This window comes from Rattus rattus, chromosome 8 (genome assembly GCF_011064425.1).
Source record: "Rattus rattus isolate New Zealand chromosome 8, Rrattus_CSIRO_v1, whole genome shotgun sequence".
NCBI lineage: Eukaryota > Metazoa > Chordata > Mammalia > Rodentia > Muridae > Rattus > Rattus rattus.
In genome coordinates, this window is record NC_046161.1 from 3,307,963 (window position 1) to 3,432,214 (window position 124,252).

General features: G+C 39.4%; 3 protein-coding genes and 1 pseudogene across 3 annotated transcripts; 2 read left to right on the forward strand and 2 right to left on the reverse strand.

Annotated features, from left to right (window-relative positions):
* Nucleotides 1–61,493: 61,493 nt before the first annotated feature.
* Nucleotides 61,494–71,880, forward strand: Znf551 (zinc finger protein 551). Its single transcript, XM_032910004.1, has 4 exons — nucleotides 61,494–61,838; nucleotides 62,394–62,432; nucleotides 65,702–65,825; nucleotides 67,175–71,880. The coding sequence occupies exons 1-4, from the start codon at nucleotides 61,530–61,532 to the stop codon at nucleotides 69,010–69,012; spliced, it is 2,310 nt and encodes a 769-aa protein (XP_032765895.1). The 5' UTR covers nucleotides 61,494–61,529; the 3' UTR covers nucleotides 69,013–71,880.
* Nucleotides 71,881–100,053: 28,173 nt separating this feature from the next.
* LOC116907048 (vomeronasal type-1 receptor 4-like) lies at nucleotides 100,054–102,708 on the forward strand. Its single transcript, XM_032910003.1, has one exon. The coding sequence runs from the start codon at nucleotides 100,162–100,164 to the stop codon at nucleotides 101,137–101,139; it is 978 nt and encodes a 325-aa protein (XP_032765894.1). The 5' UTR covers nucleotides 100,054–100,161; the 3' UTR covers nucleotides 101,140–102,708.
* A 3,688-nt stretch (nucleotides 102,709–106,396) lies between these two features.
* On the reverse strand, nucleotides 106,397–107,859 carry LOC116907189 (annotated as a pseudogene).
* A 1,232-nt stretch (nucleotides 107,860–109,091) lies between these two features.
* Nucleotides 109,092–110,066, reverse strand: LOC116907594 (vomeronasal type-1 receptor 3-like). The gene is given in 1 exon segment (XM_032910635.1): nucleotides 109,092–110,066. A coding segment is annotated over 1 exon segment (975 nt).
* Between the last annotated feature and the right edge of the window lie 14,186 nt (nucleotides 110,067–124,252).

Sequence of the window (124,252 nt, forward strand, 5' to 3'; positions counted from 1 at the left end):
CAGCTACTTGCTCCATTCTGAGTGGGAAGAACTGGGGCTCACTGTGGTTATAATATGATTAATGAGGTTAATATGGTTAATGCTTTTATAATATGCACTCATCTATCACCAGTGCTGTCAGTCCTGTTTGCATTGTTTTTATTGATATTTGTATTTAATATTCTGAAAGCTGGTTTTTAACTTTGTTAATTTAAACACATGTAAGGCTTTTGATGATGTGTTGCATAGTGTTACACAAAAATATTTTGCTAGAAAAACTTATGGAGAAGTTGCAAGCCATTAGTGTGTTTTATGAGACACTACAAAGAGAAAAGCAACAGAATTTGAGAAAGGAAGAGCAAGAACAGTATTTAAATACATTCTCGCTGAGGGTTTTCAGCAAGGGTTTCCACCCTCAGGTCCTACCATGTTAGTGGGTCATAAAACTACTTCAGTAAGTCTTACCTTAGTAGAGTTTACCTCAGTGGAAAGTTCTAAGGAACTAGGATGCTAAATATGGATGTACATATATTAATCAGGGTTCTCTAAAGAAAGAGAATGAGCAAAAGAGGTTTGTGTACATAGTTATGTATATATGTATATATGTATATATATATATATATGCTTACATGTGAGTATGACTGTAGTAACTGCACTTATGATTAAGTAAAGAATTATTTTAAGAAATAACTCATCAGATGATGAAAGCTTGAAAGCTAGGATCCCCTCAGCTTGAGCAGGAGTGAGCATGAGATGAGAGGACTCCTGCATGGAACTTCATGTCCCAGAATGGAGCAAGCCTATGAGAAGACAACCACCTCCCCCTGCCACAGGGACAACAGCATGGGCAGGAGCAAGCCTGAGAAGCTAGGAGCCCCTTCTAGGAGTAAGCCTAGGACAAGAAAACCCTTCCTCCATGCAGAAGCAAGCCTGTGATGAAATGGTCTCTACTTAGGGCCACACAACCCACGTGGGGAGCAAGCTGGAGATAATCACCAGTCTGGTGTCATGAGGTCCAGAGGACAGGGAACACGCCTGAGCACAGTGCAAGCCCAGATGGGCAGACTGTGACCAAGATGACCCCTGCCTGGTGCCACACTTCATGGGGGGCATAGCACTCCTGAGAGGACCCCAGATACTGAGAGACTCCCTTGGCTAGGCATAGTGGGAGAGGTAGCCCAAGGGCACAAAATCAAGAGGACTGACCCTTACCCTTGCGAGCTACAATTCTCATGTGAACAGGTCCCACACCTTGCCCAGGGATTGCAGGTAAGCTGGTCCCCAGGGTATAAGCAAGGAAGAGTTAGCTCTGACACCTTTCTCCCATGTAGTGGCACAGACAGAGAAGAAATTTTCTTCCCCCACCTCCCATCCCCTCCCTTGTCCCTCGACCTCTGTGGCATATGAGAGAGCTCTCCCTGTGGCCATGAAAGCAGGAAAGCTAGATCTGCCTTGATCAAGGGCAGCACTTAGGAGAGTGGGCCCTGCACCTCCCCTGGGCAGCACAGGAGAGCTGACCCTGGTGGCAGGGGTATGGGTGAGCCGGCCCCAAGGGCATGAGGATGGGGCAGCTGCTCCCACAACTTGTCTGCTGTGCAGTGGAACGGAGGAGGGAGAGATGCACTCTAGATGCCCCCTCATCCCTCACCTTTGGCTGCAACACTCGAGAGAGCAGGTCCTATACCTCACCTGGGCAGCGAAGTAGAGCTGGCCTTAAAGGCATGGGTGCCAGTGAGCCAACCTAGAGGGCATAAGAGCAGGAGAGCAGGCTCTGCCTCTTGTTTTCTGTGGCATTGGATGACCAAGCCAGGGAAAGGCTGGAGAACTGGTACTGTGGGTACAGTTGGCTGACCAACTCAGCTACCACCGACGCCCAGATTCAGGACATATCAGGAGTTATCCCACCCCAACCTGAGCAACTAAAGCAAGCGAAGGGGCCAGTCCTACAGAACAAAACTACAGGATCTTCATGACACAGGATAATAACAGGATATGAGAGGACAGTCTCAGTGAGGTGCCAGTATTGACAGGGTAGCAGAAACCAAAGGTCTTGAGCCAGCCCCATGCCTCATTGCAGTGAGCATTTGCGAGCAGCGTTGACAAGTATTTACTGTGGGTCACTGTGGCACACTACAGCTTCCACAATGAGATTTCTTTTATCATGTGGGGGGAGTTGCAAGAGTAAACGATAGGGACAAGGAGGTGAAGAGATGAGTGTGATTGTGGTACATGGTATAAAATTCTCAAGAACAAATGAGAACTTTTGTTACAAGAAAGCTAAAAGAAGGGGTTGGGGATTTAGCTCAGTGGTAGGCGCTTGTCTAGGAAGCGCAAGGCCCTGGGTTGGTCCCCAGCTCCGAAAAAAAAAAAAAAGAACAAAAAAAAAAAAAAAAAAAAAAAAAGCTAAAAGATTTACGGTAGCCTGGGAACCTACAGAAAAATTAAGGTTGTAGTCATCTTACAGAATGCCTTTCCTGGAAAAAGTCACTCCTCTATTTTTGAGAAAGCTAATGACAGGTATGGTGATGTTCATATTTAATCCCAGAATTTGAGAAGCTGAGATAAGTGGGCCATCGTAAGTTTGAGAGTATCCTATTTATTGAGACCCTGCTGCACTAAAATAAACAATGAATACTCCAACTGACTGAATAGGGAGGGCCCAAGCACGTGGTGGACATGAACCACTCATTGTCTACTGAAGTAAATACTCATTTCACCTAAATATTCCTTCACAGAGACTTAGACGGATGGTTGAACAAGCATTTGTGCACCAGGGCCATAGCCCAGCTGACACATAAAGCAGCTATTGCAGAGGGAATCCCATGGTCAGAAGACACAGGATTCTATGAATGTCTCCTTCCTTCATCGTGGGTGGGGTCTGTACTTCACCTTTATGTTAGCAGCCTCAGTGCCTCATGCAACAAAGTAACTATTGGTTAAATTATTTTCATAGACAAGAATTGGACTAGCTGTGTAATGAGCTCAGTGGGTAGAGGCACTTGCCACCAGGCCTGATGACCTGAGTTTGTTCTGGGAACCCACATGATAGAGGGAGAGAATCCAGTTGTTCTTTGACCTCCACAAGTATACTGTGACATATGGAGATAGATGCATGTGAGTTCATACACACACAAACACACAAATTACACACACACATACACACACACAAACACACACGCATATATATATATATATGACTGTAAGAATCCCAAGATATTTTAAGTGACTCTTAATCCTTGGCATTTTAGGTATTTTTCTCATAGTCTTCTAAGAACTTCTAACAGTACAAAAGACCAGCTCATAAATCAGAAGTGTAACTTGAATTTTTTCAAATCCTATTTTTAATGCTGGTTCTTAAACACTTTAACCTTCCTTTTAGCCCACCACCCGCCAGAAGTAGTAGAAAAGAAAGGAAACAGAGGAAGTGGTCCTACAACTCCCATCTGCATTGTCAGGAAATCCGCAGCTCAGTTCACAGGTCATCAGGGATAGGTCCATCAATTTACAAACATTTCACAGACATACCAGCAGTTCAGTTTTGGTAGAGTCAGGACAGCAAACACGAATCAGCAGCAGTGGCACTACCTAGCAGAGACAGCCAGACTTCAGCCTCAGCACAAGTCAGCAGGAGGGGTCAGGGCCAACGGGAATGCCAGGAAAAGTTCTCTGCTGTGCCTCTCTCTCAGTGAAGTGCGTATCAGCAAAGACAGACCAAGAAGTATTTAGCTATGCAAGCAAGCCAAGCTCAACTTCCTTCACTGTCTGTTAAGTTCCATTTATGCTCCCTCCAAACATCTCACGTCCTCCACAGGTCTTGCTCACCATGTGTCTTGCCTCAGCACTTGCGTCTGTCTCAGCTCTCTGCCAATCAGCTGGAGTCCTCAGAAGCCAGGGACGCCACCACCATACCAGAAGTTTTTGGGTGAGTTTCTTTCTATGAAGTCCCAATAAATGCAGCTCAACTATACAATGTAAGGCAGACCAATCTATGTGTACATTAGCGAAGAATCCTTCATCTCATGTCCTTTCACATGCTTGCTTTAGCAGAGCCTCCTTTTACCCGTGTCTGCCTCAGTGAAACCTTCCTTCACGTGTTTGCCCCAGCAAAACACCATCCAACACAATTGACTTTCCAAAGAACCCTTCAGTTTCCACAGCAGATAGGAGACTGCACAAGTTAGCAAACATTCTCTACTTCTGTGTATCCCGTCAGTCACATGTGGGGTGTGATGAGAAGAGACCCAGAAGATGGAATGAACAATTTACCAGAGGTTCAATGTGATATGGAGAGAATCCAAGATCTCCAATAAGGTGGTGAGATTGCTGGTGTCTCTCACGGTCTCAGGAGCACTTCATGAAAGCAGTCTAGTGGAGTATGGACAAACAAAACTGAGAAATATAACTTGTCTGGCAAAAGACTAGATACAACATCATTTTTGTTTGTTTTTCTTTAAAGCCTTTGTGATACCTTTGTACAGCCTCTCATTATGGGTTGGAGTTTGAGCACAATGCTTTTCTTAGACTCAGTGTTCCCAGACTAACTTATAAAAGATATTTTAGTAGCTCGGCAGAAAAAGTAATAATGTCTATGCGTGAGAACTGAGATATGCCTGCCTTATCTTAAATTCGATTTCACAGTAAGTTATAGGGGTCTTTCTTTCTAACTCTTCTGCTACCTGTTTCATCCTGTGTATCCCTCCCTAAGAGGTGGCTTATCGATACACAAGAACTATTTAGCTTCTAAGAGGGAAGTCACCTACTGCCACATTCTTTATCCTTTGCCTTGTCATTTTTTTTCTATGCTGTGAATGATTTTTTTTTTCATTTTCTCCCACATAAGGACATAGGATTGGCAACAGAAGCTGTGTTTGGCAGTACCTTATGATCTTACTAAGGATTGCACAACATTGTGGTGGAATACATTCTATCTTCTGAACTCCATGTAGCAGTTTTATATTTTTATTTTATTTTGTAATTAGTGTAGCAGGTATTATAAATCATCACGACCTTTTGAATGAAACATAAAGGCCATTTTCAAAGCAAAAGGTTGATGTCCATGCAATGTATCATTATTAGTCATGTAGCAACAGTGAAGCAAAGAGTATCAACTGACTTCTCTAAAGACTCCAAAATACAGCTCTCTATAAAAGCTGTTTCCAATCTGAGAAAGCACAGTGAACATCTCTAGCCCAATAGTTGTGCCGTCTTAGGTAATTGGTACAAATGAATCTTTAAACTATGTTTTCATTTTCTATATGTACACATTGTGCGTTGGGAATGTGTCCCTGTGCCTTCAGCCCCTCTCCTCACTCCTCCACTCTTCTAGTAGCTCCTTTGGTCCCTTAGACAGTTTAACTTCCACTTTCATGTCACATGATAACAGATTTTGTGTATCTATATAAAATCTAGAAACTACAAGTGAGATTAGACATATGATATCTGTGTTTGTTTTAAAATGCTTCACAGGACTATCTCCAGGTGGGTGACATAACTCCTTTGTCCTTCATAGCTGAAACAGCATAAAGGGGACATATATAATCCATACTTTCAGTATCTGTTCTTTTCTCATTAGATAACTAGGTTGGTTCCAAAAAATTCTAGCTATTATAAATTGTATAGTAATCACTATATCCTTTAGTAATTATGTTATACAACAAGAACATTAATAGGCAAATGTGCTATGTTGGTATATAAATGGCAGATTAATTCTACCTGTTTCCTCAGTCATAATATTAAAGTTGTAAGCCAAAACTAACGCAATCATCACGTGAATAGTTCCTCAGCACTTTCCAGTTTATTCTCTTCAGTAAGTAATTCAGAAAGCATAATGGAAGGAACAACCAAGCTATCAGAAGCCAGCTAAATGGATGGCAATGTTTCCCCATACAAATTCTCATACAGTTTCTAAATCTAGTAAGTGTTCTGAGCTGTGAGGTTGATGATTTCTTCTGGAATCTCACACATGTGGCCAAATGTATGCATCTCCTATGTACCCACAAACATGCCAAAGTGAGAAGACAGTATTTTGCCAACTGCATTAGATTTAGTCATGTAAAACATAGAATAATGAATATATGTGGAAATATAATGGTGGTCTCCTCCCCTGTATAAGTAATGTCTGTCTAGGATGACTTCATAGACATGTATTAGATTGTCACTAAGAAACTGAGCCAAGAGTCCCAAGATACTTTGTGAATGTTATGGAATGGAAGAGAAATGTGTGAATGACTTTTTCTTTTGGTAACTTGAGGATACTATCTATGTAATTGCTATTGCTCCTTAACCAAGGTTTTAAAATATAGTTAGTATTGATAGCTTTTTAGAGGTCTTTTCTCTTTTTAGAGATAGTTTTTATATTTTATTTATTTAATGTATATGAGTACATTGTAGCTGTCTTGAGATACACCAGAATCTGTTACAAATGGTTGTGAGCCACCATGTGGTTGCTGGGAATTGAGCCCAGGACCTCTGAAAGAGCAATCAGTGCTCTTAACCACTGAGCCATCTCTCTAGCCCCCTAGAGGTCTTTCCTTATACAAAAATTTAAACTAAGTAATTTATATATTGTATAATTTGAAATTTCACAGCTGCTCTGTGATAAGAGTTTGTACCAATCTTATATAGTCCATAGTTAATGGTTACTTCAAGATAACAAAGCTAAGTTAACGATAGACTAGGGACTAGAATTTGTTTAACTAGAATAGGGATTGTTCCTCAAAGTCATAAACCTATGTACCAAATCTAGCCTCCAAAAGACTGCTCCATGTGATTGGAAAAAGTCCTATCAGTTTAACTTTGCAGAATATTTTATAAACCATTGTTGAGAATATAGATTGGAATTAACTAATTAAGCTGATAGATGAGTCCCTAGAAGTTGTATCCTCCAAGCTGAGTCCCAGAGCAGATGCAGGAGTCACTGAAAAGAAAAGTAGGGTAGAAGAACAGAACTAGAGAGGACGCAGTCTAAGGAGACGTATCTCCATGGGAGACACAATGTCAACAAGTTAGATAATTGTAAGACACAAGGAACAACAAGAAATAATCTCCCCACCCATTCCCCACACCACAGAGTCCTTCAGTCAGACAGAACTTGAAGTATTCACTTCTTGCTGTTAGAGTACAAGTTCCTCAGGGAGAAGATTCTGTCATTTACCTACCTCATGCACCCTTTTACAAGTATAAGCACTCAGTAAATGTGATGACTAGATCTACTGAACAGTATGGTTTGAATAAGTCTTTAGCTTCACTAAGCCATTATATAAGGGTTCTATTAGTCATATTTCCCATGACCTTTACATGAAAATTAAATCAAAACATTTCTAACAAGCTCAATCATCTCAGCTAGTTTGTTGGTACAAGAAGGTCAAAGCAGGCTTCAATGTCAACTGTCTCATAAAAATAGCATTCAAATTAGAGACTCATAACTTTGGAACATAATACATTTGGGGTATTCTTCTCTTCAGGAGCAAAGGACACTGCCAATTGAGTGAAGAAGCTCACTTAGAGGAAATCACTGGTTAGCATCTAATGAAGGATTCATGTCTAGAATATGAGAAGAACTTTAAAATCTAAACGTCACAAAAACAAACAACCCTGTTTTTTAGAAACCTACTTGGGAGCCCATGAATGAAGCAATGTGATTTCCCTCTGATGGTTCATCCTTTTCCTACAACTTTGAATGATGCTGCTTTTTGGACATCTTTTCAGTATAAGCAGAACACCTAAGAAGCCAGACACAGCCTGCCCTGTGACCTCTTGATTTATTATGCCCAGGTCAGTAATGAAAGAAAGCTGCTAACTCTATGAGAATAGTAAATGAGAATTGCGCAGTGAGAAACTATGAAATTTTTCTCCTGGAGAATTTAAGGGATTGACCCATACTCCTCTGTGCAAATGGAAAATTTAGTGGTACAAATATAAAATCTTTATTATAAAATTTTATAACTTAATTAAATTTCAATTTTCTAAATTGCACATCCCTCCAAAAGGAATGAGCCTTGATGGCAATATATATTTTTTTCACTAAAATTGTTTCTCTGTGATATTTAAAATATTTTTTATTATTATTACTTGCTTATACTTAGTGAAGCCATAGAATAGGTTGATCTTCATAATGAAGCTAAAGTACTATTGGTGACTCAATTTATGATGAGAAAACCTGAATTCAAGAGTTTGAGTAAATTAGACAAGGCAAGTCTGGGACTTAAGACCAGGATATTCATATTCTAAGCCTAACATCTTTGATCTCTGCATCCTACTGCCAGAACTACCAGGAGATAAATAAACTTAAGTGATTAAATGAATGAGTGGATGAATCAATGAGGTGGTGATGAATAACTTTGACACACTGATTCTGTTTTTCTTTGATATGATCTTTCTTAAAGTCTGATTTTATAAATCATATTTATTTTCATGCTACATACTAATCTGCCTAAAACTGTTCCAAGAGGATTCTGATGCAGCCCAAGACAACCACAAAATACCTGATTTTCATCAAATCAATACAACTAGACTGAGGATCTGGATTTTTTTTATCTTTATTAATTTGAGTATTTCTTATTTACATTTCGATTGTTATTCCCCTTCTCGGTTTCCGGGCCTACAACCCCCTCCCCTTCTATGTGGGCTTCCCCTCCCCATCCTCCCCCCATTCCTGCCCTCCCCAAAACAATCACGTTCACTGGGGGTTCAGTCTTAGTAGGACCAAGGGCTTCCCCTTCCACTGGTGCTCTTACTAGACTATTCATTGCTACCTATGAGGTTGGAGCCCAGGGTCAGTCCATGTATAGTCTTTGGGTAGTGGCTTAGTCCTTGGAAGCTCTGGTTGGTTGGCATTGTTGTTCATAAGGGGTCTCGAGCCCCTTCAAACTCTAACAGTCCTTTCTCTGATTCCTTCAACGGGAATCCCGTTCTCAGTTCAGTGGTTTGCTACTGGCATTTGCCTATGTATTTGCTGTATTCTGGCTGTATCTCTTGGGAAAGATCTACATCTGGTTCCTGTCAGCCTGCACTTCTTTGCTTCATCCATCTCATCTAGTTTGGTGGCTGTATATGTATGGGCCACATGTGGGGCAGGCTCTGAATGGGTTTTCCTTCTGCCTCTGTTTTAATCTTTGCCTCCCTATTCCCTGCCAAGGGTATTCTTGTTCCCCTTTTAAAGAAGGAGTGAAGCACCCACATTTTGGTCATCCTTCTTGAGTTTCATGTGTTCTGTGCATCTAGGGTAATTCAAGCATTTGGACTAATAGCCACTTATCAATGAGTGCATACCATGTGTGTTTTTCTGTGATTGGGTTACCTCACTCAGGACGATATTTTCCAGGATCTGGATTTTTTGAGGGCTAAAGACATGCAAGGTAAGGGTCATTTCCTGGTTGTATAGACAAAGTCAGGAGATTTTCTGACAGAAGTATGATGACCTCAACATTCCAGCTTTGTCTATTAGTCACCTCTCCTTTCATTAAATTACCTTTCTTAGATTTTATGTACAGTTTTCTGTTCAGTTTTTTTAGAAAACCCTCTAAATAGTGTGAGCAAATTTCTACAGTCTCCCAAGGCCTCACTTTGACAGTGAAATTCACATCTTCTTGAGGAAAGAAACCAAACTGAGCCAAAATTTTGTATATATTCTTTCCAACTATTTTATATAACAGAAATGACTGGAAATTTTCTTCTACCAGAAGGCCTAAAATAATTCAATTTCTGTATGGTTGGTGCACTTAGTAAAAATCCTTTCTTGGGTGAAGTTTAAAGTATTAATATTCTCTCTATGGCCATTGGTTGATGTAGCTCAAAGGTCATGGGATTTACCAAGAGGTGTGAATATTTTCTCCTCTTTCTTAAACATATCAAATATTTCTCCTTGTAAGTAGTAATTCATATCTCCTACCTTCTATCTCTCTTTTAAATAATTTATACTGAGTTGGGATTCATTTCTGCAGCAAAAGAGCGGGAATTCAGGAGGCTAGAATGAATGTCATCTGTCTCACATTGCCCTGGCCTAGGGGGTGCATGTTTACAATTACTCTACATACCATCTGTGGTGTTCCTGGTATGTCTATGAACAATGCTTAGAGGTGTTTCCAGGATGCCTTGCTATGACATGTATCAAACAAAATAATAAGGGATCATTTGCCATAGCTATTCCCTCCTCCTCTTGTTCTTATAATTGGTCCCTCTCAGTCCTCATCTCAGATCCCCCTAAAATGACAAGGTAGTCTCTTTGTAGCTAATATATGCAGTGAGCTGATACAGTTGGTCTGTTCGTGACCCTGTGCATTGTGAACTGTGGGGCCTTGACCAAGAATCTTAGTTAACTTACTTATCACTGATAAAATTACCTGACAAAGCAACTTAAGGAAGAAATTTTTTCCATTGGCTTACAGTTCTAGATAGATGCAGTCCATCATGGAAGACATGGCAACAGGCCAGGAAGGTATGGTGCTGAGAAACGAAGGCTGGCTGATCACATTACACCCTCGCATGGAAAGCAGAGCATGAAAAATGCATAGCCCTGCTTAGCTCTCTTTCTCTATTTGTATTAACCAGAATCCCAAGCATGGAATGCTGCTACTCATAGTGGGCAAATAGTGCACTTCAATTATTTCTATAAAAATAACTCTTCATAGATACCTATGAAGAGGCCTATCTCCCAAGTGACTATAAACTATTTCAAGGTGGCAACACTGACACACCCAGGTCAGGTCCTTGACCATAACATGAGAACAAAAATATTGAACATTTCAGAGGGCTGTTTTGAACGCTGCATGAAACATAACACAGGGAATGTGTAGGCTTCAGATCAAATAGTAGATGTTAGCAGTTTTGACTGACACTACCATCATCATCACAGCTGTCATCTAGTTGTCCATAAAGTGCACTATTGTCTTGTCCATCCTCTAGCTAAAATAAATGGAAATGTTGATGAGGTGAAAGAGATCTAGTATATTATACTACTGCAGGCTTCATCTTAAGATGAGCCAACTAGAGGCAAAGGGATGATACAGAATGGTAAAAGTCTCATAGCTCATTATAGACTGAGAAGAAGGAGTCCTCTGCTTCCTAGAGCAGTATACTTCTCAGTGCGTCAGACATCTGTCTACATTTCCATGAGACCAGCAGGCTTTAACTATCCAGTTTTCAACCACGAGCAATTTCAATCAGGCATATGCATCCAGGCAATTATAATCAGCTATTAGAAAACAAAATGCTGATTGATCAATTCATTTTGTCCTCTTCTCCTTAAAATGGAATAAATGAGACAATTTTGATTCTGAATTCATACCAGTAGAAGGCAAAGGGGCCTCTTGCCACTAAAGAAGGGATATTAGTGCTGTCAAGCCCTGCTCTGTAGCAAATGATGGGGCACTCCCCACCTCTCTCTGAACTCTGCCTGGAAGGGCACTAAAGCCATAATTGGGAAACAAATCTCTCAGCCTGAGAATTGAGTTATTCAGAGTTGTAGGCTAAAGGTTCTCTTTGATGGCACCTTTTAAATCTCCTCTCCTTTTACTAACTCATGATATTCCCATAGCTCTCTCAATAACAAATAGTCCTATCTAACCCATCAGAGCCTGTTGGAAACACCTTTCTAGACAGAGCCTTGTTACCCTTATATGATATTTTTTCAGGATAGATTTTTCTCTTATGATATTTTATCGAAGAATTATGGAGTTACTCTAGTCAGTGACATTAAAGAGAATACTTAAAAACCTACATTTTCATTCAAATACCTAGTCCCTGTTTCCACAAAATGAATGTTAGTATACTAATATTCATCTGTTATTTCTAGTTGAAACTTTTTAACTAGAAAGTCCCCTCAAAGCTGGGTATAAATATTCTACATGTTATTTGCAAGCTTACATGTGACAACTGTAAAATTGACTTTAGACTAAGCCATAAATAAGCTTAATGAATCTTGAAGAATTAACTAATCTTTTAATCATCAGGCAATTAAGTTGCAGATTCAGAAGAGGTAATTAGGACAAACCCAAATATTTCAAAATTTGAAAATAATAATGTGTGTTATCCCATTGCTAAAAATAATCTCCAAAGGATCACATTGTTGGGAATTGGAGATGTACCCCAATAGTGAAAAGGACTTACCAAGAACTTACAGCAACCGTAACATTGGCTCCAGGGGAGTCCAATTACCTCTTCTGACATCTTCAGTCACAGCACTTATATACACAGGACATATTCTCATACATGCACAGTAAAAAAAAATAATAGAACATTTTCAAAGAGCTTATTAGATTGACTTTATTGTACTGAGCCAATCATCAATGTTTATCTGTTATCTGTTTGACATGCAAGTTCTAAAAATTAGATATCAAATTTGACACTGTGATATCAATTGCTCTTTAGAGGTCTGTCATTATTTTGTTTACACATATTAAAACCATGGGGTTTGGGAGGTTTATATGTTTGTTTGCTTGCTTGCTTCATGCCTAAATACCTTAGTTAGGGTTTTCAGAAGTTCGGTACATTATCATTGTGGCAGGAAGCAGGGCAGCATGTAGGAAGACTTGGTGCTAGCGGAGCCAAGAGTTCTATATCTTGATCCAAAGCAGCCAAGAGGAGATTCTAATTCCATACTGCGCACACCTCAGTACTTGAGCATGAGGAGACCTCAAAGCCCACTGAAGAGTGACAAACTTCCTTCAAGAAGGCCACACCCAGTCAAATAAGACCATACCTACTAATAATGACACTCTTCATGGTCCAAGCATTCAAACATATGAGTCTGCAGGGGCCAAACCTACTCAAAACACCACCCCTAGAGTTTTAAATTGTGTCAGCCACCGTCAAATTTTATTTTCCCATATGAAATGATCCTCTTTGTTTCATAAAATTTTATACTTCAAGTTTTCAGTTCTGTCTGTTGTTATGACAGCAATGATATATTAAGGTTTTTAAGTCTCTTGATTGATATATAATTTTCTATTCTCATGTTTTCATCTAACTTGAAACTATACAGAAGTTATAATGTCTTAAATGTTATAATTGTCTTAAATTATCACTTTTTACAATAAATTCTAGGAACCAATTTTAGATTTACAGAAAAGTCATAACTCTGTCAAAGCTTCTGTAGACATTTGACTATATGTTCACATGATTCATAAACATCATTCATTTGTCAAAACTGAGGAATGAACATGTGCAGAGAGCTATTTATTAAAGATATCATTTATTATTAAATTACTAAATACATTATTGTTAATAAATTATTATTAAACTATTTATTTATTATAATGTATAGTATTCTTAGAACTGTTTTCACAAACCAATGCTATTTGTGATATTTTCATTTATTTCTATTATGTTTTTTATTTTTATTATATTTATGTATTTTTCTGAAGGGTACATGCTTGCCACAGTTCTCAGAAGACCACCTGTGGGATTCATTTCTCTTCTTCCTGTGTGTCCCAGATACTGAATTCAGATCATCATCTTACAACAAATCCTGTCTGTTGTTATGACAGCAATGATATATTACATTTAATTATCATCCATCTGGATTCTTTCCATATTCCTGAAATACTACCTTTAATATAGTCTTTCTTCAAAGAGGCTTCCATTTTCACCTTCAAAATGATTGTGATTTTGTCTAAGGACTAAGATTTATTTGAACAGAAAGTTCTAAGTTGACAGATATTTTCAATCAGTTCTGAGGTGTGTGTCCTTAGCTCATCTTGCTGGGTTGCTCTTGATATATTTACTCTTAGACTAGGTTTGTTCATAGCTATGTTTGTTCTCTCTGACTACATTTATGACCACTTCCTTTTTTGTTTCTGTTCTGAGGTTTCATCACAAAATTTTAGAGGTATTTGTAGCTTCATTTTTCTAAGCTTAAAAGTTTTAGTGCTGTTATTTGGATGGAGATGATGTAGAAAGGTCTCGTACATTAAAGCAGGGTGATTTTTGTTATACGGTTCAAAGATTTTATATCTCTCAGAAAATGGGTTACATAGTCTGACATTGCAAAAATTCTTCATTATATAAACACATTAACTGTGATTTCTGGACAAAACACGTTGTAACTCTTGATTTCCAGAGCAATTTCTCAAGTTTTTAGAAGACTAGAAATGATGTCATTTGTCTACTGGTGGGATGTAATTTGGCTTTACTCATATAACAATCAAGAACGTCACAGGAGAGCCAAGTGCATGTTTGTGGGAGCCATATTGGATTTGGGCCTGGTTGCTTTGTCACTGTCTGGCCTTAGTCTTAGATTGTAGGATCAAAAGCCTCTCCCTGTAATTTACGGCAAAAGAAGTTTACATTCACAGGATGTTTTCAGCTGGAACAAGACCCTTCTGGGTCTCCAGCAAGGTTTGACCCCTGCTGAGCCCTGCCTTTACATGTGGAAGCTTTTTGTCCCCTACTGGGAACAGTCTGGCCAGGTACTTCTCACCTGAGTCAAAGAATTAGGTTGGCCTTCCAGGTTATTTTTCTAATTTATTCAGGTCACATAGTCGGTCCTTTGTTACCGAAGTCTCAGCCAGGGTTCCCCACTGTGCTTGGCAGATTCCTGCTAAGTGGTGTTCTTTAGATATATAGTTTGGTCAATAAAGGAACCAGAAGCTCTCTTCCTCTTCTGTCTTGACACGAATAACCTGTGTGTGTGTGTTTCTTTCATCCCGCAGGCTTTCGCCCGATTCTCGGTACCGTGTCGGTGCTGACACATGTTGTTAAGTATTTAGAGTCATTAAGAATATTATTTAACTGTTGGTTATTTAGTTTACACAAAGACCAAATACTTGCTGCCATTGTGGTGTACATCCTTTCTATGGAATACTCAACATGCTCATATGTACCCCAACAGGATATAAACAGCTGCAAAAATATTAGTCGGGGTTCTCTAGAGGAATAGAACTGCTAGAATGAATGAATATATGCATAGCATTTCCTTCTTTTTTTAAGATTTATTTATTATGTATACAGCGTTCCACCTGCATATACACCTGCAGGCCAGAAGAGGGTACCAGACCCCATTACAGATGGTTGTGAGTCACCATGTGGTTGCTGGGAATTGAACTCAGGACCTTAGGAAGAGCAGACAGTGCTCTCAACCTCTGAGCCATCTCACAAGTCTGGAATTATTAATTTTTTTCTTTCTCTCTCTCTCTCTCTCTCTTTTTTTTTTTTTTTTGAAGTGGTTTGCAGGCAGTGGTCCAGCTAGTCCAACAATGGCTGTCTACCAACAGAAATTCCAAGAATCTAATAGTTGTTCAGTACACAAGACTGGATGTCTCAGCTGGTCTTCTGTCTAGACTTGAAACTTGAATAAGTAGGCTATAATGCCAGTGAAGGAATAAACTAAATATTGAGTGCAAACAGGCAAAGAGCAAATATTTTTTTCTTCCATGTTCTTAGATAGGGTGCCAGCAGATGGCATGGCTTATATCATAGGAGGATTTTCCAAATTCAAATGATTTTATTAAGAAAACTCCTTCAAAATATACCCAGATGCTCAGATTTTAGTTGATTCCAGATGTGGTCAAGTTGACAACCAAGAATTGCCACTATAGGACTTAAAATGTTTCTTTCATGTCAAAGTTTCTGAGGCTCCTGATAGTGCTGAACACATGGTGAATGCTGGGCTTCTATTTTTAAGCTATTATAAAGTGAAAAATAGAAGATGTGTAACTTTTTAAATTTCACGTGAAAATTGAAACAGTTTTACTTGAGAAGCTAAAAATAAAGTATATTTTGAGTCATATCTTCAATCTATGCCTTGTTATCTCTTGTAAAGTATATGACTCCCCAGCATGACGTGGTACTAAAGTAACGTCTAGCTGTCTGAGAAAACCATGGTAAATCAGGCTGTCCTAGGTACCCTTCACTTTTACTTAAGGTCTTCCTCAAAAATACCAATTCAATTTTATTAGCATACCTTCTGAAAAGCATTCTTATAGCACGGACAAACATTTTATTTTAACAAACTGCATCATAATCTTAGGAAGAAAATCATATTTGGGTGAATAATTTATAAATATTTTCTATGAGCATGTCATATTTTGGATTCTCCTAGAAACAAACACTGAAGCAAGGATTTGGAAGCAGCTAGTTTACTTAGGAGGTAAATTAATAAGATTGTTAAAGAATGGGTTATGAATAAGGTGGTGGGGGACCAACTGATGTGCATAGGGTCACCCACAGCCAAGGGATAAGGGGGTGTTTATAGAAGTATATCTTGAACCTTTCTGATGCTTTGACAAAGTACATAAGTTCAACTTGAAAAGGAGAAATGTTTGTTAGGGTTTATGTTTATACTTAATTGATGTAATTCATCATGGCAGAAAACATGTGCCTGAACAGAACAGCTCATTTCATGTGTTCAGGAGGGAAATAGTACAAGAAGATACTCTCAGGTTCAAATATCTCTGAAGAACACAAGACTCCCAATCAGCTAACCTCCATTCATTAGGTTCCACCTTTCAATGGTTCTGTTAGCTCTCAGTATCACCCCACAGTGTGGATCAAGCTTTCATCATGGATCTTTGGGGAACATTTAAGCTCCAAACAGTAACAGATATTCAGCAGTGTTTGGTGTAAATGTAACTTTTATTCACCAGAAGTAATTGACACCATGGAGGCTTAATGATGAACAAGCTTACTTTCCAGTTGTTTTTCTGAACTCTGACTGCCAAGTTCAACTGAGCTATTCTGGCTCCAACTCCAGGCTGACTGATTCAAAATGGCTTCTCATGGCTTTTCATTAAAATGCTCTGTTTGGAAAGACTGCCTCAGAGCTCAACAAACTGAACTGCATCAAACTGCATTGAACTATAATCAACTGAACTGCACTGCATTGTCTGAACTCAACTGAACTGCACTCCACCTGGACATCATGGTTTGGGATTAAAGGTGTATATTAAAGTCATGTCTGTATTCTAGCCAGAGGAGCTAAGGGTGTCTCTCTGTTTCAGCCACAGAAGCCTTGCTGCTAGATTAAAATTCTTCTATGACTTGGCTAAGAATTGCCTATTACAACTCTGACATATACCCATCATGAACCCAGCCTACAGTCCCTAGAGAGATCCTCAGAATTGTATTAAACTCTCATCTCTGTAGCCTACACTTAGCAGGACACTCAAAGTATAACTTGTCAGTAAGTACTGGTTGACAGTGAGAAAAAGAACAGAGTATTCCTTTCCCTTGTAGCAAACAATACACAATGGTTGCATTGCAAAGCTAATGAAGTTGTCAATGGATTGCTTGTTTAAGAATTACTATTTGTATTTTACTAGGGAAGCTGTAAGAGTAAAGACAGGGAAGGGGTCTGCTTGTATGTCAAGAAAGGCATTTTTTTCAACCAGAGATTGAGACTGCACAAAATTCCTTGTTTTGAGTATCTTCTAAAGGCAGAACTTAGAATTTTAATTGTGCTTTTATTTGCATTCATTGTTTATAGATAAGTCAGAGGTATCTTCAGCTTGATGTCTTTTTACATATTAGAGGAAGCAGGGACAGGAATTTGAATCCCCTGGGATTAGTAATATCATGAAGAAAGTCAAAACATTGAGAGTGGTTCCAGAAAATAGAGAACTGGAAACAGTTTCTGCTATCACGGGGATCTCATTAATCTTGAGAACCACATCATAGAGGGATTGTGAATACATAGATATATCCCATACAAAGAAATCATTCTCAAAAGTTCTACAGTTTTCATTTAATTTATTACCTTTTAAAACTTGTTTTAAATAGTTGGGAAGTATGTGGGTGCACATGTGTGGGGGCCAGTGCTCATAGGTGAGGGCCATTGCTCATTCTCAAATTCTATCACTAATATACTATAAGCCAGATCCTCAGGCTTGGCCATAGGCAGTGCCTTTACCTGCAGAGCCACCTCACCATCCCACATTCTACAAAGTTAAAAAGAACTAAAGAAGACTTGTCAGTGCCAGATAAATCTGGCAAGGGGTGAGTAAAAAAGGTAGATGCTTCTTCGTGAACAAAGTACCAGATGATTACTTCAGAAAGGTGGCAGGTCGGTATCTACTGTTAATCAAATTACCTGTCTCTGTGAGCAGGTGTATACCATTAAGACTGAAGACCATATGCAGAACAAAGCTGCTTCATTCAGCTCTTCTACTTTCTTTGTGTGGTTTATAAATCAAGATAATATAAGACATGTTATTAAGAGAACAATATTTAATTATTTTATTATTTATTTTTATTTACATTTCAAATAACATTCCCTTTCCTGGTTTCCTGTTCATGAGCCCCCTATCCTATACCCCTCCACCTTCTTCTATAAGGATGTTCCCCCTTCCCAACCACCACCCCTTCCTGCAGCACCACGACATTCCCCTACAATGGGGGGTCCAACCTTGGCAGAACCAAGAGCTTCTCTTTCCATTGGTGCCCAACAAGGCCATCCTCTGCTACATATGCAGCTGGAGCCATGGGTCTGTCCATATGTACTGTTTGGGTAGTGGTTTAGACCCTGGAAGCCCTGATTGATTGCTATTGTTGTTCTTGTGGGGTTGCAAGCCCATTCAGCTCCTTCAATACTTTCTCTAACTCCTCCAGTAGGGACCCCATTCTCAGTTCAATGGTTTGCTGCTAGCATTCACCTCTGTATTTGTTATGCTCTGTCTGAGTCTCTCAGGAGACAGTTATGTCAGGCTCCTCTCAGCATGCACTTCTTGGCTTCATCAATATTGTCTAGTTTTGGTGGCTGTATCCCCAGGTGGGGCAGGCTCTGAATGCCCATTCCTTACTCACTGCTCTAAATTTTATCTCCATATCCTCTACAATGAATATTTTTGTTCTGACTTTTAAGAAAGGCCGAAGCATCCAAACTTTGGTCATCCTTCTTTGTGAGTTCATGTGGTGTGTGGATTATATCATGGAGAATTTGAAATTTTGGGCAAATATCCACTTATCAGTGAGTTCTAAAGAGTGTGTATTCGTTATTGGGTTACCTCACTCAGGGCAATATTTTCTAGTTCGATCCCTTTGCCTATGAATTTCATGAGTCATTGTTTTTGATAGGTGAGTAGTACTACATTGTGTAGATGTACCACATTTTCTCTATCCATTCCTCTGTTGAAGGGCATCTGGGTTCTTTCCAGGTTCTGGCTATTATAAATAAGGCTGCTATGCACATAGTGGAGCACGTGTCTTTGTTGTATGCTGAAGCATCATTTGGGTATATGCCCAGAGGAGGTATAGCTGGGAACTCAGGTTGTACAATGTCCAGTTTTCTGAGGAACTTATAGACTGATCTCCACAGTGGTTGAAACAGATTGCAAACCCACCAACAGTGGAGGAGGGTTCCTCTTTCTGAACACCTTCAGCAAAATTTGTTGTCACCTGAGTTTTTTATTTTAGCCATTCTAACTGGCGTGAGGTGGAATCACAGGGTTGTTTTGATTTGCATTTCCCTGATGGCTAAGGATGTTGAACATTTCTTTAGGTACTTCTCAGCTATTTGATATTCCTCAGCTGAGAATTTTTTGTTTAGCTCTGTACCTCATTTTTTAATAGGGTTATTTGGCTCTTTGGAATCTAAGGTCTAGAGTTCTTTGTATATATTGGATATTAGGGCACTATTAGATGTAGGATTGGTAAAGATCTTTTCCCAATCTGTTGTCCTAATGACAGTGTCCTTTGCCTTACAGAAGCATTAAAGTTATATGAGGTTCCATTTGTAAATTTTTGATCTTAGAGCATAAGCCATTGGTGTTCTGTTCAGGAAATTTTCCCCAGTGCCCATGTATTTGAGACTCTTCCCCACTTTTTCTTCTATTAATTTGAGTGTATCTGGTTTGATGTGGAGGTCCTTGATCCACTTGGACTTAAGAATTGTACCGGGTGATAAGAATGGATCGATTTGTATTCTTCTACATGCTGACCTCCAGTTGAACCAGCGCCATTTGCTGAAAATGCTATCTTATTCACTGGATGGTTTTAGCTCCTTTGTCAAAGATCAAATGATAGGTGGGTGGGTTCATTTCTGGGTCTTCAATTTTATTCCACTGATCTACCTGCCTGTCACTGTACCAATATCATGCAGTTTTTATCACTATTGCTCTGTAATACTGCTTGAGGTCAGGTACAGTGATTACCCCAGAAGTTCTTTTATTGTTGAGGACAGTTTTTGCTACCCTGGGGGTTTTTTGTTGTTTTTGTTTTTGTTGTTGTTGCTGTTGTTGTCATTGTTGTTGTTCCAAATGAATTTGCAAATTGCTCTTTCTAACTCTAGGAAAAATTGAGATGGGGATTGCATTGAATCTGTAGATTGCTTTTGGCTAAATGGACAGTTTTACTATATTAATCTTGCCAATCCAAGAGCATAGGAGGTCTTTCCATCTTCTGAGATCTTCTTCAACTTCTTTCTTCAGAGAATTGAAGTTCTTGTCAAACAGATCTTTGACTTGCTTGATTAGAGTCACACCGAGGTATTTTATGTGATCTGTGACTATTGTGAAGGGTATCATTTCCCTAAATTCTTTCTCATCCTCTTTATCCTTTGAGTAGAGGAAGGCTACTGTTTTATTTGAGTTAATTTTATACCCAGCCACTTTGTTGAAGTTGTTTATCAGGCTTAGTACTTCTGTGCTGGAACTTTTGGGGTCACTTAAATATACTATCATATAATATGTAAATAGTGATATTTTGACTTCTTCCTTTCCAAATTGTATTCTTTGACCTCCTTTTGTTGTCTGATTGCTCTGGCTAGGACTTCAGGTACTATATTGAATAAGTAGAGAGAGAGTGGGCATCCTTCTCTAGTTCCTGATTACAGTGGGATTGTTTCAAGTTTTTCTCCATGTAGTTTGATGTTAGCTACCGGTTTGCTGTATATTGCTTTTACGTTTAGGTATGGACTTGAATTCCTGATCTTTCTAAGACTTTTAACATGAAGGCGTGCTGAATTTTGTCAAATGCTTTCTCACTATCTAATGAGATGACCATAGGGATTTGTTTTTGTTTTTTTGCTTGTTTGTTTTGAGTTTGCTTGCATAGTGTATCACGCTGATGGATTTCTGTATATTAAACCATCCCTTCATCCCTGGGATGAAACCTACTTGATCATGATGGATGATCATTTTGATTTGTTCTTGGATTCAGTTTGCAAAAATTTCATTAAGTATTTTTGCGTCCATATTCATAAGGGAAATTGGTCTGCAGTTCCCTTTCTTTGTTGGGTCTTTCTGTGGTTGACCTATAAGTGTAATTGTGGCTTCATAGAAGGAATTGGGTAGTACTCCTTCTGTTTCTATTTTGTGGAATAGTTTGGATAGTGTTGGTATGAGGTCTTCTATGAAGGTCTGATAGAATTCTGCATTAAACCTATGTGGTCCTGAGCTTTTTTGGTTGGAAGACATTTAATAACTGCTTCTATCTCTTTAGGGGTTATGGGGTTGTTTAGATGGTTTATCTCATCCTGATTTAACTTCAGTACCTGGTATCTGTCTAGAAAATTGTCCATTTCATCCAGATTTTCCAGTTTTGTTGAATATAGGCTTTTGTAGTAGGATCTGATAATTTTTTTAATTTCCCCAAATTCTGTTGTTATGTCTCCCTTTTCATTTTGTTAATTTGGATACACTCTCTGTGCCCTCTGATTAGTTTGGCTAAAGGTTTTTCAATCTTGGTGATTTTATCAAAGAACCAGCTCCTGGTTTTGTTGATTCTTTGTACAGTGCTTTTTGTTTCTAATTGGTTGATTTCAACCCTGAGTTTGATTATCCTGCCATCTACTCCTCTTTGGTATACTTGCTTCTTTTTGTTCTAGAGCTTTCCGATGTTCTGTCAAGCTGCTACTATATGCTCTCTCCTGTTTCTTTTTGCATGGGCTCAGAGCTATGCATTTCCCTCCTAGCACTGCTTTCATTGTGTCCCATCAAATTGAGTATGTTGTGACTTCATTTTCATTTAATTCTAAAGAGTCTTTCATTTCTTACTTTATTTCTTCCTTGACCAAGTTACCACTGAGTAGAGCATTGTTCAGCCTCCATGTGCATGTGAGTTTTCTGCTGTTTTTGTTGATGTTGAAGACCTGCCTTAGTCCATGTTGATCTGATAGGATGCATGGGATTATTTCATTGGTTGAGGCCTGTTTTTGTCGAATTATATGGTCAGTTCTAGAGAAGGTACCATGAGGTGCTGAAAAGAAGGTCTATTATTTTGTTTTAGGACGAAATGATCTGTAGATTCCGTTAAGTCCATTGGGTCTATAACTTCTGTTAGTTTCACTGTGTCCCTGCTTAGTTTCTGTTTCCATGATGCGTCTACTGCTGAGTGTGCAGTGCTGATGTCTCTCTCTGTTATTGTGTGATGTGCAATGTGTGCTTTAAGCTTTAGTAAGGTTTCTTTTATGAATATAGGTGCCCTTGTATTTGGCACATAGATGTTCAGAATTGAGAGTTCATCTTGGTGAAATTTTCCTTTCATGAGTATGTTGTGTTTTTCGCCATCCGTTTTTTTTTTGTTTTGTTTTGTTTTTGATAATTTTTGGTTGTTTCTCTTTATCATTGAGGTGGGTTTTCTGTATGCAGCAAAATGCTAGGTCCTATTTATATATCCAACCTGTTATTCTATGTCTATTTATTGGAGAATTGAGTCCATTGACAATTAGAACCAATGTTTGTTCCTGTTATTTTTGTTGTTAGAGGTGGAATTATGCTTGTGTGGTTCTTTTCTTCTGGAGTCATTGTGAGATTAGGTTCTTGTTGTTTTGGGTGTAGTTTCCCTCCTCGTGTTGGAGTTTGCCATATATTATCCTCTATATGGCTGGATTGATGAAAAGATATTGTGTAAATTTGGTTTTATCATGGAATATCTCAGTTTTTTTTCTCTATGGTAATTGAGAGTTTTACTGGGTATAGTAGTCTGAGCTGGCATTTTGTTCTCTTAGGGTTCATATGACATCCGCCCAAGATTTTCTGGCTTTTAAAGTCTCTGTTGAGAAGTCTGGTGTAATTCTGGTGGGCTTCCCTTTACATGTTACCTGACTTTTTTCCCTTACCCATTTCAGTATTCTTTCTTTTTTCTGTTCATTTGGTGTTTTATATGTGATGAGCAGAATTTCTTTTCTGGTCCCATGTGTTTGGTGTTCTTTTGGACTTCTTGTATGTTTTTGGGCATCTCCTTCTTTAGGTTAGGGAAGGTTTCTTTTATAATTTTCTTGAAGATGTTAGATGACTAGGAATCTTCACCTATTATTCTTAGGTTCAGTTTTTTTCATTGGGTCCTGGATTCCCTGGATGTTTTGGGTTAGGAGCGTTTTGTTTTTCCATTTTCTTTGACTGTTTTGTCAATGTCTTCTATAGTACTTTCTATGCCTGAGATTCTTGCTTCTATCTCTTGTATTCTGTAGGTGATGCTTACATCTATGACTCCTGATCTCTTTCCTAGGTTTTCTATCGCCAGGATTGTGTCTCTTTGTGATTTCTTTATTATTTCTAATTCTAATTTTAGATCCTAGATGGTTTTGTTCCATTCCTTCACCTGTTTGGTTGTGTTTTGATGTATTTCTTTAAGGGATTGATGTGTTTCCTCTTTAAAGGCTTCTACCTGTTTAACTGTGTTGTCCTGTATTTCTTTAAGATAATTATTTATGTCCTTCCTCTATCATCATCCTAAGTTGTGATTTTGAATCAGAATCTTGCTTTTCCAGTGTGTTGTGGTATCCAGTGCTTGCTGGGGTGGGAGAACTGGGTTCTGATGCCAAGTAGCCTTGGCTTCTGTTGCTTATGTTCTTATTCTTGTCTCTCACCATCTGGTCACCAGCTGGTCTCGCTGTCTCTGACTGTAGCTTGTCCCTCCTGTGATCCTGTGGGCCTGTGATCTTAGGTGTGTCATCATTATTGGGAGAACAGCTCTCTTCAGGCAGGATTTAGGTACAGAGAACTATGGTGCAGAATCAGACCTGGGGTACAGATGGAAACTGAAAGAATGCTGTTCCAGGCTGCTCTGTGGTTCTGTGTCCTGTGGGTTACTGGCAGGTCCCCCTTGAGCCAGGTATTGGAGCAATAGTGTTGGTCTCACTTGTGATCTTAGGTATGTTAGCACTCCTGGGAGACCAGCTCTCGCTGGATGGGATTTGGGTGAGGAGAGCTGTGACACAGGGTTCCAGCAACAGTTTTACAGGAGCTAAATTGATAACTCAGCTTGCTCCATCTTAGGCTGAAAACCTACCTTATAATAAAGATGGACATGATTCATTGCTGTTTATGATTAAATCTCTATTTCTCAAGGATTGAGCTATGCCTTCCCTGTAACTGAAAGACCCCCAGACCGGGGAGACCCTCACTCAAGTCTCGGGATGGCGTGACCCCCGTAAGACCATCCTTATTGATAGGAACCAGTGCACTGGGGTCGAGACTCGTATCCCACACAGGGGCAGAGGAGTTCGACCCTGAGTAGTTGAGAAATCAGTGAAAAATCACAAGGAGAAGCTTCTGGTCTCTCAAGATTGCTTTTAAGATTGTAATCTAATTTTATGACCAGCTAGTTCTTGGGAGACGCTTCCTGTTATCTTTACTAGGTCGGGATCTTGTACTTAAGGGCTTATCTTAAGCCCTTTTATCTAGTTCCTGGGAGAGCAGGCTCAGGAAAGGTGACCTTTTACCTACTTATAGGCAGAGAGGCGGGTCTGGAATTTGAGGTATTTAGGGCTCCTTAGTTGTGAGATAGCATTTTTAAACTTCTGACTTCTTGGCTGCATTTTTTTATTCTTTCATAACCTTAACTACAAATGGTTCTGTACAGATTCTACCAGAAAACAGCAACCATGTTTTTGTTCCCAAAGGTTATTATGACCACCTGTCTTTATGACTTCCTTGCTATGGCTGTTAGAATTTAGAGGAACAAGGTACTCTGGTAGGTCCAGGCCAATGTATGCCACAAAGAAATCACACCTTGAAACATATCTCACTGAAGACTTAATGGGGGAGGGGGAGTGAAAGGCCATCTTAGAGTAGAGACCTGAGAGAGAGAGAGAGAGAGAGAGAGAGAGAGAGAGAGAGAGAGAACAAGAGACAGATAGACAGACAAAATAAGAGAGTAGGGCTATGATATTGAGAGGGTCCTTTTAAAATGTGAGTCACATAGGAAAATATGCAACACTTAGAACAGTGGAAATGTGCCACATCTGCTGTTAGTAGGTGATGACATAAGCAGCTGGTACTGAGTTGGGGAAGACAAGTTGAAAGCATGTCTGATTCGTAAAAATGACTGATTTGTTTTGTAAAACAGAGTATAATACTGCAGGATGTATCTTAGTGGACCCATGCTGAGGCATTCCTCTCTGAGCATATGACTAGTTTAGTATAAAATAAAGTTTATTTTGGGGCATGAGAAGGGGTATTGAGCATGGAATAGAGGCAGAAAGAAGGAGGGCAAGAGAGAGAGAGAGAGAGAGGAGAGAGAAGGGAAGGAAGGAAGGAGGAGGAGGAGGAGGAGGAGGAGGAGGAGGAGGAGGAAGGAGGAGGAAGAGGAGGAGGAGGAGGAGGAGGAGGAGGAGGAGGAGGAGGAGGAGGAGGAGGAGGAGGAGGAGGAGAGGAGGAGGAGGAGGAGGAGGAGGAGGAGGAGGAGGAGGAGGAGGAGGAGGAAAGGAGGCCAGCTGGGAACTTATGGAGAGACAAAAGATAGGGCAGGGGTGGGGAGGATAGAGAGGGAGAAAGAAGCCAGAGAGAGAAAGGCTGGGAGGTGGGGTTGGGGAAAGAGGGGGCTGGGGGGCAAACAGTCATTTTATAGCAAGCTGGTACGTGGGTGTTGCTAGGTAACTGTTGGGTGGAGTCTAGAAAAAATACTAACAATGACTACCTTGTTTTGACCACCTATTGTTATGACCAGGTTGTTATAAGACCACCTTGCAGCCTTGTCTTATTATAGTTCTTGTTGGTTCTCAACTTGCTCGGGGCATCCTTTCTTCCCAGTATTTCTTTTGTGCTCTCAATGAGGGATTGAAGGCTCCTGGATTTGTGGCACCTTCACTTTTACCATTCAATGGACTTTGTGGAATTCTAAGAATGTTGTCATTAACACCCAAATACAAGAAAGAAAATGACCGTTTTAATCTGCAGTTGAAATTAGTTCCCAGGCCTTAATCAGCAGGGAGAAAAAAACCTGCAGACAATTAGGCCTCCTGTGGTTGTTCCTTTGGAGGACTGGTTTAGAAATTCTAGAATTTCCACATCCTTTGACAATTCAAGTGCAAATTTATGGCCAGTGTGTCCACTGGGATCAGCAATTTCCCTGCTGGGATATAGAAAGAGTGCTGTTAACTCGTGGTGCCTGATTAGTTTCACTGAATTAATAAAAGAAACCAGTCCCTACGCTCTGGCAACTTTAGTATTCAGACTTCAGAAGGTCAGGACAAGGACAGATAACACAGTCCACTGGGCTACAACTTTGCTCATTATTCCACTTTAGCCTCCAGATTCTGCCTCTGTCCTAAGCTGAACACATGCGATTCTAAAAGTCTCTTGAGCTTACTTTGATACAGGGAAACTTAGGGGTGCTTGAGAGTAGCAGAGGCATTTCTTTTAAGGTGAACAGTAGTTTGGGGATATGGGGTCCCAAATAATCAATAGCCATGAAACCCACTTTGAGGCAATGGTTTCCAGGTGCTTTGTCTCACTGGAGTGGGCTACCAACTATAGTTATGCCATCTCGTGAAAGCATTCCTAAGAATACTTTAATTGCTAAAACTATCTTGGGTAAAACCTGGTCTCTGGTCACTTAAACCAGCCATAAATCTCTATGGTAAGCTGCTTTCTACCAGCCACACACAGCTATAATGTAACACTGACCTAAAAGTGTTACCATAATCCTTCAACTGTTATCTCTCTACTTCTGTAAACAACTGTAAACAATGCTCACTTGCCGCCGATGTCCTAGGCTGACTTTCTGTGTATGTCAGAATCACAGTCCGTGTCTTTCAAAAATCCCAACAAACTAGAGGTCAAGGCTGCTTCCTTGTACTCTGCTTAGGACAGCCCCACTGGCAGTTATACATAAAATCTCTATTTGACTTACTTAGGCAGTTCAGATTTTGTCTTCAGGTTCCCCATAGCATCACTAATTCTAAGAGCGAATTTCAAAGACAATTGGGAAGGTGAGTTTTCAGGAGCTTCTTATATGTTCACAGTTGTTCACAGTAAAAGAACAATATGAACCCCTTTTGTCTTCATTTAAGGACCCCATCTATCTCCATTTTGAGGACCCGGCCTAATTTCAAGAAAGGTTATAAGGCACTAGCTTCAGGAATAGACCATAAGTCACAGAAATTAAGTCATAAGACACCAGCTCTAGGAACAGATCATAAAATCCAAAACAAGATCATAGAACCCTCTCCCAAGGAACAGCCTGGGGATAGCCACAAAAATGGAGAAATATCTCAGAATCTCATCTGTGCTGGGCAGCCCTGTTTCATCACACGATTGAACATTTGTGACATAGGAATGTAGATCACTGATCACCTTAGCACCCACCAATGAAATTTTAGATTACCTAATATAAAATTCTAGAGAGTTCTCTTGTTTTCCTATAAGAAGACCTGTGTGCTTTGTCTGGGGTTGCCATTTGGGAGAACACACACACACACACACACACACACACACACACACACACACACCCATGCTGGATGATTCTACAGAATAAATGTTTCTTGTTTTTACATACTATCTGAGTCTGGGATCTTCCTTCAACAATTTTCAGACCCTTTCAACAGATGGATTAAAGAGAAGGGAAGCAAATAGAGCTTGAAGCACCAATGATGTACAATAAACTCAAAGTAAGGAACATTCTTGAGTAGAAAATTCTCAGAATATACTGACTAATGCTTGCTAGCCAATAGATTTAAAGATTAATATGCTTAGCCAATAAGTTTGAACTGTAACCTTGCTGAGGTAACCTGTGTCCCTAAAAAGTATTAAAAACTGCTTGTAATAGCCATTCAGAGTTGCTTTCTAGTCACTTGCCATGAGAGGCTGATTGAGGGTCGAACCTGACACGCTGAAATATAAAGCTCTTGCATTTCCATCAAACTCTGTTCTTGTGTCTCACTTGAGGAGGTAGCCCAGTAGTTAAGACTCACTTCAAGACTTACAGCCCATCCTGAACAACATGTCTCTAATATTCTCAGGGGGCAGCACAAGGTCACAAGTCCTGGTCTGCCAGTTCTCTTCTTGCAAAGCTTAATTCTGCTAGATGGACATGACTCCAGATAACAACTATTTGAAAAGAATAACACTGGTGACCTGAGAGGATTGAGACAGGCTGATTCTATGACAGGCTTCATACTGGCAGTTCAGGAGACTAGGTCTAGATCTCTCTTTCCAAGAACAGGAAAAGTCCAGGCAAGTCAGTTACTGGAAAAACCTCAGGCCTCAGACAGCCAATCAGAAACTGCCCTACCACCTGGCCTGAGGCAAGAGCAATGGATAAGGAACAGTTTCCAGCCCCCACCCCTACCTGTAGCAATAGTTCTGGAGTGTCCCTAGATATAGAGTCAACCAATTAGGATAAAGGTCACCTACCCCTTCCTGGAATTCTAATGTGCTTTAAATTGGGCCTATGAGCTCACTTGGGCTTCTCCACCTTGGTAAATGGTAGACCCCAGCATGCTGAACTTCTGCAGAATCAAACACTCTTTGCTTCTGCATGCTTTTCAAATCTGGGGGATTATTCTTCGTGGAATCATGGACCCTTACATAAGAAATAGTATGGCAATATCTTTGCTATATTAGTATCCCATCTGCCCAATGGCCAACTAGCCATATTTGCAGTCTCCTGTCTTGTGTTTAAATTGTTCACAATGCAACCTGGGGTTGAAACTCAAAAGAGATTTAAGGGTGACAGTTTATGTGAGATGTGAAAGCCTAAGGTGTCTTAAAATCTTCTATTAGAGCACTGATTCTCTTTTCAACCTTCCTAATGCTATGACCCTTTAGTACAATTCCTCATGTTGTGGTGACCCCCAAACATAAAATGGTCACTGCTAGTTCATACATGTAATTTTGCTACTGTTACGAATCATAATGTAAATATCTGATCTTAGGATAACTGGTATATAGCCCCCAAAGTAGATGTGACCTACAGGTTGATAATCTCTCTGTATTAGAGTTCCTCCGCGCATTAGACACAGAGAGTTGTGCACTTCAAGTACCAACTGTTTTTTGGATGCATAGCCAGGCATAAGTTATTAATGAAATTAGATAACAATTTTTAAATAAACCAATATTCTCAGATGTATCAGAGTTAGTAAAATCCTTTATGTCAAAGTCTAGTCCTGGAGCGGCATCATGGCTAGCCCTATGACAAACATGAGTCCAAAGGGAAGAGAAGATGCATTGTGACTCCCATCTCTGAAAGTTCTCTGCTGAATACCTCAAGCTTCCAAGTGTATAGGCCTAATAGATTTCAGGTCTTCACTGAGTGCTGTGCTGTAGAGCTAGTGACTTCCAAGGCCTCTAAAGAGTGACCCGAGCCTGGCTTGACTCACTGTACAATTCATCTTCCTGTACGGTGTTCCTGTCCAAACACAGTAGAGCTACGAAACTGCATCTGCATATTAGTGTTTTAATGAGTGCCCACTACTGTTCAGTGCTCATGTAGAGAAGGGAAAATTCAGAAATCTTGGATTCATGTTGTTGGGGACCATCAAGGCATGGATGCTTAAGAGAGGGAGCCATGAAGACGCCAAGGCTGCTGCATACTCATCATCAAGATTTGAAGTCTGACTCCAGCCACCAGGAGAGGGTTAATAGTAGAGGCTTCTACATAAAGGATATCACCCAATGGGGATCCATAAAAGCTAGAGAGATTTCTAGTTGGTGGGCACTCAACTCAGTAAGACCCTGTTAGCAGAATCTCTGTACTTGTTTCCATGGTCCTGGAAAAAGCTTTCTGTATTTTACTGTAGACTTAGATTTTTAAAAAAACTTGCTTTTAATAAAAGTTTTCAAATGCTTTGGCCACCCTTCTAGCCCACCATCCAAAGGTAGGAGAGAAAGATGATAAATAGGACAAGGGAATGTGGACCTGTTTAGAAGTAGTTCTTTGAGGTCATTCCAATCTCCATTTGTCAGGATACCAGCAGTCCAGTTCAGTAGTGTAAGGATACCAAACATGAATCAGCAGCAATGACACAACCGAGCAGAAACAGCCAGGCCTCTGCCAAATCGGTAAAAGTCACAGGGAACAGCTAGAAGCAGCTGGGACACCAGAAGTTCTCTGCTGTGTCTCTCTCAATGAAGCAAAGATCAGCAAAGACAAGAGACCAAAAAAGCATTGCAAAGCAAGTTATGCAAGTGCCCCATTACTGCCTATTGACTCCTATTTATACTCTCTCCTAACATCAAGTGTCCTCTCTTGGGTTGTGCCTCAGCAAAACACCACATGAGTCTGCACCATATGATATCCAGAAACCTCTACTTCATTTTACTTTCAAATTATCACTGAAGAATTTGTCTTTAACAACTTCTGAGCTTGTAAACTGTGGAGCTGAAACTGTAAATACTTGCTACGTTAATAAATAATGTACAAAATGTACATGATTGTTATTGATACAGATTTTTTAAATATTGTTTTTATTTAATGTTGATTGAGTCTGTGAACATGAAACCTGCCAAGTAGGGGGCTGACCATACTTTCTGTGTTTACTACACTGAGGTACAGGAGCAGTTTATCAGGAAGAAGCAGTTGAACTCACAGATTATAAAGCTAGATTCTATGGCAGTGCCTAACACATTGTAGATGCTCAGAAATGTTTTATCAAAACAAAGAGAAAACCAGTGTCAAGCTAATACCAACTCTAAGAAAATCCTCAACTGGGGGTGGCTACCTAAGAAAAGAAGTAGCAGTCTTACCCCAGACCCCAAGAATCACTGTCTGTAACGTGTATATAAGTCTTCAGTTGGACATAAAAAAAGTAGGTGAAATGGCCATTCCAGTCTCTAGGGACGGGTGATGGTGGTGGTTGTGGTTTACCATAGAAAGTGAAGGGCTAAAGATAAACCTCTCTATTGATTTTTCTTAAAATTTGTTTAACTCATGCATCCTTCTTTCTTGCCACCCTCTAGCGTCCCTTAGTCCACTACCTTCTCCTTACAGTCAAGACCAAGAGTCTGCATTTCTGCTGGCTGAATAAATACAGTTCATAAATTACAGATTTGCTGTTCATTGTACCTCATGTTGATAGTCTTTCAGTTGAAAGAATAAAAAATGCAGCTAAGAAGTCAGAAATTTAAAAATGCTATCTCACCCCTAAAAACCCTAAATCCCTCAAATTCCAGACCCTGCCCTCTACCTGAAAGTAGGTAAAAGGTCACATTTCTTGAGTCTGCTCTCCCAGGAACTCGATAAAAGGACTTAAGATAAGGCCCTTAGATATGCGATTCCTGACCTAGTAAAGATAATAGAAAGCTTCTCCCAGGAACTAACTGACCTTAAAGTTAAATTAGAATCTTAAGAGAACAACCTTGAGGAGCCGGAAGCTTCTCCTAGGAACTATACGGAACACCAAGCTAAGCAATCTTGAGAGACAGGAAGCTCCTCCTTGTGATTTTTCACTGGTATTCTTGACACTTTCCAGTGACGCCATCCTTGCCCCCTCGCCCCCTCAGGTTGTGGTTTCTCCCTTTAAATACCCTTTCTCCCAGCCTCTCGGGCTTGAACTCCACCGTGCCTGCGTGGATATGAGTCTCGCTCCCACTGCACTGGTTCCTATCGATAAACCTCATGTGATTACAGCAAGGATGGTCTTGTGTGAGTTCTTGGGGGAGGGTCGCGTCATCCCGAGACTTGAGTGAGAGTCTCCTCGCTCTGGGGGTCTTTCACAGTCAGCTCAGTTTTAAAACAATTTAAATTATTCTTTTGCTAAGATTCATATGATAACATGTACACTGCTTCAGTAACATCAAGATACATTAAATTCATTGTATTCAGTTAACCAAGTGAGCTTTGTACAGATTATTAATTGTCTTACTTATGCATTTCATTATTTTTCTCTTTTGTTTTTTACTAAACAAAACTTCCTCCATTATAACAAGTGGCTGTTGAATAATACAGCTTCTTCTCACATTACAGCTCTGTATAAATTTTTCAAGCACAGGCCACAGGAGTAATGCTAAGCTGTGTGATTGTAGGGCAGTGCATCAAAGGCAATCATTCACAGGCAAGTCAGAAAGAAAAATCATTTCATAAAATATACATACAAGGTTCTACACTCAAAATCTAAGAGAAAAAAATAGACTTCTGCCTCATAAAGGAATTTTCCAATAATATCTTAACTCATTTTGACACTTTTGACAGTCTCATGCCTCCGAGAAAACTATTCTTATGGATCTAAATGACTTTGGTGTCTGAAACTAGACTGTGAGCTATAAAAGCCACAAAAGAGATAGTGCTTGCCTTTAGGCTTGTCAGGTTACCTGAGCCACAGAAAATTTGGAAGACAAGCTTCAAAGATGTGTCCTGGGATGTGCACGGTGCTCTCTTCTGTGTGTCACAGGCTAAACTTGAGAGTATGGAACAGGAGGTCAGTGTGCTGATGTCAGGTCCCTGTGATGCTGTACTAGACAGTCAGCTGTTGCTCTAACTCAGCTGTGACTGTGAGTTCTGGCTTCCAAGGAGAGACAACAGGGATTCTGGCTGGGCAACTCACTTGTAATCCAGAAAAGGGGACGTTAGTAAAGGCAGCTGGAGTGTGGAATACCATTACTGTAATTCTGAGCAGCTGCCGTAGCTCAGAGCTGAATGATGAGAGGCTTGGGATGATTCAGGAAACATGACTGTGTATGATACCCTTGGATTCTTAAAGCTGCACAAGCCCAACCCATGGATACAATGTGCATCAAATGTACTAGAAAAGAAAGGGGGTCTGTACCCTAAAAATATTGCATACATTCTAGCCCTGTCCCCCATTTTGAAATTTTGTGATTTCAGATTTGCTTTTCACCTCTGATTAATTAATTGTTAACTTGTCAAAAGTCATTCTATGCCTATCAGTGTGTGATTACATTAAATAAGATGGGAAGACCTCCCTACTATGGGTGGCACCATTCCCTAAGCAGATGATCCTAGCATGGATAAGAATAGAGAAAGCAAACTGAACACTGGCATGCATGCATTCATAGGCTACCTTCTGGAAATAAATTCAACGTAAGCAACTGCTTCAAGCTCCTGTTGACCTTATTACCCTGCCATGGTGGACTGAGCCTTGAGCTATGAGCTAAAACAAAGCTAAAACAACTTTTAAATTCCTTTGTTAGGGAACAAAATTACAATAACAGAAAAAGAAACTGAGATACCACCCGAGATACCCTAAAGCAAGTTAACTGTGTTTTGCAAGCCTGAGTTTCCTGTCTGCAAATAAAAATAAGATACTTGCCTTATAACTAGATCCCTGGCTCTCTCTTCAAACTTTATAATCTTCAGATAAAATGATCTTGCATGAATCTCTAATGATCTGCCATTCTTTCTGTCATAAATTCTCTAAAATACTTGGGAATATGTCTGTTCATCTCTTATCTCATCAGTCAATAACTAATGAATGATGAATGAGAATTTATATCTTTAAATAATATAAGCACTAGGACCTAGGAGGTGGTTAAGTGGTAAGAGTATGCAGGTTGGGCATGATCATGCCCCTGTAATTTAGTGCTGCTCCACTTAGGCTTGTTAGATGTTGGACTGGCCACAAACAAAAGAGTGAGCTACAGCTTCAGTGGGAGACCCTGCCATATGGAATTAAGAGTCAGAGAAACAAAAGAGGACTGCGGATGTCCTCCTTGGTCTCCAGTCACCTGAACACACAGCCACACATACACATGAATGTGGGACAGGGAGGAAAGAAAATAAATCTTGACTCTCTCCGTATCCTAGCAGCTTTAATGTTCATATTTTTAGAATTCTAGAATTAATTACACTGAGCCCCACGGATGATGCTGTCCATAGTCACCAAGGCTTACATTAGAACTCTTTATGCTAGTGCGGTGTTCTCTTGTCTCTGCTGTCTAACATAGAGGTGGAAATATCTGTGTGGCTATTGACAACAAAAATGTGAATAGTTCAATTAAAGCACAGAATTTAACATATTTAAATTTCAATTTAGACTGCTGCTTGTGAGTGACATTTGTTGTATTAGGAAGGGCAACTCAAGGCTGTGAAATGGATTTCTGTGATGACTGATAACCTGAAGCAAAGACTGGTTCCTGGGAGGACATTGACATTACTTCTACATTCATCTGTAAAGTTGGTCTGTCTCTCCATGATTTCAAACAAACAGCCAACATCAGTGTACATGCCTTACTTCTATACAGGGATACTCAAAATAAAATAAAATCACTGTCCAATTTTTCCTGAATCAACCTAATACATTCACTTGGAAGAATTAGATTTGTTATTGTTATTCTTTCTTGAGAGCAGTCACCAGTATAAATCCCTGGACCAAGGAACCTAACTGGACTCTCTACTTCCCTGACACATCAAAAACACCAGTGACATTTCTTAAACTTCATTATACTATCTCCATGTATTTATCAAGAAACACTGTATTGATTTATTAATTATGCAGACATATGGAGTACAGTGTGGTAATTTGATACAATCACACATGAAAACATCAGGGTAATTAGCATTTCTATCTCCTAAAACATTAATTGCCTTTTTCATGTGTTTGGAGTCTTAGCCTCCTCCCATCTCAGTGTTTTGTTTTTTTTTTAAGCTAACACATGAGAGATGGTCACCATGTCAATCACTATTCTAAGACAAGTTTTTGCCTACTCATACTTATATTGTAAAATAAAGTAAAAATTAAGGAGGTTAGTATAGTTTCATTGACACTTAAATGCAACTGATGGAGCAGGCTGTGTTGGGATTATGCTTCTGTAGGCTGGAACCTTAGAGGCAAGTGTTTCCAATGTTACAAGTAGAGCAACCTAGATAGCAGAAGTGTTACACAGCTCGTTCTCACACCTGAACTGAGAAAGAAAGAGAGAAAGAAGACTTCAAGAAAATATAATATACATGCTCGGGACAGTAAGCTTATACAATTACATTAAGCTCAAGGGACAACTGGGAACTCCTAAGTTTCTATACATTTTTTATTATTAATTATTTATTTACTTTACATCCTGACCCCAAGCTTCCCCTCCGTCCTCTCCTCCTGGTCCCTCCCTTCTACCTCTCAACCCCTACATCTATCCATCTCTCCCCTTATCCTCAGAAAAGGGGAAGATTCCCATGGATATCAACCAGTATTGACAAAACAAGTTATTTAAGACTAAATATCACTTTTTCTATTGAGTATAGATAATGAAGCCCAGTTAGGGGAAAGGGATCCAAAGGCAGCATCAGAGACAGCCCCTGCTCCTGCTTTAGGAGCCCCTCATGAAGACTCAGCTACACAACTGATACATAAATACACAGGCCCTAGAACCATCCCATGCCTGCTCTCTGGTTAGCAGTTCAGTCTTTCTGAGCCCCTAGAGATCCAGGTTAGTTGATTCTGTAGGTTTTCTTATGGTGTCCTTGACCCTTCTGGCTCCTTCAATTCTTTCTTCACCTCTTCCACAAGATTCCCCAAGCTCCACTTAATGTACGGCAGTGGATCTTTACAGAAGTTTTCATCAGCTGCTGGGTGAAGCCTTTCTATGACAGTTATGCTAGGCTCCTGTCTGCAAGTATAACAGAATATAATTGTAAGTGTTAGGGTAGGCTCTCTCATGGCATGGGTCTCAATCTGGGCCAGTCGCTGGTTGGCCCTTCCTTCAAATTCTGCTCCATATTTTACCCCTGAACATTTTGTAAGCAGAACAAATTGTGACTGGATTGGTGTCCTAATCCCTCCATTGAAAGTCTTGCCTGGTTATGGGAGATGGCTATTTCAGTATCCGTATTCCCATTGTTAGGAGTGTTAGCTAGGGTAGCTTTCATAGATTCCTCAGAGTTTCCATTAGCCTAGGTTTCTAGCTTGTCCCAGAGATACACCAGCCCAATCCAATTGTTTCTTCCAGAGAGCTCTTTCCATCCTCCCCATACCTTATCCTATTTCCCCTTCTCAGTGATATTCAAGCATCCCCCTGGGGCCCTCCTTGTGACTTAGCTTCTTTATATCTGTAGCATGGGGTGATGGTTTTCATATGCTTGGCTCAGGGATTGGCACTATTAGAAGTGTGGCCTTGTTGGAGAAAATGTGTCACTGTGGGGGTGGGCTTGGAGACCCGCTCCTAGCTGCCTGAGGGTGCTCAGTCTGTTCCTGGCTTCCTTCTGGTGAAGATGTAGAACTCTGCTCCTCCTGCACCATGCCTGCCTGGATGCTGTGAAGCTGCCTTGCTCCTGCCTTGATATAATGGACTGAACCTCTGAACCTGTAAGCCAGCCCCAATTAAATGTCCTTTATAAAACTCATGTTGGTGATGGTGTCTGTTCACAGCAATAAGACACATGGTTATCCTGTAGTTTATGACTACAGGATATGCACTTATGAGTATATACCATGTTTGTCTTTCTGAATATGGGTTACCTCACTCAGGATAATCTTTTTGAGTTCTATCCATCTGCTGCAAATTTCATGGTGCCATTTTTAATGGCTGAATAATACTCCATTGTATAAATTTGTGTAAAATTGCATTTTCTTTATCCATTCTTCAGTTGAGGGACATCTAGGTTGTTTCCAGTTTCTGGCTATTATGACAAAGCTGCTAGGAGCATAGTGGAGCAAGCGTCCTTGTGGTATGGTGGGGCATCTTTTGAGTATATGACCAGGAATAGTAGAGCTGGGTCTTGAGGTAAGTCTATTCCTAATTGTCTGAGCAACCACCAAATGGATTGCCAAAGTGTTTATACAAATTCGCACTTCCACGAGCAATGGTGGAGGGTTCGACTTGCTCCTTATCCTCCCCAGCATGTGCTATCACTTGAGTTTTGGATTTTAGCCATTCTAATGGGTATAAGGGTCATTTGATTTACATTTCCCTGATGACAAAGGACATTGCAGTTCTTACAAGCATTTCAAAATTTCTATTTGAATTTTTTCTTTTCTTTTTTTCCTTTTCTGTTTTTTGTTTTGTTTTGTTTTTTTGTTTTTTTGTTTTTTTTTTTGTTTTTTTTTTTTTTGACAATATTTTTTTGTGTAGCTTTATATAGTAGCTCTGGCTGTCCTGAAACTAACTCTTTAGACCAGGCTGGCTCCAATTCAGAGATCCATGTCTTTGCTTCCCAAGTGCTGGAATTAAAGACATGCACCACCCCTGTCAGCTGAAGATACCCAAAGACATTTTAGTATTTAAGTTCTCTTATTAACACAAACATGCAAGCCAGCACTCTGTAGTCTTTATTCTCTTCTAAACTCTCTTCTGTTTCATTTCATAGACACCCAATCACTATCCCTAGCCAAATACGTTCTTTTCACTATTGCCTTTGCAAAATATCTTCAACTCTTCTGGGCAGTTCCTAGAAGTGCAAGATTTAAAGGTTTGTTTGTATGTGTTGTTTTTTTTTTCACTTCTACTCCAGGGTATCCAGTAGCTGAGCCATCACCTATTTCACAGTGACTTTTTTTTTTGAAACATGGTTATACTCTGTGCACCCCTGGCTGTCCTTTTACTCTCTGTAAACCAGGCTGGCCTCGAACTTGGAAATCTGCCCATGTCTGCCTCCCAAGTACTGGGTGGGATAAAAGGCATGTACCAGTACTAACTAGCAATGTTTTGGTTTTTTCTTTGTTTCTTTCTTTGTTTCTTTGTTTCTTTGTTTCTTTCTCTCTTTCTTTCTCTCTTTCTTTGATTTTGTTTTGTTTGTTTGTTTTGCTTTTTTATATTTTTAAAAATAGAATAGCTACCTGGGAGTTATTTTAGCTAAAATTCTGAGAATAATATATCCCTATTGCATCTCCTCTATGCTAGTGACAAGCCAGCGTGATCCAGTGAGTTTCGTATTACCTACCTAAACACACCATCTCCCCTGGAAAGAGACTGAATCAGAAGCCAGAAGCCAAAAAAGACAATATCTTAAATATGCCATACATGGGTAGTAATATGACTGTGCACATCATCCCTTAAAAGGAGAGCAAACAATAAAGGCTACAGGACAAACATGCCTGCCTCCCTCCCCTCTACCCTCTTCGCTTGAGAAGGAAGGAAAAAAATGTCCCTACAGGTCTTTATAAAGAGAGATTGTATTATCTAAGATCCTCGACTAAAACAGAATAGAGAGAATGTATGTGTGTGTGTGTGTGTGTGTGTGTGTGTGTGTAACATTTATATAACAAGAGGATTTATTAGACTGGATTCCCTGATGTGGTTGGAGTGATTTAACAATGGTTGTCTCACACCTGAGATGCTAAGAACAAGGGAAGACTTCAATACATGAGGCTTGAAGGCTCAGTCATACCACCTGGCATTGAAGGATTTCTAAAGAGTTACTGGTCGTTTGTCCACATTAGAAGCCCAAAGAAGTTGTTTCTAAGTCAGTGATGGGATTAGCAGATGCTGTAACAAGAATAATAAACTCAGAAGTGAGGGTAAAAGGCAAGTAAGCAAAACCAAACACTTTCCCTCGTCCATGTGTTTTTATCTGGATGTCTGTTGGAGACGCTTCTCACAGGGTAAGTTGTCCCATGTCAAGGCAGGCGAGACAGACACACAGTCATAGCTCGTTAAGACTGTATCTGCTCAGGCTCTGGCCCTAGCTGCCCAGGGTGACATTTGCTCACACACCAGCATGATTTCATGGCTAACACAACTAGAACAAAGGCATTTATATCAAAGAAGAATAACAGGTTTTTTAAATGAAACAAGAGCCTTTTATTAAATAATTAACATCCCCCCTGCCCCCCCAAAAGCCACTTACGTTCACTGAAGAACAGATTGTCAAACGGAAAGGTGCTTAGACAAAATATGTGTGCTCCAGTCCATGACACTGCTTCGTATTAAGCATTTGGGTCCTTGGGTACAGCATCAAGAAAAGTAAGCAACAGAGTTCTAGTGTCAATGGCTCAACCTGAAAGAGAAAGGTTATCATGAGAAAGAATGGCTGGAGATGCCTAAAAAATGCCTCAATTCCTAAGCCTTTCCAGTGTCTTTTATTTACTTCAAAGCACTGTTTTGGTTACTTTTTCTGATACTGTTGATAAAAAGCTAACAAGAAGCAACTTAATAAAAGATTGATTTCTTTTACCATACGACTCTAAGAAATAAAGACCCTAATGGGGAGGAAGGCATGTCACAAGGCCTTTGGTCACAAATCCCAGGAAACAACTCCAACCTCCTCTCCCAGTAAGGGGAGAGAGAATAGCAAGTCAAGCCTGGGTATCAAATTTTTGGGGTAGCTCCCACAGACCCACTTACCCCGATGAGGCTCCACCCTCTGAAGGTCACAGAACCACCACCTTAAAACAGTCACTGAAAGCTATGAGCATATGAGGGATATTTTTCACTCAAACCACAATGCCACAGCGCTGACACCTTTTGAATAAATACCTGTCAACTTGATACGCTAAAGAATGCTAAACCACAAGAGAGAATGGAGAGTCCTCTGACACTGTCTACATCCCAGGCATCATTAAGACACGTAGATATCAGTTTCCTCTGAAGCAGTTAGTATGACTGAAATTTGAAATACTCTGCTACATGAAATGTTTAAAGATTTATTTATTTATTATATATATATATATATATATATAAGTACACTATAGCTGTCTTCAGACACACCAGAAGAGGGCATCAGATTTCATTACAGATGGTTGTGAGCCACCATGTGGTTGCTGGGACTTGAACTCAGGACCTCTGGAAGAGCTGTCAGTGCTCTTAACCACTAAGCCATCTCTCCAGCCCATGAAACGTTTAAAAAGCTTAAGGTTTTGAGCTTTGTAATGAAAAATTGCCAAGCTGTCAAGCACTGGCCTTTTTTATCCCCAGATACGAAATAAATCAGCACTGGCCTCTCGGGGATAAAGACCACAGGCTAATGGTGACTGACAGCAAAGCCAAAAGTGAGCCAAAGTCGTGGCCTTCTCCCAGGCCACAAAGCCAAAGTTTAAAGGGTAGCAAGAGACCCAGCTAGCTCTGCTTCTCTGACCCCAAACTAACAAAGTTGAAGGTGAACTGATCATAGGTGATGTTGATTGAGTCTTTCAGACCAGAAAGCTTAAAGGTAAGTTGAAGGCAGGAAGCACATCTAGTCATTGTCACTTCCCATCTTAGATATTTACTGTGTTCTGGGCTCCACAGAGTTTCATAGATTGGCTAGCTACTGGCACCAAGGTTTACTCATGTTAAGTACTTTCTGTATAGTTGGACTGAAAGAGTGGAACACAACTCTAACATCCAAGACCCCTGTGCCCCTGCCAGGAGGGCAATGTTCTGACCTTCAATGACACCTGCCAGGAACAACACCATGGCACTTGCACCTTCTCTTGGTGAGCTCACCCATATGCACCAGGATGTGTCTTTCTTACTTAAGAGTGTGGCTTCCCCATTTCCTATCTCTTTTCCCTATGAGGACATTGTCACTCTTCAATAAATTGTCCTCAAATCTCCTTCTGAGTCTTTAGAACTTTTATTTTATTAATGACACTGAGAATTTACAAAGGGGGCTTTGTGCCTTCAGCTATGGGACTACTTAAATCCCAAATGGTAAGCTGGTAAAGGAGAGAGCAGTTCCTAGACTCCAGGTCCATCTACACATTTGTTGAATGAATGAATGAATGAATGAATGAATGAATGAATGAATGAATGATAGCAGTTGAACACTTGGCACAGCTTTGGGTGATAGCAGACTGAATAATACATCACCTTCCACAATGCAGAACTGAAAGTGAATCTAAGTGGAAAAGAATCCCTTTGGACATTGAAGGCAGTGGCTCCACAGTCCTTTTTATGCCCTCCTCCCCAGCCTTACCTCTGTTTCCAGGCATCCTTGGGAGTACTTTAATGCCTTGATTCTCTCATCATTATTAATTACCTTCAACCACTGTCGAGCCAGTGAAGGCATGGCAATCTGCTTATCTCAGAGGAACAAGGAGGAAAGATTAGTTGTTTTATCATTTAAGTAATGGGAATTTTACACTTCTCTAAAGAGATTTATGAGAGTAATTAGTCAAAGCAGGACTAGAAGTCTGAGTGTCATAATTAACCCTAGCAGGGTGAGCTACTGTCTAGCAAAGTAAGAATTACTGAATATGGTATGAAATATCAGTTTAAGGTATGTGGAATACATAGAGATATGCATTAGCAATTTACTGTTCAATAAAACATACCATTTGAAACATTGGATCATATTATCATAAAACAGCACAGCACTTATTTTAAAGTTATATTCATCTCTACTCTTCTGTGAGAAAGAATCTGTGCACATGCGTGAGTGTGTGTGTGTGTGTGTGTGTGTGTGTGTGTGTGTGTGTGTGTGTGTGTGTGTGTGTGTGTGTGTAGTGTGTGGGTGTGCACTGGGAATTCAACTCAGGGTCTTGTGAATGCCAAGCAAGCTATCTACCAATGACCTAGATCCCCAGCTCTTAGCTCTGCCTGTGATTTAGGAGCTCTTTGAGTCTGAACAGCCACCTGGTACTCATGTTTCTCAAGCTTCAAAGCAGTAGAAAAGGAGAACCAAGCCCCTCCTAGACCTAGTTCAGCACAGCTCTACAAGGCAATAATTAACACCTTGACTTCCCCAGGCTACACCTGAAGTCTTTTTCTCTAAAGAGAAAGTAAACTAAGCCTTCTTAGATCCCCCATGTCACATTCCAGTTTTCCATGTACAAGATCCCATTTAAGCTCCCTCGGGTAAGAATGCTATTTCTGTTTCGTGGTCCAGAGTGCTCAGCAAGTGTGTGGAGCTTGAGTAGCAGGTATTAGGATGTGAGTGAGTATGTTCAAAGGTGAGTTCCACAATCAGTGAAGCAGCATGAGAGAATGGGAATGAGCAGGGTCCCAACAAGATTGCTGAAATATTTGCCTCAGAATAAGCATTTTATAAATATCGACAACATCACTGTTGTTATTATTATTATTTTTTAAATGTGAGCATTTTAAAGATCACTACTCTTTGAAACCCATGTTATTCTGCTAGATAATACTACAGAGGTTTCATTGCCACACTAATAAGTCATGAGAACTTGGATATATTTTGCTTTAATTATTATGCCCATCTTTGTTCCCTGTAGCTTGACAATGGTTGATTTTTAACCTGACATAATCTCCTTTTCTTATACTGCACTGTACATTTTTTTCTTTTCTTTTATTGGATTTTTAATTTACATTTCAAACATTATCCCTTTTGCACTGTGAATTTTCAAACTGATTCTCTTTCAAGCATACCAACCATTTACTATTTAATTTCTGATAGAGAGAACAGCTTTAAGACAGAGATTTTCCTTGATTTTTCCTATTTTCTACTTGTATCAACCTTACCCTTAACTCCCACACCCCAGCTATGGACAGCTTGTTTCATTTCTCACACCCTTTTCATTTAAGCACCTCTCCCAGGCCCTGCATGTGTGCCGTTTCCCTGGGCAGCTGTAAACATACCCAAGACTTCCAATCTAATTTAGCCATCTGTCTGCTCTCATTAACGTTCACTTTACAGTACTGAAAGGGCCCATGAGTTCTAAAATTTGAGAGAAACCTAATACTCATAAAAGATTTGTTTTTCTCTTCAATGGCCAGTAGTTTATGATGTTGGCTAAAGGAGAAATAACACAAAGAAAGCGAAAGAATTGGTATTTAGCATGATTTTGTTCTCATTTCACTTCTGACACCAATGAAATACATCGCAAACCAATTGCATATTAATGGCTTATGCCTTAATTTCACCAAATATTCTGCCTACAACAGCATCTAAACAGTTCTGACCTTGAAAGAAAGAGAAGTTGTAAGGTCTCCATTAGGTACTCAAGGGGAAAACTTCTGAGTTTGTCCTTCTGAGTAAGAAGTAGCCAGCATAATGATGGGGCTCTGAGGAGAATTAAGGTCCTCTGAGCACAATTGGGTCCCTTCTTACAGGTTTCCGAGGAAGGAGTGGGTCATGCCACATGGTTGATGAACATTGTTCACACTATTTACCAATATCAGGTGGTCTCTGATTCTCAGAGGGGAAAAACAAATGTTTGACCATTTAGTTAACTTGCATCTGTAGCAAGGATATACTGTCTGTAGGTATTGATGACTTAGGGGCTGGTAGACTTCCTCAGGGGAGTCATGGGTTCTTTTGCAGGGTTCCTGCCATTGCTCTGTACCACTGGAAATTAGAGTCAGGTATGAGAGTAGGGAGAGAAAAGGAAGGCTGCAGATGAGTGTATAGCTCTTAGGCCAAATCTAACAAACATATTTGTCATAGCAAATATACAGTGACTATTAAGACATTGGCCATCTCCTTTGGGCTAAGACCATTGGGAAGAGTGTTTGCCTTTATTTGGTTCAATGTTTTTTCTTGCTGTCACCCAGCTCTCAAGTGGTGATGCCTTCCAGGGTTATAGCATACACGTTCAAATACATTCATTTCTCTGTCATATTAAAATGTGTCAGATTAAAATGTGTGTTTCTTCAACCATGTGCCAGTATGCTGAGCTCTAACAAGTTAATGCCAACCAAAAGGCCACTCATGTAACTCTTGAACTTTCTTGGATTTCTATTCATGCTATATGGTGATACTGCAACCAGAAAACAGAAGCTTTCTCAAATACAGTTCAAGTTGAGGAGTGAAAAGACAAAGCAAGGACCACCATGCATGTAGCAAATTGTGTAGCCATTATGCTGCCTGCTTGGGTGCAGAGTAGAAGAGTTTACAGTCTTCATGTATCAGAACTTCTCCCTTAACAACCACTTCAAAGTCGGGCATGGTCCACATACCTTTAATGTTTTCATCTGCTCTAGAGCTAGGGGCAAGTGAGTATCTGTGAGTTCAAAGCCAGGGAGTTCCAAGCCAGCCATGAATATCATCACCCATTATTATAATTATTAAATTATAATAATATGAAAATTATTTCAAGAGCTGTGATGGCGGTCAGTGTTAGCATACCTATCCAACATGCCCTGAGTTGATTCCTAGCTGTTTTTCAAAAACTCATTTCAATTTTGCAATGATACGGCTTAACTCCATAGAGATATCAAATAGCTGCCTTTTTTCTATAAAGGCTCATCCTGCCTTTGTTATTGTGTCTTGCCTCCCACTGCCTCAGAGTTCTCCGACTATTATTACCAAGAAAAGCCCCACAGCAGGAAAAAATCCTTGAAATAAACATGCAATCTCTACAACCAAGCTGTGATTTAATAGTGTGACTGTTAACACACTGTAAAAATTAGGCATAACAACTTAGGAACCCAGGTTAGAGTTCTCCCCCATGAACTCAAAGCTCTAGGTGACAGCATATGCCATTATGGTTAGAGTTTATTGGTCTTTAAGGAGAAAATAGCTTTCTGAGAACTAACACCAATTGGTTTTGATTTAAGAATATCACTCAAATATGCCTAAAGGAAAAAAGTGATAGTGTGCAATTTGTATTTCTATTTCCACTGAATTTTAATAAATTTCATTAGGCATAAAATTCTCTTAAGGATTGCTGTCTGAAATATAATATGCAGTCTCTTTTAAGAGAGCTGGTTGTCCTCCATAACCTTCAATAGATAAATTTGCAACCCCCTTTGTAGACATGTGCTGTTGCTGCTTCTAATTCAGCTTTTGTTGTGTAACATTCCCCAAGCCCAGCATCTGATTAAAGTTACTCTGTGGAAGACAATTTATAATGTGAGTAATATCATCAGGAGTTGATCTATTACCTTGTACAAGCAATAATTGATGGATCACTAGCAGATCTGGAAAACAGATGGCTGAGTTAGATATGGAGTCATTGGAGTGGACCAATCAGATCCACTTTTGGTGAGGTACTTTGTGCCCCCAATGCTGGCTTTGTCAATTGTGATGTAATCACTTTAATGTACCCTCATTAACTTGGGGAACACAAGCTGGAAAGCACCCCAAATGGAAAGATGGTAAGAGCACAAATTCAGCAGCTGTCTTTGTTTATAGACTGGATTTAAGTCCAACAGACTTTCAAAGGAGCAGCAAGTGGGAAGTCATTCAGATGATAAACTGGATTAATGTGGCAATTAAAATGTATTAAAATGAATCATTACCATTTGCAAGAATGTGGTGGTGATATAAAGGTTGAGAATCTGCTTACAAAAACCAAGGTTTATCAAAGAAAAATCTCATTTCCCCAGAGATTGCAAAAACCACCAGGCATAAGTACATAAGAATAGCCACCCTGTGCAGTCTGAAGCCCAAAATTACCGTGAAAGATAAAGGATTCAAGTCAGAGTGGATCTAATTCCACCCAAAGCATGGGTGTCTGTTAGACAAAGGGCACCAGGTTTTCAGCAGCTAAGTCCCTAAGTGGTATCTTCTTCTAAGGAAGAAATTTTCTCATTGTAGTTATCTTATTTGAAATCGACAAAGCTAAGGAAAGTGGTTGTAGAACAGGGATGGGAAATTATGATGATGTATAAAGAAGTCAGGAAGTTTTGCAAATGTAGAGGGAGCACTGGGCTCACAAGAACATAAGGACTGCTCAGTGAAGGTGATGAACATGTTCTTAGATCTTACAAAGTCCCATTCTTTACATCATTCCCAACACAAAACATAACAAGGTGCCCAAATGTTTTTTAACCCATTGGTTCACATTTTATGACCACAGCTAGAAGGAATATGTTCAGATGGGTGATGTGTATAAATAACCCAAATTATACCATTACAATTCATCTGAATTTCTTGGTTGAATTTTTCTCTCCACTGGGGTTTATTGTTATTGCCTCTGTCAATTGTATGTGTAAAGACAGAAAAGGCTCAAAATAACAGTAGAAATGCCCATGCTTTAACAAGCAGATGCTGACTACATGAAGCCAGGCCCTAAATGTCATGTGACTTGTGATGTTTTACATAAACATTTATAAGCCATGCTGATAATGATCCACAGTGCCTTACCCCAAATGGCCAACCTTGACAATGGGAGCTGATCCTGTAGAAATGGACTCCACAGCAATGGTATCCAAGATAAGATCAAGTGACTCTCTTTGACTCTTTTGAGAGAGTGTCCTTCCTCCTGGTGAGAAATTCTCTGAGACTTCAGTGACTACATCGCAATCTCTCTATTCAATACAGTTTCCTTGATATATTTTTCCTGTGTCTCTTCTCTGATCTGGTCAATATTTTTACCACTGTGTCATTAGCTTGGTATGACACCTCTTTCTACACATACACCAAAAGCAGAACAGAGCACAACAAAGCAAATAAACAAGCAAATATTTTATTTTCGGTAATCACTGCCCCCAGCAATGTGGTATTGAAGCCTCTTCCTGGCTTGGTGGTAGACCTCCTGGTAATATTTCATAAAGAGTATATTGACTTCTAAGTTGCTGCAAGATCATTTGAAAACGTAAGTGATTTGCCAGCTTTCCCTCATTTAGCCAGACTTTTATCTAGAGGAATCTAGCCTGCTAGACTGGGTCTTATCATAGTATTGATTGATGGCAGAGTCCAGGATATTGTACTTGTGTTGGTTTGAATAGATTTGTCTGTCAGATTGATGTGTTGAAATGCTTGGCCACAGGGAGTGGTGCTATTAGGAGGTGTGGCCTTGTTGGAGAAAGTGTATCACTGTGTAGGTAGATGTTGAGGATTCCTATGCCCAGCCTCTGCCTAGTGTGGAGGATAGCCTCCTCCTGGCTGCCTTTGGATCAAGACGTAGAGCTCCCAGTTAGTCCCTCCAGCATTGAGCCTCCTGCCATGATGATAATGGACTGAACCTCTGGAAGCCAGCCCCAATTAAATGTTTTCATTTGTACAAGTTGTCTTAGTCATGGTGTTTCTTCTCAGAAAGAAAACCCTAACTAAAACAGTATCCTACATTGTAGCACCCTACCATTTGAGAAAAACAGCAGGGGTAGGTAATATGAACCCAATAACACACTAAATATTCTAAAGTGGGTTAGCAGATCCTTATTCCAGAGGGCTCTTCTCTGTAGCCAGATGAAGAGAGAAAACAGACAGGGAAGACAAGGGCGATCTTGAAACAAAGCTTACTAAGCCCCCTCCAACCTACTATCATCACATCATACCATTTTGTCCTAGAAAATGCTATATAACTACAAGATAGTCCATGCCTGTGTCTTTTTCAGCAGAGGTGTGTTTGGGGGATATGTCTTTGTTTCTGAAGTGTCTTATGTCATGTAAAACTTATTAAGTAAGTGTTTTCCAAACCCTCCTTTGTTAATCTATCTTTTGTTTTAGGACCCTTGGTCATGAACCTAGCAATAGGAAAAGAAAGGTATCTTCTCTTCCTAGATAGAATGTTCATGTCTCCATGTAACAAACAGCTCAAACGCATGGTTGCTGTACCAACTAAATATAAAAAATTCCCTCTGGCACTATACAGAGAGAATTTGAAGATGTGGCTCCAGCCAGGACTCTTCCAAGTCTGCCATTGCTAGAGCTGAAGTATTATTTTTGTCTTTAGTTGCTAGCATCTACTTACACTAAAGCCATCTCACTTGGAATTATTAACAAAATGCCTCCTTCCTGACTCTCCTGCCTATAACCACAATGATGAAGTAAACAAATAGCCCCGCTGCCCTTTTGCCTCTATTCTGACAGAGTTATCATGGTGCTTTTCCTTTGACCCAATAGGAATAGCACAGATATCACCACAGCCTCTCTGTAAGCAAGTGAATTTTCAATAACATACTCTGTCTTTGAGCCTCCATAGCCAACCTTTACAATTGATTAGGCTAATACTACTAATACTATCTTCATCTGAGTAGGTATAAATCAGAGAATTCATCCCATTCTTATTCAAAGTTCTAATGGATTTTTTAGGTATTAATAGATCTAAAGGAAAAAAGTAACTCAGAGTGTTGCTAAGTTTTCAGGATCAAAGTCTGATCTCACCATCCCAGGAAGCTAGGCTCATCCTCCTGCCTCAATTTGCCAATTAAAGAGATAAGTAATAGTAAAAAGAAGAAATGAAAGATCTACTCAGTGTGACCATATGGAGAAAGGAAACAGAGAAATCCAAGTTTTGCTTCAATAAAGAGCAAGAAGTAGACATAATTCAGAAGTTTTCACCATAATGTGTTTCTGCCCAATAGTAAGTTGTCTCTGCTCTAGTCTCTTCTGCAAAGCAATTCAATAAGTCCTCAGAACTGTATGCAGTCTCTTCCTGGGCATCAAGTTTTTCTTCAGCCTGACACCAGGGCATCAGCCTCTCCTTCCACAGCAGAAAATTGCTTAAGTAATCTTAATTCCTTGGGGTCCATTGTTTCAATAGCCAGATGGTCATGCATCTCTCCATAGAACATCTTGTCTTCTGCTAACACAGTTATAAGAACACAGAAAAGAGACAGTGAAAGCGCTTGGACTGGGGCAGCCATTCAAGCTTGTCTTACTGCAGCCTTGCTTTGAGACACTAGGTCACTTCTCTACCATTTGTGCAGAACAATTTCATCCCTTTGCATTGAATTAATCATGACTCTAAGTACTATTTCTCAAGAACAGAGACAATAAATGATTTAGAGACAAAGGTTGAGACAAAAATTTACTGTCTTCTCAATCAGAAATATGTACTTAAGTAAGAAAGTCCACAGTTTCCTGTTGCAGATGTATAGGTAGTATACAGGATTGATCCTTTACAGCAATGTTTAGCATGTATGACGATTTTTAAAGTTTTACAAAGCAATTTGTCAAGTGTAGTGTCATGTGACAAGTTTGTCCAAATTGAAGACAGAAGTTTTCACTAAGCCAATAACAAGATTTACATGGAAATCTGGGACAAATTATGAAATTTGTCTTGATACACAGCCCTGAGAATGGTTTCTAACTAATTTCTCCTCAGGTTTTAACATGACCACTTAGAGATACTGGGGTGAAGATGTTCTGTGAAACCTCCTTAAGTCACTGGCAACCTTGCTATGAGAGATACACAGATATAGACAATCAAAGCATAACATTATGAAAGAGGTATCAACTCTATGGTGATAATCCCATTGGTGGGAATAGCTTGTTCTCTAGAAATCTGTGAGAGTTCCCAACTCCCATAATGGCAGGCTAGAGGCTTCAGGCTAACTCCTGCACCAGCATCAACACAATATGTGCATCACGTGGCATACTGGGAATGATGAAGCAGTATCAGTGGGGATGGGGTAGGAAAATACTTGTTAGGGGAGGCTGTTGTGGGAGCTGCTCCTCCAAGGACTGTGTAATGAAGTAATGGAGAGATTGAGAGACTCGGTTATTTGTGTGATACTTAAACCAGGTGTGGGTTGAATCCACAGTACGAGTCTACCAAGTTGTATAGTCTCCAACAAAATCCCTAGGCTTTGGGTTGTGACCAGAAGTGTCCATTCTTGGAATGAGAGAAAACCATAACTACTCTCATCTCAAAGCCCTAAAACTATAGTCAGACAAATTCACAACTTCCTCGAGTTACCTGACCAGAGTGCACGAAACTTCTTAGTGGAAGACAATGACAAATAAAAATCCAAAATTAATTCTTTAGGTACTTTTGTATAACAAATGACATCCTAGCAAATATCAAAGTTACGGAGAGATGAGACACTCTGAACATCTGCATTATAGTTCACCCTATCTGTAATTATAGTTCCAGGAACTCCAGTGACCTCTTCTGGCTTCCTGGGTACTGTACACATGTGGTCCACATATATACACACAGGCAATGCATTCATACACATTAAATAGAATAAACATTTAAAGAACCCAGCATGTAGTTTTAAAAGCATATTTTATATAGCTAAATAGAGATTTGATCATAGAATTAGAGATGCAATATGTGCTGCTTTAAAATCAAATTTGTAAAATAGTTTAACTTATATGGGGCATAGTAGCTTCTTCACAAGCCGCGGCAAGGACTGTGAGAACTTTAGCCACCATTAGTGCCCTCACTTACCTATAGTTCTTGCATCTTCATACCCAGTGTGCTGACCACTCCACATATGCTGAGACTGCTTTTGTAGCTCCATGTATAGTCTCTTCACACAGCTTGATTCATCAGAACAAAGAAGCCTGCACCCAAATCCCATGGGGGAGAGAGCTAAACACTCAGGAGCTCAGACAATCCTGGAACCGCAGAACAATCTGCCACTTCTGCCCACGTTTCCCAGATCCCTGACCCAAGAGGAAACTGCATATTGCCTCTAGATTCAGGAATATAGGAGCAGAGAGCAACAGGAACCTTATGGGTCCTGCCTGCCCCTGTAACTAAACTGAACTGGTCACACAGCTCACTGCACCCAAATCCCTTGGGGGAGAGAGCTGGATCCTCAGAAGTACAGACAATCCTGAGAACTCAGAGAAGACTACTCTCTGTCCACATTCCTGATCCAAGAGGAAATTGCCTAGTGCCATCTGTACCCGCTGGGCATAGAGTCCTAGGAGCAGTCAGGGGCAGGACCATTTGGGTTTATGCTTGTGCAGAGAGCTGAAAGCCATTTGCCAGGCATACCTACACACCTGAGAGCAGAGCTCTCTGTTCCAAGATCCAGCTGAAGGAAAAAGGTCTGCAGGAGTGCTGACACACAGGCCTAAAGGAGGGTCAAGCCACTGTTAGAGACAGCAAGACAAGCTAACACCAGAGACAATCTGATAGCCAGAGGCAAGCACAGGAACCTAAGCAACAGAAAAAGAAAAAAAAAGAAAAAAAAAAAAAAAAAAAAAGATATCCAAACACACCCGAAAAAGCAAGATTTGGATTTAAAATCACATTTTATGATGGTGATAGAGGACTTTTAGAAGGACATAAATAACTCCATTAAAGAAATATAGGACAACACAAGTAAACAAATAGAAGCCTTTAAAAAGGAAACAAAAATACCCTAGAAGAATTACAGAAAAACACAACCAAACAGGTGAAGAAATTGAATAAAACCATCCAGGATTTAAATATGGAAATAGAAACTAGAAAGAAAGCACAAAGGAAGACAACCCTGGAGATAGAAAACCAAGAAAAGAGATCAGGAGTCATAGATGCAAGCATCACCAACAGAATACAAAAGATAAAAGAGAGAATCTCAGGGGCAGAAGATATCTTAGAAAACATTGACACAACAGTCAAAGATAAATCACAAAAAGCTCCTAGCTCAAAACATCCAGGAAATCCAGGACACAATGAGAAGATCAAACCTAAGGATAATAGGTATAGAAGAGAGTGAAAACTCCCAACTTAAAGGCCCAGAAAGTATCTTCAACAAATTATAGAATAAAATTTCCCTAATCTAAAGAAAGAGATGGCCATAAACATACAAGAAGCATACAGAACTCAAAATAGATTGGCCCAGAAAAGAAATTTTTCCCACCACATAATAGTCAAAACAGTAAATGCACAAAAAAAAAAAGGAAAGAAAGAAAGAAAGGAAGAAAGAAAGAAAAAGAAAAAGAAAAAGAAAGAAAAGAAAAGAATATTAAAAGCAGTAAGGGGGAAAAGGTCAAGTAACATATCGAGACAGACCTATCAGAATTACACCAGACTTCTCATCAAAGACTGTGAAAGCCAGAAGATATTGGCATATGTGATATAGATCCTAGAGAACACAAATACCAGCCCAGGTTACTATATCCAGCAAAAATTCTCAATCAACATAGATGGAGAAACCAAGATATTCCATGACAAAACCAAATTTACACAATATCTTTGTACAAATCCATCCCTACAAAAGATAATAGATCAAAAACTTCAGTACAAGGAGGGAAGCAACACCCTAGAAAAAGCAAGAAAATAATCTTCTTGTAATAAAACCAAAACAGGAGAGACACACAAACATAATTTCACCTCTAAAAACTAAAATAACAGGAAGCAACAATCACTATTCCTTAATATCTCTTAACATCAATGGATTCAATTCCCCAATAAAAAGACATAGACTAAAAGACTAGATACGTAAAGAGGACCAAGCATTTTGCTGCATACAGGAAACAAACCTCAGAGACAAAGACAGACACTACCTCAAGGGTAAAAGGCTGAAAACAACTTTCCAAGCAAAATGGTCTGAAGAAAGTGCCCTGGAGTAGGCATTCCAATATCAGATAAAATCAATTTGAACCAAAAGTCATCAAAAAGGATAAGGAAGGACACTTCATATTCATGAAAGAAAAAATACACCAAGATGAACTCTCAATCCTAAATATATATGCTCCAAATACAAGGGCACTTACATACATAAAAGAAACCTTACTAAAGCTCAAAGCACACATTGAACCTCACACAATAATAGTAGGAGATTTCAAATTCCCCACTCTTGTCAATGGACAGATCATGGAAACAGATATTAAACAGCGACATAGACAGACTAAGAGAAATCATGAACCAAATGGGCATAACAGACACTTATAGAACACTCGATCCTAAAACAAAAGGATATACCTTCTTCTCACCACCTCATGGTAATTTCTCCAAAATTGACCATATAATCAGTCATAAAACAGGCCTCAAGAGATACAGAAAGATAGATATAACCCCATGCGTCCTACCAGACCACCACGAGCTAAAGCTGGTCTTCAATAACAATAAAGGAAAGAATGCCCACATGTACATGGAAGTTGAATAATGCTCTACTGAATGATAACCTGGTCAAGGAAGAAATAAAGAAAGAAATTACAGACTTCTTAGAATTTAATGAAAATGAAGGTACAACATACCCAAATTATGGGACACAAAGAAGGCTGTGCTAAAAGGGAAACTCATAGGTCTGAGTGCCTGCAGAAAAGAACAGGAGAAAGCATGTATCAGAAGCTGGACAGAACAACTAAAACCTCTAAAACACAAAGAAGCAAACACACCCAGGAGAAGTAGAAAGTAGGAAATAATCACACTCAAAGCTGAAATCAAACCCACAGAAACAAAAAGGACTATACAAAGAATCAACAGAACCAAAAGCTGGTTCTTTGAGAAAATCAACAAGGTATATAAACCCTTAGCCAGACTAACCAAAGGACACAGAGAGTGTGTCCAAATTAACAAAATCAAATATGAAAAAGGAGATATAACAACAGAGCCAGAAGAAATTTAAAAAAATCATCAGATACTACTACAAAAGCCTATATTCAACAAAACTTGAAAATCTGGATGACATGGATAATTTCCTAGACAGATACCAGGTACCCAAGTTAAATAAGGAACAGATAAACCATTTAAACAACCCCATAACTCCTAAAGAAATAGAAGCAGTCATTAAAAGTCTCCCAACTAAAAAGAGCCCAGGAACAGATTGGTTCAGTGCAGAATTCTATCAGACCTTCATAGAAGACCTCATACCAATACTATCCAAACTGTTCCATGAAATTGAAACCGATGGAGTACTACCGAATTCCTTCTATGAAGCCACAATTACCCTTATACCTAAACCACTCAAAGACCCAAGAAAGAAAGAGAACTTCAGACCAATTTCCCTTATGAATATCAACGCAAAAATACTCAATAAAATTCTGGCAAACTGAGTCCAAGAGCACATCAAATCAATCATCCACCATGATCAAGTAGGCTTCATGCCAGGGACTCAGGGATAGTTTAATATACGGAAAACCATCAACATGATCCATTATATAAACAAACTGAAAGAACAAAACCACATGATCATTTCATTAGATGCTGAAAAAGCATTTGACAAAATTCAACATCCGTTCATGATAAAAGTCCTGGAAAGAATAGGAATTCAATGCCCATACTTTAACACAATAAAAGCCATATATAGCAAACCAGTAGCTAACATTAAACTAAATGGAGAGAAACTTGACGGAATCCCACTAAAGTCAGGGACTAGACAAGGCCGCCCATTCTCTCCCTACTTATTCAATATAGTTCTTGAAGTTCTAGCCAGAGCAATCAGACAAGAATCAAGGGGATACAGATTGGAAAAGAAGAAGTCAAAATATCACTATTTGCAGATGATATGATAGTATATTTAAGTGATCCCAAAAGTTCCACGAGAGAACTACTAAAGCTGATAAACAACTTCAGCAAAGTGGCTGGGTATAAAATTAACTCAAATAAATCAGTAGCCTTCCTCTACACAAAAGAGAAACAAGGCGAGAAAGAAATTAGGGAAATGACACCCTTCATAATATTCCCAAATAATATAAAATACCTCAGTGTGACTTTAACCAAGCAAGTAAAAGATCTGTACAATAAGAACTTCAAGCCTCTGAAGAAAGAAATTGAAGAAGACCTCAGAAGATGGAAAGATCTCCCGTGCTCATGGATTGGCAGGATTAATATAGTAAAAATGGTCATTTTACAAAAAGCGATCTATAGATTCAATGCAATCCCCATCAAAATACCAATCCAATTCTTCAAAGAGTTAGATAGAACAATTTGCAAATTCATCTGGAATAACAAAAAACCCAGGATAGCTAAAACTATCCTCAACAATAAAAGGACTTTAGAGGGAATCACTATTCCTGAACTCAAGCAGTATTACAGAGCAACAGTAATAAAAACTGCATGGTATTGGTATAGAGACAGAGAGATAGACCAGTGGATAGAATTGAAGACAGAGAAATGAACCCACACACCTATGGTCACTTGATTTTTGACAAAGAAGCCAAAAACATCCAGTGGGAAAAGATATCATTTTCAGCAAATGGTGCTGGTTCAACTGGAGGTCAGCATGTAGAAGAATGCAGATTGATCCATTCTTATCACCCTGTACAAAGCTTAAGTACAAATGGATCAAGGACCTCTATTTCATACCAGAAACACTCAAACTAATAGACGAAAAAGTGGGGAAGAATCTCGAACACATGGGCACTGGAGAAAATTTCCTGAACAAAACACCAATGGCTTATGCTCTAAGATCAAAAATTGACAAATGGTATCTCAGAAAACTGTAAAGCTTCTCTAAGGCAAAGGACACTGTTGTTAGGAGAAAACGGTAACCAAGAGATTGGGAAAAGATCTTTAGCAATCCTACAACTGATAGAGCACTTATATACAAAATATACAAAGAACACAAGAAGTTAGACTGCAGGGAGACAAATAACCCTATTAAAAAATGGAGTTCAGAGATAAACAAAGAATTCACAGCTGAGGAATGCCGAATGGCTGAGAAACACCTAAAGAAATGTTCAACATCTTCAGTCATAGGGGAAATGCAAATCAAAACAATTGTGAGATTTCACCTCACACCGGTGAGAATGGCTAAGATCAAAAACTCAGGTGACAGCAAATGCTGGAGGATGTGGAGAAAGAGGAACACTCCTCCATTGTTGGTGGGATTGTACACTGGTACAACCTTTCTGGAAATCAGTCTGGAGGTTCCTCAGAAAATTGGACATTGAACTACCTGAGAACTAAGCTATACCTCTCTTGAGCATATACCCAAAAGATGCCTGAACATATAACAAAGACACATGTTCTACTATGTTCATAGCAGCCTTATTTATAATAGCCAGAAACTGAAAAAAACCCAGATGCCCTTCAACAGAGGAATGGATACAGAAAATGTGGTACATCTACACAATGGAATATTACTCAGCAATCAAAAACAATGACTTTATGAAATTCATAGGCAAATAAACGGAACTGGAAAATATCATCCTGAGTGAGGTAACCCAATCAGAGAAAAACGCACATGGTATGTACTCATTGATAATTGGATATTAGCCCAAATGTTCGAATTTCTCTAGATGCACAGAACACATGAAACTCAAGAAGGGTGACCAAAATGTGAATGCTTCACTCCTTTTTTAAAAGGGGAACAGGAATACCCTTGGCAGGGAATAGGGAGGCAAAGTTTAGAACAGAAGCAGAAGGAACACCAATTGAGAGCCTGAACCACATGTGGCCCATACATATATAGCCACCAAACTAGATAAGATTGATGAGGCTAAAGAGTGCAGGCCCACAGGAACCAGATGTAGATCTCTCCTGAGAGATACAGCCAGAATACAGAAAATACATGAAACCACTGAGCTGAGAATGTTACCCCGTTGAAGGAATCTTAGAAAGGACTGAAAGAGCTTGAAGGGGCTTGATACCCCATATGAACAACAGTGCCAAACAACCAGAGCTTCCAGGGACTAAGCCACTACCCAAAGACTATACATGGACTGACCCTGGGCTCCAACCACACAGGTAGCAATGACTAGCCTAGTAAGAACACCAGTGGAAGGGGAAGCCCTTGGTCCTGTCAAGATTGAACTCCCAGTGAACTGGATGGTTGGGGGGAGTATGGTAATGTGGGGAGGATGGGGAGGGAAATACCCATACCGAAGGGGAGCGGGAGAGGTTAGGGGGATGTTGGCCCAGAAACCGGGAAAGGGAATGACAATCGAAATGTAAATAAGAAATACCCAAGTTAATAAAGATGAAAAAAAGGGAAAAAATGGAATCATTTATGTGGCTACTTCCAGGTAATGTCATATTCATGAGAGTCACACATATCTGAATACATAAGAATACTTAATGGTTTGTCTCCATATATTTCTTGATTGTAATGATTAAAGCTGCTATTAACATATATATATAAATTTTTATTAAATACCCACTTCATATTATCTGAGTGTTTCTGTTTTCTCAAAATGCAGATGTTGGAATTGAACTCCCCATTTAATGATGGGGACATATTTTAAGAAACGTACCATTTGATGATTTTGTGACTGTGTGAACATGGTAGCATGCTAAAAATGTATGGTCTCTTCACCCAATATGGCCTTTGGGTGTGAAGACAGTGAATTTTTGCAGCTTCTCTTGGTGAAATGCAGCAGATTAATTTACTCAAATCACAGGTCAAAACAGGGCAATAATTTAACAAAGATATCCCGATATATGTTATAGTTTCTTCTGTGGAAAGGTTCAGAAAAAGTTGTACTATGTAATGAAGAAACATTTTCATGGCTGGAGATATCACAAGCTTTTTATTTTCCTAAGAGTGTTTCTTAAGATTTTATAGCTCATAGGAATATTCTGAACTGGGAGACGGTGGCACAAGTCTTTAATCCCAGCACTCAAGAGGCAGAGGCAGGTAGATCTCTGTGAGTTTGAGGCCAATGTGGTCTACAGAGCTAGTTCTAAGACAACCAAGGTTACACATAGAGACCCTGTCTTGAAGACTCCCTATAAATAAAGAGAAAGAAGAAAAAATATTCTAGAGACAAGAGGAGAATGGTGAATAAAAGAGGTCAAGAGAATTCTGTATAAATAATGTATTTTTGGAGCAGGCATGCCTTCATTCTCTATCTACTCTTGACTGTGGTTGTGATATGTGTGTGTGTGTGTGTGCGCATGTGTGTGTGTGTGTGTGTGTGTGTGTGTGTGTGTGTTTGTGTGTGTGTGTGTGTTTCAGTTCATGCTTTGGTTTTCCTCCAATGTTGAATCATATTTTGGAATTGGTGACAAGATCTCAGATCCGAGTGGAGGGTTCTGTGAATCTGACTGGAATTTGCACAAGATCTTTGCCAGTGGTGGAATGTCGCGCGCCCAACGTCTCGCCAGCAGGTACGACGCGCGGACACCAGGATCCTTCTGCAGCAAAGCGTTTATTGCATCTTGAAGAGGAGAGAGCGAGCCCCAGAATGGCGCTGCTTATATACACCCTAATGTGGCATGTCCACGCCTGATTGATTTGCTTACCCATGATCTCCTATAGGCACGCCCGGAGTGGGCAAAGACCTGGCACGAAGGCACTCTTGCACATGCGCACACAGTTAACTTCCTGAAAGGAAGTCGGTTGACGCGGCGACGGCTGGCGCCATCTTGTAATGGCGGAGGCTATCCTGGCCTTCCACGTGGGGTGCAGTGGAAGCCAGGGCCATCTAGCGGTGGCGAATGTTATTGCGGCCCTCTACAGTGGAAGAGGTATTCCACCCCTTTTATTTTGTTATATCTGTGTCCATTCTTCAGATGACTATTGAAACACTTCTCTAAATGAACACATCTGTGTAAGTAAACAGGTTTTAGGTCTTATAAATGCTTCTGCTGTACTCAAAACATCCTAGAACTTTGTGTTATAAAAATTTGAACCAAACTCTCAGAGGACTAAAGTTTCAGGTTTCTTTAAAAAAATTTTTCTAACCTTTGGTTAAAGAGTGCTTGCCTGCATGTGTGTATGTATATCATGTGTTTCCAGGTGCCTGAGGAGACCAGAGGTGTTAGAGTCCCTGTAACATCAGTTACAGATAGTTGTGAACTGCCACTTGGGTGTTGAAAACTTAATCCATCCCTCTACAAGAACAACAGATGCCCTTAACTATTGGGCTATTTCTTCAGGCCCAAAGACAAACATTTTAAATAATTATTTCATTGTATAATTTTTTAAATTGGGAAATAAATTGTGTAGATATAACCTAATGAGTCATTTCATCAGGAATATAAAATAGGTCACATCTGGTGATGAATTACATTTTTTAATTTAATTATGGGTATAGGTATTTTGCCTATATGTGTATCTGTGCAAGTTCTGTAGGGCTGGTCCCTGCAGAGATCAGAAGAGTGAGTCAGATCCTTTGGAACTGAAGTTACAGAAAATGGTGAGCCACCATGTAGGTACTTGGAATTGAATCTGGTTATTGTGCAAGAGCAGAAGCTCTTGGCCCATTTTTCCAGGCCAAATCCCAGATAATATGTCTCAAACCTGGAACCAATAACTAACTGAAGTGCCTGTTTAACAGATCAAAGTGGATCTGGCCTAAAGGTTCTCCCTTAGTCCCTACCTGTTGCAGAATATGACTTTCAAGTTCAGGAGCTGGACTGTCCTCCCTCCAGATGTCCTTTACTATGTAATCCAGCTATTTTGGCTACATGACTCGTTTTTCTACCCTTGTCTCTTGTTTCTCTCCTCTCCCCTAACCTCTCTCCTAGCACAGCCTAGCTCAGGGTCATGTTCACTCTGGAATCTCCTGTGCTTGGTTGTGCTCACCCTCATATGTACAACTAAATTTCAACATATCTAATAGTAGCCATGTCGTTTTTAAATTTCTTTTATTTTTCATTCAGCAATTTCTTGACATATTGTATTTGGGGCAAATAGCAGACATGGTGAGTATAAAAATTCTTTTCTTCTTTTTTCTTTTATTGGATTTTTTTTTAATTTATATTTCAAATGTTACCCACTTTCCTTGTTTCCCCTCCAGACACCCGCTATCCTCTCATGTCTCCCCGTGCTTCTATTAGGGTACTTCCCTGTCCACCCACATCCTCCCACCTCTCTACCTTGACATTTTGCTACATTGGGGCATCAAGACCTGACAGAACCAAGGGCCTCTCTCCTCCTATTGATGCCTGACAAGGCCATCCTCTGCTATATATGCGATGGAGCCGTGGCTCCATCTTTGTGTATTCTTTGGTTGGTGGTTTAGTCCCTGGGAATTCTGGGCAGTCTGGTTGGTTGAAATTGTTGTTCTTCCTATGGGGTTGTAAATTCCTTCAGCTCCTTCAGACCTTTCTCTAACTCTTCCATTGGGGACCCTGTTCTCAGTACAATGGTTGACTGCAAGCATCTGATTCTATGTTTGTCAGACTCTAGCAGAGCATCCTCAGGAGACCACTATATTGGGCTCCTGTCAGCATGCACTTCTTGGCATCAAAAATATTGTCTGGGTTTGGTGGCTGTATATGTGCTGGATCTCCAGGTGGGGCAGTCGCCTTTCTTTCAATCTCTTCTCCACAATTTGTCTCCATGTTTCCTACTGTGAGTATTTTTTTCCCACTTGTAAGAAGGACTAAAACATCCACATTTTGATCTTTCTTCTTCTTAAGCTCCATGTGGTCTGTGAATTGTATCTTGGGTGTTCTGACTTTTGGGCTAATATCCACTCATCAGTGAGTACATACCATGTGTGTTCTTTGTGACTGGGTTACCTCACTCAGGATGATATTTTCTAGTTCCATCCATTTGCCTAAGAATTTCATGAAGTCATTTTTTTAATAGCTGAGTAGTATTCCATTGTGTAAATGTACCCACATTTTCTGTATCTGTTCCTCTGTTGAAGGATATCTAAGTTCTTTCCAGCTTTTGGCTATTATAAATAAGGCTGCTATGAACATAGTGAAGCATGTGTCCTCGTTAGATGTTGGAGCATTTCTATATGTCCAGAAGTGGTATAGCTGGATCCTCATAAAAAATTCTTAAGGCAACTGTTTCTTTGGATGTTGAGCAAGAAATATTAAATGAAAAATATAAAACTGGATATATGCATTGGGCATAATAACTAGGAAATAGGCAAGAAAGCATCTGTCTTTGGGAACAAGAAGAAAAAATGTCCCTTTAGCTTCTGTGTTAGAGTAGTCTAAACATTCTTCTTTATGTTCCATATAATGTACCCAATTAACACTGTTTTATTCTTGTCATTAACTGAACATACAGAGAGTTACAAATTCTGTTACCAATGCTTTTGACTGAAAGAATTTGAACAGCAATAAAAATGTATATTATGGCCTAACCAACAGTTTTTGCATGCATATGTGTATGTGTACTGACAGGGTATGGGTATGTGTGTATGATGAATACACACACACACACACACACACACACACACACACTGTGTGTGAGAGCACTGGTGAGGGGTTCTTAAAGGTGCAAGGGTGACGCATTAATATCTGAAACACCATAAAGTCCCATACATCATAGTTGGAATGACCTCATGTGACCTGCATCATGAAATCCCTGAGTGTGTACATACAGATACTGATACAGATGATACAAATACATATACAGATACATAGACACACATATAGCACCTAAACTACTACATGGAATATGTTCATCTGAATTTGTTTCTTTGTAGCCTCTTGATGCACAACAGACTTCATGGTGTCTGAAATAAAACAGAGGTTATCAGCCATACAGCAGATCCCAGAAATACCAGAACAGCTTCATTTAAGTATGTTTCCCTTGTCAGAAAACTGTAGTCACAAACTCATATCAGCATGCCTGTTTTCTTTTCTTTTCTTTTTTTTTTTTTTTTTATTAACTTGAGTATTTCTTATATACATTTCGAGTGTTATTCCCTTTCCGGTTTCCGGGCAAACATCCCCTCCCCCTCCCCTTCTTTATGGGTGTTCCCCTCCCCATCCTCCCCCCCTTGTCGCCCTCTCCCCAACAATCTAGTTCACTGGGAATGCCGAATGGCCGAGAAACACCTAAAGAAATGTTCACCATCTTTAATCATAAGGGAAATGCAAATCAAAACAACCCTGAGATTTCACCTCACACCAGTGAGAATGGCTAAGATAAAAAACTCAGGTGACAGCAGATGCTGGCGAGGATGCGGAGAAAGAGGAACACTCCTCCATTGTTGGTGGGATTGCAGACTGGTACAACCATTCTGGAAATCAGTCTGGAGGTTCCTCAGAAAAATTGGACATTGAACTGCCTGAGGATCCAGCTATACCTCTCTTGGGCATATGCCTGTTTTCTTTTAAAACTAAGTTCATAGGAGTCAGGCTTGGGGGCAGAGTACCTGCCTGGGGAGTGATGGAAACTACATTTCCCGGGATGCAATACGCGAGACGATGGGGGCGGAGTTGAACCAATGGAAATTCGGCATTTATTCTTATTTTGGGGGTGTATGTCTCTCCCTCTCGGTGTATGTGTGTGTGTGTAAGTGTGCGCACGCGGTTTTGTGGTTCTTGTCTGGAACTGGACTTCCAGCGTGGTGTTCTTGGCGATCGTTTTGGCGTTTCTGGGGTTTGTTTACCTAACTGGAAGCTCGGACAGCGTTGGGCTGTTCGGATGGCGGAGAGCCAAGAGCTGTTCTGCAGTAAGGAGGCCCGGCTGAGGCCCAGCGACTCCGCCCAAGTGCCCCGAGCCTTGCCTATGGAAGAGACCTCGGTGACCTGGTCCTTGCTTCCTCTGCAGAATCCAATGGCTGTGGCCACGCACAGGAACCTGGTCCAGGTAAGTGCTGTGCCCTGAGGCTCTCACCCGATCGCAAGAGCACCGGTAGAGGCCTCATTACGACCCTGAAGCTCCTAGCTGGTGTCGCTGGCAGGAGGATATCTGTGTGCTGGGGTTTGTGAGTGTTGCAGAGGGATGACTCTTGCAAAGACCTGGAAGGGCAGCTAGGCAGGGAAGATACAGAGTCTTAGTATCCAAGTGTTTGATGAAGCGGTTGTGAGGTCAGTTTGCTCCTGAGGAATTTGAGTTTAAGTCTTCGACACCGGGAACCAGTAAGAATTGTGAACAGAGGTCCTGTTCAGAAATAGGATTCTAAATTTTCCTGAAGTTACTCAGAGGAAGAACCAACAGGGAGAGACATGATAGGCGGGAGAGGGTAGTGTATTTGTCACAGGTGTGACAGCTCTCAGGTGAGATTCAGAACTGTGGACCATCACATAGATTTGTAGTCATCCCAGGCCTTCTGACCCCAGGATGGGCAGGGTCACTGCATGGCTGAAGCCTGTGAAGACTGCCTATGGCTGCTAGATTCTAACAGCCTCCTCCTTTTTTCAGGTTCCCCTAATTTCAGAACCAGTTATGGAGGTTGGCCTGGTAAGTAAATCCTGCCTTTACCCTCCTTACACCCATACCGTTTTTAGCTTAGTGGTGTCCTTGGTCTAGTATCTCAGTGTGCTCTAGTAGACATGAGTCTTGCAATCTTGAACAGGTTAGATACACAACCCAGAGATGTGTAGGCTGCAAATTGTATGAAATTGTTGGCAAGCATGAACAGAAGTGTAGACGGATACTTTTCCCCCAGCATATGCTAGTATGTGGCTGTGCCTGAAGGGGAGACGGAATTACTTAGACATGTGTAGATAGATCTCCTTTCTCCTTGGAATAAATCAGTGAGGTGCAGCACTCAGACCCAGAATATTTCTCTGAAAACCAGAATGTGTACTTTATATGTGGAAACAACAGTAGGATGTAGAGGAGGCTGGTGAGCCAACCTATTCTCCTCAGGCTCCTTGTTTGTTGCTGGCTGCTGCATGGGAAACCAACTGTAAAATAAGGGAAATAATGTTGTGTTGACACTAATCCTGTGAGTCCCAGATAAGGATTTGAGGATAGACCACAATACAACTTGGTGAGCCAGTGAGTTTTATTGGGGTTACTTACAGAAATGGGGGGTCACTAGATAGCCTTGTTCACAAAAGCCCACTACAGCATGGATCGATGACTCTGGGAAACTGGAATCCTGGAGCACATGGTACAACTTACCGGTAGTGTGACAGGTTTTAGTGTCTTTTCTGGGCACTGGTTTCATCTCTTCGGCTATCTCTGCTGTTTATATTGGGTTGAAAGGGGCCTTGTGCATCACTATGTAGCCCAAGTTAGCTTTGAACTTGTGACAGTTTTCCAAGTACTAGAATTACAGGCATGAGTCAAAATACCTAACTTCCACTGGTGATTGTTCGTTGGAGTCTTAGTTAGGGTTTTATGGCCGTGAAGAGGTGGAAACATTTAATTAGGGCTGGCTTATAGTTTCACAGGTTTAATCTGCTGTAGAAATATTTAATCTCAATCAGGGGTTTTGCCCTGCCTTCAGTTCTTGGATAAAAGACACACAACTTTTATTATTATCATAAGCTTTAATCAGCACTAGAGCTGGGCAGATATCTACCCTTTGTGCTATTAAAATCTATTTCTCCATTAATAACCCCAAGGTATAATTTGCCATGTTCCATCTGTGCAGCTCTTAACTCCAATTGTCTAGCCCTCGTGGCTATGTTCTCATGATTCACCTATCCCATGGCGGCTTCCTTCTCTCCACTTTCTTCTCTCTTTTCATATTCTTGCTCAGACCTCAAGCCCTGATAACCCCAAACCTGGCCTATGTCTCTTCTGCCCAGCAATTAGCTGTCGGTATCTTTATTTAATCAATAATGTTAAATTAAGGAACAAGGTCATGTTGTACATATATGTGTAGTCTCTGTGGGCAACCAGGCCTTGGGGGTCAGTATTTAGCATTACAATATACAGTAAAAGACCAAACGTCAACATTAGTTCATTATTGTCCTGGCACAAAGCATGGCACTGTACATGCAGACTTTGTGCTGAAGGAGCTTAGAGTTCTACGTCTTGATCTTCAGACAGCAGAAGGAGACTGTGTCACTGTACATAGCTTGAGCATTGGAGACCTCAGAGCCTGCCCCCATGGTGACATACTTCCTCCAACAAGGTTACACCTACTCCAACAAGGCCACACTTCCTAATAGTGCCACTCCCTGTGGTCCAAGTATGGGGGCCAAACCTATTCAAAGCACCACAGTAGGTGAGGTTGAACCAAAGAATAGCATCAGGTAGGATACCATTATAACAGGCTTGGGGCTACTTTGTAATGGGGTCTGTGAGAGGAACGGGTTGGATCCTGATTGAATTCCCCAAGGACTCTCTGGTATTGTCTTCTCAGATAATACCCCCCCCCCCGAAGAGCCCTAAAATTATGTATTGAGTAACCAGTAGGTATGTCAAGGGGTTGCTTTCAATGTGTAGTTGTGGTTGTATGTGAGTACGGTTAGAGAGGTGTGTGGAACGAAGAGGTCTATGTTTTTGAGGTGGAAGTGCAAAATGATTATCTCAAGGTCTTAACCTAGTAATGGAAGTTGCAAATCCTTGTTCGGTTGTATATAGGGGGAACGATGTGCAGGACTATGGGCCAGGTCTATGGTAATAAAACATGCAGCTTCACGTGTCAGGGCTAGAGTTAGATGTTGCCCATCATCCTTCTACGTATTGGTGCTGTGCAGGAGTAGTTAGTAAGACTGAGAGAACCTGGAGTGATACTCAGGCCTGATATTTCCTCCTGGGCAGGTAGGATTAGATGGGAGATGTGCATTACATTGGATTCTTCAAAGGAAATGGATCATAAAGTTCCTTTTTTCCTCCTATTATTCAGGGCCTTGTAATCTTGAGGGTGTGGCTGTGGGAATGTAATCATATGAGAAAAGTATGATTCGGAATGCTGTGTGCGGCACTAGGGAGATGGCTCAGTGGGTAAAGAGCTTGCTTTTCATGGATGAGGACCTGAGTTCAGATTTCCAGCACCCATATAATGCGTAGGCCCTGTAGACCATGTCTATAACCTCAGCACTGGGATTGAGGGTGGGGAGCAGAGACAGGTAGATCCCTGGAGTTCACTGTCTAGCCAGTGTGTAAACCGGTGCATTTTAGTTTTATTGAGAAGGCTTATCTCAACAAATAAGGTACAAACAATTAAACATGTCACTCAACATTGACTTCTTGCATGCACAAATGTGCAGAGGTAGTGTGAACTAATTGTCCCAGGACCAGTAAGGAGCATTCCAGTTTTATTGAGAAGGCTTATCTCAACAAATAAGGTACAAACAATTAAACATGTCACTCAACATTGACTTCTTGCATGCACAAATGTGCAGAGGTAGTGTGAACTAATTGTCCCAGGACCAGTAAGGAGTCATAGGATAAAGAGGTGAGCCCATGTTCCTTGGGTCTGGAAGATTTTTAGGGTCTTTGGGGGTATTATCTGAGAAGACAAAATTCAAGTTAGCCTATCTTCTCTCTGAAACATTTTTCTCCCTAACTAGTATCCGTGACAGCCACAGCACTGATAAAAGGGAGGAGTAGCTTTTATCCTAGGCCAAATTTCATCTTTCTGTTTATCTCCCTGTATTTCCGTGAAAGGGTACAATATCAGTGAACAGAGACTAGGCATCAATGGACGATATGATATGAGATGGAAAATAGAGAGAGCAAAGATATATATTGTGGGAAGAAGATTGGAGTGGCTGGAATTCTGAAAGAGAAGCCGATTATAAGCTGAATTGTTTCCACTGTGATAGGATGTGTCCTTTGAGGATGTGACCATTCACTTCTCCCAGGAAGAGTGGGTGCTCCTTGATAAGGCCCAGAGACTCCTGTACTGCAGTGTGATGCTGGAAAACTTGGCACTTGTGGCATCTCTGGGTAAGGTCCTTGCATGGCTCCCAGTGTCCAGGGTTTCATCTACCTTTTTACCTGAGAGTAATTGCTAACTTAGGAGTCATAACAAGTCTCAAACTTTCTCTATAATGTCCTATTCCTTGGTTTCTGCCTATTTCATGGAGTTGTCTTTTCTTTTTTTCTTTTTTCCTTTTTGTTTTTTTTCTTTGCTTTTTGAGTTCTCTTTCTATACATAGCCCCAGATGTATTGGAACTCACTACTAGGTAGACTAGGCTGGCTTTGAACTCATAGAGATCTACCTTTTCTCTGCCTCCTGAATGCTAGAATTAAAGACATGCACCAGGCTTAGTTGTAATTTCCTTATGGCTGCCTTTGTGAGAAATTGCCAATATTGTCACATTTATTTTAAAATGAATCGGGAGCTATTCTTGAAGGACTCTTTAAGTATTTTGTTATGTTTTCTTTCCTATGTAGTATTTTATATTAATTTGCTATGAGTTAGTGTGGGTCACTCATGCTCTCTCTCTCTCCCTCTCTCTCTCTCTCTCTCTCTCTCTCTCTCTCTCTCTCTCTCTCTCTCTCAATATTTACATTTCCATTACCCATGTGGTTGGGGATGAGGAAAGGTCTTGATTGCTTCATAGAGTTGAGAAGTCAAGATTATCTTAAAGGAGACCAGATCTTATGATAGGCATCCAGAGAAGGCCATGTTTACCTTATATCAGGAGGCAGCAGAGTGCCCACAGTGTTTTAGTAAAGGAGTTACCCATATCTCATTTCTACCTTTACTCCTTGTTTAATTCTTTGGCATCTTGAGATTGCACCTGCAACTTTTGACTCTTGGCTACCTTGATGCTCTGTTGCTTGCTTAGTTTTGACATAAGGTGTTATAAGGCACTTATACAGCTTTCATTAGTCCTTGATCACTAACTTCATTTGGGGGCTTTTGCTCAGTATAGACAGATCACCAAGAAACAGTCTGGTGGAGGCTGTTGGCTGAAATTGCTTGGAGACCCTGCTTGTCTTTTCCTATACCTTATTCCTATGTGTTTTGTCTGATGTGATATACCCCATTCTGTATTTGAAAGCAGCTCCCCCAGTATGTCTGCAGCTCTTTTGTTTTTAGAACACTTCAGTGTGTTCATTGCCTCTTCTCCATTTTTTTTTCTGTGATAACCCCTTTTCTATGTAGCACAGGCTAACCTCAGACTTATAAGCCCTTTGCCTTAGATTTCCAAGTGTTTAGAGTAAGGTGTAATCTAAATCCAGCTGGGTTTTTTTGCTTTTTTGTGTCTAGCTTACCTTTGTGATGGACTTTTCCCTCTCCAGCATGATTTCATTAGCATCTCCACATGTATTTCTCTGATTCCAGGTTCCTGTACTGGAATGGGGAATGAAGAGGTGACTTGTGAGCCTAATGCACCTGCAGAAGGGGTGGTATGTAACAAAAGTCCAATTCCCCAGGAGACTCATCTCTTTGAGGTACCTGTCCCAGCTTTGGAAGACATTGTGCACCAGACTGAGTACCTAAGCACACATCCTGTTCTGACACTGGGCTCGGGCAGAACAGGTTCCAGTTTAAATGAAGACAATAACCAGTATCAGAAGAGTTACAGTGGAGGAAAGTCCTGTGAAAGGGATCCTGACAAGGCTTCAGCTATGTCAAGCTGCATATCCCATGTGTTGACCAAGCCATTCATCTGTGGGAAGGATGGGGAGGAGGCCCTCACCTCTACAGTCTGTCTTCAGCAACAGGGTGCTTGTCATAGGGAACAGCCCTCCACGGGCTGTCTTCAGCAGCAGGACACTTGTAGTAATGAACAGCCTCACAGCAGCAGCAAGAGTGGGGAAGCACTTTTGAATGGAAAGAAACATTGTAAGGGCAGTGAATGCCAAAAAGTTTCAAGCTGCACACAGGGACTTGTTCAGTGTCCAAGTGCCTCCTCTGAGAAAAGGCCGTCTGAGTGTAGCAAGTATGAGAAAGCCTTCTCCTGCAATTACAAACTTGCTCAGCACCAGGACAGTCATCCGGGACAAAGGACATATGAGCACAGTCAGAATGAGAAGCCCTTCAGCAAAAAGTGCCGCCTCAACACACAAGACAGAATTTGTCCTCAAGAAAGGCCCTTTAAGTGTACTGAATGTGGAAAAGCCTTTATCTATAAATCTGAACTCATTTACCATCAGAGACACCACCGTGGTAGAGTACATTATGAGTGTAAGGAATGTAGAAAGTCTTTCACCTACAAATCCAACCTCACTGAACACCAGAGAATCCACACTGGGGAAAGGCCTTATCAGTGTGAACAATGTGGAAAGTCCTTCAGACAAAACTCTAGCCTCTTTAGACACCACAGAATCCATACTGGAGAAAGGCCATACGAGTGCTATGAATGTGGGAAATCCTTTAGACAGATCTTTAATCTCATCAGACACAGGCGAGTCCACACTGGAGAAATGCCTCACCAGTGTCGCGATTGTGGGAAAGCCTTTAGCTGCAAAGCTGAACTCACTCAACACGAGCGAATTCATAGTGGGGAAAAGCCTTATGAATGCAGCGAGTGTGGAAAATACTTCAGGCAGTTCTCCAACCTCATTCGACACCGGAGAGTACACACTGGTGACAGGCCTTATAAGTGCAGTGAATGTGAGAAATCCTTCAGTCGCAAATTCATCCTCATCCAGCACCAAAGAGTTCACACTGGAGAAAGGCCTTACAAATGTGGGGAGTGTGGCACATCCTTCACCCGGAAATCTGACCTCATCCAACACCAACGAATTCACACTGGCACAAGACCTTATGAATGTGAAGAGTGTGGGAAGGCATTCAGACAATGCTCTAGCCTCATCCAGCACCGAAGAGTTCATACTGGAGAAAAGCCTTATGAGTGTATCGAATGTGGGAAAGCCTTTAGTCAGAGTGCTAGCCTTATTCAACACCAGCGCCTGCACACTGGAGAAAGACCTTACGAGTGTAGTGAATGTGGGAAGTCCTTTAGCCAGAGTGCTAGCCTGATTCAACATCAGAGAAGCCACAGTGGAGAAAAGCCTTATGAATGTAGTGAATGTGGCAAGCCCTTCACCCATAAGTCTGACCTGATTCAGCACCAAAGGGTTCATACCGGAGAAAGACCTTATGAATGCCATGGCTGTGAGAAATCCTTTAGCCGTAGATCGAATCTTGTCCGACACCAGCGAGTTCACACCTAAGAAGAGTCTTTATCATGTAAGAAATGTGCTGCTTAGGATGTTCTTTATCACAGTACATAGGCAAAAAAAATGCATGAAGATGTATGCCTATCCCTGATTGGGCAAGGCTGGTAAGTAGGCAGCCTTGTGGGTTTTGCTTTTATAAGCACCTGACTAACATAAATTGGTGCCATTCTCTGAGCATCCCAGGTAAGTACCTGGCCAGTGTCCATCATCCTGGCCAGTATTTAATAAAACTTCTTTCAAATTTGGCTCCAAAAAAAGTGCTGATTTACAAGTGTAGTAACACTGGGGTAGACTCACAGCCCTCTCTGAGTTCAAAGATTCATTTAAGTTTCAGAAGTGGAGGTTATTTCAGATATGTGGGAAACTTTGAGGAGACTCATTCCAGTTTTTAGTATGCCCAGGGTCATGTCCAGATTTATGCCTTTTGCAGTGTCTGTGGTAGAAACCCTGTTACTCCTAGCACCTTAAGGATTATGAGTCTGACTGTCCCTGCTGAGTGCTTAGAGATGCAGACCTCTTTACTCTGCTCCGGCCTTAGCTTTGGAGACCCCTCCTTTCCTTACAGGGTGGCATTCTTATTTAGAAAGTGTGGTTTGAGTTGTGCTTTCAACTTTGCTAGGAAAGATAACCTTGTTTAGGACAGATTTTGTTCTCACACCTTGCTCCTGACGAACATTTCCAGGCTGGAACTCACCAACTTGTGAAATGCTTTACTCTCACCTAACTTTTGAAAAGGGAATCTGTTTATGCTCCTTTGATCTTAAAAGTTCTGCTCATTCTGTGGTGTGACTTACCAGCTGACCTGTGATGTCAGCATGAAGGGGTGGACCAATTTCATAGATTTCCTCACTTTCTGTTTGAAGCAGCTGTGTGGAGTATTGGTCTAGTTTTCATGGCTGCACCTACCCTCACAGGAAAGACTTTTTTGGGTTTTGTGTTCCTGACTTACTGAAGTGATTATGATTTTTGAGAGGTAAGAAGTCTTCATGAAGAGGTGTGTTATGACAACCCCAGGTACTTCTGTGCCACCTGAACAATTCTGTCCACTTTTCCACCAGGATGTCACATAATTCCTAGCATTGTTGAGGGTAGTCTCTTCTGCTGGCCTTGTACTAGAGCCGTTGGCTATGTGCTGAATAGTGTGGAGGGTGGCAGTTTGTGATTAGGACAGGAACTGAGTTAATGGATGCAAAGATAATACTGCATTTCTTTATTATGCATATATGTGGCTTGCTTCACATGGACTGTAGTACTTGTATGGAGGTCAGAAGGCAGCTTTTGGAGTTGATTCTATTCTACTATGTGGGCTCCAGAGATTGCATTCAGGTCATTAGCCTTTTGGTGAGCCCTTTCACCTACTGAGCCAACTCTCTGACCCTGGAACATGCTTCTATTAAAAGTTCACCTACAGATGCTCTAGTCATTTTGTGTGAGTTGACAAATTCTCAAGATCTTTTTAGCTATTTCCTGTGGCTCTGGTATTTTTGTCAGAGAAAACAGTGAAATGATTTTGTGGATTCCTATATTTCCCCAGTTCTGCCATGGGCCAAAGTTGTTCAGTCAGAAAAACAAGGTGAGGAAGAAGATTCTGTGGGGTGGAGTATAATTCTGACCTTACTTGTGATTTGAAGGGTAGTAACTTTTATTACTTACGAAGACTGGCTGCTGGTGGAGCAAGGCTATGATTCTCAGATTCTGAGTAGAAAGATGATGGAACCCATATCAGGTTGTGAAAATGTTTTGAGAACAGCAGGGCATCTAGGTATACTGTCTTGGGCTACTTTTCACGGCATTATTTCTGTATCATCTGCATGATTGATACTTAAAGGACATAGCATGGCATTGTGGCATGTGCTTGGAGTTCAAATTTCTAGAAAGGCAGAAGAATGAGGAGTCTATGAGCCCAAGAGTTTGTGGCTCATTGGGAGCAACATAACATGACTCTATCTCACAAACAAAACCTCAATTTGGTAAAGCCTTGAAATCATTACAGTTATAAAAGCGAATTTACCTGTCATCTATATATTTATAATGTGCCCCTTTATTAGCATTTCCTACCTCTCCTGGAAACTGGTGATTTTGTTTTTAAACTTTAATTTTTAGGTGTATGGGTATTTTCTCTGCATGTATGTATATGTGCCTAGTGCTTGGGAGGCCAGAAGAGGGAGAAGGACTGGAGTTACAAATAGTTGTGGGCCATCGTGTGGATATTGGGAACTGAACCTAGGTTTCGTGGAAGAACATCTAGTGGTCTCAACTGCTGAGCCGTATCTTCAGACTTTGCTTTTTCTTAAGCAACATATTAGTTTACATGATTTAGAATTTTAAATTATTGCCTTCAAAGCATGAATGCTTATATATGTATGTATATATATATGTATATATATATATATATCTTGTATAATTATTTCAAGATTCAACAGTGATGCTCATATGAAAACTTGTTACTATTGCTGAATAGTGTTTTGTATGGCTCAACTAATGTTTGTTTATTAATTTATTTAAAAAAGTTTCTTTATAGATTTTTCATACAACAAAGGCTGCTGAGAATATATATTGTCAGTTTTATATAGTTATGCATTTTAAGCACCTTTTGTTAATAACTCAAATTGTAATATAGGAGTTATAGATGAATATTTTAAGAACAATTTAGAAAATGCCAACTGTGATGCGTTTGCTCCCTTTTGTATTCCCACCAGCTGAATGTGAAAGTGGCTGTTTCTGTCCATCCCGACGTGTTCACTATATGAATAGTCCTTTAAGATTTTATCCCATTTGGTGAGTCTACTGTGACATTTTACTATGTATTTCAATGTATTTCCTTAAGTATTCTGAAATAAAACACATTTTTCATGTGCTTAATTGCCGCATCTGTAATAAAATGACTACGTAGTTTTTATTTTCCTTCAGTGAAGTTGTTGTTGTTGTTATTGTTATTATTATTATTAATCATTAATTATTTTGAAACCATGTCTCTCTATGTAGTTTTGGCTATTCTGGAGCTTGCTATGTAGACTAGACTGGTTTAGTACTCACAGAGATCCTCCTGCCTCTGCCTCTGCTGGAATTAAAGGTTCTTGATGCCATACCAAGCCCAGATTTATTTTACAGATAGGACAGAGTGTAACATCAAAGATACACAGGATTTGCTAATGCTTTAGTGTTATGAACAGTATTTTGTTGTGCAGAACAATTGCTTTTGAATACTGGAAGAAAAATTTTTCCTTAAGGTTTTTGTCATACATACAATGACATGCCTATGTTGACCATTGATAAGTAAGTTTAACATACATTTTTAAAAGCCCACCAATCAGTTTCTTAAGTTAAAACACTCATTACTATAATAGGCCCAGGATTGTGGCCTTTCCCAGTTCCCTTCTGTCAGTACTGGTGAGATCAATTTTTGTATGCAGAGATGTCACTATACATAGAGTCTGGGAGAATATGTAGTATCAACATTTTATGGATTCTGTTTCCAACTTATTGATTGAATTGCTGCACATGACCCCAAGAACTCAGGTATTAATCAAACATAGGAACTAAGAGTGGTAGATGTTAAATATTTGTTTTAAAACAATTGTGGGGTTGGGGATTTAGCTCAGTGGTAGCGCTTGCCTAGCAAGCACAAGGCCTTAGGTTCGGTCCCCAGCTCCGGAAAAAAAAAAAAACAAAAAAAAAAAACCAATTGTGATATAACTTATTAGACCTGTGTACCTTTAAAACATTTTTTGATATCTTTACACATCTGTTTCTCCAAAGCAAATGTCCTTCCTACTCTTTTAATATAGTTTCTTTAGTGCATACAATTACTGATAAAGCAACTAATTCTTTAAAAATAATTAAAAATTGGATAATTCCTTACTTGTATACAATGCACTATGAACACATTCTCCTAAATATTGTTACCTTCTCTTATTCTTGTCCCTCTTGCTGATCTTCTTTCCAGCTAGTCCTCCTCCTGGTTTGGAGTGTGTACGTGCTATGTCTACACATGCACATATGTGCGTGCCCCTGTGTGCATGCATTCAGAAGTCACAGCAGATAGTTGAATGTCCTCTAGCATTCTCCATCTTAGTCTTTGAGACAAACTCTCTCATGGCACATAATGTCTTTTGACTGTATTTGCTTACTACTCCCCCTAATTCTTCCCCAGTTTACCCTCTACCTTCTACCCTTTCCTGATTTTCATTCTCCCCCTTCTCTCTCATTATCTATCCTCTCTGTCTGTCTCCTTATCCCCTGACCCTATGTCTAGTTAGTGTTTTTCACATGTGCATGGGTGTGGGATCACCCACAGTAGTATGAGCAGCTTAACATGACTCACATTAAAGAAAATGGGCTCTTCTTCTTCCTTATCCATTAACTGTCAATAGCTCCTCAGCTAGAAGCTCACGAACCCTTTTTCTCTCCCTTTGTAGAAAATCTAGTGGCTTGATCCCCTGCATATAGGTCTTGGGCAGACAACACTAGCTTCTGTGTGTTCAAGAGGGGAACTGTCCTGTCATGTTTAGAGGACACTGAAAGCTTATGGGCTCATAGGACTCCAAGATGACTTAGCAGTTAAGAGTACTTGCTGCTTTTGCAGAACACAGGTTTGGTTCTCAACCCTGATGTCAAGCAGCTGCTCAACTCAAGCTCTGGTGCTTTGACTCCCTCTTCTGCTTTTGAAGGAACGCAAACAGGTACTCCTTCTCCACAAACACACACATCTATGCATGTAAAAATGAAATCAATTGGACATAGTACTACCTGAGGACCCAGCTATACTACTTCTGGACACATACCGAAAAGATGCTCCAACATATAATAAGGACACCTACCCTTCTCAAAATTTTTACCCAGAGTTGCTCCTGTCTAAAGGAAATACATGGGCAAAGAGTGGAGCAGAGCCTGAAGGAAAGGTCATCCTGCCACACCTAGGTACTGCAAACCCAGTCACTATTGGTGATGCCAAGAAGTGCTTGCTGACAGGAGCCTGATATGGATGTCTCCTGAGAAGCTCTGCCACAGCCTTACTGATACAGATGAGGATACTTGAAGCTAACCATCAGACTGAGCATGGGGACCCCAATGGAGGAGTTAGAAAAAAGACTGAAGGAGCTGAAGCAGTTTGCCACCCCATAGGGAAAACAAAAATGTTAACCAACCAGATCCCTCAGAGCTCCCAGGAACTAAACCACCAATCAGAGTACACATGGGAGGACCCATGGCTCCAACTGCACATGTAGCAAGGGATGGCATTGTCTGGCAATAATAGGAGGGGAAGCTCTTGTTCCTGTGGAAAGCTCAAATAGCCCAGTGTAGGGGAATGTCAGGAAAAAGGAAAAATAAAATAAAATAAATTAATCAGGCAGGAAACAGAGAGTGAGATAGGAAAGACTAATTTGAATTTAGTTTACAGCTATTTTACTGAGACTTTTTGCATCTATATTTTTCAAGAAGAGTCACCTATAAGTCTGTTTTTATGTTGAGTCTTTGTCTTATTTTGGCATCAAGAGAACACTGGCTTTGTAAAAAGAATTTGGAAGCATTCTTTCCTTACCAATTTGTAGGGCACCCTCCTGTGGTGAACAACGGCACTGCGCATGCGCAGGCTTTGCACCTGGCATCAGTCGGCCGGTAATATGCTAATGAGGGAGCAGCACCATGCTAATGAGGTAATTCATGCTCCGCCAACCCCTGAAGGACAATTAGCATAGCCTCAGCTGCTGTGTATATAAGGTGAGCACTCTTGCTGCTTGAGGTCCCTGTATCAGCAATGAAGGTGTCCTGCAATAAAGGCTGTTGACAAGGATCCGACGGTGTTGCATCTTCCTTGCCGGACGAGGTGGGCGCCACACCAATTTATTGGAACAATTTGAGGAGTGTTAGTATTAGTTATTCTTTGAGGATCTAGTAGGCTCATGTACCGGGTCTTATATTTTCAAATTTTGAAGAGTTTAAAATTATTAGTTTAAATATAATTACTTAATTACTCATTAATATTTGTTTTTAATATTTCAACTTTATATTACACAGTGGGTTTCTTTTCTAGTTTTATATATTTGAAATTCTGCAGAATTATTGGACACACATTTCTTTTCTAGGTTTGGAAAGAGAATTGAAAATACTCTGCATGCCTTCACCACAGTTTTTCCCTTTTCCAATGCACAAAATCTGAAGGTCAGATATTTTATGGTGTTTTAGAGTTCTTCCAGTCTTTGTTCATATTTTCTTTTCAATTTATTATTGATACTTACTACATTATCTCATTCCTCAATTTGGACTTCCATAACTCACTATTTGTTTTCTGCCTGATCCCTTTTCTTGATTTGGCTCTCTACTGAGGATTTTACTTGGCTTATTCATTTTTTTTCTTTGCAGTATCATTTCAGGTCAGTTATTCCTCAGCATTTCTACTATTATTTTCAGATCTTACCATTTCCTTTCCTATTTCATCCATTCTCTGTTTTTGTTCTTTTAGAGTTTATTCATGTTATTTAATTATTTGAACATACTTAATATCATTTTTTAACTCTTTGTCTGGTAGTTCTTCTAGGTAATTTTCATTTGGTGTCATTATGATGGGGCCACTGATTTGTGGGAGAAACTTTGCTTATGTTTTTGAGCCAGGACTGTACATCTGGAGTCAGTGTGTTAGATGAGGTATTCTTTCTTTTCTATTTTTTGTTTTTGCCTGCCTGCCTGCCTGCCTGCCTGCCTGCCTGCCTCCTTCCTTCCTTCCTTCCTTCCTTCCTCCCTCCCTCCCTTCCTTCCTTCCTTTCTTTCTTTCTTTCTTTCTTTCTTTCTTTCTTTCTTTCTTTCTTTCTTTCTTTCTTTCTTTCTTTTGTGGTTATTCCAATGTTCTGTGAAGAGGTGTGTCCTAGTAGATTTGGTGTATCCTACTCCTCTGGTGAACTAGTTTTGAAAGTCAGGCCCTCTGTTTCCAGTCTTTCTCTGAGGGTAAGGCTTTATTTTGTGTCAGCTAAGACCTTATACCTGGGATTATAACTTGTCTTCTGAGTGTGGATCTTTCCACTACCTGTGATCCTTAAGCAAGATCACATCTGGTTCCCACTCTGGTTCCTCATCTACTTCTGGAGCTTATTTGAAAAGTGTAACTTTCCACGCACTTGTGGATTTGAAGTAAACTCTGCTTCCCCACCTAGGTCTGCAGCTTTTTGTACCATTGCAAGGTGTAGAAATCTCCAAGTGCCAATAAGAATTATACTAGCTCAGGATTTCTCTCTAAGAGAACCCTTTTGATGAATGGACAGAAGTTTTAAAACTCAAGATTCTTTCAATTCCTTCTGTGGTAGTTTGAATAGGTACGGCTTGCAAAGACTCAGGTTGAATACTTGCCCCATAGGGAGTGGAAGTATTAAGAAATGAGGCCTTGTTGGAGTAGATATGGCCTTGGAGGAAGTGTTTCACTGTGGAGACAGGCTTTGAGGTCTCTATACTCAAGTTATACCCATTGTTGAGACAGTCTCCTGCTGCCTTTGAATCAAGATGTAGAACTCTTGGCTTCTCCAGCTCCCTGTCAGCCTGCAGACTGCCATAATTCCCACAGTGATGATTCTGGACTGAACCTCTGAAACTGTCAGCCAGCCTCAATTAAGTGATTTTCTAGAAATCAGAGACATGTGAGAACAAACACAAAGGAAATCCATGCTAAAGTATTTTATTTTTATGTCTCTTGATGTGAATATGTTTGTCTTTTCTTAGATGACAAGAGGATGGTTCCTGAGAATTTGCCAATGGTGATTATTTTCTCACACAGCTGTAGAAATCTTGAGTAACTGGTCACTTCTGGTTTATTATTTCAGGTCTATATTTAAAGATGAGTTTTTAAAGCAGGTGACTTTTTGCCAACTTCATGTCTGTGATCTCAAAAGACATTCATCAAACAATAACAGAGCTTGGACTGAAATATTTCTGGATGACAGTAGATTTAAATTTGTTATATGCCTGCATTGTACAGTCCAAGGAGCTTCCCATTATTCCACATGGCTCCTGAGTTGCTTGCAAGTTACCCCCAGCAACTCTAGGAGGATAAAGGTTAAGCAGAGAGCCATCAGGTACATTGTTCTCTCCTGTACTTTCAACTGGCTGGTGCATCTGAAACAGAATTGCTATGAGAGTGACTGTTCTTGATCCCAACAGACATTTCACTAAGAAATTAAATGTGGCCTACTGCTTATTAGTTGGTTCTGGAAGTTCTGAGCGTCCACTATATTTATTTTTGATCTGCTTCATTGATGTTCTCTATCTGCGGTTCATGGCCTGAACTACTGTCTCCGTGGTGAACTTGCTCTACAGGCATGTGAAGCAGGTCCAGTACATCCACAGTGACCACCATTCTTGTGTCTCACCTGAAGCCAGAGCCACTCAAGTCATCCTGATTCTGGTGTGCATCTATGTCACTTTCTACTCAATGTGCCAAGTAACAAGGCAGGCTTAAGGGGGGACCAGTGACTCTCACTAAAAAAGTGAAGTAGAATAGATAGTAATGGGAAGCTGAAGTCAGGGGGAATCTGAGCTGGAGGAGTGGAGTGGAATAGGGGGTCAGGATCATGTATGGAAGGATACAGGAGAGATGCTCAGAGGGCTAGGAGAATGAATAGAAATATGCAGCTGCCGGGGGTAGGGTGAATGGAATCTCTAGAAAATCCCAGTGACCTGGGATGGATAATGCTCCCAGGAGTCAATGTCAGTGACCTTATATGAGATAACTAACAGTGGGGACGTGGAAGCTGAAGAGGCCACCTTCCGTACCAGGCAGAACCTGAAGTGGAGGGATAAGGACACTAACCTACCTACAAAACTTTCCACCAAAATTTGTCGTGTCTAAAAGAAATGTAGAAACAAAGATGGGACAGTGGCTGAGAAAATGGCCAACCAATAACTGGCCCAACTTGAGACCCATCCTATGGGCAAGCAAGAATCTGTGACACTATTAATGATACTTTGTTATTCTTACAGAGAGGAACCTAGCATAACTGTCCTATGACAGGCTCTACCCAGCAGCTGACTGAAAGAGATGCAGACACCCACAGCTAAACTGAATTGAGGTCAGGCAACTTTTATGGAAGAGTTAGGGGAAAGATTGAAGGCTTTGAATGGGATAGGAAGCCCATAGGAAGACCAACAGTATCAACTAACTTATACCCCAGAGAACTCTCAGAGTTTGAGCCACCAAGCAAAGAGCATAAACAGGCTAGACACAGACCCCCAGAACATAGGTAACAGAGGGCTGCCCTGTTTTTCCTCAGTGGGAAAGGATTTACCTAATCCTGCAAAGACTTGATGTATCAGGGTGGGGTGATGTCCCACCCTCTCAGACACAATGGGGAGTGAAGATGGGGGGGCAGGACTCAGTGATGGGCCATCGGGAGGAGAAGCAGCAATTCAGATATACATAAAAAATACCTATTGATATCTATTGATTCATTTCTTTCTAAATAACTGTGACAACATGAAACCATAATTAGAACCCCATAAACTCAAGAAGGATGACCAAATGTGGATGCTTCACTCCTTAAAAAGGGGAACAAAAATACCCATAAGAGAGGATAGGAGGCAAAGTTCAGAGCAGACACTGAAGGAACAGCCATTCAGAGCCTGCCCCACCTGTGGCCCATAAATATACAGCCACCAAAACTAGATAAGATTGATGAAGTGCATACTGACAGGAATCGGATGTATATCTCTCCTAAGAGACAGCCAGAATATGTCAAATACAGAAGTGAATGCTAGCAGCAAACCACTGAACTGAGAATGGGACCCCCGTTGGAGGAATTCGAGAAAGGACTGAAAGAGCTGAAGGAGCTTCCAACCCCATAAGAACAATGCCAACCAACCGGAGCTTCCAAGGACTAAACCACTACCCAAAGACTGGCCACTACCCGTGAACTGACTCTGGGCTCCAACTGAATGTGTAGCAGTGAATAGTCTTGTTGGGGCACCAGTTGAAGTGGAAACCCTTGGTCCTGCTAAGGTTAGATCCCCTATGTAGGGGATTGTTGGTGGGGGCATTAAGGAAGGGTGGATGGGGAGGGGAACACCCTTATAGAAGGGGAGGAGGATGGGTTAGAGGCTGATGGACAGGAAACCAGGAAAGGGAATAACATTTGAAATATAAATAAGAAATACCCAATTTAATAAAAATGGGGGGGAAGCCTGTACTAGACAAAATTGGAAAATCTAAGTGAAATGGACAATTTTCTAGACAGATACCACTTACCAAAGTTAAATCAACATCAGGTAAACTGTTTAAATAGCCCTATAACCCCTAAATATATAGAGGTAGTCATTAAATTCTCCCAAACAAAAAAAAGCCCAGGGTCAGATGATTTTAGTGCAAAATTCTATCAGATTTTCAAAGAAGAAATAATACAATACTCTTCAAACTAGTCCACAAAATAGAAAGATAAGGAATACTGCCAAACTTATTCTGTGAGTCCACAGTCACCTAGATACCTAAATCACCCAAAGACTCAACAAAGGGGTGCAGAGATGGTTCAGTATATGAAAATCCATCAATGCAACCCACCATATAAACAACTTGAAAGAAAAAAATCACATGATCACTTCACTAGATGCTGAAATAGTCTTTGATAAAATCCAACACCCCTTCGTGTTAAAAGTATTATAGAGATTGGCAATACAAGACACATACCTAAACGCAATCAAAGCAACATATAGCAAGCCAGTGACAGACATCAAGCTAAATAGAAAAAAATCTTAAAAGCAATTCCACTAAAATCAGGGACTAGAAGGCTGCCCTCTCTCTCCCTATCTATTCAATATGGTACTTGAAATTCTATCCTGAGCAATAAGACAACAACTGAATGAGATCAAGAGGATACAAATTGGAAAGGAAGAAGTCCAAGTATCTCTATTTGCAGATGATATGATAGTATACATAAGCATTTCCAAAAATTCTACCAGGAACTACTACAGCTGATAACTTCAGCAAAGTGGCTAGATATAAAATTAACTCAAAGAAATCAGTAGATTTTTATTTATACAAACGATGACCAGGTTGAGAAAGAAATTAGATAAATAACACCCTTCACAATATTCATAAATAATATAAAATATCTTGGGGTAACTCTAACCAAGCAAGTGAAAGTTCTGTTGATATTCAGGTTTGGTTCATGGCTGCCAGGTTTCAGACATGTTATGTCAGTTTTCATGTATCTACTTAGATAAGCATATGTGGTCAATGTTAGAGTAAGTTTTATGAGGTGCTGAAAAGACAATATATATTCTTTTGTGTTTGGGTGAAATGTTCAATTAATCTGTGTTAGGTCCACTTGGTTTACAACATCAGTTAGCTCTAGCATTTTTCTGATTATTTTATGTCTGGATAACCTGTCTACTAGTGAGAGTGAAGTGTTAAAGTCTTCCACTCTCTGTGTGTGTATGTGTTTCAAAAATGTTATTTAAGTATAGTGTTCCTTTTATGTACTTGGGTGCCCTTCTGCTTGATTAAATATTTCCTTGGCAGAATTTTCCTTTGATAACTGTGTAGGGTCTTTCCATCTATCTTCTGACTAGTTTTAGTTTGAAGTCTGTTTTGTCAGACATTAAAATGGCTACATCATCTTGCTTTTTAGTTTCATTTACTTGGAGTAACTTTTCCTTACTTTTACCCTGAGGTGATGATGTCTGTCCTTCATGTTAAGGTATGTTTTTGGAAGCAGCAGAAGTATGGATCCTGTTTTCACATCCATTCTGTTAGTTTGTGCTTTTTATTAACTGGGAAATTGTGACCATTAATATCAATGAATGATGTTTGTTGATATTAGTTATTTTCTTGTGAGAGTGTGGGTGTGTGTGTGTGTGTGTGTGTGTGTGTGTGTGTGACCAATACTCTTTAGTTGGTGGTTTAACCCCTGGGAGCTCTTGGGGTTCTGTTTGGTTGATATTGTTGTTCTTCTTATGGGGTTGCAACCCTCTTCAACTGTTTCAGTTCTTCCCCTAACTCCTTCACTGGGGTCTCTGTGCTCAGTCTGATGATTGGCTCTACTGGTCAGGTCTGGTGGAGCTTCTCTGGGGACAGTTGTAACTGGCTCCTGTCAGCAAGCTCTTCTTGGAATTAGCGTAGAGTCTGGGCTTGATGTCTGCAGATGGGATGGATTCCTAGGTGGGGCAGTCTCTGGATGGCCTTTCCTTTAGTCTCTGTTCCACTCTTTGTCCTCATCCTTTAAACAGGAGCAATTCTGAGTTAATATTTTTGAGATGGGTGTGTGGGTGACCCCATCCCTTATCTGGAGGTCATGCCTGACCTCTGGATAGGGTCTCTATAGGTTCTCTCTTTCTTTTATTGGGTGGTTTAGCTAATATCATCCCCATTCATCCCCATTGGGCCATTAGAGCTTTTTTAATAAATCATGGAATGCCTTACTTTCTCCTTATATTATGACTGAGAGCTTTGCTGTGTATAGTATTCTAGGGTGGGTCTGTTATTACTTAGAATCTATAGCACACCTATCCAGGTCTTTTGTGTATTAGAGTCTATTCAGAGATCAGCTGTAATTCTAGTCGGTCTGGCTTTACATATTAGTTTCTTTTCCTTGCTGATTTTTAATATTCTTTCTCTGTTCCATATGTTTACTGTGTTAATTATTATGTTGGAATTGCACTTTCTTTTCTGATCCTGTCAATTTGGTGTACTTTGAGAGGTATCTACTTCTTTAAGATAAGTAAATTTTCTTATATTATTTTGTTGAAAATATTTTTCTGCTTTTGACATGGGTTTCTTCTCCTTGCTCTATTCCTATTATTCTGAAATTTGGTCTTTTCACAGTATCCTCATATCAGCAGGTTTTTTTTTAGATTTATCATCTAACATTTTCATTGTCCAATATAATATCCATTTCATCTCAGTGCCTGAGATTCCCTCTTCCATTTCTTTTATTGTAGGGATGAAGTTTATGTCTTGAGTTTCCTCTCCAAATTCCTAAATTTTTCATTTCCAGATTTCCCTCGGTTTATGTTTTCTTGTTTGATTCTATTTCTACTTTCAGGTCTTTATTTCCTTCCATTATTTGTGCTTTCATAGATTTCTTTAAGGATTTATTCATTTCCTCTTTAACGACATTTATCATGTCTATAAAAGCTGTTTAAAAGTCTTCTCCTTGAGCTTTAGCTATGTTGAAATACTCAGTACCTGCTCTAGTAGAATCTCTGGGCTCTAATGAGGCTATATTACCCTGGCCGTTACTGTGTTTAAATTTGGTGTGTAGGCATCTGGGATTAGGGAAATTATTAGTGTGGGTACTGATATCTGGTCTTTCTTTATTGGGTGGATATTTGTTATTTGATTTCTGTTACCTTCCTTGGGTTTTAGGAGTATGTGCTCTCTGTGTGTTTTCTGGTAGGAAGTTATTCTTGGGTCCTGCTATGTATGGCTACTTGTTGTTCCAGGTAAAAAGTATTTCTAAGTATTGGGAGCTGATCTTTTGAAATGGGGATTGACTTGGGGGCTTGTTTGATAAGGTCCACAGGAGGGAGGAAATAATGGCATTCCACAAATATATATATTTGTTCTAGGAATAGGGGCAATTAGTAAGGAGAAGACATAGCAAAAGGTCTGCTACAGAGTTGGGGATGAGACTGGAGAGTCTCCAGAAGCTTGTTCATCAACTAACCTGATGTATACAGCAGCAAATATCAAAATGAAGAGATTGTGTGTCAAATCATGTAGAAGGGAATTAATGGCAGTGTATGTTGTGTTCTAACCTGCACATGCACACTATGCCACCCAGGCACCCATATTCTTAAATATTCTCACATATTATAGACATACAAAACAGAATTTATTTCTCCATTGCTAAACTTCTCACCTGAAGAGACTGGAGGGAACACAGACCTAGGACCTGAACCCAGAGGGCAACAGACAGAAGAATTTTAATGTCCTTTCTGAGAATGGTCTTCCACAAACTCAGATCCTACTTGTTTACTCCTTTAATGTCAAGACATTTATGATCATGGGTTAAAATTTCTCCCAAATAACTTCATATGTAAACTTACTGTGATCCTGGGGAGTTTCCCTTTTTAACACTTATGTCCTATGGTGCTTTCAAGCAATCACAATCAGCTCAGCAGCACAAAACGGATAAAGTTGCTATGCAGAACCATCAAATACATCAGTTTCCACTGTTCATTCAGCTGGCTTGTGCACGTGCCATGAGAATGACTGGTCCTCCTAAGAACAGGGATGGCAATAATATTCAATTTTGGATGCTGTGCTGGTTTTGTTTCTGAAACACTGTATGTGTTCTTGCTCTGCTTTACTAACAGTCTGTGTTTTAGTCTCATTGTTTGAGATAGTGTCACCATAGTGAACATCTTCAGCTGGGAAAAGGAGCAGGTAGAGTGTATTCACAGTGCCAAGTACTGCCCTAGAGTCTTCCTTGTATCCAGAGCCACCCAACCCATTCAGTTCCTCATGTGGACTTTTCTTTCCTACTACTCATTATCCTCTCTCCTGCTTCTTTATATAGTAACTTTTGTTGATAATCTAAGACTATCATCTCAAAATATAGTTGTATTGTAGAGGCATATCGTCATAGACTCATGTGTTTGAATTTAATTACCATGCTTACTGCCATGATGATAATGAACTAAACCTCTGAGCTTTAAGGCAGCCACAATTAAATGTTTTCATTTATGAAAATTCGCATGGTCATGGTGTCTCTTCACAGTAATTAAACCATAACAAAGAGAGAGAGAGAGAGAAGTTGGTACCAGGGGATAGAATATTGCTGTAATAGGCCCGGCCGTGATTTTGTTTGGAGGAATCTGGAAAATTTTGGGACTTGGAATTAGAAAAGAAACAGTTGAATGCTTTAAATGGAATTTAGTGAGCCATACTAGTAGAAGCATGGGTGACAGTGAACTATGGGGGCCTTGTCTGAGAGGTTTCAGAGAAATAGAATGTGATAGTATCTGTCCTAGAAACCATCTTGTGACATTTTAGTGAAGATTGTGGAATTTTATTTTTCTTTGTCTGAAAGACTTGTCTTAGGTTAAATTGTAGAGTTTTGGATTGATTGTGTTTATGGCAATTTTAAATTAGCACTGTGTAGACTATGTTGTGTGGTTATTAATGGCCACACTTCTGCAAATCTATAATGAAATGGAGCAGGCTGAGAAGGGAAAGTTACAAAATGTACAATTTTAACAGAAAAGGAACATCAGAAAGTGGAAGATAGCTAAATCCTGATTTTAAGGAGACAAATAGAACAAAGAAAAATCTGCTGTTAAATGGAATAAAAGGAGTGGTGGCTTTGGGCAAGATTACACTCAGTTATGACTCCAACTTTTGAAAAATAATCAAATAAAATCTTAGAGTCTGGTGTGAAAACATAAGCTTTTTATCTCAGGATTCAGGGGCAGAGACAGTTGAACCTCTGAGTTTAAACTGACCTGGTCTACAGATTGAGTTTTAGGACAATCAAACTTAGGCAGTGAAGGAATTCATTGAAGACAGAAAGCTGGTGAAGATGTCATTGAAGGAGGGGAACATGTTCCAGCTCCAATAAGCAGCAGAACCTGGCAGCATCAGGAATATGGCTCTGTTTTTAGAGTCTGGGATAGTGGAATTAGATTATGGAATCTCTGGCTGAGACTGAGGAAAGATACTGAGACCAGGTGTGTGGTAGTGATGTCCCTTTTCTAGGCAGGGTGGTCTAGACAGTCCTAGAGGCCATTGCATGGAGCTATGAACTGAAGCCTTTATTACCTTGTAGAACCCAATATGTTGGAGATGCCAGAGCCATAGGATATCTGCCATGGAACTGCTAAAAGGGAGTGGAACTAGCCTATTAGAAACAATTGTGTTGCATTTAAACAAAGATGAGAGGAGTAAGAGATCTGAAGAGTGTTTTGACATCAGACATGGAGAGGCAGAGTTTGGAGTCTGCCTAGCTGCTTTTCAGTCTTGTTTGGTTCAGTATTTTCCTACTATGTTCTCTACCTTTGTGAAAGAAAATATATATCCTTTGCCATTATATTTTGGAAGTACATGATCTTTTTTTTATTTTGATTTGACAGGGGATTATAGCTAAGAGTATGCATGAATCTCAGAAGAGACTTTGAACTTTGAACTTTAAAAGAAACTATGGGGAATTTGTAAGTTGTACTGAAAACACGTCTGCATTATTTTATGATTTCAAGCCTATGGGAGGCAAGGAGTAGAATGTAATGGTTTGAATAGGAATGACTCAATAGACTCATGTGTTTCAATGCTTGATCATAGCGAGTTGCACCATTAAGAAGTGTGGTCCATTTGAAGTACTTGGGTCCCTGGGGGGAGGGCTTTGAGGCCTCAGAAACTCAAATCTTGCCAATGTGTCTCTGTCTTCCTTCTTGCTGCCTGTCAATCTTGATATTGAACTTCTCCAGCATCATGTCTTTCTACAGGTCACTATGTTTCCTGCCACAATTATAATGGATGAAACCTTTGATCTGTAAGCTAGCCTCAATTTAATGATTTCCTATATAAGCATTGCCATGGTCATGGTGTCTGTTTACATCAACAGCACCTTAACTAAGACATTCTTATTCAGCAGTGAACCCAGCACGCTACAATAATGTCTTACCCAAGCAAGATATGCTTCCCAGTACAGTTGTTGCACAGCTGTTCCTGAGGTAACCAGTTGCTTTTTGATTGAATCTGTGAGCCATGTCTTAAGAGAGAGTTCATGCCTGGTCTTTTAAATCCAGTCAAATTCCCAAGGCTTTGGAAATAATAGACCCTATATGATAACCCATTATAGCTGTTTTGCTAAATGGTCATATTACCAAATGCTTTTTAAATGTTTATGTTTGTATTCATAGATTTGTATGACACTAAACCTTTGACAGAGAAGTTCCTTTGTAGTAGGCTATAGTTAAAAAAGACTAATAACTAGTCAACTGCTTAGAAATAGTGGCTATAAGTGTTCAGATATAAAATGTTGTCTTCTGTGTATGACATGTCTGCTGGCCTTATGAGCTCCTGTGGTTACCCACACAAGGCTCTGCAAAATTAATTCAGTTTTAAGTGGCACATTCCAACATGGGTAAGGGGAGGAGTTACTGAGGCCCTACTCATATATATGGACCTATTTGCAGTGGATTGGGTCTAAGAGCGGGAGAGTCACTTTTCTTTGGGTGTTTGAAAACTGAAACATTGTCCAAGGCATAGTGAATGATACGAGCATATGAATATGACTAATTAGACTTGGTAGGTGATGTTTAAAAATGACAAATAAAGAAAAGAAAAGATGTGAAATTGGGAGGGAGATCTACCAGAAAGGATATATTGGAGAAGGGGTAGGGGAGTAGATATGATTAAGCTACATTGTATATATGCTTGAAATTTTAAGATAGTAAATAAATTTATTTTTAAAACCCTGTAGACCTCAAAAATCCATTGACTCTTTCTGAAATCCATGCTATCAAATTCCATGTACACAATGCATTGCAATAAGTTTGCTATGAAGTTTAGAGAAGTCTCATTTATAATAGCTCAAATTGGAGTCACACGTAAGCTATTCACATATATAGTGGTAAATACATGCAAAGTATTTTCTTTAGACATCAAGACTAATGGACTACAGCAGTACACAAAACAAGCAAGAAACATTCAGAAAATGCTGATTCTAATAAGTGAGATTTAATGATCTATGAAATCTCCCATTCTAATGTCTCTTACTGCTGGTTATTCAACGTCTGAAATCTCCCAAGATATAAGGTCTTGAAGATAAGCAGTCAGATCTTCCCAGATTCAAACAGAGCCATGTAACTTCCTTGTGAATCCCTGGAATGGGACTTGTGTGGCTCTGCTTGTGACACCTTGTATACTCTAAAGACTCACAGAAAAATTTTTCTCTCAACTCCTCATAATTGCTTCTGTGGATTTGCTGTCTAAAGCAAAGTTGTTGAAAAGTTATTCTCAGTCCTCTGTGCACCTGTTGCCATGGATCTAGAGTTGAAAGTCACAGGTCCTTAGAGGACAAAGACCAGGAAGTTATAAGCCTGTGAGGAACCAGAGTCTTATCTCAGCAAGGCATACTCAACTCCTCACTACAGGACTCTTCTACCGTGGTTTCTCAGAGCACACAGTAAGTACATAAGCTTTTTATACCAAGTCACAGATGACCAGAGTACCTACATGTAGAAGAGAATATGGGAGAGCCACTATTGCTTAGTATTGAAGCAATACCCTGAAAAGGCTTTCACATAAAATGAGAGCTATTTCCTGGTTTTTTGTTTTGTTTTGTTTGTTTGTTTTTTTTAAAACTTTCTCTTGTTTGTTCCATTCTGTGCAGATCAATGCTTCCCACAATCTCCAATGTTTCCCTTCCTATTTTGTGAGACCTCTGCATTTTCATTCATATTTATGACATATATATATATGTAAATGAAAACATTCAGAGAGATATAAAATAGGTTGAAGGTAGATAGATGATTGATATATAAATAGGTAGTAAATAATGTAGTGGTGTGTGTGTGTGTGTGTGTGTGTGTGTGTGTGTATGTGTGTGGTGTGTATGGTGTGTTGCTAAGCAGGTGAACAACAATACCCAGCAATGTCAAGCAGGTGGTATGATCTAAACTTAGATACAGATGCTTTGAGTAAACACTTTTACTTGCACTGTGTCTCCTGCCCCCACATCGCCCTTATTAGGGGATGAATTCTGCTCTTTCTATTCTTTCCTGGTGAATAAAAGTTGCTAATCTTTTCTTTTAAGATTCATGTTTATTATTTTAAATAACATTTATTTACATGTATGCTTGTTCATGGGTATGTGTGTGTTGGAGCAAGTAGAGCCCAGACATATCAATTCTACCTTGAGCTGGAGTCGAGGGCATATTCTCTGAAGGAGCAGCAAGTGTTCTTAACCACTGCCTTCTCTTTCCAGACCACAAGTTACTAACCTTAATATCACAGGGACATAAGCCATAGTGACATCATAAAATCTTTTAAGAAACCAAAAGAGATTTTTATTAAAATAGATGTTTTGAACTAGGTGCTTCTGTGTGACTGAAGGGACAGTGTGTACATTGAACAACATGGTTCAAACACAGTGAGACTGGCTGTTCTTTGTAGACTGAGCCAGAATTTCTGTGTTTCAATAGAGAATTATTTCAGTTGGTTTTGTTTGAGACTATAAATATCTTTCTGCATCAGTTTTGGGGATGACAGGGAAAACACAGTTATTATTATCCTCAGCACCTCACTGTGAGAATAGAGAAGGGGAGTCTTAAATGAAATCTGAAGGAGAAAGCTCACTATTGACAGGTATGGTTTTGATCATTCTTGGTATATTCTGAAACTTGGGAGACTTTTAGGACATGAGCACAGTGTTTGAATAAAACAGTGAGGAGAGTCTTGTCAGTTCCAGAGCCTAAGAAACAACATCATACACTGCATAGGACCAGGCTCAAGTGAGGAGCACTGCACATGGAGCAGGGCCACAGGGAATTCTGTGAATTGCTGCTTCTGAGTGCTTCCATATGTCAGTGAATTCACTGTGATTATATACAAAGCTCGTCAAACTCCCTTGATATCCAGGCTGAGAGACATTTTTCTCCTTTTCAAAATAAATTTATGGAAAATTCTCCATTTAAGTATGTCAGAGCTATGACTAGCATTTGTTTTCTGGTTTGGACCTTTTATTAGTTTTTCTTCCTGTGGATGAAAAAATTCATACTGAGCCATCTATACATCAATGACCTCTTTTCTTTCTAGATGTCCCATTATATCTTTCTATCTTCCCTTTATCACTTTTGGATGAATTATTATTCATTATTGATGGATGGAATGCCTGAACCCAATATGATGTTTATCATGTAATCTGACTCACTGGAGCTGCCTTGTCTGAATACAGTGACTATTATCATATTTGAAATTCAGCATTGCTCAATAGCCTGACAGATTGTAACTTGTGAACCAATATATTTTGTCTTACTTCCCTTTCCTGTCTAATTCTATGCAAGTGTGCTATGTTAAATCTCTCTTGTTCTTTTTTTTTTAAGATTTGTTTATTTAATATTATATATAAGTACACTGTAGCTGTCTTCAGACACATCAGAAGAGGGCATCAGATCCCATTACAGATGGTTGTGAGCCACCATGTTATTGCTGGGAATTGAACTCAAGACCTCTGGAAGAGCAGTCAGTGCTCTTAACTGCTGAGCCATCTCTCCAGCCCCCGTCCCTCTTGTTCTATACACTGTGTTTGATTGCTTTGTCCCTACCTCGTAACAGCTCTTAACCATAGAAGCTTAATGCAACTACCATATGACTTCATATAAAAGTATATTGAGAAGAATGTTGAGACGAAATCACTACGAGTTTCTTCTGATACTGGCACCATCAGGAACACCTTCCTACACTGGACCATTCTTAATGCCCATGTATTTGAGGCACATGATTAGTAGATGCACTGAGAGCTAGAGTGGTCCAAAACGTCACAGAAGCCCCTATGAAAGAGCTAAAGGAACTTAGGTCTGTTTGGAAAAGTGGACTCTGTCTCAGTATGGACCTCAAAGGAGTTAAGGTTATGGTTCCTGGGAAATTGGCTTATCACCCTGAAAAACTGGAGTTATCTCTCCAGGACCACTGTGTGCTCAGAATCTGAGGCCTTTGAGATATTCTGTGCCCCAATTGTGCAACTCAGCTTGATAAACTTCTTGCTGATTTTGTCCCATTTCTCCCTGAGAATATCATATAAGATGCTATAGTTATTTTTAGATAAATAACTATTTTTTTATAAATTTAAGTAAGTTCGTTGTTTAAAATGAGACTGACACATATGACAAGGGTCCATTTGCATTTATATCATGTAATATAACCTTATATCAACTTTGAAAATTCCTGTTGTCTAGGATCAAGGTTACTGAAGTTCAAGGAGAGGATCCCTTTGACTGTTTGATGAAGTAGAGCGTGCTTTTTCAAGCTTTGGAGGTAAAGGAACATTCAAGTTGTATGTTATTTTCATAGGACACTCCAGACCTTTATATATTCTCAGGAATGCATGCATGATGGGAGGGAAGTAATATCCATAGAGGAATCCCTTTAACAACTCATTTCATGTCAGTTTCTTAGTCTAGTTAATGGTTTGTATAGATTTTCACCAGTTCAACAATCACAATTGTTTGATGAATTTCACTATTGATTTCACTGTTACTAACTTCTATTTGTTTATGGGAATATCTTTATAATTTCTTCTTCATTATTTTTTATTTATTGACCTATTGCAAAAGGAGCTAATATTCCATGATGAATTGTTTCAAAATAAATAAATAGATAGATGATAGATAATAAATAAATAATAAATAAATAAATGTATTATTCTTTCATGTATTCCTTCCCAAACAAATCCTTCCATCTCAGTCTTCCCCCTCTCTTCAGAAAAGAGCAGCCCCCCCCAGGATATCAATCAAACAGGGCATAAGAAGTGACAGTAAGACCAGGCATACACAATCAGATAAAAGCTGGATAAGGCAACTCAGTAGGAAGAAAAGGGAAAAGAAGAAAGCAAAACAGTCAGTGTCAGCTCTTGCTCCCACTGTTAGGATTTCCACAAGAACACCAACCTACTCAATCATAATATATGCAGAGGGTCTAGGTCAGATGCCTACAGACTCCCTGATCTCCAAAGTTCCCATGAGTCCCTGTCAGTTGATTTTGAGAGCCCTGTTCTCATGGTGTATCTTTGAGTATTCTAGTTCCTCTGATCCTTCCCTGCCCTTCCTCTGCAGGATTCCCTGAGCTCCACCTAATATTGGGTTGTGGAACTCTGTATTTGCTCCCATAAACTCCTGGATGAAGTCTCTCCGATGACAATTCTGATTGACTCTTGTTCTAGCACTGTTGTTGTAAAAATATAAAAATAAAAAAGAGTAGTTGTCTTTTACCCTGCTAGGTCCACGCCGCAGTGCCCCAGATATCTACTAGATATCTTGGTGGAAACACATCCCCACCCCTCGGCGACCTAGTGTCTCTTGCCGCCACACACTTTCCTATACTCAAATCCTCACATAAAAGACTACACAGCCCAATAATCTTTGACCCAATTGGTAAGATATAATTGCCCATTTAAACATACAAAGCCCGGTACCATCCATCCCTTAAGAACATTGATAACAATCTAAATATACAGAGCAGAATCTTAACATCACCTGCCATGGTTTCTCCCCACTCTCTCTCCTCTGTCCTGTCTCTTCCTCCCTCTCTTAGTCTCCTCCTCCTTCAAACTTCTCTTCCGCCCCTCCTTCCTTCTTCTCCAATGACAGGCTTCCTTCTATCCTGTATAGCATACTCTGCAGACAGGACAAACTGTACGTTGAAGGTTTTGTGGCTGGGTTGTTTTTCCACTCGGTCTTTGCATGGTTATAGGAGATAGTGTATTTAGGATCCCTGTTACCCAATGCTAAAAGCCTTTGGTAGAGTTACTCTCATGGGTTCCATGGAATTTACATTGTACTAGGTTTCCAACTGCCTCCAAAGCGCCGACTAATTCCAATAGCTTCTCCTAGTATGTTTCTGCCCCTACTTCTGTACTACTACTACTACTACTATTACTTCTTCTTCTTCTTCTTCTTCTTCTTCTTCTTCTTCTTCTTCTTCTTCTTCTTCTTCTTCTTCTTCTTCTTCTTCTTCTTCTTCTTCTTCTTCTTCTTCTTCTTCTTCTTCTTCCTCCTTCTCTTCCTCTTCCTCTTCCTCTTCTTGTTCTTCTTGTTCTTGTTCTTGTTCTTCTTGTTCTTCTTCTTCTTGTTGTTGTTCTTCTTCTTCTTGTTCTTCTTCTTGCTCTTCTTGTTCTTCTTGTTCTTCTTCTTCTTGTTCTTCTTCTTCTTGTTCTTCTTCTTCTTTTCTTCTCCTCCTTCTTGTTCCTCCTCCTTCTTCTCCTTCTCCTTCTTCTTGTTCTCCTTCTTCTTCTTCTTGTTCTTCTTCTTGTTGTTGTTCTTCTTCTTCTTGTTGTTGTTCTTCTTGTTCTTGTTCTTGTTCTTCTTCTTGTTGTTCTTCTTCTTGTTGTTCTTCTTCTTGCTCTTCTTGTTCTTCTTGTTCTTTTTCTTGTTCTTCTTGTTCTTGTTTTCTTCTTGTTCTTCTTGTTCTTGTTCTTCTTCTTCTTGTTGTTCTTCTTCTTCTTGTTCTTCTTGTTCTTGTTCTTGTTCTTGTTCTTCTTCTTCTTCTTCTTCTTCTTCTTGTTCTTCTCCTCTTCTTCTCTTCCTCTTCCTCTTCCTCTTCCTCTTCCTCTTCCTCTTCTTCTTCTTCTTCTTCTTCTTCTTCTTCTTCTTCTTCTTCTTCTTCTTCTTCTTCTTCTTCTTCTTCTTCCTCTTCTTCCTCTTCCCCTTCTTCCCCTTCTTCCTCTTCCTCTTCTATATTTTTATTTACATTTTAAATGTTATCCTCTTTCCTGGTTTCCCATCCATAACCTCCTTATCCACTCTGAGAGTGTATTGACCCTCCTGTAAGCCTGTGTGTCAGCACTCCTGGAGACCAGCTTTCTCTCCGTGGGATCTGGGTACAGAGAGCTATGTTACGGCACCTCTGTACTTCTTAATAAGCTTCTTTGGCATGTGACATAGCTTATAGATCATCTCCTAAAGCAACTTGTCCTATCTTTTTTTTTTTTTACCTCTGATCCCCTGGATTTTCCCTCTCAGACCCCTGTCAAGGAGTAACACCTGCTGGCTCAGGACAGAGATGTTCCTCAGCTGGTTAGGGAGAGGGTTTTGGATTCGCCTTTCTTTTTCAAAGATGTTAGTATGACACATACTGACTCTCACAGTCTCTCTATAGCCTTTTCGCTTCACCCTCTTTTTCCCCTTTCTCTTTCTTATTTTGTTGTTGCTTTCTCAAAGTCAGTTGTGTAAGCATTGATGCAGTTTTGAACCTTTGGATACAACTATTCACTTTGTCTTTTTAATTGACTGTTATATCATCTGTCTTGCTAAACATTTCTTATCATTTCTTCACATTGCAGCAAGACTAACATTATAATGTGCAATAACATGCCATTGTAATAAATATTTATGGGGAGACTCATTCAAAGGGACACTTATTGTCTATTGACACTAGAATTTAACTAAGTTTTTCTAGTTGGGTGAACCACACATACTTATAAACTTCATATTGTATGTCATCTGGAAAGACATCAGAGAATCATAGAAAGAAAACCTATTCTATCTCCTTTAAAATTAGGAAAATATGAACATAAATGACTATTTTTTACATAAGAAAATGCTAGTAGGCATTTTTGTTAGATTCAAATTTTAAGAAATTCTTACTATTTTTTTCTGATTTTTCTCAGCCTGTCTTTTTCTTATATTTTTTCTTTCCATTCTTTTTGCTCACAACTTTTTCTGTCTCTGGGTGTACTTTTTAATTTCCATTTTTTTTTCCTTTTTTCCTCCATCTTTATTAACTTGAGTATTTCTTATTTACATTTCGATTGTTATACCCCTTCAGAGATTCTGGGCCAACATCCCCCTAACCCCTCCCTATCCCCTACCCTATGGGTGTTCCCCTACCCCATTACCACCTTCCCACCAACAATCACCATCACTAGGGGTTCATCATGGCAGGACCAAGGGCTTCCCTTTCCACTGGTGCTCTTACTAGGCTCTTCATTGTTACCTATGAGATTGGAACCCAGGGTCAGTCCATGTATAGTCTTTGGGTAGTGGCTTAGTCCCTGGAAGCTCTGGTTGGTTGTCATTGCTGTTCCTATGGGGCCTTGAGACCCTTCAAGCTCTTTTAGTCTTTTCTCTGATTCCTTCAACAGGGGTCCCGATCTCAGTTCAGTGATTTGCTGCTGGCATTCGCCTATGAATTTGCTGTATTATGGCTGTGTCTCTCAGGACAGATCTACATCCGGTTCCTGTCAGCTTGCACTTCTTTGCTTCATCCATCTTGTCTAATTGGGTGGCTGTATATGTATGGGCCACATGTGGGGCAGGATCTGAATGGGTGTTCCTTCTGCCTCTGTTCTAAACTTTTCCTCCTTATTCTATGCCAAGGGTATTCTTGTTCCCCTTTTAAAGAAGGAGTGAAGCATTCACATTTTGGTCATCCTTCTTGAGTTTCATGTGTTCTGTGCATCTAGGGTAATTCAAGCATTTGAGCTAATAGCCACTTATCAATGAGTGCATACCATGTGCGTTTTTCTGTTCTTGGGTTACCTCACTCAGGATGATATTTCCCAGTTCCATCCATTTGCCTATGAATTTCATAAAGGCATTGTTTTTGATAGCTGAGTAATATTCCATTGTGTAGATGTACCACATTTTCTGTATCCATTCCTCTGTTGAAGAGCATCTGGGTTCTTTCCATCTTCTGGCTATTATAAATAAGGCTGCTATGAACATACTGGAGCATGTGGAGCATTTGTTATAGGTTGGGGCATTTTTGGGTATATGCACAAGAGAGGTATAGCTGGGTCCCAAGGTAGTTCAATGTCCAATTTTCTGAGGAACCTCCAGACTGATTTCCAGAATGGCTGTACCAGTCTGCAATGCTATCAACAATGGAGGAGTGCTCCTCTTTCTCCACATCCTCGCCAGCCTCTGCTGTCACCTGTGTTTTTTACCTTAACCATTCTCAGTGGTGTGAGGTAAAATCTCAGGGTTGTTTTGATTTGCATTTCCCTTATGACTAAAGATGTTGAACGTTTCCTTAGGTGTTTCTCAGCCATTCGGCATTCCTCAGCTGTGAATTCCTTGTTTAGCTCTGAAACCCATTTTTTAATAGGGTTATTTGTATTCCTATGGTCTAACTTCTTGAGTTATTTGTATATTTTGGATATAAACCCTCTATCAGTTGTAGGATGATAAAGATCTTTTCCCTATAAGTTGGTTGTAGTTTTGTCCTAACAACAGTGTCCTTTGCCATACAGAAGCTTTGCAGTTTTATGAGATCCCATTTGTCGATTCTTGATCTTAGAGCATAAGCCATTGGTGTTTTGTTCAGGAAATTTTCTCCAGTGCCCATGTGTTCGAGATGCTTCCCTACTTTTTCTTCTATTAGTTTGAGTGTATCTGGTTTGATGTGGAGGTCCTTGATCCACTTGGACTTAAGTTTGTACAGGGTGATAAGCTTGGATCAATCTGCATTCTTCTACATGCTGACTTCCAGTTGAGCCAGTGCCATTTGCTGAAAATGCTATCTTTTTTCCATTGCATGGTTTCGGCTCCTTTGTCAAAAATCAAGTGAGCATAGGTGTGTGGGTTCATTTCTGGCTCTTCAGTTCTATTCCACTGGTCTATCTGTCTGCCTCTGTACCATGCAGTTTTTTACTACTATTGCTCTGTAATACTGCTTGAATTCAGGGACAGTGATTTCCCCAGAAGTCCTTTTATTGTTGAGGTTAGTTTTAGCAATCCTGGATTTTCTGTTATGTCAGATGAATTTGCAAGTTGTTCTGTCTAACACTCTGAAGAATTGGATTGGTATTTTGATGGGGATTGCATTGAATCTGTAGATTGCTTTGGGTAAAATGGCCATCTTTACTATATTAATCCTGCCAATCCTTGAGCATGGGAGATCTTTCCATCTTCTGAGGTCTTCTTCAATTTCTTTCTTCAGAGGCTTGAAGTTCTTATCATACAGAACTTTCACTTGCTTGGTTAAGGTCACACTGAGGTACTTTATATTATTTGGGACTTTTATGATGGGTGTTGTTTCCCTAATTTCTTTCTCAGCCTGTTTCTCTTTTGTGTAGTGGAAGGTTACTGATTCATTTGAGTTAATTTTATACCCAGCCACTTTGCTGAAGTTGTTTATCAGCTTTAGTAGTTCTCTGGTGGAACTTTTCGGATCACTTAAATGTACTATCATACCATCTGCAAATAGTGATATTTGGACTTCTTCTTTTCCAATCTGTATCCCTTTGATCTCCTTTTGTTGTCTGATTTCTCTGGCTAGAACTTCAAGAACTATATTGAACAAGTAGGGAGAGAATGGGAAGCCTTGCCTAGTCCCGGATTTTAGTGGGATTGCGTCAAGTTTCTCTCCATCTAGTTTAATGTTCGTTTAATGTTTACTGGTTTACTGTATTTGACTTTTACTATGTTTAGGTGTGGGCCTTGAATTCCTATTCTTTCCAGGACTTTTATCATGAAGGGGTGTTAAATTTTGTCAAATGCTTTCTCAGCATCTAATGATATGATCATGTGGTTTTGTTCTTTCAGTTTATTTATATAATGGATCATGTTGATGGTTTTCCATATATCAAACCATCCCTGAATGGCTGGGATGAAGCCTAGTTGATCATGGTGGATGATTGTTTTGATCTGCTCTTGGATTTGGTTTCCCAGAATTTCATTGAGTATTTTTGCGTCGATATTCATAAGGGAAATTGTTCTGAACTTCTATTTCTTTGTAGGGTCTTTGTGTGGTTTAGGTATAAGAGTAATTGTAGCTTCATAGAAAGAATTTGGTAGTGCTCCATCTGTTTCAATTTTCTGGAATAGTTTGGATAGTATTGGTATGAGATCTTCTAAGAAGGTCTGATAGAATTCTGCACTGAACCCATCTGGACCTGGACTCTTTTTGGTTGGGAGAACTTTAATGACTGCTTCTATTTCTTTAGGAGTTATGGGGTTGTTTAACTGGTTTATCTGTTCCTGATTTAACTTCAGTACCTGGTATCTGTCTAGGAAATTGTCCATTTCTGGCAGATTTTCAAGTTTTGTGGAATATAAGCTTTTGTAGTAGGATCTGATGATTTTTTTAATTTCCTCTGATTCTGTAGTTATGTCTCCCTTTTCATTTCTGATTTTGTTAATTTAGACACACTCTCTGGGTCCTCTCATCAGTCTGGCTGATGGTTTATCTATCTTGTTGATTTTTTCAAAGAACCAGCTTTGGATCAGTTGATTCTTTGTAGAGTCCTTTTTCTTTCTACTTGGTTGATGTCAGCCCTGAGTTTGATTATTTCCTGCCTTCTACTCCTCATGGCTTTATTTGCTTCTTTTTGATCTAGAGCTTTTAGGTGTGCTGTCAAGTTGCTGATATATGCTCTCTTCTCTTTCTTTCTGCAGGCACTCAGAGGTATGAGTTTTCCTCTTAGCAGAGCTTTCATTGTGTCCCATAAGTTTGGGTATGTTACATGTTCACTTTAATTAAATTCTAAGAAGTCTTTAATTTCTTTCTTTATTTCTTCCTTTACCATGTTATCATTGTTCAACTTCCATGTATATATGGATGTTCTTCCCTTATTGTTATTGAAGACCAGCTTTAGCCCATGGTGGTCTGATAGGATGCATGGGATTATTTCTATCTTTCTGTATCTGTTGAGGCCTGTTTTTTACCAATGCATGGTCAATTTTGGAGAAAGTACCATGAGGTGCTGAAAAGAAGGTATATCCTTTTGCTTTAGGATAGAATGTTCTATAAATAGCTGTTAAGTCCATTTGGTTCATGACTTCTCTTAGTCTATTTTCATCTCTGTTTAATTTCCGTTTCCATGACCTGTCCACTGATGAGAGTAGGGTGTTGAAATCTCCTACTATTATTGTGTGAGGTGCAATGTGTGCTTTGAGCTTTAGTAAGGTTTCTTTTATGTGTGTATGTGCCCTTGTATTTGGAGCAGAAATATTTAGGTTTGAGAGTCTATCTTGGTGTATTTTTCCTTTGATGAATATGAAGTGTCCTTCCTTATCTTTTTTGATGACTTTTAGTTGAAAATCGATTTTATTCGATTTTAGAATGGCTACTCCAGCTTGCTTCTTCCTTCCATTTGCTTGGAAAATTGTTTTCCAACCTTTCACTCTGAGGTAGTGTCTGTCTGTGTCTCTGAGGTGTGTTTCCTGTAGGCAGCAGAATGCAGGGTCCTCATTGCGTATCCAGTTTGTTAATCTATGTCTTTTTATTGGGGAGTTGCAACAATTGATGTTGAGAGATATTAAGGAATAGTGATCCTTGCTTCCTGTTATATTCATATTTGGATGTGAGATTATGTTTGTGTGCTTTTCTTCTCTTTGTGTTTTTCCCAAGACTATTAGTCTCTTGCTTTTTCTAGGGTGTAGTTTGCCTCTTTATGTTGGGCTTTACCATTTATTATCCTTTGTAGCGCTGGATTTGTAGAAAGATATTGTGTAAATTTGGTTTTGTCATGGAATATCTTGGTTTCTCCATCTATGTTAATTGAGAGTTTTGCTGGATACAGTATCCTGGTCTGGCATTTGTGTTCTTTAATGTCTATATGACATCTGACCTGGATCTTCTGGCTTTCATAGTCTCTGGTGAGAATTCTGGTGTGATTCCAATAGGTCTGCCTTTATATGTTACCTGACCTTTTTCCCTTACTGCTTTCAATATTCCTTCTTTGTTTTGTGCATTTGGTGTTTTGACTAATAAGTGATGGGAGGAGTTTCTTTTCTGGTCCAATCTATTTGGAGTTCTGAGTTCTTGTATGTTTATGGGCATCTTTTTCTTTCGGTTCAGGAAGTTTTCTTCTATGATTTTGTTGAAGATATTTACTGGTCCTTTGACATAGGAGTCTTCACTCTCTCCTATACCTATTATCCTTAGGTTTGATCTTCTCATTGAGTCCTGGATTTCCTGTATGTTTTGGACCAGTAGCTTTTTCCATTTTCCATTATCTTTGACAGTTGTGTCGATTATTTCTATGGAATATTCTGTTCCTGAGATTCCCTCTTCTATCTCTTGTATTCTGTTGGTGATGCTTGTATCTACAGCTTCTTGTCTGTTCCTTTGGTTTTCTATATCCAGGGTTCTTTCCCTTTGTGCTTTCTTTATTACTTCTATTTCCATTTTTAATTCCTTCCACTGTTTGATTGTGTTTTTCTGGAATTCTTTCAGGGATTTTTGTGACTCCTCTCTTTATGCTTCTACTTGTATATTTATGTTTTCCTCAGTTTCTATAAGGGAGTTCTTTATGTCTTTCTTGAAGTCCTCCAGCATCATGATCAAATGTGATTTTAAATCTAGATCTTGCTTTTTGGTGTGTTTGGATATTCAGTGTTTGCTTTGGTGGGAGAATTGGGCTGCGATGATGCCATGTAGTCTTGGTTTCTGTTGCTTGGGTTCCTGTTCTTGCCTCTAGCCATCAGGTTGTCTCTGGTGTTATCTTGTTCTGCTATTTCTGACAGTGGCTATACCATCCTATAAGCCTGTGTGTCAGGTGTGCTGTAGACCTGTTTTCATGTTTTCTTTTAGCCAGTTATGGGAACAGAGTTTTCTGCTTTTGGGTGTGTAGTCTTTCCTGTCTACTGGTCTTCAGCTGTTCCTGTGGACCTGTGTCCTGAGGCCACCATGCACGTCGCTTGAAGCAGAAAAATTGGTCTTACCTGTGGTCCCGTGGCTGAAGTTGCTTGTGGGGGCTGCTTTTGAGCTCTCTATTGGGGTGGCAACCAGGAGGGCCTTCGCCAACTTTTCCTGGGGCCCCCATGCACCAGGGTCCCAGATGGCGTTAGTTGTTTTCCTCTGGAATCAGAAATGTGGTCAGAATGTATTCTCTTCTGGCTTCCCAGGCATGTCTGCCCCTCTGAAGCTTTAGCTTTCCTTCTCAAGGGATTTGGGTGCAGAGAACTGTTGACCAGGCCCCTCAGGTCCAGGCCGTGTCTGGACTGCGGGGGACCTGCTGCTTGAGTGTCCCTATCTTCCAGTTCCCAGAGGCCCTATCCAGTTTCCTCTTGGGCCAGGGATGTGGGCGGGAGGGGGGCAGTATTGGTGGTCTTTCCTGCTCTTCAGTCTCAGGAGTGCCCACCTGTCAGGGCGGTGAGCTCTCTCTCCCTAGGGTTTGGGAGCAATCTTTAATATCCATTTTTTTTGTGTGTGTGTGTTTTAGTAGCTGATTACAAGAATGAACCAAGTATACTCTTCATATTAATACACCACCTTCTTTCAGAAAAGTTAGAAGAATCTATTGGATATTCATTTAGGAGAAAAAGCAATAGAGGAGCCTTGAAGACTATGAAACACTGTAGAAAGTATGAAAATTATGATTTGAAGGTTACATCCTTTGCCTTCCTCCCATATTTGATGACCCAAAATGTGTTTGAACGTGGTGTTTTGTCTTGTTTGATTGGGTAATCTGCTATAAGACAGACATTTGGCCTGATGAGACAATCATGCAATTTAAGGTATGATAAATAGATGCACATTTAAATGTTTTCTTTCTGGGTGTATTAATGTGGTTAAACTTGTCTATCTCAGGTGAAAAGAACATGGCTTCTGAACACTTGCCAATGGGGATTTTGTTCTTTTCTCAAATAGCTGTGGGGATCCTTGGCAATTGGTCAATTCTTCTTCATTATGTCATGTCTGTAATCACTGGAAAATGTTTGATGCCCAAAGATCAGATTTTAAAGCATCTGACTTTAGCTAATTCCTTGGTTATTATCTCAAGAGTAACACCTCACATAATAGTACAGCTGGGGTTGCAGTATCTCCTGGATGACATCTTATGTAAGTTTACTCTCTACAGCAATAGAGTGTCCCGGGGTGTTTCCCTGCACTGCACCTGCCTTTTGAGTTGCTTCCAAGCAATCACAATCAGCCTCAGCCACTCCAGGCTGATGACACTTACACACTCTGTCTCCAAATACATGATTCAGTTCTGCTCTCTAACTTGGCTTCTACATCTGCTTCTAAGCATCAAGACAGCTGTACATGTAATTGGACCAAATATTAACAAAAATTTCACCAGAAAAATCAAGTTGGGGTACTGTTCAGCATTTGCTTTTGGTAATAGTGTTACTGGACTACATTTGTTCTTTGTTTGTTTCACTGACTGTCTGTATTTGAGCCTCATGGTATGGGCCAGTGTCTTCATGGTGAACATTCTCTATAGGCACAAGAGTCAGCTACAGTACATTCACAGTGCCCAGCATTCCCTCAGAGTCTCTCCTGAAGACAGAGCCACAAAAACTATCTTGATTCTTGTGTTCACCTTTGTCCTCTCCTACTCAATGTCCTTCATACTTGTTATCTATACTGTGGTTTTTGACAATCCAAGGCTGTGGATAATAAACATATTTGCATTCTTAGACACATGCTTCCCCACATTTTGCCCCTTCATCCTTATCAGTAATAACAAATCTACTTCCAAGGATCCTTTTCCCTACTGTAGCAGAAGGAAATTTACAATGGTCACTTGTGTGTTATGATAGATTCAAATAGTCTTCCATCAATTATTGGATATTAGACTAACTCACAACCAGTTATTATTAAGCAAATCAATGGCTCTGTAAATTAAGTATTGTCGACTGTTATATCTGTCATAATTCTGGCTAAACAATTCTATGATACTAAGATACCTCTTTGTTTTCATTCAAAATACTCTGAAATTAGGGGCATCAAAGAATTTCTTATGCCTTCAGGTAGCCAAGCAGGTCTTGAGGTATGAACTTCTGTGTAGGCACATGTCAGAGTCTTGTCGTACTGCTTCAACTGAATGGAAGAAAAGCAGAGCAAGTGAAACATGGACCTCTGGCAACTACTGTTTTTGTGTACGTATCAACTTCACTTATGTTTTGCATATGATCTTATTTTCTGGGCAGATGGTTCCACCTCCAGATTCCCCTATTGGAAGAAGAATCAAGTAATGCCTATTTACATTGATTACTGTTTTTCTTAGAGTTACACTTGAAGCCACAGATACTCCCTAGCCATCCTTATCCTACTGTGCACCATTGTCAACTGATACTCAGTTGCTTGTGCCCTGTTCCTCTGTATGACAGTCTGAGACAATGCACAACTATGGAAAGTAAACTCTATATCCCTACAGACATTCCTCCATATTTTATCCCATTGCACTCATGAGTGTTACCTAATTTGTCTTCACACTTTTGTTTTCCTCCCATAGAAGAGTTACTTTTTAAAATTTCTCAATGTGTCACACATTCTGTTGAACCTGTTCATGGATATATCTATTTGTTCCTTCATTCGTCGTGTATGTATTTGGACACATGATTGTTAATGCTGATAATGCCAAGATCTAAAATCAGCTAGAAAACAAACATGTGGAGATGTCTTTGAGGGAGCATCTAAGTTGGATTAATGGATGTAGGAGGACACAATCTAATTCTGCATAGCAGTTAATCCATTGTTTAAGTGTCTTAGGCTGAATAAAATGAGGAAAACTGAGAACCAGCATGCATCTGTCTCTGCTCTCTGACTACAGATGCAAGGCGATCTGCTGCCTCAGCCTCCTGATTCCATGACTTTCATTCCATATGAACTGTATCCTCAAAATTCAAGTTAAAATAAACCACTCCAAAATTAGGTTGCCTTTGTCATTTTTCATCAGAAAAATGTGAAAATTAACAAGGATAAATAATTCAATAACTTCTTAAATTACACTGATTAAAATCATACAGGTCATCCCAATGGCCAAAGCATATTCAATGAGAGATAAATTCTGAGGATTTCTTTTGTCTCTTCACATTTCTTTGACATAGATGTTACAGTGCCTTCTAGCAGATGCTGACACATAATGCAGTTTGTGGGTGGTTGTCAACTCAGGCTGATCCCCCAGGTCTTAGGACATTATGCAGCATGAGGTCAAGAGTTTTATAACTTAGGTGAGTAAGACATACTTAGAATTTCCGTATTGCATATTCATGAGAAAAAATCCATAACACAGAGAAGACAAAACTATTTCTTCTTCTCTAAACTGAAAGAAATACAAATTTAAACAATGTCTAAATACATTGAAATCAATGATAATAAATAATTTTATTCAGTGTAAAATTGAGAGGTTTCCTACCATAATTTTTAAGATTTAAGTAATTCTCATCTGATCATATCTAAGTCTGTTGAAGTACTTTTTTCTTCTTTTCACTAATTTATATGTTCCCAGAGGAGGGGGCAAATTGAAGCCCATGTTTGTGTCTAGATAGTTGGATTATATGAAAGAATTGGATAGGTTGTTGAGATTAATCAGTTCCACAATTTCCTAGATAGTAGAAATCTACATAAGGTGAGTATCACTTAGAGAAGAATGTGTTGAAAAGTTGAATGTTGTCTCTAATGTTGCAGGACAATAATTCTGCCACTGTGCAGGCTGAGACAAGAAGATTGCTGTGCATCTGAGGCAAGTCTAGGGAAGACGGTGAGCCTGAAACAACTCTAGGTTACTTTCTGAGACCAAGTGACCCAAAACAACAAAACCAAATAAAGCATTAAAAATACCCCGCCAGAACCATAGCCAACAAAAATTTTTGAGGATCCATAATTAAAATTTTTCCTAGTTAAAAAAATAGTAGGACTCAGTATTGGCATTGGTCCTGCTTACCCTCCAGAATGTGACAGGAAACAAAATCTAGTACAGACCTGGAACTTCATCTCTAATGGATAACTTTCACAGTGCTGGGAATTCTATTTATACTATGGGAGGAGCAAAATTAATCATCAGTCATATCCAGCAGTGACACTGTGCACTGTAACAATGCCTGCCCTGCTGGGACATACCCATGGCATAAACCTCATGGGAACAACTAATAACTTTCTGCTTGGATTTAAATCCTGCTCTAGAAGCTTGAACCCATATTTGGCTGACAGGAGCCATAATGGGGCAAGTTAATAGCTAGCAGGTGATTTCCCTGAGATGGCCTGCTTCAGATTGTTATATAATCTGTGACAGGTTTGCCTTTATTAAGCGAGCTGTAAGGGAATTCATTTTACAAAAGATTCCTGCTATTAATACCTGTTATTATTAAACATATATAGTAAGCATTAAGTCATAGCCCACCGCTTTGGAACATATCTAGAAAGATGTACTGTCTTGTGGTGATGCTATATAGACAAATAGATGACTTCTTAAGTTTTAATGATTATTCTATAAGAATTCCTAAAATTACAACAGTGACTATTAAGCTCCTTTATAATGGGACTGCTATCATGTCCTTTTCTGATAGTCAAAACTGCAATGAGAATTCTGGCAGTCTTCCAAGTGTCACCAGTTAATAGATAACCTGACTTTCTCTGACTTAGAATACGTTCCAAAAGGTTGTAAAACAATTAACCAAAGGTCATAAAAAGGGAACTAAGAATTTATTATGGATGCTAGGACAAAATATAAAATATTAATAGGTTTTATCTATACAAAATTTCACCTATAACTTAGTTATGGCTTTAAACCTTCAGTGAACCTGTAGAGCTAAGACAACTGATGAATGTTTAGTCAAATAATTACTCCTAGTCGATATTGCATGTAAACATTCTCTGTTGCAAACATTTGTTTCAATTTATGATCTGATTTTTTTGTGTGAACTTATGATGAACTTTTTTACATGTGATCACATATTCTGAAAGATGTATAAGTACTGAGGACAAAGAGATGAGAATCAGATAGAAAAGATCTTTCTCCCCCTTAGGAGATATTTTTTCATTTTCCTGCTTAAAGAGTAGAATTTTTTTTCCTTAGAAGAATTTTTTTCTTTTCCCCACTTAGAAGAATTTTTCCCTTTCCCTGCTTAGGATCTTTCCACTTTCCCCCTTAGATAGCTTTCATAGGAAACTTTTTACAACTTAGTAATAAACTCCATAATCACTTTTTAAAGTGTCCCTTTTTCTTCCTGTGAATTCCAACTACCAACCATAGAAAGTTAGAGCCAGCACAGTTCCAGCTGAGATAGTATAAAGACTATTTACAGGGGTTGGGGATTTAGCCAAGGGGTAGAGCGCTTGCCTAGAAAGCGCAAGGCCCTGGGTTCCGGTCCCCAGCTCCGAAAAAAAAAAAAAAAAAAAAAAAAAAAGACTATTTACTTAATGCTTTGTTGTTTTAGGAAGAGGTGCTAAGTGGCAGAGATTGCAGTTTCTGGCTTCAGAGGAACACAGAAGGCAGGTCAGCTACAGTAGCATAGAAACTTAGATAAGTCAGCTTTTTATTATAAAGAAACCCTAAATATCTCATAAGACAAAATCTTACCCCTGTATCTCCTAAGACCAAGTCACCCTTGGCTGACACTCTTCCTCCTTTACTGTCTCAAGAAGAAACCACAAGAAAGAAGATCCCCTGATGTGCCTGCCCTCCCTCCTCCCCCAGGCACCTGGCACCATTACTGGGGTAAGAACCCATGACTAGACATGTCAAAGGTCATAAAAGAGAACCTATTACTTTTACTCTGCTAAACCGATATTAATATTAAACTGACGCCTAACAACTTGCTATTTCCATAGATAAATGCATCTCTCAATTCTCTTCAGATATGCTTTTTCTTGAAGTAGATGGTGATTAACTTAAAGACCCATAAATATTCAAGGATAGAGAAAAAGTGAATGCATGATAATGTTTATCCATGAACAGGATGTCTCTTTATCTTCTTCCTTAAAATATTCAGGAATTATTGCAGAAAAAAGGTAGAAAGAGAATAAGAGGTAGAGATGGTAGATAAAGATAAACAACTGTGTTTTCTATGCATAGCAGGGCCTCTGCACATGTGAACTCACAGTGACTGTTACAGCAGACACAAGATCTATATAAGACCTAGCTTGACCAAATCTTATCATATTAAATGAAGCTAGAGACTAAATTCTACTTTAGCTGTGGAGCTATTCACAATTGTTAGCTGTTGGGAGAAATAGAGACACAGTTTTCTCTAGGAGCATAGTCCCTGGTAATAAGACAACACTCAGGAAATATGATGGATGTAAGGACAATTGGATAGAACCAATGGTCTTGACATGTCTGTTTTAAAAGAACAGGAAGTTAGGGAATGAAAGGTGGCATTTGGAAAAATGATGGGAGAAGTGAATATGATCAAAACAACTTATACCAAACTCAGGGAACTAATACAAATTAAAACAGTTATAGCTTAAAATTTGCTTAAACCAATTATTTTTCTGTGCTCCTTTGAGAAAAGACAGATATTTTATTCATAGTATGGCTCATTTTCACTGAAAACTTTGTCTTAGGTTTGTAGAGAGGTCTGATTTATACACACACACACACACACACACACACACACACACACACACACACCAAAAAAAAAACCTGTGTAAGGAAAGTAATGTTGCTTCCACTTCTCCACATAATCTTCACTGAAGATTTAAAAAGCAATTCCCATCTAATTAAGAAGTATATGTATGGATATTTTCATTCTTTTTATGCTAAGGGAATGGGCATGGTGAAAGATTTCAATAACTTCTACATGGCAGTCTCGTATCAGGTAAGGGTTTAGTAAATAAGCTCAAATCACAACAGCTTACCACAACAAGTTTTGATCTACAATTTTGTAACCATCCCATCTTAAGATGGAATCATAAATCTAGCCTCCTGGCCCTCAATTCTGTGTTATTACTCTAGTTCCCCAGGCCTGTGATATTTTTTCTTTATTACTACCATCCAAGCACTATCATTATACAAGAGTGTTAGAGCCATTTTTTTTGAAAGGTCAAGATTTTATTGTCTTCCTAACAAAATCAGCTTAGAACTGGATCCTTTCTCTTCTTGTCACCTCCCAGTTCAAAAGGCTTGCATCTCTTAATAGGCAGCATCCTCTTAGATCTGCAGTTGGGCTTAACGCACTCCAGTCTCAGCACAGTCTTCTCTGTAGTTTTAGCCTTTTTGCGGAAAATGGGCTTAGTCTGCCCGCCTTGGCCACTCTGTTTCCTGTCATAACGCTGCTTTCCCTGGGCATACAAAGAATCCTTGCCATTCTTGTATTACGTCACCTTATGGGGTTGGTGCTTCCCACATTTCTTGCAGAATGTCCGGCGGATCTTAGGAACGTTCACTATGTTTGCAAGAGCTCAGAAAGTAGAGCCATTCTTTTATCAACAAAGATAATTGTGTGACTCTTCCCTCCAAACCATGTCTGCATGCGCGTGTGTGCGTGTGTACGTGAGTGCGTGCGTGCGTGCGTGCGTGTGTGTGAGTGTGTGTGTGTGTGTGTGTGTGAATAGGTTCCTATGGTGGTTTGAAAAGTGTTGGTTCCTGTAGACTTATGTGCTTGAATGCTTGGCCAATGAGGAGTTTTATTATTAGGAAGTGTGGCTTTGTTTAAGCAGGTTGATTGTCAGCAATAGTGTCAGGCTATCTAACATTTGTTTGTTTTTCTACTTTGTACACGACTACTTAATAAACTGCAATTATAGGCCAACAATCAACCAACAACCCTCCATGTCTCTCAGGGCCCTAGCATTTAAATACCTTATAAGAATTCACCAGAATTCCAAACACTACACAATGTTAGAAACTATCTGTTGCTCCTTGCTAAAGCACAATGAACCATAGTCAGCTGTTATGGATAATCTGAAGCAGCCCCATGTCATACACCTGGGATTAAATAACAACATATACTTATAGTATTTCTGTGTTTTTTAAAGAAACCAATATTTTCACTGCAAGTGGCACTAAAGCCACATTCTGAAGATCTCTCCACCAAGGTCCATGTGTTACATGTTCCAGTCCCCTTGGAGAGGATGGAGCTTTTAGAATATCCATGGCCAGTACTTAGGTTATTGCCATATCTAGACTCTAGGGGATTGAAGGGCATATTTCTTCTTTGCAGAAAAAGGATAATTTTCTTTTAGCAAAAGTTATTATAAATTAAGTACATTAGTAATGTAATTTGTCAGAAGAAAGGAAGAACCCAGAGGTACATTTTCCTGAGGATGCAAATATATTCATAGGATAATAATTTATACACAGATAAAATATTTTGATAAATGTTTTAGAAAGTAGGATATGGAGGCATGGCAATATTTACCTTAGTGAAATGAACCAAATATGTAGCAGGAAGTAGCAACAGGTTTTAATTATTTTATATTTTAAAGCATTCGTTAATTGTACAAAATAATGGATTACATTGTGATGCTTTCGTATCTATGCATTTTGTGACTGAATCATATTTATCCTTCATTATCTCATTTATACACCTCATTTTTACTCTATGGTACTTTTCCTCTTCTTAGTAGTTCATACTTTCCTCTGATATCTCTTTGTTCCTTGATTTTACATGAAAGAAAATACAATATTTTTCCTGAGACTGACTGACAACTATTTTTAAGATAACTGCTGTCACATTCATTTTTCTGCAACATTTTCAGGTCATATTATATTTGAAGGATTGTAGTCCCTATACATGAGAAGTAATAAACAACAGTTTGGAGCTAGAGAGCTGGCTAAGTGTGGAAACTAGTAATAATTTTGGAAAGTAAACTGAGTTCAGTTCCTAGCAAGCACATCAGGTAGCTCACAACCGCCTATAACTCCAGTTACAGGGGATCGAACACGCTCTTCTTGCAGCTATAGGCAACAGATATTGTATATGATGCATATAGTTGTGCTGAGGCACACACATGTAAAAATATTAAAATAATTTAAATTATAAAAACCCCTCATTGTGTAAAGGATGGATTGGTGGTTAAGAGCACTGATTGCTATTTCAGAAGATGCAAGCTTTAACTCCAGCACTCAATGTTGGTACACAAGAATGTGTATCTGTGGTTTTACAGTTCTTTTTTTTTTTCTGGAGCTGAGGACCGAACCCAGGGCCTTGCACTTGCTAGACAAGCACTTTACCACTGAGCTAAATCCCCAACCCAAGTTTTATAGTTTTTAATGCATCTTCTGCTCACTGAAGATACTTTACACATGTGGTGCACAGACACACATGCAGAGAAAATTCACAAACCCATAAAATTAAAAGTACACACATATATGAATATGTGTACAACCAATTGTTTTACATATGTGTGTTTATGTCTATGTGTCTCTGTCTGTGTGTGGTGTGTGTGTGTGTGTGTATATATATATATATATATATATATATATATATATATATAGAGAGAGAGAGAGAGAGAGAGAGAGAGACAGTGTGTGGTTCAGGTCCCCAGATATATTGTTCATGTTCCGTATTTTGTGTAATATCACATAATAGTTTATATATTGTGGTGATTCTATGAATCAGAAAGTTGTTCTTTATTGGATAATATATTCTGTAAAAAATAAACTTTATGATAAAACACGTAGTGATCAAAACACATATCAATAGGAGTCAGTTAAAAGACAATTAATATCTTCAAACTATAGACTTACTGATCTATATTCGATAAAAGGATATAATACGATAGTAAGAAAAATGAGCATGTATCAAATAATATTTTGAGAGAGCTATCTCTTACCACAACATGGTAAAAACAGTCTGAAATGACACTTGATATTGCTGACGAGTACAAAGGGGCAAAATATGGGAAAGCATATTTCTAGAAATATAAATAAACTCACTCCCCATAGCACTGATTCCTCAGAGTAGCTTGAAAAGATCACACGAATAGAAGAGATTGAGTAAGAGATGACAAATGTGCATACTAGGATGAGAATAATTTGGGTGGCTCTGTCCTCAGGCAAGACTTTCAAAAAATGTTGAGCACTGTGGATATGTTTGACTTGTCTCTTATGTCTGTAGAGGATATTCACCATGGAAACACTTGAGCATGCCATGAGACTCAGACACAGGCCATCATAGAAGCACAATAAGAACATATACAATGCAGTTGCAACATTGCTAGAAGTGAACCATGAGCAGTACCCATAACTCAACATGTTTGTCACGTTTTTGCTAGAAATGGGGCCTGTCACTTTTATTGGAGTTGTGATGTTTAGAAGCAGGTGCAGAAGCCAACTGACTAAGCAGGAGGGACCAATGTACTTTGTGGCTCTATGTTTAAGCATCATCCACCTGGAGTTCCTGGGGCTGATTGTGATTGCTTGGAAGCAACTCAATAGGCACATGGCATAGAGGGACATCCCCCTCACTATTCGGTAAATAAACATTATCAGTTTACATCCAATATCATCTAGGAAATCTTTAAATCCCAAATCTGACAGAGTCTGTGGAATGCCATTTGAGATGATAGACAAACAGTTGGCAAATGTCAGGTGCTCTATAATCCGGTCTTTTGGCATTAAATGCTTCCCAGTGAATATCAAAATGATATAATAAAATAGTATGGATGAATTGCCAATCATTCCCATTGCAATCTGGGAGAAGAGGAATATTCCCATTGCTTAGTTTGCAGAAGTCATTTTCATGCCTATTGAAAAGGGAAATAAATTTATTATGGTCAAAAAATCCTGGAAATACATTAAATATACATTATTTCATAAAATTAACTAGAATGAAATAGTCATCATTCATTTCATTTATATAGCATTCCCACTGAAGAAAACTTTTACTTTGCAAAAGTAAATATTTTTATATTACTAAAATAAAAAATATTGGATACATTTTCTAAAGTTTAAAGTTTTTCTTGGATGTGTTGGTACATGCCTTAATCCTATGACTCAAGATTCAGAAGCATACAGAACTGATTCTTTTATTTTTATTCGATATTTATGTATTTACATTTCAAATGTTATCCCCTTTCCAGGTTTCACCTCTGGAACATTCCCTTCCATTCCCCCTCTCCCTGTTTCTATGAGGGTGCTCCCCACCCAACCCACATACTCCCACCTCATCTCCCTGGCATTCCCCTACACTGGGGAAATCAAGCCTTCACAGGACCAAGGGCTTCTCTTCCTATTGATGCCACACAATGTTATCTTCTGCTAGATATGCAGCTAGAGCAAAGGGGTCTCCATGTATACTCTTTGTTGGGTGATTTAATCCCTGGGAGCTCTGGGGCGGGGGGGGGTCTGCTTAGTTGACATTGTTGTTCTTCCTATGGTGTTGCAAAACCCTTCAGTCCCTACAGTCCTTTTTCTAATTCCTCCATTGAGGTCCCCATGCTCAGCCAAATGGTTTGCTGTGCGCCTCCAACTCTGTATTTTATCAGAACTATGATTCTAAGCCTAATCTGGTGTACAGAGACAGTTCCAGAACAGTCATAGTTATACACAGAGAATCACATTCTCAAAAAGTAAAAAATGATACAAACAAAAAAGATGTACTTATTGCTTTTGCCTAAACAAAATGATTTGTGGTCAATTGTCAAATAAAGAATTTTTAAAATAGTTCGTTATTTCTGAAATTCACATTAAATAGAATTCGAAATTCACCAAGACAAAAAAAACAGAAAATATTTGAAAAATCTTATTTATGATGAATGATAAACATTCAGAATATTTAAAGAATATTTTATTTTGATATTTGTCTTGTTTCTAATTGTCTGTGTGTGTTGAGGAAGGTGAATGCCATCAGAGACCAGAGACCGTATAAAATTTTAATCAAGACTTATTTCTCTTCCATAAAAAGAATATTTAAAAGTAAAATTGAAAATATCTAAAATGTAAAACAAATGAGAAATTGGTTCAGGACTTGCATTAATTGCCTCTAAACAGTTCAGAAATGTACATAATGTGTGAAAAGTGAGGCTTACCATCATCAGTGATTAAGGGACTGCAGTAATGGGATGCAAAACAAATTTAAAAGGAGGAATCTTCACATTTAATATAAACAGGTATTGAAATACAACATAAAAAAAGGCAGAAGGTTAAGGGCTGCGCACATGGGGAAATAAAAACCCTAATGCAGACTTACAGGAAAGTAAAACGCAGAAATCATGCAGGTAAGTTTTTTTTTCCTTGAACAAAATTGAAAAATAATTACCAAATTCCAGCTGTAGTGTGACTGCATCTCTAACATATTGGATCATCAACACTTGTTATTAATGGCAAATGCTGGAGAAGGATCTGGGGACAGGAGAAGATAAGAAGCCACATGGTAAATGATCTGTATTGAGTAAGGAGAAAGGAGGAGTCTGACTTTCTCTGCCATTGGCCTGCAGAATCTCAGCCGTTCTCAGGAAGAATTTGCAAAGATACAATCATTTCTTACTTGAATGTTTGATGTGACTAGTTGCCCAGACCTTCTGATCCTGAGTTGGTTTGTATAAAATTGACATCCATATACAGACAACCTGCATTGTCTCTATGTCTCCTCACCTTGCATAACAATTAATGTTAAATTATTCTAAACATGAAATGATAAAATTCTCTGAGGAACATTTTAGTAATATAAGATGCAGAGAGGCAAAAGAACACAATAGTACAGGAAATATACCAAGATTTACTGTGTTAAACTGCATTAAAAACATTCTGCACATTAAAGAAACCTACCAGCCAAGTATACATGAAATCCACGTGCAAAAGAAATATCAGTGACTTTCATATTTCATGAAGGAGCTTATAACCTAGAGTGTACAAAGGAAAAAAAGATGAAACACTCAAAAAACTTTTAGTCAACATACAGGTTAATGAAATGGGCAAGGATTTCCTTATGAATGAAGCACAAATGTGCAGTAAATGTTTCGTTCTGTTTTGTGTTTTTATTCACGTATTATTTAGCTCTGTGGGAAATGTCAATTACAAATAGTTTGAGACTTCATCACATACTTTAGAGTGATTACTATCAAGAGAATACCAATGACAAATGTTGACAATGATGTGACAAAGTTCTCATTCTATACCAGTAGGATGGTAAATTACTATATTTTTATAGAAGTAAATGAAAAGAGTTCTCAAATAATTAAACCAGCTTTATAATGTAATATGGCTATATAATTTTGCCATATTCCTATAGGATTCTGTGTCCTAAAACAGAGATACATCCATGTAAATTGCTGTTTTATTCACATTGACAAGGAAGTGATGTCAATTCTAGATGTACACGGGCAAATAATAAGAGTGCATTATCAATACAAGGGGGAATTTTGTTCATATTTAAAAGAAAATACAATCATATAATTTTCAGGAGTAGATGAACTAGCAAAGAATTCAGCAAGGTGACACAGACTCAGGAATAAGGCATTCTTTCTCAAATGAGGGCATAGATCACAATGTTCTTATGTAGTAACTGTTGAGAAAAAGTGAATTGGGGCTAAAAAAATCAAAAAGGATAAGGGGAAAACAGAGGTGTTGAGGAATCAAGGGGAGGTAATAGGACGATGTGTCAATAAGCTGAAAAGGATTATAAAGGCTATGAAAAGAGGCAAGAGGGTTTCTGGAGAGTGAAGGAGGAAAGTGAAAGAACAGGCTCAAAAATAAATTTGTTTGAAAATGTCATAACAAAATCAAATACTATGTATGATATTACAATTTTAAAAAAGGGCAATTTTTTTTAAGAAGATTTGGTTTTTGTAGCAAAGTTTTCTATTTAATAATGATAGTTTGTATAATCAATTCAGTGCTACAGTCTTCTGCTCCAGACTTAAATTTGCCATGGTCATTCTTGTATTATCTCTCTTCTACGGGAATTTTATTATATTAGAAGTACTGGGACCAAACCTAGAGTCTAATGAATGAAAGCTGAACCCTCTGCCATGGCGTTATAGTCCTACTCTTTTTGTATAAATGTTTATCAACATGTCAAGTTGTAGAAGAATGATAGTTGGAATCATGATTTCTGATGATACTGTGGCTGTGTTGTCATTTTATGCATGGAATTATTTGAGGAAAAAAGTATTGTCTGTACCCCAAAATTTTTCTAGAATGTACATTCCCCCGTGCTTTAGAGAATTTATTTTAAATTATTTTCCCTCCTAAAAAAGCAATGCAGTTCTTAGAACCAACTTCTTATGCTTTATTAATTTTGGTGCTATTATAAATACCTTTCTAAAAGTTCTTTTGGTATATATGTTCTATGCATAGAAAATTTTTTTTTCATTTAAAGGAGTCATTGCTATTTCATTGACAAATTACAATCATTAGTATAATTTTAAAAAGAATTAAAATCTATGCCTTGAAAGGTACGGTCTTAGTCACAGATCATATATAGTTGAGTCACTCAAAAAAGATGAGAGATGCAATCATTCCACATGTCCATCAGCAACAAATCTCATGAAGACAACATGATGAATACGTATAATGGTACAGCATTTATCCTGTAGAAAGAATGGTGATACAAATTACAGCATAGATTACCACAGCAGACATCCTATTAAGGGCTATGTCCCACTATACTGCTCCATGACTCTTTCATATGGTAATTACAGTGACCAAAAAAAAAATATGGAAACTAAAATGATGAAGGCCAGCAAGACTACTCAGCAGGTAAATGTGCTTCGTACCTTGTCTGATGATTAATATTCCATCCAGGATCTCAAGTTGGAAGGAGAGTCCAAGTTCGCAAAACATATTTATTAATCTCCACACATGTATCTTGTTTAAGGTGAACATGCCTTCCCATGAATATATGGTTTAATGTAATGAAAATTTAAAAGACACTAGAATGAAGATTGATGGGGTTGCAAGGAGAAAGTGATAGATGTTTGACTCATGGTCACCTAGATTTGGGTTTGTGATAAAATCTCCTGGAAATCACCTGTAGTATATTAGGATCATCTTTCATACTATGGAACTGTATGCTCGCAAAGGTTAACATGATAAATATTTGACATTAGTCCTAATCATCAATGTAAGGGGATTGCGGTTAATATATGAGAAGTTCACGTTATGTTGTAGAGCTTAGTAATGGCATTTAACTAAAGTGCCAGGGGCTCTTAACTTAGTGATAACAAATTTAGAGTCACAAAGATTAGTTTTCTTTTTGTTTCTAATGAAGAATTGAAAGAGTGTTAGATAAATAAATAATGTGGTACAGCACTCTGTTTTTGTTGTTTTGGTTTGGGCTTCATGTATTAACAGAAATCCCTAATATCAGGCAGGTATAGATAGTTTGAGGAATTCTAGACAGTGACTATGACAATAGGAATAGAGAATGGCAAACATACCTGTGTCTATTCTTCAGAAGTATAAAGGCCTATGTGGACAGATTTCATATGAGAAGACCACTGTATGTGTGTCCTTGGAGAAAACACATGAACTGCAACAATATAACAATTTTCAGGTATAATTAATGAAACATAGAAACAGAATCCGAAAAACATTTATCATATTTCAAAATAGCTAACGTACCAAGACATTAAATGTATATCTCTTGCATTTACCCCTTACTTGTAATTCATTTATTTATCTCATAATCTCAATCTTCCATAAATTTTATGTTTTGTTCTAGTACAAAAATAATTTTCTCATTGTTAAAAATTTAATTTCCAATATTAGTATTACATTCTGCTCATTCCTATAATCTAACTACTTAGACACAAAAACAGATGCAGCACTTCCAGAAGTATATAAATTGGTGAGTGTGAGGTTTGAAAACTATAGATGTACTTGAAGCAATTTAGAATAAGATGGGGATGTGAATCACGGTATGTCCAGCCACTGCATGGCTCTGGCTGTGACCCTTAGTGTCAACAGTAAAGAAACAATGAAGAACCCCATTAAATCTTCTTTTTAAAACTAATATTTAGGAAAAGAGTCACAGAAAGAGATAGAGAGATGTAGAAGGAGACAAAAATGAAAGGACAGAAGCTATGTGAAGAACGGAAAGAAGAAAATGCTGTGTTGTCTGTGATAAAGACTCAGTAACAGTTTATGGGGAGAACAGGGTTCATGGTTCACACAGCTTAGGGAGGCTTGGAGAGATTCTGCTAGGCACTGTTTGAAATATCTCGATTTCATCCAAAAGCTCATTCAGGTCTGCACTCCTTAAATCAAATTACTTTTGCTCACTTTGACTTCTTTCTTTTGTTCTTTTTTTCTTCCTTTTTCCTTCCTTTCAGCAGATCTGTAGAAAGAGATTCACAATAAAGATTTAAGTACAACTAACATGAAGGAGGCATTTGGAAAGAAAATAAAATGTTTCTGAGAGCAGATTGTAGCTTCTTCAAGGAGTGTTTTTTTTTTTTAAAGTCTTTAGTGTTTGCTACTTCTATGCTCTGGTCACTTATCCTAGTGTTTAAAGATACCATGATGGTGTGTGTTGCAATTCAAGTGAGTCTCTGCTGAATTGTGGAGAGATATTTCCCCAGACTTAAAGGCTCATGATTCACTAGTATTCCATCCCAGAAGATTGGTGATTTTCAACTCAACTCTAAATCCATGACAGCATCTCCACAAGGGTGTGAAGTCACTTTTCAACACCTTGGTCCTGAGTTCCTGGAAGCAAGCAAACTAAAACAAAAAAAGGGCAAGTTACATCAGCAACTCCAAGGAAGCAATTAAGAATCACAATGGAAACTTTTTGACATCCTTCAGAATGCAAGGGCATGGTGGAGGGAGGGAGAGAGGGAGTAGATGGGTTGGGGACCATCCCTGTAGAAGCAGGGGGAGAGGGGATATTATGGGGTTAAAACAGGAAACTAGGAAAAGGAATAACATTTGAAATGTAAATAAAGAATCCAATAAAAGAAAAGGAAAAACTGAAAACTTTGAGTCATGGGGTAAGGATGTGAGCCCAAGGACAGCTGATTTTACAGCTAGTCAGTTGTGTGTGTGTGTGTGTGTGTGTGTGTGTGTGTGTGTGTGTGTGTGTAAATATGTTCCAATGGTAGTTTGAATAGTGCTGGTCCCCATACACTTAAGTATTTGAATGCTTGACCTATGGGGAGTTTTATTTTTAGGAAGTGTGGCCTTATTGGAAGAAGCATGTATCTAGAGTGGTACGCTTTGACATCAATCTCTGCTCTGTGTGAAATTTCAGAGCCTCCTCCTGGCTGTCTGGGAAGACAGTCTAATTCTGGCTGAATTCTAATTGCATATGGAACATCCCCCTAAACCTCTCCTTTTCCTTCAATATAGGTGTTCCCCAACCTAACCTCCCCCCATTACCACACTCCCACCAAGAATCCCATTCACTGGGAGTCCAGCATTGGCAGGACCAAGGGCTTCCCCTTCCACTGGTGCCCTTACTAGGCAATTCATTGCTACCTAAGCAGTTGGAGCCAAGTGTCAGCCATGTATAGTCTTTGGGTAGTGGCTTAGTCCCTAGAAGGTCTGGTTGGTTGGCATTGTTGTTCATATGGGGTCTCAAGCCCCTTCAGTTTTCAGTTCTTTCTCTGATACCTTCAACAGGGGTCCCAATTACACTTCAGTGGTTTGCTGCTGGCATTCTCCTACGTATTTGCTGTATTCTGGCTGTGTCTCTCAGGAGAGATCTACATCCGGTTCCTGCCAGCCTGCATTTTTTTGCTTCATCCATCTAATCTAGTTTGGTGGCTGTATCTGTATGGGCCACATGTGGGACAGGCTCTTCCTACAGCCTCTATTCTAAACATTGCCTCGCTATCACCTCCCAAGGGTATTCTTGTTCCCCTTTTAAAGAAGGAGTGAAGCATTTGCATTTTGGTCATCCTTCTTGAATTTCGTGTATTATGTGCATCTAGGGTAATTCAAGCATTCGGGCTAATAGCCACTTATAAATGAGTGCATACCATGTGTGTTTTTTTCTGTGATTGGGTTACCTCACTCAGGATGATATTTTCCAGTTCCATTCATTTGCCTACGAATTTCATAAAGTCATTGTTTTTGATTGCTGAGTAATATTCCATTGTGTAGATGTACCACATTTTCTGTATCCATTCCTCTGTTGAAGGGCATCTGGGTTCTTTCCAGCTTCTCGCTATTAAAAATAAAGCTGCTATGAACTTAATAGAACATGTGTCTTTGTTATTCGTTGGAGTATCTTTTGGGTATATGCCCAAAAGAGGTATAGCTGGGTCCTCAGGTAGTTCAATGTCCAATGTTCTGAGGAACCTCCAGCCTGATTTCCAGAATGGTTGTACCAGTCTGCAACCCCACCAACAATGGAGGAGTGTTCCTCTTTCTCCGCATCCTTGCCAGCATTTGCTGTCACCTGAGTTTTTGATCATAGCCATTCTCACTGGTGTGAGGTGAAATCTCAGGGTTGTTTTGATTTGCATTTCCCTTATGGCTAAAGATGTTGAACATTTCTTTAAGTGCTTCTCAGCCATTCCACATTCCTCTGTTGTGAATTCTTTGTTTAGCTTGGAACCACAGGTTATAATAGGGTTATTTGTCTTCCTACAGTCTAACTTCGTGAGTTCTTTGCATATTTTATATATAAGCCCTCTATCAGATGTAGGATTGGTAAAGAAGTTTTCCCAATTTGTTGGTTGCCGTTTTGTTCTAACAAAGTGTCCTTTGCCTCACAGAAGTTTTGTAGTTTTATGAGATCCCATTTGTCGATTCTTGATCTTAGAGCATAAGCCATTGGTGTTTAGATCAGGAAATTTTCTCCAGTGCCCATGTGTTCGAGATTCTTCCCCACTATTACTCCTATTAATTTGAGTGTATCTGGTTTGGTGTAGAGGTCCTTGATCCACTTGAACTTAAGCTTTGTACAGGGTGATAAGGATGAATCGATTTGCATTCTTCTACACGCTGACTTTTAGTTGAACCAGCACCATTTGCTGAAAATGCTATCTTTCTCCATTGGGTGGTTTGGGCTCTTTTGACAAAAATCAAGTGACCATAGGTGTGTGGGTTCATTTCTAGGTTTTCAATTCTATTGTACTTGTCTATCTGCCTGTCTCTGTACCAATACCATACAGGTTTTTTTTTTTATCACTATTGCTCTGTAGTACTGCTTGAGTTCAGAGATAGTGATTCCCCTGGAAGTCCTTTTATTGTTGAGGATAATTTTAGCTATCCTGGTTTTTTGTTATTCCAGATGAATTTGAAAATATTTCTGTCTAGATGTCTGAAGAATTGGATTAGAATTATGATGGGGATTGCATTGAGTCTGTAGTTTGCTTTTGGCTAAAATGGCCATTTTTACTATATCAATCTTGCCAATCCATGAGCATGGGAGATCTTTCCATCTTCTGAGATCTTCAATTTCTTTCTTCAGAGGCTTGAAGTTCTTATCATACAGATCTTTCACTTGCTTGGTTAAGGTCACACTGAGGTACTTTATATTATTTGGGACTATTATGATGGGTGTCCTTTCCATAATTTCTTTCTCGGCCTGTTTCTCTTTTGTGTAGTGGAAGGTTACTGATTTATTTGAGTTAATTTTATACCCAGCCACTTTGCTGAAGGTGTTTATCAGGTTTAGTAGTTCTCTGGTGGAACTTTTGGGATCCCTTAAAGTATACTATCATATTATCTGCAAATAGTGATATTTTCACTTCTTCCTTTCCAATCTGTATCCCTTTGATCTCCTTTTGTTGTCTGATTGCTCTGTTTAGCATTGTCTGATTGCTCTGTTTAGCATTTCAAGAACTATATTGAAGAAATAGGGGGAGAATGGACAGCCTTGTCTAGTCCCTGATTTTACTGGGATTGTTTCAAGTTTCTCTCCATTTAGTTTAATGTTAGCTACTGGTTTGCTGTATATGGCTTTTACTATCTTTAGGAATGGGCCTTGAATTCTTGTTCTTTCCAGGACTTTTATCTTGAACGGGTGTTGAATTTTGTCCAATGCTTTCTTAGAATCTAATGAAATGTTCATGTGGTTTTTATCTTTGAGTTTGTTTATATAGTGGATTACGTTGATGGTTTTCCTTATATTAAACCAACCCTGTATACCTGGGAAGAAGTCTACTTGATCATGAAGGATGAACGTTTTGATATGTTCTTGTGTTCGGTTTGCAAGAATTTTGTTGAGTATTTCTCCATTGATATTCATAAGTGAAATTGGTCTGAAGTTCTCTTTGTTGGGTTTTTTGTGTGGTTTATGTATAAGAGTAATTGTGGCTTCATAGAAGGAATTCACTAGAACTCTTTGTGTTTTAATTTTGTGGAATAGTTTGGATATATTGGTATGAGGTCTTCTATGAAGGTCTGATAGAATTCTGCACTGAACCCATCCAGACCTCTTTTTGGTTGGGAGACCTTTAATGACTGCTTCTACTCCTTTAGGAGTTATGGGTTTCTTAAATGGTTTATCTGTTCCTGATTTAACTTTGGTACCTGCAATCTATCTTGGAAATTTTCCATTTCCTCCAGATTTTCAAGTTTTGTTGAATATAGTCTTTTGTATTAAGATCTGATGATTTTTTGAATTTCTTCTGATTCTATTTTTGTGTCTCCCTTTTCAGTTCTGATTTTGTTAATTTGGACACACTCTCTGTGTCCTCTGGTTACTCTGGTTAAGGGTTTATCTATCTTGTTGATTTTCTGAAAAAAAACCAGCTTTTGGTTCTGTTGATTCTTTGTATAGTTCTTTTTGTTTCTACTTGGTAGATTTCAGCTCTGAGTTTGATTATTTCCTAGCTTCTTCACCTCCTTGGTGAATTTGCTTCTTTTTCTTCTTTTATGTGTGCTGTCAAGATGCTGATATGTGCTCTGTCCTGTTTCTTTCTGCAGGCACTCAGAGCTATGAGTTTTCCTCTTAGCATATCTATCATTGTGTCCCATAAGTTTGGGTATGTTGCATCTTCATTTACATTAAATTCTAAGAAGTTTTTAATTTCTTTTTTTATTTCTTCCCTGACCAGGTTATCATGAATAGAGCATTGTTCAACTTACATGTTTATGTGGGCATTCTTCCCTTATTGTTATTGAAGACCAGCTTTAGCACATGGTGTTCTGATAGGATGCATGGGATTATTTCTATCTTTCTGTTTCTCTTGAGGCCTGTTTTATGGTTAGTTTTGGAGAAAGTACCATGAGGTGTTGAGAAGAAGGTATATCCTTCTGTTTTATGATAGAATGTTCTATAAACATCTGTTAAGTCCATTTGGTTCATAACTTCTATTAGTCTGTGTATGTCTTTGTTTAATTTCTGTTTCCATGATCTGTTCATTCATGAGATTGGACTGTTGAAATCTCCTACTATTATTGTGTGAGGTGCAATGTGTGCTTTGAGCCTTAGTAAGGTTTCTTTTATGTATGTCAGTGGTTTTGTATTTGGAGTATAGATATTTAGGATTGAGAGTTCATCTTGGTGGATTTTTCCTTTGATGAATATGAACTGTCCTTCCTTATCCTTTTTGATGACTTTTGGTTGAAAATCTATTTTATTTGATATTAGAATGGTTACCCTAGCTTGCTTCTTCAGGCCATTTGCTTGGAGAGTTGTTTTTCAGCCTTTTTCTCTGATGTGGTATCTGTCTTTGTCTCTGAGGTATGTTTCTTATAGGCCATAATATGCTGGGTGCTCATTATGAATCCAGTTTCTTAATCTGTTTCTTTTATTTGGGAATTGAGTCCATTGATTTTGAGAGATATTAAGGAATAGCGTTTGTTGTTTCCTGTTATCTTCATATTTTGAGGTGAGATTATGTTTGTGTGCTTGTCTTCTCTTTGTTTTGTTGCAAAACGATTAGTTTCTTGCTTTTTCTAGGGTGTAGCTTGCCTCCTTGTGTTGGGTTTTACCATTTATTATCCTTTGTAGGGCTGAATTTGTAGAAAGATATTGTGAAAATTTGGTTTTGTCATGGAATATATTGATTTCTCCATCTATGTTAATTGAGAGTTTTGCCGGATACAGTAACCTTAACTGGCATTTGTGGTCTTTTAGGTTTTGTATGACATCTGCCCAGGATCTTCTGACTTTCATAGTCTCTGGTGAGAAATCTTGTGTAATTCTGATAGGTCTGCCTTTATGTTACTTGACCTTTTTTCCTTGCTGCTTTTAATATTCTTTCTTTGTTTTGTGCATTTGGTGTTTTGACTATTATGTGATGGGAGGAGTTTCTTTTCTGGTCCAATCTATTTGGAGTTCTGTAGGCTTCTTGGCATCTCTTTCTTTAGGTTAATGAAGTTTTCTTCTATGACTTTCTTGAAGATATTTACTGTTCCTTTGAGTTGGGAGTCTTCACTCTCTTTTATACCTATTATCCTTGTGTTTGATCTTCTTATTGTGTTCCTGTATGTTTTGTGCCAGTAGCTTTTTCAGTCATACACTATCTTTGACAGTTGTGTCTATGATGTCTATGGAATCTTCTGCTCCTGAGATTCTCTCTTCTATCTCTTGTATTCTGTTGTTGATGCTTGTATCTACAACTCATTGTCTCTTCCTTTGGTTTTCTATATCCAGGGTTGTCTCCCTTTGTGTTTTCTTTATTGTTTCCATTTCCATTTTCAATTCCTTTAACTGTTTGATTGTGTTTTCCTGTAATTCTTTCAGGGATTTTTGTATTTCCTCTCTGTAAGCTTCTGCTTGTTTATTTGTGTTTTCCTGCATATCTGTACGGGATTTTTTTTATGTCCTTCTTAAAGTCCTTCATCCTCATGATCAAATGTGATTTTAAATCTAGATCTTGCTTTTCTGGTGTGTTTGGATATTCAGTGTTTGCTTTGGTGGGAGAATTGGGCTCTGATGATGCCATGTAGTCTTGGTTTCTGTTGCTTGGTTTCCTGCAGTTGCCTCTTGCCCTCAGGTTGTGTCTGGTCTTACCTATTTCTGTCAGTGGCTTACCTGTCCTAAAGGCCTGTGTGTTAAGAGTGCTACAGACCTGTTTTCCTGTTTTCTTTCAGCCAGTTATGGGAATAGAGTCTTCTGCTTTCTGGTGTGTAGTTGTTCCTGTCCTCTGGCTTTCAGCTGTTCTTGTGGGCTTGTGTCCTGAGTTCACCAGGCAGTAGAAAAGTTGGAGTAGAAAAGTTGGTCTTACCTCTGGTCTTGGGCCTAATGTCTCTCCTTGGTGCTCGGTTTCAGCTCTCCATGAGGGCAGCAACCAGAAGGGCCTGGCCCTCTTTCTGGGTCCCTGTGCACAGTGTGCCCGGATGGCGCTAGGTTTTTACCACTAGAGTTAGAAATGTTGGCAGAGAGTAGTCTCCTCTGGTTTCCCAGGCTTGTCTTCCCCTTTGAAGGTCTAGCTCTCCCTCCCATGGGATTTGGGTACAGGGAGCTGTTTGACCTGGTTCATTCAGATCTGGGCGCAGTCTGGACCTCAGGGCTCCTGCAGCTTAACTACCCCTATCTTCCTGATCCCAGAGGCCCTATACAGTTTCCTCTTGGGTCAGGGATGTGGGCAAGTGTGGGCAGAAGTGGCGGTCTCTCCTGCCCTACAGTCTCAGAATTGCCCACATGTCTGGGCAATGAGCTCTCTCTCCCATGGGGTTTAGGAGCAGGGGGCTGTGGGCAGGGTCTTTTTTTGTTTACTTACATTTCCAATTTTCCTTCTGTAGTCCCCTTATCATTTAGCCCCTCCCCCTGCCTCTATGAGAGTATTCCCCCACCTACTACCCACCTCCTCCCATCTCCCTGTTCTGGCTTTAACACTGGGCCATTGAGCCTTCACAGGGCTAAGGGCCTCTCCTCTCATTGATTCCCTGTATGGTATCCTCTGCTATGTATGTGACTGGAGCCATGGGTCCCTCTATATGTTTTTTGGTTGGTGGTTTAGTCTCTGGAAACACTGGGGGATCTGGTTGGTTGATACTGTTCTTTCTATGGGGTTGAAAACCCCTTCAGCTCCTTTAGGCCTTTCTCTAATTCTTCCATTAGGGACTCCATTCTCAGGTCAATGATTGGCTGTGAGCACCTGCCTTTGTATTTGTCAGACTCTGGCACAGCCTCTCGGGAGACAGCTATATCAGACTCCTGTCAGCATGCACTTCTTTGCATCCATGATATTTGTCTGGGTTTGGTGACAGTATAAGAGATGAATCCCTGTGTGGGGCCATCTCTGGATGACCTTTCCTTCAGTCTCTGCTCCAAACTTTGTCTCCGTATTTCCTCCTGTGAATATTTTGTTCTCTTGGCTAAAAAGGAATGAAGCATCCACCCTTTGGTCTTCCAAATTCTTGAGCTTCATATGTCTTCTGTATTTCACACTTTGGGCTAAAATTCACTTCTCAATGAGTACGTATAATGTATGTTCTTTTGTGATTGGGTTACCTCACTCAGGATGATATTTTCTAGTTCTATTCATTTACCTATGGATTTCATAAAATTACTGTTTTTAATAGCTGATTTAATCTCCATTGTGTAGATGTACCACATTTTCTGTATCCATTCCTCTGTTGAAGGGCATCTGGGTTCTTTCCAGATTCTGGCTATTATAAATAAGGCTACTATGAACACAGTGGAGCATGTGTCCTTGTTATATTTTGGAGCATCTTTTGGATATATACCCAGGAATGGTATAGCTGGGTCCTCAGGTAGTACTATGTCCAATTTTTTGAGGAACCTCCAGAATGATTTCCAGATCGATTGTACCAATTTGCAATCCCACCAAAAATGGAGGATAGTTCCTCTTTCTGTACATCCTCACCAGCATCTGCTATAACCTGAATTTTTCATTTTAGACATTCTGACTGGTGTGAGGTGGAATCTCGGGCTTGTTTTGATTTGCATTTCCCTTATGAGTAAGAATATCAAACATTTTTCTAGGTGCTTCTCAGCCATCTGATATTCTTCAGTTGAGAAATTCTTTGTTTAGCTCTCTGTCCCCAATTATTTTTTAATAGAGTTATTTGATTCTTTGGAGTCTAACATCTTGGAAATCATTACCTATATATTGGATATTAGTCCTCTATCAGATGTAGAGATTAGTAAAGATCTTTCCTCAATCTGTTGT

Bases quoted from the DNA above. Each gene is read 5' to 3' on its own strand.
- Znf551 (XM_032910004.1), top strand. From the start codon at position 61,530: ATGTGTGTGTGTGTAAGTGTGCGCACGCGGTTTTGTGGTTCTTGTCTG. The intron at 61,839-62,393 runs GTAAGTGCTGTG...TCCTTTTTTCAG, and splicing joins CGCACAGGAACCTGGTCCAG to GTTCCCCTAATTTCAGAACC. The intron at 65,826-67,174 runs GTAAGGTCCTTG...CTCTGATTCCAG, and splicing joins GGCACTTGTGGCATCTCTGG to GTTCCTGTACTGGAATGGGG.
- LOC116907048 (XM_032910003.1), top strand. From the start codon at position 100,162: ATGTGGTTAAACTTGTCTATCTCAGGTGAAAAGAACATGGCTTCTGAA.